This window comes from Amblyomma americanum, chromosome 1 (genome assembly GCF_052857255.1).
Source record: "Amblyomma americanum isolate KBUSLIRL-KWMA chromosome 1, ASM5285725v1, whole genome shotgun sequence".
NCBI classification, from domain to species: domain Eukaryota; kingdom Metazoa; phylum Arthropoda; class Arachnida; order Ixodida; family Ixodidae; genus Amblyomma; species Amblyomma americanum.
This window is the reverse complement of record NC_135497.1, coordinates 503,447,938-503,584,983: the sequence shown is the minus strand read 5'-3', so window position 1 is coordinate 503,584,983 and position 137,046 is coordinate 503,447,938. Positions and strand designations below refer to the sequence as shown.

At 47.6% G+C, this 137,046-nt stretch overlaps 4 protein-coding genes, 1 long non-coding RNA gene and 1 pseudogene across 5 annotated transcripts; 2 read left to right on the top strand and 4 right to left on the bottom strand.

Moving 5' to 3' along the window:
- Window positions 1–8,897: 8,897 nt before the first annotated feature.
- On the bottom strand, window positions 8,898–10,220 carry LOC144106357 (uncharacterized). The gene is made up of 3 exons (XM_077639140.1): window positions 9,405–10,220; window positions 9,139–9,286; window positions 8,898–9,070 (listed from the first exon to the last, which is right to left on the bottom strand). Exons 1-3 carry the CDS (start codon window positions 10,218–10,220, stop codon window positions 8,898–8,900), a joined length of 1,137 nt encoding a protein of 378 aa, XP_077495266.1.
- A 12,774-nt stretch (window positions 10,221–22,994) lies between these two features.
- Window positions 22,995–40,795, bottom strand: LOC144128088 (uncharacterized). The gene is made up of 6 exons (XM_077661165.1): window positions 40,633–40,795; window positions 34,729–34,914; window positions 32,600–32,724; window positions 28,018–28,440; window positions 27,258–27,504; window positions 22,995–23,157 (listed from the first exon to the last, which is right to left on the bottom strand). The coding sequence occupies exons 2-6, from the start codon at window positions 34,845–34,847 to the stop codon at window positions 22,995–22,997; spliced, it is 1,077 nt and encodes a 358-aa protein (XP_077517291.1). The 5' UTR covers window positions 34,848–34,914; window positions 40,633–40,795.
- Window positions 40,796–64,448: 23,653 nt separating this feature from the next.
- LOC144106350 (uncharacterized) lies at window positions 64,449–72,300 on the bottom strand. Its single transcript, XM_077639129.1, has 3 exons — window positions 72,061–72,300; window positions 71,786–71,986; window positions 64,449–65,345 (listed from the first exon to the last, which is right to left on the bottom strand). The coding sequence occupies exons 2-3, from the start codon at window positions 71,959–71,961 to the stop codon at window positions 65,186–65,188; spliced, it is 336 nt and encodes a 111-aa protein (XP_077495255.1). The 5' UTR covers window positions 71,962–71,986; window positions 72,061–72,300; the 3' UTR covers window positions 64,449–65,185.
- A 14,150-nt stretch (window positions 72,301–86,450) lies between these two features.
- Window positions 86,451–88,353, bottom strand: LOC144106346 (uncharacterized). The gene is made up of 3 exons (XR_013308978.1): window positions 87,401–88,353; window positions 87,123–87,210; window positions 86,451–86,485 (listed from the first exon to the last, which is right to left on the bottom strand). It is a non-coding gene; the product is annotated as an uncharacterized LOC144106346 (long non-coding RNA).
- A 5,736-nt stretch (window positions 88,354–94,089) lies between these two features.
- Window positions 94,090–99,285, top strand: LOC144106336 (uncharacterized; annotated as a pseudogene).
- Window positions 99,286–112,492: 13,207 nt separating this feature from the next.
- On the top strand, window positions 112,493–122,195 carry LOC144106328 (uncharacterized). The gene is made up of 5 exons (XM_077639106.1): window positions 112,493–112,633; window positions 114,026–114,150; window positions 118,284–118,391; window positions 120,594–120,768; window positions 121,458–122,195. The coding sequence occupies exons 4-5, from the start codon at window positions 120,734–120,736 to the stop codon at window positions 121,954–121,956; spliced, it is 534 nt and encodes a 177-aa protein (XP_077495232.1). The 5' UTR covers window positions 112,493–112,633; window positions 114,026–114,150; window positions 118,284–118,391; window positions 120,594–120,733; the 3' UTR covers window positions 121,957–122,195.
- The last annotated feature ends 14,851 nt before the right edge of the window (window positions 122,196–137,046 follow it).

Here is a 137,046-nt window from a genome sequence, read left to right as displayed (position 1 = left end):
TACCGGGGTGTCAATCGGCGCAGGGCTGGCGGCACGGCTCCCTGGAGGGGTTTCTTGCATGGGATACTCGTACCCAGCACCTCCACCAAATTGTCACGGAGTTCTCACGGAGAGACGCTTAAACAGCTGGAGTCGGCAAGAGGAGACGGTAATGGCGGCCGATCCGCGATAGCACGATCGCAACCTCAGCGTCTTCGCGGACAGCTTGCGCCACCTGGCAACACTAGGTGGCAATATAGTGTTTAACCAACTCATGCCGGTTGAACTTTACACAAGACTTCACGGTTGCCGTGAAACGCACTAGTAAAAGCGCTATCAAGGGAGCTTTTTATAAACCTAGCAAGCGCAAATTTACCTCAAAATTCTGCCTCCATACAGAAGAGAAAAGGCTTAATTCAGTGGCTTGAGTCAGCTAGACTTGCACCCTGCAAGCGCATCGTGTTTAAAGGCACCTAGGTAGTGATAACAATGTGTATGCCTGAAGCGGTTCTGGGCGACCGGCCCGCAAGAACTTAGTATCAATTCAATGCTCGCTAATTCAAATTGTGATGATGTGCAACCTGTATTTCAAATCACGACAGAGTGAAAGTTACGCACAAAGGGCTATTCACACTCAGATGTGATGAGCCCAAAGTAGAAGCGGAAGTATTGGATAGCACGCCACACGAACTCCCCAAGCTTGGCCCCAAAGCTGCGGGTACACTTTGCTGCAGAACTGCAGCACGATAGCACAAACTACTCAACGACGCCTGCCTATCCAATGCACCTATGCACTGGGAAACACATCCATGTTTTTGTGCGCAACGCTGCATCGTCTAATGTCACACAAGCAGCTGGAGCCGTCATAGAAAACACACCTGCTCTGCGCCCAAACCGGTACCACCTGATGCTGGCTGGCGCGCCTAAGTCTAAGTACACAACTGCCACCCCCTCAAAGCGGTGACATGTAATATGTCACCGCTGCTGCCGTTCGAAAAGATAATGCGCTTTAATAAAGGAAGTGCGTCTTAATAAAGCAAGAGGCGCACGGACGCCCACGGGCGATCGGCCATGGTTGCAACATCCCAGAGTGTTTTAAAACCGATAAGAACAAACAAAATCAGAATCCCTAGTATGGCTGACTAGCTCATTTATCTCCCAGGCACAAAAACGCTATTTCTTTTCAGGCACAGACTCACCTTGAAGCACAATGGCGTCGAGTTCTCGAAACAATTCGAGAAAGCAGCACATGCGGAAGCGAGCGCGCTTCTCCGGCGGGTGGGCGCATGGATGCCTTTCTGCATCTAATCTTGAGCCATAACCACAAAAACTGTGATCGTGGCTTCGAGCCGAAAGAGGTTGATAATAGCGCTGGAAAAAAAATGTTTTTCACGAAAATGTTAAACCACGAAAAGAACTTTAAGTATCGTAACAGTTATCAATGGAACCAAAGCGCAGTGTTTAGATGCCGTTGCAAAAGTAGCCTGGAGGTGCATGTAGGCTCCACATCGGGCATTCTGTTTGTGTTAATCTATTTGAGGGACGGCTGGCTTTACGTCAGGGCTGAAGTTTGGACCGACCCTTGATGCCAGCCTTCAGCCAAGCAGCCTGGCACATGCTCGCTGCCTGATCAGTTGCTGAGATTGTATTGCCGATCTAGTCAGCTGCCCACCAGAAGCCACTGAACAGCCGATGTTGGACAGTCCTCCAGCACCACTTTGGGCGCAGGTGCAGTGTCATACTGGTTGAAGTATTGTAGAGGGGCAGCCAAAAGATCTTGTGAGGGATGTCCAGTTAGATTACACGGACTTCGCTCACCTAGGTGCGGGACACAAATTGCTTGTGTTGTGGTTCTGTAGCCTGAAAGCTTTAAAGCTTGGCAGCAAAGTTTGCATGGAACTCTCAGAGAGAAATGTCAAAGACGTACAGTTTGTTCTTTGTGAATTTAACAGAAGACCGCGTAGTCTCTCACATGTGGATTGGCGGAAGCCCACAGAGATTGCTTTCTTCTTGCTATAAGGTTGCGCGCGCTGCTATAATCAGATCTTCTGTCAGAGATGTATGAAAATTTTATAGATTTCCATTCAGTGTTATTATTCTTTCAATGCCTAATGGCACAAAAAGTGAAGCGCAGTATGCAGGGGAGCTTTTGAATCATTTCGCTAAAGTCGTCCCTAACGTACATGGCAAGGTACATGCTTCGCACATTTCGTTTCTTGAAGCGGGTTGCCCAAAGCATTGTAGTGAATTAAAACTATACCATAAGATGGTTGAGTAATCTTTATAAAGTTCATGGTAGAATGGGAGCAGGGAAAAGGAGATCACATTAGTAGCTAAATGCCTGCCTCACGAACGTATTGCTGTGAGGTTTTTGTGTTGGATGTGGTTGTAGTGATTGTATTTAAATTTTTTTATGCTTCAGGATATTTAGACCACCCCTTCATGTCACAGCTCTTGTTCGGTTGTTGAAACTGAAACAGCATCAAGAAAAATTTCGATCATAAATGATTTGGCGGTAACGCAGGAATACCAGGGATTGGTCTCTGATTACTAATATCTAACGCATCATTTCAAAGAAAGAAGCGCACAAGCAAATTTATGGTGTCTATAGACATTTAAGTTAGCTGTATCGATTTGTACACAAGCAGCGTGTTACGAATTGTGTGAGGAAAACCATAGAAGGAAAACTATAATTATCGTGGCCTTCGATCTCGTTAAGAGTGGGCATTAGTAGGTGTCAATGTTCCTGCAAGTCTTTTAAGCTTCTTCACCAGCACACTGTACAGTATGTAGCAGCCTTTGCGTAGAGCTGTCAAGCCGTGCACACCAATTACTAAAAACTAAAATTAGATGGTAGCCTTCTAGTTAAGGGATCATTACGAGTTGCTTTGTTGGCCTATGGTGCCTATGCTGCAAAGGTAGAAGCGACTTAAAATGTGCACTCTGAAGCAGTGTTCTCAAGGGGAGACCGGTCCTTCTGCTAAGTGGCAGCAGGTTATCAAAATTGGAGGTGCACAGTTAAGACCTACCTTTACACTACTCTATAGCAACAGGCATCAAAAATAATATTTCAGGTTAATAGTGCGGGAAAGGTATAGGGGTTTTGATGTAATGCTGCTTGAGAAGCTCTAGAGCAAGCCAGAATTGTTAAGTATTGCACTCTCCAGCATGTATATGACTTTTGGAAGGCAGCTTTGGGCACTGGATAAGAAGTGCAATACGGCATTTTTAAAGTTTCATTGATAGTGATCCTCACTATATAATGTGCTTCATTATTGACGACCTAAATGCAGTTCTCCAGGCTGAGGGTGATGTCTTAAACTAAATTTAGTCCACTTTAGCAGCTCATGTGGGGCAAAACTTTGTTAGAGGAGCTTTAGCCTTCTCATATTTTACCATGGCTATCCTGACTGCTTAGTGTAGTGTTGCTCAACGAGCTAGTATTTGACACAATTTTAGCACAGTTACCAGGGATATCACCTATCTCTGTAGTTCTCTATTGAGATAATAATTTGCTCATTAGGCCGTTTGCATACAGAAAACGTATACTATTTTGTATTTTGGCTGATTTCAGTTGTGATATTTTGATTTGGACAATCTTTCTGTGATACTTAAAGCTGCGATTCGGGAGAGTTGGTAATGATACATTGTCAAACAATGCAGAAAGATAGGACACATAAAAGAGAGACACGCAACATAAGCGCTGCCTCGCAACTATTTTTGTTCGGATCAACTGCACTTATAAAGTTTCCTTTCCGCGAAAAACACATCAAACATCAAATATAAAAGAACAAGGCGCAATGATACTACTCATCATACACGACGTTCAAAAAACACAGCACATCGCTGCGGTGCAACTGCATGCGAAATTTAATCTAATCTAACTTTGCAACTAATTTTAAAACGATCATCCTTTTTTCTTCCTACCATCATTTATCTTTCTAACTTCAAGTGGTTGTGCACCACAGCGATGTGTTTTTTCCCTAACTTGTATGATGAGTAGATGTGTATTTTTTTTCATTTACGTTTGGTGTGTTTTTTTTCTGGAAAGAAAAAGTTATGAAAAGAAAAAGTTGTAAGGGCAGTTTCTCCTAATAAAAATCAGTTGCGAGTTAGTGCCTGTGTTGTGTGTTTTTTTTCCGCATGTCCCGTCCTTCTGCGCTGTTCAACCATTAATCTTCTTACATTGTGGGAGACCCTCTCTGCATGATATTTCCCCCAAAGACGGTCGTGTATTATATCTATAATTTTTTCTCGTATTTTTTAAATATACATTTTTAATAAGTGTACTGCTAAGATTACTGCTTTTATCAGTTCATAAGTCACCTGAGTATAATTTCTCAAAGCTTATTTTTTAATTATCCTTAGGTAAATATTTTTGGTAGACAGGCTTTCTGGGTATTCAGAAGAGTTTTGAGGGGGGTGGGCACAGTTAGATTATGAGATGGTTATGCGAAGTGTGGCCATAATTTGTTTTTGTTTCTAAGAGAAATAGGAAAGTTTCTTGGGAATAACCTGTGTTGTATGTGTAGAGTTTCGGAATTATTTGAAAATATGAGAATTGATATCTTTGTGCTATTCCTTTTAGATTTCTGTTTTTTGGGTTTAAGGTTTATGGGGGTTTAACGTCGCGAAACAATTCAGGCTATGAGGGACGTCATAGTGAAAGGCTCCGGAAATTTAAACCACCTGGGTTTTGTAACGTGCACTGACACCGCACAGTACACGGGCATCTAGAATTTCGCCTCCATCAAAATTCCTCCTCAGCTGCCGTGTCTTTCGGATATGGTGCCGAGCGCCATAATTACCGTTTCACTTTGACAATGAGCATTTTTTGTATGAAATCGCTGTTTATTTTTTGACAGTGCAGTGTTTTAATGGTGCGCTTGATTTTCGGCAGATTTATCACCAGGACCAAAAAAGGTGTAGAAGCAGTCAGCCTCTTTGGAATGAATGTTCATCTTTCTCCTGCAAACAATAGGTGATTGCTAACCAAGTGTGCAGAAATAATGCCACGGATATCATAAAAAGCGAAATGATCTTGTACGTTCACATAGTTGATATCGTTTTGACTAGGTGGGACAATTCCCTTGTCAAACGAGAAGCGACGGAAATTCTCGAATTTGATTATATCCTTTTTTCTCTAATTCATAAAAAAATTGTTACCTTTGTTGCCCACCGGTGCACAAAATGCTTTTTTTTCCAAAACTGGTGTTACAGCCGGAGTTTCTAAAACGAAGGCCTGCATGTGAAGAAGACACAAGTGCTTATTTTAGTCTGTGATAAACACCTGTTAGTTTTCCCAAATATGTCATGCCACAGATTAAAGAACTACACGAGAGCCCCTTGAGGACATCTAACAAATCAACAGTTCTGTTGCTTTCAGAAGTCTATGTCGTGTATCTAACATTCGCTACCCTGCGTATGGTAACAAACCGTTTTGGGGTGTAGAATGCTGTTTTCCCCATTTGCCTCGCACGTTTCCCCATTTGCCTGCTGCAGAAGCTCGAAGCGTTTTGCCACCGAAACCAAGTTCGCGAGATCAAATCCTAGCTGGTCTTCGGGAATGCCCTATCTGTCTTCAGTTGGTAGCAGCGGTATGATCCGATCCACGAAGAATCATCTACCAGCTTTGGTCGTTGATAACCGCATTATTTGGCTTATTTGGTGAGCTTTGAACAGTTCTTCCAGCGTGTTATGCATTTTTAGGTGAAGAAGCTGATCAGTGGGCGTATTGGAGGTGAGTCCAAGCGCCTTCTTGGCGATGTAATACATAAGCGCTCGTTTACTGTGCAAGTCATTTTGCACGTTAAATAACCAGAGGTACACACTAAACAATTTCCCACCCTTAAGGGTGTAAATCAGCTGTCCCCAGACGAACACCCTTTTCCAATTGTTCGGTGCTAAAAAAGGGTGCAGAGATCAGCACCCTTAATGAAGGGTGTACTTAATGATGCTTTATAGGATGTAATGGTTGCACCCTCATTAAAGGGTACCATTTTTCCATAACACCTCTACGAATGCATGTTTGAAGGGTGCTCCACATTGACTCACCCATGAAGCAAAATCCTTGGATTGATGCGCGCCATCGAAACTTTCATGTTTTGCACCCTTCCTGAAGGGTGCTGATCTTTGCACCCTTTTTAGCACTCAAATGGGTGTTCGTCTGGGGACAGCTGATTTACACCCTTAAGGGTGAGAATTTGTTTAGTGTGTAGTCTAATCTAACCTAGAGACGTCCATTGCTGCAGCGCACACAGCCGACGTGCAGAACCACAATTTATCCAAAGTAATCCAAAGTCCTCCCCTGCCCCATGGCACAGAGCCATCATGCAGCTTCGGGGCACTAAACTCCATTTTCTGTTCCATGATCTTACTTTTTATGCTTAACTCGCAGAACGCCACTTCAATGGTCAGATTCCGCAAGAGGTTGCGTATGTCCATGCTACTACGTTTTTTTACAGCGGAAAACGTTCTCAGGAATCTCATGGTGACTTCCAATCGCAGAGTTGGAGCACTTCGGGAGCAACGTTTTCTGCTCTTTTCGGAGCAACTCTATTCCAAACGCAGATCTGAGCCACGGATCGCGTCTTCCAAACGCAGACAGGGAGCGGTTGCCGAGCCAAGATTGCTCCGTGGAGCAGTCGGGACTGCTCCGCCGAAATCGGCAGATCCGACCGGAAGTTAGCGTGGCGTTCTTTTTCAGCGGCGCTAGCGGCGCCCCTCATTTCCGGCTGCTTGTCGCGTCCGCCGCGCCAGCTCCTCTCCGCGCTCCGTTGCAGACCATCAGCTTCTCCCGCCACGGTATGGACTCGAAAGTGAATCGCGCACTGGCGCTCGCTCTGCTTGACGACAGCAAGTCGGAAAGCAGTAGCAGTGCAGAATCTTCTATTGAAGATTCAAGCTCCGAAAGTGATACAAAATCTTCTCCTGCAAGGCCGCTTTCCAGCACATATTTAGCCTTCCTGCGAAACGCCCGAAAGTTACCGGATTCATTGAAGACATGGTGCATAGGTATTCACCCGAAGAGGTAGGCCATATACCGCATAAATAATTGCATGCCGCCTTTTAGGAGATATGATGTGTAACTTTCGTTGTTATGCAAAATTACAGTTCCGGAGGCACTTCAGATTGCCACTATCTGTTGTTTGCTGGCTAACTGCCAGTTTTGCCACTTACGCCTTCTGCACATCATACACCCAGGGCGGCGTCCCAGCAAAGCCAGGTGAAGTGCACATTCTGTGCTTCATTTGATGAGTTAATTGTTCCCGTTTGCTTTGTGAATATATCTGCATGCTTCCAGTGCACATTCAACGATGAGAGAAATTAAAGAAACGGGTATATTTCGTACATTCGTTCATACCGCACTAACGCTGAAATTCGCGATTGCTGGTTCATGGTTGCCAGTTGTAGCGCTTGAATGACAGGGACGGACCGGAGGTGCCTTGTACTTTTGATTGTTTTGTTTTCATTCGTTTTTTTGTTACTGCGCATGTATGCAGCAAACAAACATCAATAAGGGAAGTAGCTATACTTTTTGACGTTGCAGAAAGCTCTGTGCACCGAATGTTGATTAGGGTGGCGGATTACATACTAACGTTGGGACCAACAGTAATAACTTTCCCCTCCGACCTCAACAAACTGTCGCAAGACTTTGAGAAGGTCAGTGATGGTAATATTTTCCAGTGATGCTGTTGTTTTCTCCTTGCTTTGTTTGGTTCCCGGTTTTTACTCTTTTTATATTTCTGCTGCTTTATAAGTAACTTCTTTTACAACAGATGAATTGACGTATTGTTCTCTCATTGGTCAGCACCACAAAGTTAAAAAATTATAGAAGCATTTCGCTATGCACCTTGGTTTCGGCGACTGTTGGCTTCCTTCCTTCCTTCCTTCCTTCACACACACACACACACACACACACACACTCACTCACTCACACACACACGCACACACACACACACACACACACACACACACACACACACACACACACACACACACACACACACACACACACACACACACACACACACACACACACACGCACGCACGCACACACACACACACACACACACACGCACGCACACACACATATGCTTGGTCGCCCCATGTCAAAGTAGAAACCCCACCAATTCCCCATTTATTTCATGTTGTCCAGGGGAAATAAAGAGCAATACAAGCACATTTTGCACACACAGTAAAGATTAAAATCATAAGACCCTAGCAGTTAATCTACACAAATTAAAAAAAGCTTTGAACTTCAAAGGGCGTTGAGCGAAACTTGTCATCGAAGACGTGTCTTCACTGATGCTTGAAACAATCGCATCATGCAAAAATTGCGCGCGGCGCGAAAATCGAACTAGTGAAAACCGCAGGCTAGATGTGACGTGGCGAGGCACCCTCAGAAAACCAGGACGTGAACGCACCTTGTTCAGGGCGGCTCCAGGATCCAGGAAACCGAAAGCGGATCGCGACTAAGATCCGATGATTGAACGACACATGACACCCGACAAATAACTGGACGTCTTCTGGGAAGCCTCCTTGCCGGAAGCAGCAGGCGAAAATGACTTTACTGCTGTCTAATTTGTACAGAGTATGGCGATACATAAAAATGCAAAACATTGCGTCTAACAGCTCCCTAGCAGAGTTACAAAATAAACGGCGGTCTCGGAGCAAAATGAGAACAAAGCGTCTCAAAGTGAAATTACAGCCCAAAGCCAGGGGAGCTTAACCAGAGACCGGCGTTCAATGGGGCCCGATGCAATCGTACCATATGAACAGCGCCCGGCGTTGCAGGCAAAGTTGAAACCCGAAGCACCACAGAGGCTAGGATCACCGTGGGACAAACGTGACGCAGAAAAAAAAAGATGGTGGGTTGGATGGTCAGGGACAGGATACGTACCATGAGACGGTGTCGACTACTGATAACCGGACGGGCCGGCGATAGCAGGAGCGCCAGACGCGTCCATGACCGCCATGGCGGTGGACGCGCCGTCCCCGGATAACGCGGCGGCAGGAGAGGCGGCGACCCCAGGTGGTATCGTCTGGTCATCGTATGGTATTAAACTAGATGGCGACGGTTTGATGTCTACTGCAAATGACTAGTTACGAGGCGGTGTCAGCAACAGGGCCGAGAAACTTGAGCAAAACTTTGTTTACCTTGACTCGTGGCAGAGATGTCTGAAAGCAATGAACGTTGAACAGTAACACGTGCAGAGTTGTAAAATGTGGACCCTGTGTGATGAGACTGCTGTGACTCGTCCCCTAGTGCTTGTGACGATGAGTCGACGTCCGGGAACTCTGGAACCTGACAACAAAAAAAGGTGCATCGTAAGAACTAAGAACATGTTTCGTAATCGTTACGCGAAAGACGGAGTCCACCGCAGAGACTTAAACGGGGAGCACAGCAGCAAGGGGCCACCTACGTTCTCAGTCGTCGCAGATTCTTCCATAACGTCCAATGGCTCCACATCGAAGTCTGCATCGTCGCCCTCCCCCACGTCGTCACCAATCGAGTCCTGAGTATGCTGAGAGATGCTGGCCTGAACACTTGAATTGTGTCGAGCGGTTGAAGGCACGGCAGTAGACGACCAGGACGCCACATTGGAAGCCCGACTCGAAGGAGACGCGGCGGGAAGGTCAGTCACGCGATCACTAGACATACTACCGTCGTCAATAATTTCGGGACTATCGGGCCCCTTGATACGCGTCGCCGGCGGAGCACCTTTAGATTCGCTCTTGTTGGAGTCGCTAGGAGAGCTCCGCCGAAGGCGACGGCTTCTCTTCCGTTTACTGAGCGGCAGAGATTCGGCACGCGGCGTACCCACGGGTCCGGCGTCCGCAGCACCGTCAACACTGGTCACGAGCCCACCATTCTTGTTCTCGTTGGTTCCCTCCGCGAGACCCTTGACCTTCAGAGTCTCGGCAGTCTTGAGGAGCGCCATGAGATCGTCCTGCGACACGTTTACCTCACCGCGGTACATGAACTCAACTATCGCCTTCAAGTCCATGTAGCGCATGTCATTCAGTATCACTATAGGGTGCTTGCAGGGATTCTCGGCAAAAAGTGCTTGAAAAAAGGGGCTGAAGGCGGAGAGGACCATCTTGTGCGCCTTCAGCGATAGACCTTCGCACGCCAGCGTAACGTCCACCAGCGCTTCTTTAAACCACAGCTGCTCGAACGCGGCCAGCATGTTCGACTGGTGGGTCTTCCACTTCAGGCAGAACTGTTGCGATCCCATGTTGTTCCGGAGTGGTTGCCACGGCTGCAAAGCCAAAAAAATTGGTACATGCACCCGTATAAAAGCCATGCTGCACTAAAATCTGCGACGCGGAGCAAGCTTTAAAACTTTCTGAAAACACAAAATCATCAAATTCATTTCAAAATTGCAAAGGAAGCGGACCCAAACGCCAGTGTCGGTGTTAAAAATTATAAACCGAATCGTAAAAAAGTGGGCCTAATACTTTTGTCGCAAGTCCGTGCCTGCTGGGGATAATTCAAAATAGCGAACGCCAGGTTGCCAAGACGCCACGCCTGTCTTCCGCCATTGAGCTGGCCTCCCCACTTCCCTCATGCAAATGTGCATTTGAACGGCCATACTGGCTTCTGCAGAATATATTTCCACCGGGCAAGTTGACGTCAAAATTTTACACAGCCGCAAAACTCGCGCCTAAATACCTGAAACAATGAACCCCACCAATCTAGATATTGCCCAAAATCTTGTAACTGGCCAATCAAACGCGAACTCCACAAGCCAGACGCGGCGAAGGGCACGGAACTTATTAAAAAGATGGAATGCTGCAAATTATCGATTAGAGCGTGACTAACCCAAATTTATTTGAATATTCGAAAATGCCGCTCAGGAAAGCTGACAACACGGCATTTACCCCACGGAACAGTTGCGACCAGGAGCGTCAGTCAACGGCCGGCACGAACGCAGTTCTCATGAAAGTGTCGTACAACTGAAAAAATACCTCACTGACACGAGAACGGTATTCTACTACGCGGAATTTGGTGAAAATAATTAGGAACGGCTGTCTAGCTTCAAAAAACCAAGGCGTAAAACTATCAACGGCTTCCCGCAAAACAAAGTGCCCGACTGAAAATAAAATCTCGCAAAAATGCAAAAAACCCATTTAAATGGACAAAAGTTGACTAAATCAATAATGATAATTATACTAAGGCAACATTTGTGAAAACTGGCTATGAACGCTGACCCAATAGGAATCGAAATTTAAGTCTAATATACATATACAACGAAGCGCTCGACTGAAAAAAAATGCCACAAAAACCCATCTCAAATGGACAAATAGTTGACTAAAAGAAGAGTGATAATTGCACTAAGAAAAATTTGTTAAAATTAGCTATGAACACGTTCCAAAAGGAATCAAACCTTTAAGCCTGACATACCTGTACAAGAATAGGCGTTCGCGTTGCAGCGGCCCACAGCAGATGCGGCCTCACGGCACGGCGTCTTGGAGTCTGCTGACGACGCAACGGCTGTCGCCGGCGGGAAGCAAGCAAACGCCAGTGAGTGGCGCCAGTAAGCCCCTCGGCCAATCAGCGTCCTCGACGTGCTGCCCTCTAATGACGGGAATCTTAATCAAGACTAACAAATTGGAGGGCGCTTAATAATAACATAATTGGTTTTTGGGGAAAGCAAATGGCGCAGTATCTGTCTCATATATCGTTGGACACCTGATCTGCGCCACAGGGGAAGGAATAAAGGAGGGAGTTCAAGAAGAAAGGAAGAAAGAGGGGCCATAGTGGAGAGCTCCGGAATAATTTCGAACACCTGCAGATCTTTAACGTGTATTGACATCGCAAAGCACAAGGGCGCATTCGCGTTTTGCCTCCATAAAAACTCAGCCGCCGCGGTGGGGTTCGAACTTGGGAGCTTCGGATCAGTAGCCGAGCGCCCTAACCACTTAAGCTTCGTGTCTAAGAGAGACGCAACAGCGTGTGACAGCGCTGCCGAGGGGTACACGGAACGCCATCGCCCGTTCGGCGCGACGCGTGACCCGCTGGACGCCTGTCTCACATATCTCGGCGGGCACCGAAACAGGACGTTAGGGGAAGGAAAACGAAATCAACAATTGCTTTTAAGGAGAGTAAATGACGCTTGTCTCACATTTTTCGCTGGGCGCCCGGATCGCGCCGTAAGGGAAATAAAAATCCATCAATCAAGCAATCAATCAATGATCAATCAATCGCCCGATTAATCCGTGATACAATCAATTCATCAATCAATAAATCCTTAAGGCTGTCGCGTTAACATCCCTTCGCTTGCGGCGCCGTTCAGGGGTCCACCAAGATGCGCCTTTTTTCGCCCACTGCCTAAGACGCCGACGCCGACGACAACTTTTCTGCGACACGAGCTCCATAACGCTGTCGCGTTCAAATTTGGAGGACGCATAAGCTTCGGCTTCAAGAGAGACGTGACAGCGTGTTGCAGCGCTCCCAAAGAGGCCACGGAAGGCCAACGCCCGTTCGGCACGACGCGTGGCCTTGAACAATTTAAGCAAAAGACGCATGGCTCGCATATCTCGGTGGACACCTGAACCGGGCCGTAAGGGAAGGAAATTGAAATGAAAATTGGTTTTATGCAAAGGAAATGACAGCCTGTCTCAAAATTCTCGCTGGACACTCTTACCGCACCGTAAGGAAAGGAAAATCTCTTCCCTTACGGAGCTTTTAGGTGTCCAGCGAGATGTGCCATTTCTAGCTCACGGCCAAAGACGCCGACACCGGCGTTTCTGCGACACGAGCTCCTTAACGCTGTCGCGTTAATACGTCAGTCCCTTTAACGGGTACAGACGACGATGTTCCATCAAAGCTGCACTTCTCTCCCCGCATCCAGCGTCCTATTCCAAGCGTCCATTGCCAGCAAGCCTTCGTTCATGTCCACAGTGCTTCGTTTATCAGATATGGCACATGGTGACAGTCCCATTTGCTCTGGGTTAGTGAATCGCGGTATACTGGTCAATATCAACGAGCAGTGCCAGACAGACATCAAGGCTGACAATGCAAAACATGCTCTTTATTTTGAAAAAAAAAACGCTTGAGCAAGTCTTGATATACTGCAAGAGAAACAGTCACTCTAGATGCAACGTTTACACAGCTAGTGCAATTCACGAGGATTTTGTAGCCCTACATTCCCGTTGTCCAGATATGAAAGCATGCTGGTGCCCTGCTGCATCTGGACGGCGGCCAAGTCTTGATACATTTCATGTCGCGTGACCCATGAAAGGTTTCAGTGGCCTGATTACGTCGCATACCTTGAGAGCTATCACAAAGGTTATGCCCATGGTATTTATCAGGTAGTCCTCATTAAGCAGACGTAAGGCTTTCCTGTTGGTTGCCTGGGCACTGAGTTTTTCGACACATTCTGTGCAGCTTGCAATTGCCGCGATGCGGGCAATGGCACTCGCAACCGTGCAGCCACGGGGGTTCTCGTCAGCCAGCAACGCTAGATGCTTCAGCATGTTTTGCACTTGCTCCTGATTGAGTTTTTTTAAACGCTGTTTATTGCCTCAGGACATTAAAACTATGAAGTGAGAGATGAGTAAGATGCTTAAATAAAGAAAAAAGGTGGGTTGATTTGATGAAATGAAGAAGTGAACGATGATATGGACGCTGTATCCAGGCAATAGAGCAATCCGGATTGTCCGGTGAGAATCCCACTGCCGCCAGGTGCCGAAATCTCGTCGGCTTCAGCGCCGGGCAGTCCCGCAATAGGTGGTAGACATGCGCCTCACAGTCTCTGTTCTTGCAGACTGGACACCCGGGGCGGGGATATAAATCATTGAAATGCGGCCACTTGCGTGTCACAGCTGGCGTTAGGGCAACCCCGACCCGTATCCTCCGAAGCGCTACCTCCTCTGCACGGGTAAGACCACGTGGGAGGGTTACCGCACACGGACGGATTAGAGCACGTGTGCGGCGCCGGAGGTGTTCCTTTCTTGTTAAAAGGAGGGTGGTGTCATCCAGAGTGAGGACTCAACGCAAAGACGAGGTTGGGGTCGAAAGGCGGGACGCAGAGTCTGCGCGACTTTGTGCGCTCAGTAGGCCACGCGGGACACACTCAATACGGATTTGCTGCGGGATGCATTCCGCTAGACGATGGATGTCTTGGAAGAATTCTGGGGTGCGAGTGACTCGTCGTAGTAGGCGTGTGACGTGAAGGGTGTCGGTGCGAATGACAATGCGGGTCGTGGGCAGCGTGGGAACGGCGGCCACAGAGCAAAGCGCCTCTTGAACCGCAAGCATCTCCGCACAGAAGGAGGAAGGAGGTTCTGAGAGGCAAAACCTTGAGTTTTTGTTCAGAGCAGGCTTGCAAGGACAGTAAACTGCCGTTGTTGTTTCGCAGGCCTGGATGCTTGCAGGCCTTCTAAATCTTCTAAAAGTCTTCTAAACATACACAGGCCATAGAAATTATTCAGAAATCTGTTTCCCAAAAGTCTTTCAATAGAAATGCTAAAGCTTGCCTCCTTTCTCGTCCGAATAATTAAAGGGTTGTTCACGCAGAAATTCTTGATGTCCCTGTTTTCCGTCAACTCATTGAATTTTCATGTTTTTCTTATTGTGATGTGCCTTGTAAATATTTACTTTATAATTATGTCATTGCAAGAGTATGCACCTTCTCCTAGTTTTACCTTGCATAATTATTTTTTTTCTTTTGCCGCTTGTCCTGAGCATTGTATCGGGTGCTTGGGCCCCGTCAGGCAGAGTGCATCTGCCTTTTGCCCCTGTATCCGAGACCTTGTTGTCTGAAATAAAGATCTATCTATCTAACGTACATTACGATGGAGCGATGCGGCAGATTGGCGTCTTGCTCTGTAATTCGGTCTCGAAACGACGATGCCTTGCGTGTACATGATGACCGACGTAGATCAGTTGGCTTGTTGTCGCTTAGCTACACAAAACGCCAGGGAGGAAGAAGTGGCGTGGGCGAATGTAGCATGGAGTGCGATGAAGCATATGCCCTGAGTTCATACGTTGTGTGTGTAAGGCTTGACTTTAGGCGGCGAGCATCGCGTCATTGCTGAACCAGCTCATCTAGGGTATTCAGCTACCCTTAACCCCTTTGGACTAGAATCACAGCATCAGGAAAGGCTACGCTGCATAGCTTCAATAAATAAGAAAGCGATGAGAATGGGTAACACGACACAACACATAAAACACATATAACAGGCAATGGATGGAAGCTGGAGTCTCCTTGACCAAATTTATCCTTCCTTTCCCACCCAAAATCAAGCTCTTAGCAAATTATGTGCTATGTCTCATGAGCATGATTTGCCCTTAGATCAATAAAACGTGCTTCGAAGGCAAACTTGACGTGTAGAAAGAGCAAGACGAGCTTTGAGGCAAAGTTATCAATCAATGGCGTCGACAGAGCAGAATTCCTGCGCGGTAGAGCTACGGCCACTTCTTTCAGCCGTGGAAGAACGAAAAAATAATTCGTAACATTTTTTTGCACCGATGTGTGCGTGAGGGGCTTCCTCTGGGACAACCGCTTGTCGTCGTCGACTTCGGTTTAGTATATCGCAACTGGAAACCCTGCGTTCACATGCAGTACTGCTGAGTGAGGGAGCGTACACTCTCAAGTGTTTGCTTTTGTGGACGTGTGGTCCAGCTAAGTTCACATCCGCTGAGGATCCAGTCTGCTTTCGTTTTCCTTTCTTTACGTACCCAGTCCGCAGTCAGGGGTTTTGTTTGGTGATGTTTGGCATGACGTAATACAGCAATGGCTGAGGATTCAAAGAAAAACGGAATGAAAGTTTTCAAAATAACACCGCAGTAGTAATCTTTGATACAAATCTTTGTGCCACGTAATGAACGTCATTTGACCTAAACGTGACCGAGCGGTGACATTTTTAGATGGCAGGCCTTGTCGCGAAATACTGGAAAAATAAGCTTCCCTGTCCGTTATTAGGCACAGTAAGTCAGACTTTTCCCACAGCTTTTGAATTTTATTCACTCCTTTATCTGACACCTGAATACGCGTTCGATGTGGCGAACTTATTATGCAAACATTCTTGTGATACCGAGGCGAATATGCGCGTGCACATATATCCGTGTTCTAGTCCCGACAAGATACCACTTCTGCAAATAAACTCTCATCCTGCCTTACTCTGGAACAGCGACCGAGAGGCATCCCTCCCTTCCAGTAAAGGTGTTATTCATTCATTCTTTTCCAGTGGCATGCACAAACAGACACATAGGCAGTTAGAACACAACAATTCTTTAAAACACATCGCATCCAAACAGAGTGACCACTGTATGTGGTCTCTTGACGCTTTCTCCTCGGCATTCCTTGGCGCCGAGAGAAACGTGATGTTCTAACTTTAGGCACAGGCTGTCTGATGTTCAGGTCGTGGTGAGGGAACTCGCTCAGTTGCGGTCTGTGCCCTTCGAGCCTGTGAACGAAGGACAGCAGCAGTCAAGTGTACGCTGCAGAGCCCACTTCGAGCATGGCGAAAGCCGGCTCTAGGCAAAGCAGTGCTGAGTTGTTCATCAATGCCTGTTGCAAACAATGTCCATATACCGAAACTGGCGCTGGTGCTGGCATCAGCCTCGGAGGTTAGCAGACGTGAATTCCACCTGCTGCATTCAGAGGAACTGCTCAGCGCTACTCAATTGCCGACTTCAGGACAGACACAGAAGTGGCAGACCAGCCTCAGTATTGGATCTTCCAGCTCATAGGCGGTGCCACAGTCTGTTAACCTCTAGGCAAAAGCCAGTGTTCATGGCCGGATCATAGTTCGGAGCTTTTTTAACTCGATGGGTTAAGTAACTCTTTGCGGAGGGGTTCCTGCGGACGCATTAGGCGTCCAAAACTGAAGAGAGTGAAGGAAAGAATTATAAATCGCATTTCATCTCAGCTTATCGAGCATGGCATCAGTATGCTGTGCAGTTTTTTTTTTTTTCACAAAGTGCTCATGATACACAACAGCGGTGCCTTCCATGACCAACACTGACAGGAGTCGTGGTGCCCGTTTTCGGAAATTTACGAGTTCGGATTCGGGAGAAAGATCCCTAGCGGTGGCAATGGGGTATTTTCGCAGTTACTCTAGACACCAAGGTCTCGTCACCGACATCGGCGTTGACCACAATTCGCCTTCAGTAAAGTAGTACTCTGACTTAAACTTAAAGATAGCTGGAAACTGTTGTAAGTAAGCTGCAGGGTACAAATTAAAACACTCATTTATTAATGGAATTCGCGCGGAAACCTTAGTCGTTTTTAGCATCATCTGAAGCATCAATAGAATAATTATCTTGAAATCAATTGCTTACGAAGAAGAGGGGAAAGGCGCTGTATACCTGGCGCATATTGTTAACTGCACCATAGGGAACTTGAGGATAGTGACCTTTTGTGTGGACGAGAAGAGGGGAAGCGCATTCTATTCTGCTGTTTTCTCACTACCACTTGTGGCCTAGCACCAGAGCCGACTTTAATAACATCTTTCTGAACTACCCAAACAAACCAAAGCCCCCGTGGCTAGGGTCAGAACATCAAGAGCGGTGGGAGGCTGCCCTGTGCAGCTCGCTGCCGGAGATACAGCTTCTGACAAAGGTATGGGCCCGAGGGGTCGCCGAAGCACAGCAGTGCCCGGCGATCTAGAGCGGCCCGTGGGCTCATCGTTGTCCTGCTTCCTCTTTCCCCCCACCCCTCACTTGTTTCCTTCGTAGACAAATAAAGTTGATTCCTACCAATCTGCCTCGTGCAGCATTCACGGACATGTAATGCACAGTGAATGAACCAAGACAGGGGACACTGTCCAGTATGCTGTGATAACGCAAGATCGTGACAGATGTGTGCGAGGACACGTTTCAGATGAGCATTGTCGTGTATATGTGGCATAGCGCACTGCAGTACTAGCTTACGGGACGCTAATAGAAAAGACGTTGCACGGTAATGTGAACTACATTGCAGAATCGCCTCCTTCCGTCTTGGGTGTCTGATGGCACCGCGGACCACAAGTACTTGCGGCGAAAACCGGAAAAGAAACAGAAAACAGCACCAAAGCGTGCTGTGGGTAGCTCGTGAAGATTACGTCATTGGTTCATTAGAGTAATTTGAAATGAAAGACGACACATACCTTTAAAGGTAGTTAGAAGTCTGTCCAGGGAGGGGCTTGAGGACAACCATGTATGGGAGGATCATTCCTCGTTCATCTGCGAAATACCAAGTGTATCCCTGTGTTCACCAATAAATACATTTATACCAGGCATATTATAAGTTTTTGCCTTTAAACCACGACATAAGTTTTCGCCATAAACACAATTAACGAGCAAATACGTTCACATTAATTTAAGATAGGACGCAATCCTCCTGATATTCCAAATCAAAAGAAAAGGAGAAAATGGTGACAAGCGAGATTGTTTGAAAGTGAAAGGCTGCAGCCTGTCGTGTGCAATGCGCTTAATGTTGTTTCTTTCTTTTCTGATTTCCACTGATGAGCTAACGAGCGCCGAACATAACGCCATTAGCTCTGCCTACTGCCTCACCACAAAAATAACGTCATCTGTGAATAATGGCACTGACGATGGGGAAACATACCGCTTGCGACGTATGTGTGCCCAAAAAAATAAAATTTTGCCCTGCAAATGTTACTACGCTTGAAAATATTTTGTAAAACGAACTGATTATATAAAGTGGCTAAGAAATCCGATGCAATTACCATAAAAAATCAAAACGGCACAGTCGCTGATGAATGTAAACACAATGCCATCAGTCACTGGCTTCGAATCGCCGAAGGCAAGAGAGCGCTACGGCATCTTTCCTGCAAAATGTGACATTTGCTCCACCAGGAGTTGCTTGATTTTCCTATGCTAAACAGGAGATCATAGAGACATGTCCCAGAGATTTACAACGTATGCCGGGTTTTAACTGCATAGCGCTGATGCAAGCCTCAGAAGGGGTTAGAGCATATAATATTCAAAGGTATGCACTCAGTATAAGTAAAAATAAAATTATTTCATGGATTAGCGTTTTGTGTCCTTCTAGTGCCTCGCCCTCAAGAGAACACATTCGAAACCAAAGAAAGTCGCACGTTTTATCGAGTATAGTCGACAATAAATGTCATTCTAGCAAATGTCGGGCAGTAGCAAGGGAGTGAGATGGTATTCAGAATGAACGGAATTTTTGCGCGTTAGAGGCTGTATACCAGCAATGAGTATTTGCCTTGTACTTCGAGTAGTGAGAGAATGAAAGAATGACGATGTGCGTGCTATTACAATGCACAAGCGTCAAAACTTTTCCTTTATAAAAATTCACGGAAGCTGCTCAGTAATTTTCACATAAAACACACATGGAGGAGAGTGAAAGGAAGTGCGGTGATAGTGCTCGTACCCTCTCCGAACTTAGTGCATCCTTTCAGGTAAAAGTAATTGATACAGGCTTTGTTCAAGACTTCACTGTACTTGTCCCGCACGCAGTAACACCTGGAAAGATTGTTACAAAAAACGTCAAATCAGTTAACGTGGACGTCAATGCCACAGTGTTGAACAAAAAATGAAAAACATACTTTCGGATGTCATCCCAGCCCGCATCATTATTGAAGCTGTCTGCAGTGACTTCAGGTGACCTTAAGAACAAAAAAAAATAGAAAATAGATAAACCGGTTCAGGTATCATTTTATGGAGCAAAGTGTCAGATATTACGCGTGCCCTCCCTTGCCCTGTCCTGCCCTACCCTACCCTATTACCTTACCCTACTCTACCAGTTTACCTTACCTTACCCTACCTAACACATACGCATGAACCACTTCAAACGAGCTTTTAATGACAATGGCAATCAGAAAATTGTACCTGGAGCTTCTAAGACTGCCAATTTTCACTTAACTCCTCGCCACTATGCACAGAAGTATTCCGTATTCAAGAAGCAGTTATTCTTTTCAAAATATTTTTTCTTCATAATTCGGTATTACGGGCGACGTTTTATGGACACACTTGCTCGGGACATGAAGTGTCCATATCACCTAGTGTCACAAAATTCGGCGCACTTTCGAAAAACACCGGCGCTGCGCCTAAGCAATCGCGCCCGCGCACGGGAAAATAAAACAAAACAGCAGGGAAACAACTCCGGAGAGTGCGTAGCTTTGCGCGTGCTGCTGCAACTCAACTCGCCGGCGCGGCGCCGAGGGAGGCATGGCAGCGCGCGGTGTCGATTTTTCTAGAATGTCCGAGAAGTTTCTGCTCGTTGTCGACTGAAAGGGGGTAACCGTGTCAGGGCTAAAGTGATACTCTCTCCCCTTCGCTCTTGCGCCGATGACTCCGCGTGGCGCGAATGACCTAGATTTTTCTAGAAGGTGGTTTCCGCGCTCGACCAATGGGGTCGCACGTCCGGCGCGAGGAGGAGGAGCTTCAACCGAGGAGGAGCTTCAACAGACGCGGACCGCGCCTATAAATGAGGGGCTTCAACCGCCGTCGGTTAGCCCGAGCCGCCGTGTAAGCTTCTGAGAAGGGCGCCCGCAAGACTCCCGGGAGAACACCACTCGCCCAGCCCGGACCAGCGAGGCAACGCACGCGAACCTGCGGGACGGCCCCGTCGAGCTTCTCAGGTCGTCGGAGTGTCGCAGTGCCCCGTGAACAAATCGTGTTTTGGTTGGTTTTCTCTCTATGTGTTAGTGCACTTTAGGTGCAAAGGTTCTGTTAAAATGTAATCTCTCTCGATTGTCACTTTGCATGAGTTGCTTTGTATCTGTAGATCACTTTGTATCTGCCCGTACGAGTGATAGTGAAATCATTTTTATCGTCTCTTCACTGCATAAACTTTGTTTTATTTGTGAACCTTTGACTCCGACAAATTCTCTGGCTTGCGACCGGAGAAAGCTGGGCACCAAACGACAAACCCCCTGTCACTGGTAGCTGGTCTCCGGCTGAGCTTCCGACGCTGAGTCGAGGGCATCTCCTTTGTGACCGAGACCGCTACCCCACAAGCTCTAAGGGTGTCTGGGAGCGCACGCAAAAGTTCGCGAAGTGGTGACACCTAAGCATGACTGTATACCTATAAAAGAAGTCAAAGTAAGCGAAACCCAGGGAAGAGTTAGGGACTGGTTTTTTTAACTTGTGGCGATTAATTGGAAGTGTGTGATGTTGCTGGTTTTTCATCGGTATTAATTGTTTAGGATGCAGAGGAAGAATAAATCTAGAATGAAAAACACACATATACAAACTTTCTGTTTCAGATAACGCTTTGAAAATTCTTCGACATACGGAGTTTGAAACCAAGAAAATCTTGGCAAAAATTAACTCTTAGAGGCGATGGAGAAGCTCATCATCCGCTTATGCAGTTCCGTGAACTTTTAATCCATTACTGTGACAGCCATCGTCTCTACCCAGCCGGGCTGAGTAATGCGGAGAAGCGAACTCTGCGGCGCCTGCAGACAGGAACTTCTCTCTACTGCCGTAGTGAAGCAATTTGACCCCAACATAGATGGGCGCTGTTCACACTGTGGAGAAATCTGCGATATCTTTCACATGGTGTGGGTATGTACTCATAATCCTCACCCGTTCCCCTACCCCTATCAGAGAGGCATGGTAGCCTGCCCTCCTCAACTGCTTCAGACTGGTGTCCCAAAGGGCTCTCGTAAAGCGGGCTTGAGACGGAACCCCTTCGTGTGGTGTTTCGGACTTAGGATACCGACCATGTAGCCGGGTATTCTGGCTCCAAAACTCTCTTTTTGAGCATTCAAAAAGTATTTCACTATCACCACCTCGCGCTGCAGTGCTTTATATTTTCCTGGGTTTCAAAAACTGATACAGTACATGATTTATCAATTTCTTTCGGTATTAACCAGAATATTTTGTTAATTAAAAAGGCAGTTCTGAATTTCCAAAATTTTTAATTATGATGACATTTCATGATGCTGATGTCCATCATTGCTGGCAGTGTTTGAGAGATTTTAAAATTTTTTGAACAACTTTTCGAAACAATTCGAACAAATTTTTGAAAGTTCGCTGGAGCACTAGATTGGTGTATATAAACGGGGAATTTGCTTTATTCCTTGCACCTTTATAAAAAAAACATCCTGATGGCCACGTATATGCAGCCCTCATTAAGTATATGTAGGGATTGATGCGCATCACATAACTAGATGGCGTTCTCTGCTATGCAAATAAAAACTAAATTTTGTTAATTATCTTTCTTATAACTCATGTTATGATGAATGTCGCAATCTGAATCATGAAGAATGTTTTCATTGGAAGCTCACCCCATTGATTACGCTTGTCAGTGTTCTACAAATCTTCAGATATTAATCTATTAATTTCCTACTTTCCAGCACATCATTCTGAAATTAGGCGCCAAGCGTGCTCGGGAACTGGGCGCACGCTTACCACCCGGCGAGTACTATTTTAGTCCATTTTTTGGCACTATATTTTTTCTTCAGTGCAAACAGCGCCTAGCAGAACATAAAAAGAAAGCTGTTGCGTCAAACACACTGGGGTAATGCAGTAGGCGCCATTTGTTTTATCGCATCGACCTGTTTAGAAAAACAAGAGTGGCGGATAACGCTAAAGTGCTGCACCGTAAAACGCATAAAGGTTGCTGAATCACGTCGAAGTTTTGTTCCACCATCCTAGTACGTTGCCCAAGGTAGCAGTGTAAATGGACAACAGAATGGCGCTTTTCAGTCTCATGGATCAGGCAACTGTGATATCGACAGTTCTTTGAGTTTGTAATTCGCGCGCAGATTTCTTCTTGTGCCGTGTTTTACCGCGAATTCATTGTCCTAATTTTGATTCGCCCGCAGATTCCCATAATACCAAGTTTAACTGCCAGTGCGTTATCTAAATGATGGTGATGATTTGCATCTGACGAGAGGGCGCTTGCAACTACTTATGAATTCATCAGCTCATGTGGTTTTGACGGAGCGCTCTCAAGCCTACTGGCATAGCAACAAAAAATTCATGCTGAGTGCAGACTGCTTCTAGGCAGTGTAACATAAATTTTCTAGCACGATATAAACGTGAAAAGGCCAAAATCTGAATGGCGAAGTCCGTCGCCCACTCACGGTCCAGAATGCGCCATTATGTCGTCCAGAGTGCGCTTCCAATGCCGGGTGAGGTAGTCGTCATGAAGCACCGTCAGCAGGGAATCTCCGCGGCCTTTGCTCACGCGGAAGATCTCCTCGCCATCCCTCTCTCGGAGTTTCACGCATTTATCCACGCCACTGCATCGTTGACGAAGCAACCATCACTACGTCACTAGAACGTTACATACTAGTTAGGTGTGACAAGTACATTATGTCACAAGACTACAGTCGAAAGAACGTCTAGAGTTCAAAGGCGGTCGCTAAGGAACAAGCTAGTGCATGGTAAAATTGCAATAAAATCAGCTCAGAAATGCATAGTGAATGACGGCATTGAGATTGTTTGCTTTACTACTGCGTGTTGAATGGGAATAGGGCATATATTTTTAGAGTGGCGCTCATATGTTACGCCCCTCTCAGCCAGAGAATTTCAATGCTTTACCCAGAATGAACAGCCGACCTTCTGTTTTCATTTCGCCTGTTAAACCTCTGCCCTGATATAGTGCGCTGGGTACAGGTTTGCACAGTCCCGATTTTCATGAATTGGGCGCCCCATTGTGGCAGCGCTGCGGCGTATTTCATAGAGGATCGCTGCGTGCAGATCCGTGGCGTTAGCATTGTTCTGTGAGGGGTTCGCTGGCGTAATTATGCGTTTTTGCTAGCGTTTCCCGGCGGATTTAGTTTTATAACTTTTATTTCACGGTTTTTTGCACTGTAATAAAATAGAAGAACCACTGTCACCGCATAAGTTAGTTACGTTTTAGGATGATTTTTGTACGATTTTCACCGACAGAAGACAGCGTGCCCAACTTCAACACAATGTTTAAAGTTCTGCCCCAATGGCAATGACAGTAATTGCAGTCTTAAGGCAACATATCAATTTCCATCACTTATTCATCAATTCATTGATAAAAATATTGACGTAGAAAGTATTAGCCACTAAATCTACCTCAGCTATTTTCTTCATGAAACCCCCTTCTCTAGGTGTTCATTATTATGCACCATAAACCTGCTTATGTAGAGCAACCATGTTATAAGCGCGCTTTGTCTGTTGTTTTTTTCCTTCTACACAGTGGTGCTTGTCTCGAGTCTTCTCTCGAGACAAGCACTCGAGTGCTCTTGAGTCTTCTTTGTTACTTGTCCTTTTTCCATCACAAAATTAAGCGTGCAAGTGCATTAGAAATGTGTATCGCAAAGCGATAGAGGCGCCGTCGCATGCCACTCCTAACTGTATAGGTGATTAAGAATCACGTTAATCTGTAACCGCGTTTATTCTCCCCCTCCATCACAAGGCAATGGTGAAAAAGATAAATCATATATTGCATCTATTTTTTATATATTTTAAAATCAAGTTCATTATCGGGGTCGCATTGAGCGGCGTCTTCGCTTTCCGCAACGCCGTCAGACTCTACGAGCTAGCCTGAACCAGCAATAAGAAGCAGCACTTGCTGAGCCGAGAAGCATTTAACAATTATAAAAAGAAGTAATTCGAATTATCTACTCATAACCTGATTTGTGACCTTGTTCCCGTTTTCCGCAGATCGCTACTCTGCGCTACCAGATGGTAAACTATGGAGCTTAACGCTTCGAAGCGGCCCATGTGCCGCACTCTAGAGCTTCGAATGATTTTCGGCCACCTGGAATTGTGAAGTGTGCCTACAGTGCAAGGTGATATAGTGCTCCGTTCGCAGTTATGATGGGAAGTGGTTAGCTTGACACAACTTCTATTCCGTGCTAATTATTTTATATTTTTTCATTTTCTCACGACCTCGCAGTCATTATAGGCTGAGATGTTCGGGTCGCAAAATGTTATGTTTTGAATAGAACCGCACGCAGACAATGCTATAATAACAGCGTTGCAATTCTTATACGCATTCCTTACACTTCATACGAGCAAACGGTGTCCAGAAGGAGCGGTTGCTCCTAGTAGACAGTGCGGTGAAAAAGGCGACTTCACTTTTTCCGCCTTTACATGCAGGAGTAGAAATCTACTCATATTTAAAGCCACACGCAGACAATAGTCATGACTACGGACCTTTACAAGCTGCAGTAATAGCGACACTGATTGGCCAACATGTAAGCAAGCTTGCTTTCTCCGTATGCCGAGCGATGATAGATGTATGCTGCTGTTTTTCTCAGGGGATAAATACCAACAATTGTGCGGAAAGGTTTACAATTCTCTTGTTGCACAAGAGACGTCATTGTAGCCAGTGTCATTGCGTTGAAATTGTCCCTAAAGCGCCCGCTTACGGTCCGCCGCCTTCGCGCTGCGTTGTTTCAAACAATCGCCAGGAATTTCTTCCTTGTGGTTGGCTTTTTCGTTCACGCTGCGAGCAACTTAAGAATTCCGCTTATGGGAGGTTCCCACCATCGGCAGAAGATGGCGAGATAGTCATTGTGGTGAGAATAAAACGCGTGAAGTGTGATCGTATCTTCGCTGCTAACACAAGCTGTCCTCCATAACGCCACTATATTGGTATGATGTGAAAATCGCCAGTTCTTTCTTTCCAAGGTCTCCACTTCCTGTATTACACTTCCCGTTTAACAATTGTTAAACCACGCAAATTTTTCTCTGAACAGCACTCTGGAATAAAAAGAGTCTTATTCGTTGCCACATAACATGATGAATTCGGGTGCTTTGCTGCGAACTTTACTACTATTGTTCGAGCCCCCTTCATTCAAACACAGCTAGAATATAACCTTAATGGTGTCTTAGGCCTATTGTGTAAATAAAAAAAAATAAACAAGCAAAATAATAACTAAATAAATAAATACAGCGCCCTGCCTGTGTTCAGTGCATATATGGTGATGTGTAGCGGACGTGAGCTCATGGCTCATGCGTTCTACAGGCGCCTGTGGCGTTAGAGCGCGTAAAGTGCTACCAAGGCTGGTGAAAATATGTTGTATTTAGTGCTCTTGGAGGAATAATTGCCTTTTCTTGCACTGTGCCTGGGTTAAGGCTCGAATTCGGAAGGTATGCAACCTGGTGAGATTGTTCCAATATCTACGAAAGCAATATTTCGCTATCTGTGGCTTGCAAGCCTTCGATAGTCGAAATGTGCCAATGAGGTGCCCAAAAACATCAATTTCCCTTAAAAACTCAGCGAAAGCCTAGCCTTGTGGAGAAAAGAGAGTCGAATCGGATAATCGTGAACCCAGATAAATATAGTAGAGGGCCGACGAAATCACTTTGGTCGTCATCAGAGTCGGGAATCGTCAGTCTCTGCGAAGCTAAAACGTCCTGGGACGGTCCATGTGGGTGGAGCACCATACGGTAGCATTTAACACACGAACACATGGGCAGCGATTCGGAACGTCGTGTCAATCGACCTCGAAGGAACACAGGGGAGAGCTCCATAGAATTTTTGTTTTTAGGAAAAATCAATTCATGCCAGCTTTTGGCTACACCAATGTTTTCCCGGCAACAAAAAATGCTTCTATAGATGAGAACATTTGATTCAAATTGTTTTTCCCGCCACTGGCCTATTGTAAAGTTTATAGAGGTTTGAACGGGTGAGATAATTTAATTATTGCAGATTCGGCTTCACTCTGTAACATTTAAGGGGATTAAGCTTCCAAAGCGACTGAGGCAATGAGCGACGCTGTAGTCCGGAGCTCCGAGTAATTTCGACAGCCTGGGGTTCTTAAAGAGCACTGAAATTGCAAAGCACAGTGCAGTCGCGGGTTCGATCCCGGCCACGGCGGTCGCATTTTTATGGAGACGCAATGCTAGAGGACCGTGTCTGTACAATGTCAGTGCACATTAAAGAACCCCATGTGGTTCAAATTGTCCGGAGCCCTTCGCTACGGAGTCTCTAATAGCCTGAATAATTTTTGGACGTTAATCCTATAGAGCGAGACCAAATGTGCTGCAACCGTATTTGCTGACCCTTTCAAACCTATGCACACTTTTTCAGTAAGGATCGATGCAAGCTCGGTACGCCAGGACTGAAAAGGACTCCGTGATCGCAGTTTGGAAGTAAATTGTTGTGTAGGCTAGACTCACGGATGCGTGCCGAAACGTTTTCTGCACCCACTGCATGTTCGTAGCGTAAACGACAGGCGGTCGAGAGACATTTTTTTGTTTATTTATTAACCTCTTCTAACTCGTAATAGGAACTTTTGTGGTGAAAGCAGCCTCTTTGCAGAAAAATCGCTAGATTGATAAAGATAAATACGATATTGCCCTCAGTGTGCTTTTAAGAGCACAGCAGCATAAAGCATCATAGAGGTGCACTTACAGTTCCTGCAAGAGATCGCTGAATGTAGCCTGCCTTTTTTGGCCGCATAGTTGGAGCAGTTCATCGAGCTCCCTGCCACCAAAGGTCTCGGCAGTGGTCCCGACCTCGGGCTTCGCAACTGCTGTCAAGCAGTGGTCTCTGCAATGGCGGTCAGATAACTCTTCTCCATCAGCCTCGGCGACAGCGTGTGGCTCGGCTGGCATGGCACTCATCCGCTCAGGAAAGTGGGTCTTGATGCCCATCGGCCCTGCGGTTTTCGAGAGTGTGCACGTGAAAACATTGCGAATACCAATACTTTACAGAAGATGTTCTTTGCGTTTTGTGCCCTAGAACATTATGATTAAGCCGCTAGCCCGTATATACCTGTACCCTATTGATCCGACGTCTTCTTTCCTTCATTGAATGCCACGTAGTTCGCCTCGCAATAGCCCCAGTTCACAAGCCTCGTTTTATTTAGCAGTCATAGTAAGGTACTACTTATAGGAAACAGTGGCTTTCATAATCGACCTAGCTGGTGGTAAGTCTAGCAAAAGCTATGCTTGCCTCGCGAAGAAAGAAAGCGAAAATTTCTTTGCCCATTCTCTGTGGTATGCCGCTAGTATATTAAGGGGGTCTGCTGTGCCTCGGCCGCACTTATGAAGCAGGCATGAAGGCTAACAAATGTTAATATGAAACGAAAGGTTAGTAAGAAGGCCGCATTCACAAAAAAAACGACTCATCGCGCAGGCACGGAAATCGAGGAGGCTTTGAATGGACTCACAGCTGTCTGCTGTGCCGGATGGGTGGCTTTCGTCAGTGACGTCAAACGAGTTCCAGGACAGGTCTGTTATCAGAACCTTCTCTTCGTCGTCATCGTCGCACTGGCGTCTGGCGACTTCTACGCTCTCTTGACTCGCACTGCTTCCGTGGCCTGGCCGTCCGTGGAACCCGTTGCCGAGAGCTTCTGTCGAAGGCAACCTGCTGTCCTTTCCTTCATCGCAGCTTGCCAACCATTCTCCCGCTGGTGCGGATTGTGGTCGTCGTTGCTCCTGGCATCCACTGGCGCCATGGTTTCCGGAGCTGCCAGTACGAGTTGGCTCCTTCTTGTTTCTTCTGGGGCGATGCCTGTCGAGCTTGTGCAAGGAACAACGCTGTGCCCTCCGAGAGTCTTCAAGCTCTCGCTTCTCCGTCGGCACCAGGGGCGCTGCGCAAAAGAGGAAGCGGTTAGGCCTGCGTAAATGCCTTTTAGGCGGAACCACTGCTTTTCATTGGAGGAAGAAAATAATTACTAGAAGCGTAACTCCGGCTGTACTCAAACTGATAGGTACTGAGTATGCACACTTCCTAACACTGCTAAATATTTAGGCAGCTTATTTCTGGTTTCAATACGCCATCGATTAGAGGAAAAGGAGGCCCATATCTCAAAATATCTACTAGATTCTGCCATATCTCGAAATATCAACTAGATTCTGCCATTATTTACACGGGAAAAAGGATTACACTCGTACATGAGTAGACAATACGTGAGAAAAATAAGTAACAACGGGGTCTATTGAAGAAAACAGAAAGCATGAAATTGACATGTGCACAGCAGCTCCAAAAAATGCAAAGATACAGCACAAAATAATTGTGCCGCCGTGATGCCATTTTCAAATGTCCTTTAGTTTTTGTATGGATACCAAGTTTATATTGATGGCTAAACCATTTCGGAAATTATTAGTCACAGCTTGACACGTTCGTAGCCGTAATGTAATACTTATCCTGATGTACAGCCATAAAGGCTCGCATTTACGATTTGCCGCCGCGTAATAAGACAGCCACTAATTCGCAGTCACTGGAAGTGCTAGCTTGAACCACTCAAGGCTGCCGTATTAAGGCACCAATAGACCAATGCCACCATTCCACTTTGGTTAAGGACAAAATTACATGATATGCATAGATGGAACTTGGCTGATGAGAAAAATGGTCCATAGGTGAGAATTCGTAACGCCTACATTATTATTTTTTCCATCGAAAGAAGAAAATTTGAATTAGTGGTGTTGTAGTCAGCATGCAGGTTATGCAGATATGAGACCGTCTGCAAATTTTCGAAGTGTTCTTCCCCGTCAGGCCGTACCATATGGCTACATCACTTGATTTATCATCGGCCATGGGTCCTGCCACGCAAATCACAACGCCGTTTTTTTTCGAGTAAAGAAACATGATTTCTTTGCGCATGCCCGCTCGACACCTCAGTAGGCCACTGAGGAAAGGAACGAACGTAGCGAAAGAAAGAAGTTGAAGATGGAAGAAAGAAAAGGGCGCTGTAGTGGAGGGCTCTGGATAAGTTTGCAACACCTCAGGTTTTTTCGCGCGCTGACACCGCAGAGCGCACAAGCGCCTTTTGCGTTTAGACTCCACCTGAACCCCGCCGCCGCACGTGCCATTTGATCCCTCTTCTTGCCGTCCAGCAACCGAACGTAACCAATAGGGCACCGGGTCGCCTTTCAGCGACACTATGTGCAGGGAATAAGGAGACGGGAGGTTATAGGGAAATGAAATGTGTGGCAACTGGCAGTGTGGCAACTGGATGCTGGCAGTTTTAGTCCTTGTCCGAGCCACGTGGTAACAATGCATGCAGGAAAAGCTTATAAAAAGAGAAAAGTGGTGCAGCGCACGCAGATTTATTTCGGTATTCTACCGTTGCAGTTTTTCCGGAAGAAAGGCAAGTGAACCAAGCTGTCTCTAGAGGCGAGGAAAACCCTGAAGGCAGTCGCGAACGTATCCTGCGCGGATTGAGAATGAAGAGGATGTGCTGTACACCTTTACCCAACGAACTTTTTTGGTGCATGTATTTATTTTGAGTGGAAGTAGGGGTTGGTATCGTCTGTTCTTTCATGCATCTTTGTTCGACTACCACGCTGTTTCGTGTCAGGAAATTATTTACGTCACAATCGAGTATTATTTTATTTCAACAAAAGCCCAAAGTTTTATCGGCAGTTTAATCGAACAGAGTACTACTGGCAGTACTTTTCACTCTAACAACGAAATGCCGAACTAGTGCAGTGCAGGAACCTTGCTTTCAGGCCCGCAGGTAAGGCCCAAAGCAACTCACGGCCCTGGCTCGCTGCTTCAAGCACGGGTCCGGATTGGATTCGCTAAATAATTTTTATAATCCCAACCTTACCCAGCAGAGCTTGTGGCCGGCCCGGACATCTTTCCGTCCAGGACCCGCTTCAAGCAGCAACGAAATAGGTAAATTGCTCATTGCATCGATGCACAAATAACACAAGTAAAAGCGGGCTGCCAAAGGCGCTCAGATCGGAGCTACGCATCCAGAAATTCTTATATCATGGGCAAAATGAGACAACGTGAGGTGGGTTCACCCATCTCTTTTATTGAGGAATAATATGGTCTGTCCGTAGCTCTGAGGGCCGGGACCGATGAGGTGATTCTTGTGAGGCATGATGAAGACAAATTCCCCGTCTCATAAGGTTGGTGGCACTTATCCGACTAGGTGGTGACAGAAATGCGACGCCTACTACATTCCCGCCATAGGTTGCTGCTGGTTCGGGCTTCATGATTCATAAGCAGGCAAGGCTACCTGCCCCAAACACGAGGTAAACACTGTTCTGCGACTGTGTTGCAACTCGGCGAGAAAGGCTGGCAAAATGTGACCCGCTTTCCGAAAACGTCGCGGGTTCAGGAAGTTCGTTGATCATTCAAGGCGTTTCCCCGAAAAAATTGTACCTCACGTTACTTTGTAGATTTATTTACTCGTCAGTTTAAGCTTGCGAGCAGGTTAAAAACACTGCATCTGGAATCTCTACGCGTGCAAGGCGGTATGAACACACCGTGGTGTTTCTACACGAATCGTTGGGTTAAACATGTAAAAGGGCAAAAGATGTGCTAGTAGGTATCGAGGATACATCAAAGGTTAGCTAGGCCTTACCTAGGCCAGCTGCAGTTAGCTGGATTATGCAATGGAAAATTTGGAGGAATGCAGGGGAACATAAGGGGGAAATAATCTAATATAAATTGCTGAGTGCAGAAGAGGAAAAGAGGTTGTTTTTTCAGGAGTGTAAACGCAAGCAGCTCGGTGATATTGCCGCCGAGAATACAACAATGTTAAGTATAAAATAGCCTTAGATGAAACCTTCCGGACTTTGCCTTCATGAAAAGGCCAGTGAGAAAAACTAATATGCTCTAATTGGTTACTTTCCTACCATTTATTAATATTTTCCAACAGTTCAGAGACCGCCGGATGGTTGCTTTAATTTGCATTTCAGATGAGCGGAGGGCGATCTTGTGCGGCTGCACTTCCACAGCTGGAAAGTGTCATTAAACTTCCGCCTATTTATAGTTCAACGCGGCCAAGCGGGCGTTTCCGGTGTTACATGGTCATTGCACTCATAATCACGCTGCATAAACTCTGTGTACAAGTGATGAACTTAAATCTTCCCTCCCTCTGACTGAGCGAAGTACTCAGCTGAGATATTAGTACCAGCATTCTTTTCTTTTTCGCAACGTTTTCAGCTCCAATACAAAATAAAAATAAGCAATCAAAAGCAACCTCCGTAGCATTCCTCGCGTGAGGAAAACGCAACTAAGACAGATACCAAACGAAGAAATATCGATAAATGATAGCAACATTATTTTCTTAGCTTGCATCGTGGGTCCTGTTTGCCATGAGAAGACCGCAAGAGTGCACAATCCGACAACAGTGAATCAAAAGCACAACACAGGCCGTAAATTTGTGTGTCTTAGCCCAGCTGGGCCGCCACTTCCAAGCCCGGAACCGGCACAGGCCTGGCAATACAGCGCATTTAGAGCCCTACCCGCGGGAGGGGCCGGACCGATAGACCGTGTCTTGCACCATCCTGAACTGACACTGTTGGCGCGGAAGGTAATAATTTTACGCATCTGATTACCGTTTCACAGGGGCGGTAGTTCGGCCTACTGCTATAGAAGAATGACACTACTGAGGGAATAAATTCATATTATCCCATTGCATTTATCTGAGATACGGTTTTTTTTCTGCTTCTCTACAGCATACGGCGTGCATTACCATTTATTGTCCCTGAGACTTCTACAAGACCTTTCGTATCACTGTAATCAATTACGGCTTTATATGAGGGCCAGTTGGTACAATTTACCTTGGTTATTATTTACAAACAAAACAAGGTGGCAATTAAGAGGGAAGAAAGAGAGAAATTGGCACAAACAGCGCCGCGTTAATGCCGATGCTTCACTTGGCATCACATTATTTCCGCTCCGCACTCCGCAACAAAATGGAGCGCAAATTTAGCCCATTTATAGGTCAATATGGACAGCGATGCCAGCAAGCATTTGCATCTGTCGAATAACGCATGAGCACAACTTACGGCCGATCGCTGCGTCCTCTTCGGTGCGACTTCTGTCCCACCGGACATCGTCCCGGGACGGCGTAACGAACGTGCAGCACGCCATGGGGGAGGCAGGACGGCTGGACTCCTGAGTGCGGCGCCGCCTGGGGAAAGGTCACTTGCAGCATGGAGAGTTGCGCACTTAGGACGGGCCTCGGCGCCATTCTTTGTGCATGCCGGAAGCTAGCGTAGTATGGTACGCTCACTTCTTTGTCATAAATTGCCGATTCTTATTTCAGGAAATGGCTGCACGTGTGCGTTCTCTGAGATTAACGGCGCCGGCAGCGCTGTAGGTCGTCGCAATAGAAAACTCGCACGTTTATTTGTTATTCAGGCATTGCAAATTAGCTCTAGCTGTGACGAAATGAAGAAATGGCGATAAGCCTATTGCCCTACTCCTTCCTGATATGAGAGCACTCCCATGTCGGCCTCATCAGCCGCGCTCAAATGAATGCTACAGATTGCGTCTTGAGATAACTTTCTGAGAGAAAGGGCCGATTTTGAAAAAGAAAGGCATCAGGCGTGACTCATCCTCTATTCTCTTTTTTGACGTTTTTGCACTGTCCCTCAAAACGTGGACTGGAGTCGACTTGGGTCGCAGTCATCTAAGCGCGGCTACAGGTGCTAGGCCCGCATGGAGAGTTCCTATTTAAAAGGCGGGTTCAAAGAAACATTTTCACTCTGTAAACACGGCCTCATTTGCGCCAAGGTGTTCTGCACAAAACAGCCTATAACTGATGATGATTATGGATTTTTATGGCGCAAGGGCATCTATGACCAAAGAGCGCCATGGCGCTAGGTATTATCAACTTGTCAAGGTTGGGTCGAAGACCTGTATCCCAAGCATTTCAACCTAAATAAGCTGAGCACCAGACGAGAGGAAAGCTTGCACCATTGTATCACCTGTGGGTACCCGGCGGCACTGGCGATCGAACCCCGCACCTTCCGCATGCGAGGTGGATGCTCAACCACTCGGCCACCGCTGCGGTATCATATGCGTATTGATGTTGGTAAATAAATAAATCATCGTTGGCAATGGCTTGAATAATTGAAAATTCGGTACTGACTTGGGTTCTCTTTTCGAGAGAAAAGAGCTGAGTGGCGAATTCAATGGGTGGAACCACCTAAAGATGATGAATAAAAAATCCAAATTGCTTATCTACATGGGCAGCGTGCTCTTTGCGTCGGCTGCCTTTTGGACAGGCAGATGGCATCGCTTGTAAACTTTGCTGCCCTGCTTACTGCGACGCAAAACAAAGCGGAAATCCGCATCATTTTCTCAACGATTTCAGATAATCCAGGCAAACATTCAAGTTAAATTACATCTCAAGCATCGTAGACGGTAACATGCTAACTTGAGCGTGCTATTTGGGTACAGAGAGACCAAGAGTTTCAGCTCAATAAGATTTTTATTCACCTTCATTTTCCCTGCGGAGAGTTTCCAGATTCGTCTGGCGTTTACTTCAGAGTAGTTGCTTCGTACACATAATTGGATCAAACACTCAAGCGCTGAGGTACTTCACTGGAGTACCTTCTGCTTAAAAGAACTCCAAGGTAACTTTTTCGCGCTTGCAAGTTCCAGAGCAATTTGTTCAGTACAAGCAGCGGCTTCCTTAATCCATCGCAACGACGGTGAGCGACAAACAACGGAGAAAGTGATAGGTTTATGCTTGCGCCAACAATCTGACCGAGTATAGTTCTCGGGAACAGAAGGAAAAAAATATATTGTGACCGCTTTTAAAGCTTTTATTTTACATGCACTATAAATATTTATTGTTTTCGTCTTGAGGGATTAGTCTTTCTCTTTTTATGAATGAAGTAAATTGCCAAATTTTAGCTTGAGTCAATGAACTTGTCTCACGTTCTAGAGGTGCCCAACGACTGCCAAAGTCGTGCGATTTCTGAAAGGTGCATTTTGAAGATTAGGTGATAAGAATGACAGCTCAGAATATCAACCATTCCTTTGTGTCGAAGTTCAGGAAATCAGTCACTCAGTGTCTGAATTTCTGCTTTGCGTTTAAAACAAAATCTCAGGAATATACTGAGCACGTTTTCCGACATGGGCGTATTTCGAAACAGGACCACGCGCAATTGAAACCGTACCACACCTGGTCAAGATGAGGCTCAGCAAGACGGGAACAATGATCATGAGGGACCCGGGAGGGAGGCATTCTTTCATGTGGTAGACAACGTGAAGAGCAGCGGCGATGCTGGCGTAAGTGCCCATCTCAGCACTGACGGAGGCCTCGAGTGCCTTTTGCTTCCTAGAAGGCAGACTGGTTTCCCGGGTCTTGCTGTAACAAATATGCGAGACAAATTGGACACTGATCTGAAATAGTCTGCTGGAACTTTTCCCGATAATTTACAGCCAGACAATATCGCTTGTGCTGGTCCTGGTTTTCATTTACACTTGAATGCTACGAATGCCTCGATGACTAAGAAGCTAGATATGGTAATGTTGAACAGGTCGTATGTTCGACATGTGAGTTGGAGTCACAATGCCCGGAAAGCTGGTGGAACAGTTTATTAGTTTTGCATTTGATTAACGCATACCACAAAAGAGAAACCCATGCTGTGTGCTGCTCTATACAGCTTTCCTCAGGCCACCATGGTATACTCTGGAAAACATACAGACAAAAAATCATTCTCTTGCATGCGGATATATTATCTGAGTGGTTTACAGCACAAGGTTTTCAGTCAGTATGTTTTTAAGCGAAACTATTGAAAAATTTCAGTCTGCAAAAGCTATCCACCACATGGACCTGACGAAACATTCCAGAAATACCTAAGGGGCTCTAAATAATTTCGTAAAGCTCACTCCTATAGCTATGTAAAGATGTAATTCGTAAGTCGATATTTACGCTTGGACTGCTTTTATGAACTATTTAGGAGCACGTGCCGGCATAGGAAGTTCGCGTTCCGAGCCCCCTTAGACTAGCCCAACATCTCCTTTGACAGCCGGCCGCTGACAGGCGAGTTTGGTCAGCGACCTGGGTTAAGTCTGCTAGCATTTTAGCTAGCGATAGAGTGTAAATGCATCAAAGGAAAGTCAACGATACATTAACCGTGGGGCCCGTCCTTAAGTAAAATGTGCAGCAAGCATGTAAGAGCAAATTATACTGCATTTCTTTCTAAGATACACAATATGGATTCCAAAGGCTGTGTGGCACCCCTACCCAGATTTCTAAGTGTGGGTCCCAGCAACACGCGTAGAGATACGACCCCCTTAAACACAGACGGTGGACCTCACTGCTGTTTTTGACGGAGGGCGAAGGTCGCAAATAAGTGGTAGAGCCCTTCAGTCATCTTCAGTTTTTTAATGAGGCCGAATGAAACGTTAAACACAGATTTTTTCCTGCAATTGTTGGGTTCGCAAGGAACGTAGCCTTTTGTTTGACATGCAAGTTAGCTTCTAAGTAACTGTGGTATTGTATTCTGTAGTTGTGTTTGTATAAACTAGGTGGCGCTAGGCATGCGCCCTATCTGGTCAGCTGACTCGCACATCTGTATATATATTCATCATTGAACTGGAATAAAAGGGGAGTTGGTCGAAGAGGTACGTGGCGGGTGTTTGACGTGGTGGTGCTCCGGCTGCTCCGGGCAGTCGGACCGAGTAGTTCCCCAACGGTACGGGATACAACAGTTGGCGACGAGTGGTGAAGTAACCGAACGCGGAAGCAATGAGCTTGCATCAACCGCCCGAGTTCCTGCCGACGCCCGGGAAGCCCGCCATTCCTTGGACGCAGTGGCACCGCCTTTTCAAGAACTATCTCCTGGCGTCCGGGAGCGACGCTCACCCACCTGCGCGCCGTAAAGCTTTGCTGCTACACTGTTTGGGTGTGGAAGGCCAACGCTTGTACTACGCGTTGCCGGAGGAGAAATCGTCGACGCCGCCTACAGAAGGAAAGGAAGGAAGCGGTACGAGCGACGAGTACGATGCAGCGGTGGCTACGTTGGACGCTTACTTCACTTCTAAAACGAACGTCGTCGTGGAGCGGCATCGGTTCGGACAACGCACCCAACTGCCCGGGGAGACTGCAACAGCGTTCGTCACGGCGTTGCGTGAGCTGGCATTAAGTTGCGACTTCGGTAAGCAGGCTGACGATTTTATTCGTGACCAACTTGTAGCGAAAACGTGCAACCCTGTTCTTCGGGAACGCTTACTGCTTGAAGGCACTTCGCTCACTCTTGAACGCGCACTGGCTATTGCAAACAGTATCGAAGAAGCCACGAAATACTCACTTGAGCTGCAGTCATCGGCTGCGAGCGTTCAAAAGGTCGAAAAACATCGGATGCCATGCCGCTCAGAAACGCAGTTACCGCGTTCGCAGCAGCCGAAGTCCTGTTTCCGTTGCGGGTCTTCAGGGCATCTTGCAGATTCCAAGACATGCAAGGCGCGGGGTAAAACTTGCAGCAAATGTGGCAAACGAGGACATTTTCAGCGTGTCTGTAGAAGCGGCATGCCTGACGAAAGGGCCCTTGCTGTCCGAGAAGTCGACACCTGCAGTGCATCCGGCGATCTCAACGTGTTGCTTCTCGACCGGCAGTGCAAAGGAGGGATACACACAGAAGTCTTCGTACAAGATGTTCCTATACGTTTCCTCGTAGACACGGGTTCTGCTGTCTCCATTCTGTCGAACGCCACGTATTCAAGGTTGAAACGCTTCCCTTTGCAGCCAACATCAGCGTCACTCTACGATTTCTCTCGCCGCAGAATAACCATCGAGGGGTGTTTCACGGCGCCAGTCATCTTCCAGGATCGGCAGGCCGACATTCTCTTCTACGTCGTCAAGGACGGTACTGACATTCTCGGCATCGACGCTGTCGAAACGCTGCGTCTGCAAATCAACGGTACGTCATTGCAATGCACCCATATTACGCAAGCGCCAGAAGGCCTTGACCGTGAACTGTTTTGCCAGTTTCCGCACTTGTTTGATGGCAAGTTAGGGCTTGCAACAAATTTTGTCCATAAGGTCAAGATAAGAGAAGGAATCACGCCTGTTGTTGCTAAGTTGCGGCGTTTGCCATTTTCAATGCGAGACCGAGTACGCGAAGAGCTGCAGCGCCTTGAGCAAGAAGATGTCATAGAAAAGATTGACACGTCTGAATGGGTGTCTCCAATCGTAGTAGTAGCAAAGAAAAACGGCAAGATAAGAATTTGTGTCGATCTGCGCGAACCAAACAAAGCGATTGTCGTTGACAAATTTCCACTGCCGCACACGGAAGAAATATTGCACAAACTTCATGGCGCAAATTACTTTTCAAAGATTGATTTAGCAGCTGCATATCACCAAGTTTTGCTAAGCCCTGAAAGCAGGGAACTGACTACCTTCATAACCGATAGTGGACTGTACAGATTCAAGCGCGTCTGTTTCGGTCTTGCATCAGCACCGTCTGCGTTTCAGAAAATGATGGCCACTATTTTGCAGAACTGCAAAAACACTTTGTGCTACATAGATGATGTCATTGTGTACGGAAGCACACGTGAAGAGCACTTCAAGAATTTGAAACAAGTTTTGCACTTGATTGCAAAGGCTGGATTGAAGTTGAATGACAAATGCATTTTTAATGTGCAAGAAGTCGACTTCCTTGGTCACAGGATCAGTCACAAGGGAATACGCCCTTTACCAAGTAACATTGACGCCATCAAGGCTGTGCCAGCCCCAACAAATGTCGGTACTCTGCGCTCATTCTTGGGCATGGTAGGCTACTACGCCAAATTTATACCTGACTATGCGGTGGTTGTCGAGCCTCTTCGAGAGTTGCTACGTAAGAATGCCACATTCACATGGAACCCTGCAAGACAAGCTTGTTTCGAGCAACTGAAATGTTCCCTGGCCACAAGATGTTTACAGCTATTTGATCCTGCGGGTGACATTATTGTCACTACGGATGCCTCATCCATTGGCTTGGGAGCAGTGTTGCAACAGACAAGGAATGATGAACTGGTGACGATTGCTTTTGCTTCTCGCAGGCTTACTTCACAGGAACAGAAGTATTCTGTAGGGGAATTGGAAGCCCTTGCTTGCTTGTGGGCATGCGAATATTGGAGAGTGTAATTTTGGGGTCGTTCATTCATATTACGCACCGATCAACAGGCTCTGGTCACACTCCTTAGTACAAAGGGAGTAGGTCGCCGACCGTTCCGGATTGCGAGGTGGCACGCCAGGCTGTTGGCATACAACTTCACGATTGAATTTCACAAGGGTGACAAGAATACTGTTGCTGATGCTCTTTCAAGGATGCCCCTTCCAGGTCGTGTGGAGGAAGAGGAAGAAGAGACTGTTTGTGTTGTCTCAACATGCATTACTCATGAAGAGTTTGTCATTGAAACGATGCAGGACCCGTTGCTGCAGCAGGTTATAAAGTGGGTGACATCGGCATGGCCCGCAGTGAAGATGTTGCCTGCCGAAGCAGTTCCGTTCTACCGGGTACAAACTGAGCTCTCAGTCGTTGGAGACCTCCTGCTTCGTGGTGACAAATTTGTAGTACCTTCGTCCCTCGTGGCACGGCTTCTTGACGCAGCCCACGAGTCTCATCCGGGAATAACGAGGACAAAGCAGCGACTACGTGAGCAATACTGGTGGCCTGCTATGTGCAAGCAAGTAGAACAATTCATTGCATCCTGCGCGGTATGCCAATCTGTTGACAAGTCTGCAAAACCCGTGACACCACCTCTGCAGCCAGTTGCATTCCCATCTGCACCATGGCAGAAGCTAGGCATCGATATTGTGGGCCCTTTTTCCGAAGTGCCGGCAGATTGCCGTTTTGCCATTACAGCCATCGATTACTACAGCAAGTGGCCTGAGGTTTGTTTCTCAGCAAGGGTGACAACTGCAACAGTCATCTCCTTTCTGCGAAGCATCTTCAGCAGGGAAGGATATCCAGACGAGATTGTGAGTGATCATGGTGCTCAGTTTACAGCCTTGGAGTTTGACAGTTTTCTCAAAGAACGTGGCATCGCTCATACGTATTCGGCAGTCTATCATCCGCAAGCTAACGGGCAGGTAGAGAGGTTTAATCGAGTACTCAAAGAGTACGTTCAAGTCTGCGCACAAGAACATCGGCCTTTGAAGGAAGCTATCACCGAATACCTGGGAGTCTACCGTTTCACACCGCATGCGACCACAGGAGTGAAGCCTTCCGTCCTTCTTCACGGCCGTCATCCCAGAACAAAACTTGATCTTGTAGGAGCGCCAGGTAAAGAGTTTTTTCAAGATCCGCAGGCAGCGATGAAGTCCATCCATAGCAGAGTAGCACAAAGGCAACAAGCAAGTAAGACTTACACTGACCGTCGACGAGCTGCAAAGTACTCTCCATTAACAACAGGTCAACCGGTGAGAGTCAAGTTGCCTGGTCACGTGCCTAAGGGCGCTCTGAGCTACTCGAGTCCATTCACCATTGTGGACCAATGTGGTCAAGATACCTACAAGCTCAATGATGGCCGCACATGGAATCGGAGTCGGCTGGTACCTTGCCCCCAACCAGTTCCACCACCTACAGTTCCGAAAAGTTGTTCGCCTGAATCAGCAAAACCACTTGGCGAACCACAGCAGGAGAACCACGACCCACCCCAGCAGCCATCTGTTCAGACGCCAGTTGAAAGGGACGTTCCAGGACTGAGGCATTCGACGAGACAAAGAAGACCACCAGTGTGGTTTAAAGACTATGAAAGACATTGAGCGTTTATTGTGTTTTTCCAGTGTTAGTTGCTAACTCTTTTGAGGGGGAATAATGTGGTATTGTATTCTGTAGTTATGTTTGTATAAACTAGGTGGCGCTAGGCATGCGCCCTATCTGGTCAGCTGACTCGCACATCTGTATATATATTCATCATTGAACTGGAATAAAAGGGGAGTTGGTCGAAGAGGTACGTGGCGGGTGTTTGACGTGGTGGTGCTCCGGCTGCTCCGGGCAGTCGGACCGAGTAGTTCCCCAACGGTACGGGATACAACAGTAACGTCGCATACTGTGCGTTTCTAGACGCTTTGAAGTACCTGGCTGGTACTCACTAGGTCAGACTGGAACGGGTGATCAGAGGAAGCGGCCTGGAGGCAATCTCTTTTCCCCTTGATTGCGTGTTTTCGCAGAGTCAACAGCTGTGTATGAAGTGGCAAGAAACACAACGCCTATGACTTTGGCAAGAGCACTTGGACTCTGGCAGTACTCCCTTCCTCATCGTCTTCTTCTCGCTGGGCAGTTGTTGACAAAATAAACAACAGCTATAACTAGTTAGAAAACGCTGTCCCAAATATTTTTAGGAGCCTGTTGTTACGATAAGAAAGGTGCCCGATGTTTCTAATTATGTGGCTATACATAGTCTGCACCACAGGGACTAGGTAAGAACAAAAATTTCTCCTTTGTGACTAATTTGACGTCTAACTGTTCTTCATCGTGGTAATAATAAATGTACTGACAATCGTTATAAGGAAACCTTAAAGATGAAGCTAAAATAAGAGACATTCGTTTGGTTAACCGCACAGTAAGGAAGAGAAGGAAAGGCAGGGAGGTTTACCAGGGTAGGAAACCAATTCGATATCCTTCCGCAAAGCTAATTTCCATGACAGCCGAGGAGCGGACGGAGGTCTCTGTGCAAAAATGTTCCTAAAATTGGAGCGTGCATCAACAGCTGAACAGTGTACGGTCTGCCTGTCTGCTCACAGGGTAACTTTTTTTAACGTTTGGAGGTTTTTATTTTTAAACTTTTGAGAGATACGTCGGATCGGCCTGTGCAGATGGATTGTACAGCAAGGTGGACAATATGTGCCTAATATAGATTAATAATTAGACAATGAATTAGCTAAAATGACCAAGAGAGCTTTTTCTTGTGATTTCAGAAGTCAAGGTTGTGCTGCGAAATCCAAGGCCGTCAACACCGATTTGTGGCCTATTTCTTTAATGTTATTAATCAGAAATATAATCCAAATAATAACACTTCAAAAATACGCATCAGAAAGCTCGCTGACTTGGCTTTCCTGCATTGTAAATTTATAAGAAGGCGTTTCTGCACTTGGTATTGGTACCGAAATCAACTTCTTGTACATCACTGTACACACAAACGGAGTTTGGAAAGAGCCCTTCGTGGTGGCTAAATGGTGAGGGCGATCGGCTACTGATCTGGATTATCTAGGCTCGAACCCTACCGCGGCAGCCGCGTTTCACTGGAGGCGTAACGCAAAGGCGGCCATGTGCTGTGCGATGTCAGTGCATGTTAAAAATCCCGAACTTGTCGAAATTATTCCGGAGCCCTTCACTACAGCACCTCTTTCTTCTTTCAACCTCTCCTTTATCCCTTCCCTTCGACGGGGTTCAGATGTCCGCCGAGATGTAAGACAGATACTGCACCATTTCTTTTCCCCAAACACCAATTTTTCAACTTATATTTTATTCATAAGATATTCTAGCCTAGCTCTCTCATTATTCGACTCCTGTTGGGTTCTTAGATGCCACGCGCCACTAACATAGGGCTCTCCGCGGCTGGAATGCGTGCCATAAATTCGTGTTCACCGGCCGGCAGTATAAGCGACTGAATGGTCGCGACCAACATTAATTGATCGTTGAAGGTCAAACGTTTTACACAAGCGTGAAGAAAAAAATATAGTCGACTCCATTATTAGGAGGAGTAAGCGCGAAACAATGAATCAATTGACTCGCGGCTGTGGTGCACTGGTGCCACCCGTGCACTGGTGCCACCCGCCGTGGTGAGTAAGTGCTTGGGGCGCTCGGCTGCTGATCCGGAGCTCCCGGGTTCGATCCCGGCCGCGGCGGCCGTGTTTCTTTGGAGGCGAAACGCAAACGGCGCATGGGTGCTGTGCGATGTTAGTACACTTAAGATGAACAGCTGGCAGAAAATATTCCGGAGACCTCCACTACAGCGCCTCTTTCTCTTCTTCCCTCAATCCCTCATTTATTCCTTTGCTTACGGCTGGGTTCAGGTGTACGCCGAGAACTGAGACAGATACCGCTCCATTTCTTTTCCTAAAAAAGCCTGGATATTGTAATAATATCAATAATGAGTTTTTGGTGAAAAATGCCGCAGTATCTCTCTCGTATATCGTTGTGCACCTGCACAGCGCCGAAAGAGAAGGGGTAAAGGAGGAAGTGAAAGAAGAAAGGAAGAGAGAGGTACAGTAGTGGAGGGCTCCGGAATAATTTCAATCACCTGGGGATCTTTAACGTGCAATGACATCGCAGAGCACACGGTCGCTTTAACGTTTTGTCTCCATAAAAACGCAGCCGCCACGGTCGTGTTCGATTCTATGAACTCTGGATCCTAAATAATCTAGTAAGCAACTTTTAAGCAGGTCAGCACCACCGTCAGGTACCCCAAAGCATATTTGAGGTGTCCAATGACTCGAAGAGCTAGTTATGCTGGTTTTGAGAAAACGATTGGTGCGCAATTGGCTCAGTTTGTAGGAGTACGCCACCGCCTACTCACAGCGAGATTGAGGTGTCCGCTAGCCCAGTAAACCAGTCACACTTGCTGTACAAGGCTTTACACACATACATAGACTCACACTGCTGAAACCCGGTGGAGTGCGCCAAGAAGTCCTTTCGAACTAAAAACTCCAGACAGTCTGGAATAAACTAAGCCTTCCACGACCCTGACCATCGTAGCCCAATTGTCGCTTTGGGATGCTAAGCAGAAAGCGAAAGCGTCCCAAAGCTTTGGGATGCTAAGCAGGGTTCGAACCCGATTGCGGCGGCTGCGTTTTTATGGAGGAAAAACGCTAAGGCGCCGTGTGCTGTGCGATGTCAGTGCACGTTAAAGATCCCCAGGTGGTCGAAATTATTCCGGAGCCCTCCACTACAGTACCTATTCTTCCTTTCTTCTTTCACTCCCTCCTTTATCTCTTCCCTTACGGCGCGGTTCAGGTGTCCAACGATATATTAGACAGATACTGCGCCATTTCCTTTCCCCAAAATCCAATTATTATTATTATTATGCTAAGCAGCACGCACCATACAATGCCATACCATACCATACCGTACTGCAGAAAAGGCGGAGCGCATTTTTGGGCACCTTATAAAGTGTATCAACCAAAAAAGCTATTGGCCAGGGCTTTCGCTGCTCAACGTGGCCTCGCCTTCGGACGCTTCTGTTATATGAGCTACGCAACACGCTTGGTAACACGTCAGCCTGCGTGTCGGCAAGCCTTTGCAAGGAGCTCAGATCGATTTGAAGTTCGAGTAACAGGCTCTCTGTGAACGTTACTTACGGAAGCTGATACCGTAGCCAACGATCACAGAAAAAGAGGAATGGTTCGGAAACAGATATAGAATATTGACTTCGGGGGTCGGGTCAAAGAACTTGACGAAAGTTCGCACCGTGAGTAGCTGGAAGCGGTAATTGATATTGGGAATGCGAGCATTAGGGTAAAGAATTGCTTTTAAAGCCGATTTTTGTGAGACAGGGCCAGAAAAGTAGTGCACCTCTTTCCAGAAAATGTAAGTGTAAAGCTTGCTGTTTACGGTACCAGAGAACAGGATAAAACCAGATTCATGCATCCGTCTCAGATAGACATTCTTTAAAAATAGTAAGGTATCGCGATGCATGCCTAAATTTTTATTGCTTACCCACGTCAACCGGCCCAGACCCCGTTCTCTTTTAAGCACATTATTCGTAATATGGCGGCGCCAGTCGAAACTTCCAGCCATTTTTTATCGTCTAGTGCCACTGCTTGGCGTTCCGATCTTGGCAGGATTGTTATTTTTGTGCTTGCTTCCGTTTTTCCTCCCTTTTGCTCGGTCCCACGAGTGACCACGCACATTGCGACCACTCAATCAAGACTACTTATCCTGATGATTTCTGCTGAGGCAAAAAGACCGCATCGGCATGACCACCTCCAGCTTGTGAATTGCTGGAACGTTTGAGTTTTGAAGAAGACGTTACAGCAGCGCATCTTTTTCTCGGTGCACTAAAATCGTGCGGCAGGCTCAGGCCGACTACGCAGAACTGAACTGGTTGAGATGCAGAATCTAAGGCGCAGGCTGAGGTCCACGGTGATGGATAGTGCTGAATCTTCAACCACTGCGGCGACAACAAGCAGCGACATTTTGCCTCAGTGGGAAACAGCAATGGCAAGTATATTCAATGCATTGAGCTTGCAGGTGTCTTTACCTGATCAAAGGCATCAGCCGCTCAGAAAACCGGATTAATATCTACAATACTAGCGTAGTTCTGAAGTTTTTTTTATTTCCACACGTATCCTATACTGCCAAGCTTCTTATTGTTAAACAATGCACATTATTCCGCTTTGTAATTTGATGTCACACCTGCAACTGACGAAGTTTCGCGGCTTTCCCGTAGGATTGCTCGCAGAGCCACCTGTAAGCACATACAGTTTTCTAAGCTCTTCTCATAAGCACAAGTAATTTTCAGATGTCGACAGCCCTGATATATTGCTTGAGAGCCATGAATTTTGACTCCGAGTGGGCACCGTAGCAGCGTGGTGATGGTAAGGGTAGAGTGAACATGAAGTGAAGTACAGCTAAGGAGCGAGGGTTATCGCTCCAAAGAAAGTCTGCTGGAGTGTATCAGTGGTTTTTCAGGAAAGTAAATGGCGCAGTAACTGTCTCACTTCTCGGTGGACACCTCAACCGCGCCGTAAGGGAAGAAAATGGTGTGAGGCAATTAAGAAAGACGGAAACAGTTGGCATAGTGGTAGGCTTTAGAATAATTTCGACAATTTAGAGATCTATAACGTGCACCGCAATCTCACAGCACACGGGCGCATTTTGCTTGTCGCCTCCATCGAAATGCGCCCACCGCGACAGGTTCGAACCCGGCCGCGGTATGCTGTTGTAGCAGAGAACACGCCTGTACACGCCAACCCCCCACCCTTAACCCCAACTACCTGAAATGGCGTGTGCCTCTTTTGAGGTAGTGGTAAAAATATGCGTTAAGCAGTGAAGACAAGTGCGCAATTGGTCTGGCTACTGTTGAACAGTATTGAGAACTTTCTTCAACATTGGGCCACTTTGAGAAGCGAGGCACAACTGAGCAGCTATTTTCACATTGTGGCCATTTCTCTGTCACTTGAGAATTCTGCACTGGATTTAAGTTAGTGCTCTTCGCGAAACAGCGAGTGGTATCCCGGCTACCAGCTGAAATGAAGGATGGTCAGTCTTCCCTGTGAGACACCCTATTGCGTGAGAGTCATGATGACAACATGATATACACAAGAAACTTTTAAATTCAATGCTGTATGCACTACGGCACAAACGCTATTAGCTGTCGCGTTAAAGCAACTCCTATTCATAATGTGCGGCATGCTTCTTGTTTTAGTCGGGTTAACAATGAGGCAAGAAACCCACGACAGGAGTGCAGGGTAAAGTTGCGTGCTTCAAGTATTTATCACTGTTTTATTTTTCTTTAGTTGTGTACTGTTGTTAGATGCAATACTCGCCTTCGGAGTCTTATTGCTAGAATGTAGAACATGTTTTCGGGCTAGCTAATGTAATTGTCTAGGTAAGAACATACGCAAGGCAGCATTGAATGTGACTGCCACTTGTTGCGCTGGTCATGTATGTTCTTTTCGTGCAACTTTACTATGTCTAGTTCGCTGAAGGTGGAGCCCACAGGCAATTATTCTGCTTCCAAAATGATCAAACTAAACCTAAAGGTGCTCGAAGTACTTGATTAGTGGAATGTTGTTGTGCACTCATATCACGGTCAAAGATATTACTATATTTTACGAGTTTTCTATTTATTTATTTATTTATTTGTTCATTATACCTCAAGGATCCCTTCACAGGACATTACATGAGTGGAGTAAAAAACGGCCATACTTGCATCGCAATTTTGGTGACTGCGGGCAAAAGATTAGCTTTCTGTCTTTTGAATCGATAATGTAGCGATAATGTAGGCTAAACGTGAAACTAGGTAAGCGCTTAGATGCGTCCTTGCGACTTTTTCGCATATCCTCCAAACACCTGGCGTGCCTTGGAGGCTCACTATGAAGCCTCATATAAGTACTTAGGAATGTAACTGGCTGCACACACAAGAGAATGTAATATAAAAGCTTCCTATAAAGCAGTACAAACCATACTTGTTGTGCATATCTGTAGCCCACTGTCCTTTTATCTGTATTCCTGGTCAAGAATGTGGCAGCAACATATATCTACAATATCCGCAATGCCATATCTACACTACAGAAGACGATATCTGCAATGGCTATACTGTTCTTAAAATTTTTCTCTATATTCTCGTAATTTGTGCGTGACAGAGCCAAGGTCGAAAGCACTTTTCTGTTAGGAACGTAGGTCCGCACAACTGAAAATGAGTGAGTTTACTAGCGAGAGGATGCAGAAAAATTTGCTACGGTTGAAACCAACTGAAAAGAGTAAGATGAGCGAAAGCTCTATTAAGCATGGTTAGACATGGTTTAGCTTTGATTAAACATTATTTTCATGCCAATGGCTTGGCTTGGAGGGTGACGATAGATTGTCGAAGTACTATTTGCGGCACGTTGTTCATCTATGACTTTGCGTGAACGTAAGCATACGCCACACGCTTTTATATAGCGAACGGCGTGTCACGCGATTTCTGGCTGCTCCGAAAGTTCCGTCGGCTGCACACACGAAGCTGTGGAGGGGCGCAGCGAGTCACGTGGTTCGATAGTTGCGAGGCTAGCGAGCGCCGTCGGCTCAACGTGCGCAGCTGTGACGAGTCACGTGGTATGTCGTCAGAGACAAGCCATGTGGGATAGAATGGGGAGATAAGTACGTTCTCCCCACTCAGTCGCGGCTGACTTGGTTCAAAGCCGCCCGGACCCCATCCCGTGATCGCGTACGCTCCCGAGCGCTCGCCGACCACGGCGGGCCGTGCTCTGGGGGAACAAAGGAACGACACATTGGCTGACACAAACAGGCATTTATTGCTACAGAAACAATAACGCCAGCTAGCACCAAGGTACGCTAATGAATCAAGGTCGTCCGACTCACCAGCAAGGTTCCGAGCGAATGTTCGCCCACGCTAGGGCAAGGGATATATACTCCGAAGGCCGGACGGGACGAGTACAGGAGCCTGTCTCCCCGTCGCTTCCACGCCCCGCCGGCGAAGAGCGGAGCCGCGAGCGACACGTCCCCCCGCGCCGACGATCCCAGCCGAAGCCCCCCTTGCCGCCTCTCCCGCGCACGGGCTTTGGCAGTCTCCCGCGCATCGATGCTGGCGCCCTCTCTTGCCAGTTAATGTAACCGACAAGGGAATGCGCTCAGCCTCGAGGTGAGATTGCCGCTGCACGGTGCCTCGCGGGAAAGCAAACTCAGGTGGCTGCAGGGTAGGTCCCCACCCCCCCCCCCAACCTTAAATAGACCCACGCGCCTGAAAGTACATGTTATGGAGGAGTCTCCTGGTCTTCATGTCCTTGAGGCACGTCTTGCAGCGGAGGTCACGCCAACAGCCTCCACGCAGACTTCCGCGGTATTCCGAAGGCGGCTTGAAGGTCTCCGCTGGGACGACTCGTATGGCCCGCGGACTACCGTGTCCGCAGGCCCGCGAATCGAAGGCCGGTGGGAAAACTGCAGGCCACGATCCTGCAGTAGTCGCCAGGGCAGCAGCAGCCGGAGGTGACTGCTGACTGGTCTCGCCACAGCTGCCCCGGATGGATGTGGCGAACAGGGTACAGGCCGCTCCGTCGCAGCAGGTGGCAGCAAGACGATGTGCACGAGACAGCAAGCCTGGGTGGCTACACCGGATCTGCAAAATTGCCGAAACGCTCTCGGCGTGCCTATAACGTAGGTCATGGGAGAGGAAACGGCATCCGCAAGAGCCTCGTGGCACAATGCCTAACTCGCTAGCAAAACGTGTCGGCGGCTGTGCAAACGCAAAGTTCGGATGAACAAAGCCCTTTCTTGAGTTGAACGAGACTGCTCAGTTCGTGCGAGGTTACAAAAAAACGGGCGGGCAGCAAAGTGCACCCCCTCTCAACGACACGGTCCGGTGGTCGTGTCTTTTACGTGGTGCATGCAGCTCTGAAAAGCCTCAGGCCTAACTACCACTCCGACAACGACCGTGACCACCACAAAGACCCGAAACAGGTTATGTGCGCGCAGCCGCGAGGAAACGTCAGCTTTGTGGGGTGGTCCTACCCCGCTCACTGCACAAAAGCAGCTTCTGAGCGGTCGGCGCCCACCGTATCGGACGGTGTCGGAGCACCCGGTGCCGAGCTGCAATACCAGCGAGCTCGTAGCGGCACCCGTGGCCCCAGGCCACCCGGCTCCCGGAGCCGCGACTCCCAGAGTCGAAAAAGAGACAGTAGAGAAAATATATACAGAAACTGGGACCACCCACGCGGCTTCCGTACTCACTCGCTTCGGGCTCGGCGACTCCGCGGGCGCTAGGCCTCGCGCTCCCTCGATGCGGACCAAGTGATTCTCACGAAGAAACTCCAGGGAAAAATGTGCTGAGCATGTCGAAAAGTTCAAACATGCTGCAGCGCAATACTCGCACTCAAGAAAGCATGCCGCAGGTCCTAGCGATCAAAATTCACTCTAGGCATAGCACTTGTCAAGTCCGGACAAGGAGCGTTCCCCGAACCGAACCGACAGTCGTCCAATGTTCGAAGAGCAGGCCCCACGTTGGGCTGCCAGAGGTGGGGTCGAATGGGGAGATAAGTACGTTCTCCCCACTCAATCGCGGCTGACACGGTTCAAAGCCGCCCGGACCCCACTCCGTGATCGCGTACGCTCCCGAGCTGTCGCCGACCACGGCGGGCCTTGTTCTGGGGGAACAAAAGAACGACACATTGGCTGACACAAACAGGCATTTATCGCTACAGAAACAATAACGCCAGCTAGCAACAACGTACGCTAATGAATCAAGGTCGTCCGACTCACCAGCAAGGTTCCGAGCGAATGTTCGCCCGCGCTAGGGCAAGGGATATATAATCCGAAGGCCGGTCGGGACGAGTACGGTAGCCTGTCTCCCCGTCGCTTCCTAAAAAAGTCCACAGCCCTTTTTCCAAGCTCTCGCCAATTCCGTCCAACCCGAGCATCAGGCAATGAGAAAACTTGTGCCCTTTAGAAAACCGGTGGGTCCCCGGCGGCACTGGGGATCGCACCCAGCCCCTCCCGAATGCGAGATGTGGGGTTGAATTGGGGAGATAAGTACGTTCTCCCCAATCAGTCGCGGCTGACTTGGTTCAAAGCCGCCCGGACCCCATCCCGTGATCGCGTACGCTCCCGAGCGCTCGCCGACCATGGCGGGCCGTGCTCTGGGGGAACAAAGGAACGACACATTGGCTGACACAAACAGGCATTTATTGCTACAGAAACAATAACGCCAGCTAGCACCAAGGTACGCTAATGAATCAAGGTCGTCCGACTCACCAGCAAGGTTCCGAGCGAATGTTCGCCCACGCTAGGGCAAGGGATATATACTCCGAAGGCCGGACGGGACGAGTACGGGAGCCTGTCTCCCCGTCGCTTCCACGCCCCGCCGGCGAAGAGCGGAGCCGCGAGCGACACGTCCCCCCGCGCCGACGATCCCAGCCGAAGCCCCCCTTGCCGCCTCTCCCGCGCACGGGCTTTGGCAGTCTCCCGCGCATCGATGCTGGCGCCCTCTCTTGCCAGTTAATGTAACCGACAAGGGAATGCGCTCAGCCTCGAGGTGAGATTGCCGCTGCACGGTGCCTCGCGGGAAAGCAAACTCAGGTGGCTGCAGGGTAGGTCCCCCCCCCCAACCTTAAATAGACCCACGCGCCTGAAAGTACATGTTATGGAGGAGTCTCCTGGTCTTCATGTCCTTGAGGCACGTCTTGCAGCGGAGGTCACGCCAACAGCCTCCACGCAGACTTCCGCGGTATTCCGAAGGCGGCTTGAAGGTCTCCGCTGGGACGACTCGTATGGCCCGCGGACTACCGTGTCCGCAGGCCCGCGAATCGAAGGCCGGTGGGAAAACTGCAGGCCACGATCCTGCAGTAGTCGCCAGGGCAGCAGCAGCCGGAGGTGACTGCTGACTGGTCTCGCCACAGCTGCCCCGGATGGATGTGGCGAACAGGGTACAGGCCGCTCCGTCGCAGCAGGTGGCAGCAAGACGATGTGCACGAGACAGCAAGCCTGGGTGGCTACACCGGATCTGCAAAATTGCCGAAACGCTCTCGGCGTGCCTATAACGTAGGTCATGGGAGAGGAAACGGCATCCGCAAGAGCCTCGTGGCACAATGCCTAACTCGCTAGCAAAACGTGTCGGCGGCTGTGCAAACGCAAAGTTCGGATGAACAAAGCCCTTTCTTGAGTTGAACGAGACTGCTCAGTTCGTGCGAGGTTACAAAAAAACGGGCGGGCAGCAAAGTGCACCCCCTCTCAACGACACGGTCCGGTGGTCGTGTCTTTTACGTGGTGCATGCAGCTCTGAAAAGCCTCAGGCCTAACTACCACTCCGACAACGACCGTGACCACCACAAAGACCCGAAACAGGTTATGTGCGCGCAGCCGCGAGGAAACGTCAGCTTTGTGGGGTGGTCCTACCCCGCTCACTGCACAAAAGCAGCTTCTGAGCGGTCGGCGCCCACCGTATCGGACGGTGTCGGAGCACCCGGTGCCGAGCTGCAATACCAGCGAGCTCGTAGCGGCACCCGTGGCCCCAGGCCACCCGGCTCCCGGAGCCGCGACTCCCAGAGTCGAAAAAGAGACAGTAGAGAAAATATATACAGAAACTGGGACCACCCACGCGGCTTCCGTACTCACTCGCTTCGGGCTCGGCGACTCCGCGGGCGCTAGGCCTCGCGCTCCCTCGATGCGGACCAAGTGATTCTCACGAAGAAACTCCAGGGAAAAATGTGCTGAGCATGTCGAAAAGTTCAAACATGCTGCAGCGCAATACTCGCACTCAAGAAAGCATGCCGCAGGTCCTAGCGATCAAAATTCACTCTAGGCATAGCACTTGTCAAGTCCGGACAAGGAGCGTTCCCCGAACCGAACCGACAGTCGTCCAATGTTCGAAGAGCAGGCCCCACGTTGGGCTGCCAGAGGTGGGGTCGAATGGGGAGATAAGTACGTTCTCCCCACTCAATCGCGGCTGACACGGTTCAAAGCCGCCCGGACCCCACTCCGTGATCGCGTACGCTCCCGAGCTGTCGCCGACCACGGCGGGCCTTGTTCTGGGGGAACAAAGGAACGACACATTGGCTGACACAAACAGGCATTTATCGCTACAGAAACAATAACGCCAGCTAGCAACAACGTACGCTAATGAATCAAGGTCGTCCGACTCACCAGCAAGGTTCCGAGCGAATGTTCGCCCGCGCTAGGGCAAGGGATATATAATCCGAAGGCCGGTCGGGACGAGTACGGTAGCCTGTCTCCCCGTCGCTTCCTAAAAAAGTCCACAGCCCTTTTTCCAAGCTCTCGCCAATTCCGTCCAACCCGAGCATCAGGCAATGAGAAAACTTGTGCCCTTTAGAAAACCGGTGGGTCCCCGGCGGCACTGGGGATCGCACCCAGCCCCTCCCGAATGCGAGATGTGGGGTTGAATTGGGGAGATAAGTACGTTCTCCCCACTCAATCGCGGCTGACACGGTTCAAAGCAGCCCGGACCCCACCCCGTGATCGCGTACGCTCCCGAGCGCTCGCCGACCACGGCGGGCCTTGCTCTGGGGGAACAAAGGAACGACACATTGGCTGACACAAACAGGCATTTATTGCTACAGAAACAATAACGCCAGCTAGCAACAAGGTACGCTAATGAATCGAGGTCGTCCGACTCACCATCAAGGTTCCGAGCGAATGTTCGCCCTCGCTAGGGCAAGGGATATATACTCCGAAGGCCGGACGGAACGAGTACGGGAGCTTGCTTCCCCATTTTTCCTCGCCCCGCCGGCGAAGAGCGGAGCAGCGAGCGACACGTCCACCCGCACCGACGATCCCAGCCGAAGCTCCCCATGCGCGCGGGCTTTGGCAGTCTCCCGGCAAGCGATGCTGGCGCCCTCTCTTGCCAGTTAATGTAACTGACAAGGGAATGCGCTCAGCCGCCTCCAGGTGAGACTGCCGCTGCACGGTGCCTCGCGGGAAAGCAAACACATGGGGCTGCAGGGCAGGTCCCCACAGCCTCCATCCTCTTGGTTTTAAGGCAAAATTTAATTGCCACGTGACCTTCAGCTTTGTAGAGGAGGATTAGAGCATTCGCTTGAAAAGTTAAACGTTTGTGTTTCGTCATGGATTCTTTCTTCATCGCCGCCCAGAACCCTCTGTGGTGGGGAATCCTAGCTGTTCGTAGTGTGTGAGTCACTAAGCATCCTGTGCGTGCTCGCGGCTTCGTGCGTCTGCTTTTGTTAATGCAGATCAGCGACGGTCCGGCCACCTTGGGTGCAGCCACAGCTAAGCCTTCCCATGTACCCTTGAACGCTGCTGGACATGCGCCAGCTCTCGCTGCTTCGGACGGCGGCAAATTCAAATGGGACGAGAAGCACACTGCCGAGTGGGAACGTCCTGGAATGCCGGTGGTGATGATTCCCGAGGAGACGCCTGGAGCAGAAGGTACGCTCACAAGCAGGCCAAAAATCCGCACTCCGCTCATAGTCAGCGAAAGACACCTTTGTGCGATGGGAAGCGGTCTTAAGGAACAGATCTGTGAGAATTGGAGAACTCCTCAGGGTGCTGTACTGCCTCCTATCCTCTTTAACATGACCCTTGTACAACTCCTCCACCAACTCGCCATATATTTCAGCCTCTATGATGACGGCATCACTGTCTGGGCTAATCAAGGCAGTTATGCTGACATGGAACACAACCTACAGTCGGCACTCAACATCATCGACTCATACGCTCGCGCGCGTGGCCTAGCCTGCTCCCCTTCTCAATCAGAACTCTTCTTCTACCGCCCCAGGCCGCACTACCCCGCCAACCCTCCCATCTCAATCACTCTAGGGAACCACCCCAATCCCCCGGTCTCCGAGATTCGCATCCTGCGCCTCATCCTTCACTCCCATGGTGTGCATGGCAACGCCATTCAAAGTCTCCAGACCCAAGCACAGCAAGCCACCCGTCTCATTCGGCGCGTGGCGAGCCGACAAAAAATAATAATAATTGGTTTTTGGGGATAGGAAATGGCACAGTATTTGTCTCATATATCGTTGGACACCTTTACTGCGCTGTAAGGGAAGCGATAAAGGAGGGAGTGCAATAAGAAAGGAAGAGGTCTCGTAGTGGAAGGCTCCTGAAAAATTTCGACCACCTGTTGATCTTTAACGTGCACTGAGTTCCCGGGTTCGAACCCGACCGTGGCGGCTGCGTTTTTATGGAGGAAAAACGCTAAGGCTCCCGTGTGCTTTGCGATGTCAGTGCACGTTAAAGATCCCCAGGTGGTCGAAATTATTCCGGAGCCCTCCACTACGGCACCTATTTCATCCTTTCTTCTTTCACTCCCTCCATTCCTCATTCCTTTACGGCGCCGTTCCGGTGTCCACAGATATATAATACAGATACTGTGCCATTTCATTTCCCCAAAAAGCATTTGTTATTATTATTATTGACATACTACGCACAGCACACGGGCACCTTAGCATTTTGCCTCCAATAAAACGTAGCCGACGTTGTCGTGTTCGAAGGATACAAGATACGCTACAACAAGCGGCAGATGTAGTGTAGAGGAGGCACAAGCCGCGGGACTTGCGTGTTCCCCCCCAAAATTCGAAGTTCTCACCCTACACCCAATGCGTCAAAGAAACAATAAAGCACCCGAGATAAAAATCTACGCAGAAGGGGCAGTCATCCCAGAAGTGGAAACAGGAAGAATATTGGGAATGCTGATACAGCCAAACCAAAAAATGACGCACAAATTAAGAAACTGAGAAACACCATCAACCAAATCGCCATCCTCATAAGACATATCGCGAACAGGCGAGGAAGAGTTAAAGAAGCCGAGACCAGGAAACTAATCGAAGCCTTCATTCTTAGCATAGTCATCTACTCTATACCATACGTCACCGTCACAGTAAGCGAAAGAGACGACCTGGATGCTCTAACTTGACAATCCTACTAAGTTGGGCTCAACCTCCCCCGTCATACACCAAATCAACAACTACTACAATTAGGAATTCATAACAACTTAGCTGAAATGATGGAAGCATACCTCACCGCACAATACGAAAGACTATGAGGCAATGAAACGAGTCGTTTTATCCTAAAGACGGCAGAAATATAATATGAAGCAATCCGTGCACACACCTTTGCCAATTCCAAGACACGTGCACGAGCACTTGGGTATTTTTATCGCGCACTGAGATACATCGCACAGCACAAGGGGGTCCTTAGCGTTTTGCCTCCATAAAAACGCAGCCGCCGCGGTCGCGTTCGCACCCGGGAACTCCGGATCAGTTGCCGAGCGCCTAACCACTGAGCCACAGCGGCGGGTCGAACCGGCGTGCAGGTCTGCAAGAGCGGAACACGGTCCGCCTCGCCCAAGCCTACATCACGAGCCGCATGGCGTACCTATTCTCCTACCGCCCCCTAAGGCAGGAGGAGCGGAACCGCATCAACGCTCTCCTCAGGAGCTAATGAAATGTCGTCCGCCGCCTACCAACAAGCACCTCTACTGCCCGGCTCCTGAGCCCCGCTACCGAAAACAGGTCCTAGGAGCGGGCAGAAGACACCCTAACAGCGCAGCTGACTTGCCTGTCGAGTAGTGCGGCAGGCCGCACTCCACTCTGTCTGCTAGGCATCGCCCCGATCACCCATCTTACCGAGGCGGTTCCCCTACCTCCAGACTTACGCCCCCATCTCATCATCCTTCCAATCCCTAAATATATGCACCCCGAGCACGACGGAGAACGCAGGACAGCACTCGCGAAGGCTATGCACAAGCTCTACGGCAACCGTTACGCGGTAGCCTACGCGGACGCGGCAGCGTAGTCGTCGGGCTCCCGCATGGTTCTCGCCATCGCTAGTAATCTGGCCCGACAAATCGCATCAGGATCCGGGACCACGGACTCATCGGAAATTGCAGAAGAAGCGGCCATTGCACACGCTTTCATCTCCACCTCTACCACCAAAACTTTCTCCGACTCAAAATCCGGCCTATCCAATTTCGCCAAAGGCGTGAAATCCCGCATCGCGGCTCGGCTTCTATGCGTAATTCTGGCACCCCAGCCACCCCGTAACCATTTTCTCGACACCCGCACACGCAGGCATCCCGGGTAACGAGGAAATCCACTCCCTCGCCCGAGGTCTCATTTTCCGGGCCGGTGTTGGGCCTCCTCTACCATACCAGGACCGGCTGCTACGTTGAAAGATACTCTTTCCTACAACCGTGACACCTGGCGTGGTTGTAGGAAACGCACCACCGGCTCCCTCCCAAACCGTAACCCAGGCCCCCTTGGCGCCGACTCAAGACCCAAACTGCTGCCTACCCTATCCTCCTTCATGCCCGCTACCACGATCAATTACTCTCTTCCTGTAAGCTCTGCGGGAAACCGGCAGACTTTCTTCACGTCAACCTCACATGTCCTACCTTCCCACACCCTCCATCCCCAACCACGGCGGAGTCATTCTGGGAGACTCTCGAGGCCAGCTCCGCTGCTGCGGACGAGCACAGGATAATTACCGACGCCCTGAAGTGGATAGGCCTCCAAGGGCTGCCTTTTGCCCTGTAAGAGCAGCCGCTCAAGGGTTGCCTCGTGCCATGTTAGAGGTCTGCCTCCCTCTGTATTGCTTGGCAATAAGTGTTTCCACCACCACCAGTGAGAATTGAAAAGATATCTTGTGGTCTGCGTAGGCGAATACCGCTTAAAGGGGTTGTGAAAAGAAAATGAAGCCGCCCGGTTGTAATTTACATTGATTCAATAAATATTGTACATGCCGATTCCGAAATATTTCAGCGCAATATTGAGTCTGCATTTAATAAAGCCCGTTGGAAATCGTTGCCTTTTTGCGCTCGTGAAACGACCATGCGGCCCCGGCGGCTGACAGAAGTACTACCCAACTACGTCACATTAAGACGCTTAGAAACTGATATATCTTTCAGTTTCGTTTACCCCAAAATAATAGATTAGTATGAAAGTTAGAAAGCGAAAAAAAGTGTGACAATTATTTGCACACGGAATTTTACTCGGCAAAGAACAGCACGTGATCCTAGATCAGTCATTGATCTGGGATCAGTTTCGGTTTCGGTTACGCTTCTCCGTCCTCCGTGGGGTCTTTCGTTTACATGAACTCGATAGCGGGTGGTTCTGTCAGGGCATCGAGTTGAGAAAGGCCGGCCAAACTCGACGACTCTCCGTTTACATGCGCTCAATACGAATGAGTCAACTCTCGTGGCGCACCCTGCGAGGTGCGACTACACGAGTTGTCAACCGGCTCCCGCTTCTGTTCTCACCTGCAAAACAAATGTTTTCGGAAACCAAAGCGTGAATGATTGTGTATTTTGCGGAGGCGGTTGCTTGTCAACGCACCCTTCGGGTGGAGTGGAAGGGTCGAGTTCAGTCCGACACGACTCGCGGCGTTTTCACGATCCCAATAGCCGGTTTGTGACCAAACAACTCAATCCAACCCAGGCCTCCGGCTGCACGCTACAGTAGCTCGCTGCTCTTTGTGTCGTGGCAGTTCCATCCAGGCTGTGGTTTTCAGCGTGTTATCCGCGTTTCAGTGCACGCCATGCCAACTGTGTGCCTTGTGAGACAGTGCCACACGACTTACCAGAATGGAAGCAATGTGAGATTTCACAAGTTGCCCGGAGACCCGCAGCGAAGAGCCCTGTGGCTTCGAGCCATTAACCGCGATATGGGCAGTCAGACCGGGTACGTGTGCTCCGAGCACTTTCTACCGGGCGACTACGAAACGAACCTGGATGTCCTTCGAAGCCTCGGTATGGATTTGAAGAATGCTCGCATCAAGCGAGACGCCGTACCGACGCAAAACCTCTCGCCCGGCGCACCGCCAAAAAAGCGGAGAAGGTCCGAGGTAAGTTCGCGAGACGAAAATGATGAACTTTATTACAGTTTGTTGTCCTTTCTTTCGGTTGCTAACAGCTTTTCCTTTTTTAGGAACTACCCGAACCGCAGGATGTGGAAGCAATTTTGACAGCCGAAGAGGCGCAAACTTCGCCTCAAATGGCTGACAGCTGCACACAGACCCCAAGAAACACCTTCACTGTTGCCTGCCAGACTGACGGCCGTGATGTGCGAACACGATGTAAGATTTTCCTTGCAGCAGTGGCGCGTTCGTGTTCTACCCACATTCCACAAGAATAAATTGGGTCGCAATAATTTTTTCGCGGTTTAGGAAGAGGGAAGGAGCACTGATGCATTCATTGTTCACTGGTACCACTGAATGCTTGACAAATTCTGGAGGAGGCATTCGTGTTGTCAGTTCCAATCTGGGGAAGTGCTGGAATAATGTATAAAATTTTTTGGGCCTCCGAAGGAAGCCATCACGTATTTCACATGCAGGTAGTGATAGCATAACTGATACCAAGTTTGCCAGTCGCATGCCTATTAGTTGATAATGAGGAATCCATAACTGTGTGATATTAACATTGTATAAACAAACAGCTCTTGACATTGCATGAGTTTCATTTTCTTCATTAACTTTCAGATACACAGGTGAACCTCCACATTTCCGTGAGAAAGGATATCCACGTGCAGAAAGATGCCGGGCAGACCACCAGCGCACACTGTGAAGCTTGCACGAATACAAGCACAGCTCCAGCCTCCACAACGCAACCTGTTTCTTCTCCTCTACCACCTCCTCCCTCCCAAACAGTCCCCTCACTACCAATTGATGGTCGAGCACCGTCTCCCATCTCATTCGCTCCACGACAGTCATCCAGCCCCATAGAATCCGAAACCTCAGACTGTGAAGAGGAGCATAACACTCTACAGAGCTCGGAGTTTTTCCCATCACTTAACGAGACCTTCTTGGGGTAATAATTATGACTTAATACGTACCCCTTTAGCATGTGCACTGAATGCCGTTCAATTATGATGGCGTGACTAAAAATCAAATCAGTCATTTAGTAGGTAGAAGAGCACATAAGGTTGTCCTCCCTTTTCTCGGGCAGGGGCAGGTATGAGTATCGTACTGTCTGCGCTCGCATAATTTCGTTGTGGTGGTGCACATGTCCTCTCGCCAGCTGGCCAACCTCGCACCCTATGAATATTCATAAAGCAGCTCTTGATCCATTGAAATGCTTTTGCAATATTCCATGGCACAAACAGCTGCTCATGCAGCATCAATGAGACAAAAAAATTTGCAAGCTTTGCAAACCTGTCATAACAATAATTACAAGCAAAAAAATGCACAGAATGGAAATATGCGCACTACAACACAGAAGTCGCTGTGTCGGTGTGGGCAACCATTACATTTACTGCTCTTTAATGCTGTTAAATTCTAGCTTTCACTTATCTCGGCAGCATCACATGACTATTTAACCATTGCAACTCACTTTACTTTGTTTCAGACTTTACTCCAGCACTGAAGAAGTCCTTCCACAGGAAGATAAAAAATTTAAATATATTTGAAAGTTGCCTGAAAGAACTATTTCAAGTGTGCCGCAAGTGCTTTGCCGCTTGCAAAAGTGTAAGTCATGTGTCTGGGACTTGGCTTCAAATACAGACACTGTGTGCAAACCACCACTTCCTGACTTGGTCAAGCCAACCGATGATCAATGGCAAGGCGGCGGGCAACGTGCTGATGTCAGCAGCTATGTTGTTCGCTGGCACCAGTCCCACCTCAGTGCTCCGGATGTTCAACTTTGTGAACGTGCAGGTGTTCACGCCACGAACATTCTACAATTACCAACGAGGCTACCTGCTTCCTGCAATCGACAAGGTAGGAGAAAGGTTGTGCATTGTAAAATGAATTGCTGAACCAATATTTCACAATTAGTTACTTCAGTTCAAGCAGTAAGTCATCCAGTAAGTCATCATTTGGAGTCAAAGCACTGAGAAACTTGATCACTCTACCTTGCTTATAATATCGAACAACCTCTCATGAGCTGATCCCCCTCTCGGGTGAAGACCCTGGGTCTGCCCATGTGCCTGTCAACATCAAAAACCCCTCTCGTTTTAAGACACAAGATTCTATCTGTATGTGCTGATGTAATATCTGGTCTGTGAGGCATGTGTTCTGGAGGGTCCACATACTATCGCAATCAAAAGTTTATTGGACACGAGTACATGGGGAAAAAAATTGTGGCTCTGTTGCGTAATCCGGTCGCCTGAAATGTGTCACGGTATGTGGGGGCAAATATGCTCTATACCCTGGCAGCAATACCACGCAGCTTCCTCACAAGACAGAGCTGGAATAAATTTTTTCTTCGAGAACACGTGTCCCATAATATTTTGATCGTGAATTTACATAAAGAATCCATGAAATGATTTTCTGACAGAATGACCCCAAAGCAGCTTCAATTTCCAAAAGACTCAGCAACAGCTATTCATTTTCGATCCACTGCACTCACTTTTGAAGAAAACAAGGGTAGAAAATTCCAGACGCCTTTTCTCCTCGACTCTCCAATGAATGGTGCGGCCCAAACCGTCATTACAGTGACAAGTCCTGAAGTCGACAGTGCACATCTAGAACATAGGTAGCACCAGACGAGCACAATAATCAAAATAAAAGAGCAACGCTGTTAGCAACATCTGCTGCAAAACAAGTGAAGCAATTAAAGTTCTTCACGCATGCGTACAGTACTGCCCAGAGATTTCTATATGTCCCATTTTATTCAACTATGTATAACACATTAATTGCTTTTGGTTGCGAATTGCAATGGTTCTTCACCCTCATATCTTAAATAAGGAAGAATTCTGAAAAGAGGTTCTCAAAATCATTTCATGGTACCTGTCAAGAACAGAAGAAGCAGCGTAATAGTGTTCTGCATTTGATGTGATGTTTAAAAACTGCACCTTTGTCATACCAGATCTGGCAACAACAACAGGAGGAGTTGTTTCGCCAGTGGGAAGGCTGCACTGTGGACTTGGCTGGCGATGGACGCTGCGATTCGCCAGGATTTTGTGCAAAATTTTTAACTTACTCTTTGCACGTTGCCCAGCTAAACAAAATTCTTCACTTCGACCAAGTGCAAGTCGGGTAGGTAGGTCACAGCTTTTTAATAAAATGGCTCTGTGATGTAACTTAGCTTTTTTTCCCGACAAAATTGTGCAGATGTACAATCAAGCACCTCCATGGAGAAGTTCGCCTTTGTGAAGAGCCTCAACATGGTGAAGGAGCGGGGGCTGAAGGTGGCGTCAGTGACAACTGACCGGCACGGCCAAGTCACCAAGTATATGCGGACGCAGGAGCCCACCATCCGACACTACTATGATTGTTGGCATATCTCAAAAGGTAGAACCGAATGAACCTACTCTTCGCAGATAAGACTGTTTCCTGCATCATGTTTTGTAGAATGCGGCGAAATTTTAGACTAAATTTCATTGTTCCAAGCAGACTTTACTACAAGAAAAGCGGGGCGGACAGCAAAATTGTAGTGAATATAGTGAAGCAGTGGGAGAGGTTCCTGAATTTGAAGAGGCAAGAAGAAGGGGGGAAGTTTTATCTGTTTGCTGTCCTTTTTGGCTGTGGTTTATGTCAATGACTATGAGGGAAAGGCCAGCCATGCATGCACAGCTTGCGGATGGGCACTGTGGTGTGAAACCGGATTCCTTGAGTTCTGCAGGCTAGAGGAGGGAAGGTGGGTGTTTCGGGGTGGAAGCTCAAGAGCCAGGTTAACATTTAATGACTGAAGGATTAATCTTCATTAATTATTACACCTCCATTCCAGGCATCAAGAAGAAGCTGGCTGCCCATGCAAAACGAGCTGAATGCAGTGTGCTAAAAATATGGATTCAGCCAGCCAGTAATCACCTATATTGGTGTGCAGCCCTCAGCGATGGCAGTGCAGAGCTACTGACAGACATGTGGAAAAGCATGGAGCGGCACGCTGCAAATATACACACGGGACATCCAGGCCTTTACACGCATTGTGCACACGATGAACTTGGAGAAAGGGAATGGCTAGTTTCTGGTGAGTAATGTAACAATTTGAAAGCAAGATATGCTCTCTGCAAGGAACTGAATTTGTTTCCTAAATGTTCATTTGCTTTCCACATTAGAATCATGTTCTTGTGATGAAGTATGGCATGAGACATGCTTCGTGAAACAGCGAAGTTGCGGGCATCCAGCTAATTTTGAACCTTTCCCAAAGAATTATTTGTTGTTGTCATTGGAAGTTATGCCCGCCTAAAAAGATGGAGAAGGCTTTCCTGAGAAATTGATTTGTCAATGCAGGGACAACTGCACACAACAAGTTTGTAGAGGTTGTGAGCTCACCTCGTATCCTGAAAGACATCAGGCAACTGGCTCCCTGTACACACACCTTCAGCTTGGAGGCTTTCCACAGTGTACTGAGAGGCTTTGCACCAAAATCTGTATGCTTCTCACCTGAGGGCATGCGTGCAAGGTAAGTAGTGAATGATATTATGCGAAAATTTACACCTGATGACCCGCTCGAATTATTTGTCTGGTTTTTCAGAACACAACTGGCAATACTCTATTTCAATGAGAATGCCAGCAATGGACAGGCCACCACAGCTGAAGGACTGTCCAGATGGAAAATAAAGCACCCAAAAGCAAGGAAGGGTACAGCCGTTGCTTGTCCCGTTTAAGCGGAGCCTACATATGGTAAGCAGTTTACTCAGCATTACAAAAACAATTTTTTGTAAACTCTTTAAGGTACAAGACCTCAAAGGGATACAAAACAAAATGTGGGCTAAGAAAACAAAAACAGAAGTAACTAAAGTGTAACTTCTAATATCGGCAACAAATTCTTTTCTTTAATATTTGAATCTATATGCTCCAAACCATTGTGAAGCCATATTATCAAGCACAGCGTGCCTCAGGATATCCATCATATATGGGCATGACTGCTCTAAGCCACCTGGTGGTGTCAGTGCAACACAATATCGTGGGTTGATGCAGGCTGGGACCAGACAACCCCCAATGACAGCAAACTTGAAAATGGCCATTGGCCACGCTACTATATAGAGTACATTACAGGCCTCGCTTTATGTATATACATTAAAATTTTACTACAATCTTTCACACGTGTACCAGCATCTAACTTTCAACTTTGTATTTAGAATATAGGCTTGGCCAGCATTTTGGTGGCATATTCATCCAACCAATCAAAGTACAACCTTTGTCCGTAACGTTTTGAGACTGATTTATTTTCTTCTCTAGAAATGATTCCTGAAAGGAAATGTTGGTGTGTATGTGCCATCTTTCCAAGCTAACCTGAGCAATTTACATGTAGGAAAATACGTTGTCACTGGTCGTCTGTGCATTCTACTGTGACGAAATGTGGAGATGGACGTCCACCTCGAACAGCGTGCAAACATTAAATTCTGAGTGAAGCTTGGCACGACAGCCACACAGACATATGAGCTCCTTCGTGACGTTTACAGCAACTCGACATTTTCACGGGCGCAAGTTTTCGAGTGGCACAAGAGGTTCATTTCGGGGAGAACATCGGTGGAAGACAACACAAGGCAGGGACGCCCTTCAACCTCACGGACTGAAAACAACGTGGCTCGGATCAGGGAAATCGTACCGCGATGACGGAAGGCTGCACACTGCTCTCAGCGTGATAAAATTTCTTGCTAAGCACAGCATTACTGTACTTCCCCATCTGCCATACTCGCCTGGCCTCTCTCCATGCGATTTTTACCTGTTTCCTCCTGTGAAGAGAGCCCTAAAAGGTAACTGAATTAGGAGCGTGGAGGCCATTCAAGACGCCACGACAAAGGAGCTGACAGCCCTGCCAAAAGAGGCATTTTCCAACTGTTTCCAAGACCTCAAGAAGCGTTGGGAGCTGTGTATAGACTGCAAGGGAGACTATTTCGAAGGGGTGTTGCACAAATGCTTTCAATGTTAAACGCATTTTTTTTAATGGACTCATTCTCGGAACATTACGGACAAAGGTTGTATTCAATTTCAGCCACCAAGTTCTATTGTAGGCGTTTCCAAGAAAACCTAAAATATGGGTGTGTATGGGCATAAACAAAGCAGTATCTCCTATACCCTCTTTAGTACGCTTCAGCACGCTCTTTTTGTATAACTGGTTAGTGTCAGGAATGTTGGCATTAATAATGCTGATGTTATTATATGCACGCTTGTTGTTTTCCAGATTATGTTGGCCTGCTTCTAAAGGAGACAGTCCATTGCTGTGAACAGTGGCCGTCTTTCAAGGCAGCTTTTGCGGAAAACCTTTCGATTGCCCCACCCCCCATGAGTCACTCTTTCCCGAGGCCCTCTAAGAATGAACTCGTGGCTGCAAGAAGGTCTAGGTTTGCCAGTAGCATGGGGAGCACCACTGTCTAGTACAGGTGCGTATTCCCTAAAATTACGAAATCAGTGTTGAAGGATAGGCCCATTACTTTCAAAAGTTGTAGTCTGGTCGCATGTTAATACGCATGAATTTATGCAGGGCGTGTTGCTGGGCTAGTTGTTTTTTGATCAGACATCGTAGATTCACAACGCTTGCATACGAGGGCACAGAGCGGACATGCAAAACTGTGCAGCTGTCTGTGTGTCCTCTCTTTGTCCCCGGCTATAAGTGCTGTGATTCCATGATGTCTGCCATGAAGCATGGCAGAGGTTGAAGTGTAGGTGGTCACACACTCAGACAAAAAAAAAGAAATACTCTCCATCTCTCAAAAGCATAGGTTGGGATAGAGTGCGAAAATGCAATCAATCTGTCCCTACCTATGCCTTGTACGCAACATCAGCACATTAAAAATAATACCATAACAAAGTGGATGCAGATTAAACTTTATAAAAATATTATTCAGAAATGGATGGATACAAGTATAGGATTTTTAAAAGCAAACCTTTCACAAAAATAATGAACACCTAGGGGGTGCTACTTCTTTCAAATGCTCCCATCTGCAGCGAAACTTTTCTCACTTTGAAGTCTCTTGTCCCAAAGGTGCATTCCCCTCTTCCATACTTTTTGAATTGCATAATACAGTGATGTGCGGGTAATATGGACACTTTTGTTCCCAGAAAAAATTATTTATAATATGAGTGGTCAAAAATAACGAATGAAGGTCAAAACTCAGCTACTCAGCCAGAGTACCCTTGTTCGAACCTGACCGTGGCGGCTGCATTTCGATGGAGGTGAAACACAAAAGGCGTCAGTGTGCTGTGTGATGTCAGTGCACGTTAAAGATCCCCAGGTGGCCAAATTATTCTGGCGCCCGCCACTAAGGCACGTCTTTCTGTCTTTCTTCTGTCAGTTCCTCCTCTAACCGTTCCCTTACTGCATGGTTGGACACCTAGACATGAGACACTGCGCCATTTCCTTTCCCCAACAACCAATTTTCGACTGCATATTATACCCAATGAGCAAGGTCCCAGAGGACCAAAGCAATGTCTGCAAAACTGAAACAAAATGTATCTTTTTTTGCTTTTGGTTTCCAAATAAGCTGTCCATAGTCTACGCAGAGAGTTTATATATCACCAAGGCAGAATGGAATGGGAGGGGATCAGTCCTTGAAAATTGTCCTTATAGCAAGGTGTCCATGTTAACAAGACATGACTGCAAGTTCACAAGCATTGCTGAACAAACTTCTAGAGCCCTTGTGCATACTGGAAACCAGTGTAACCTTCCGATGGAAATCTCTCCCTTATTTGGCATACAGCACAAGCAGGGAGGACCTTCCGGTGATGTCTGCCCAGGCGTCTCCAAAGCCAGTGTGCAAGCTGGCTGTAGCTGATGTAGCGGTACCTCCTGTTGACAACAGAAAAACAAGAGTCACTATTTTTTTCAGCATAGCAAAATGAAAGTTCAGTTTCAGGCTTTTACAATGCTGAAAGCTAATCATGTTATCAGTGTCTGTACAGTTAGTTCCAACGTCATTGTTTGCAAGTTAAATCATGTGATTGTCACTGTGTGTTCTTCCTGGCAGCATTGTGAACTCTGAATTCTATTGCAACATTTTGAAGTTACTGACAGAGAATGGTAGACAACAAAAATGCAACAGTGGCATGACCCCAATTTCGTGGCAGCATTGAAACTTTTTATTCATGGTGCCACGGTTCTCCACAGGCAGCACAGGCAAATGTTGCTGAACTACTATATTGGCGCGTGCTCATGGGAGCGCGCCGACGATGAAAACGAAGTGTGCGTGTGCCGGTGGACAAAGACGAAGTGTGTGTGTGGTTCAGACAGCCATCGTGTGAGTTCCCAGCTGTGCGTTGGACTTCGCTGAGACTGTGATCTGTGCCGGTCCTGTCTTCGTTACATTTTTGGTGGAGGTGCTGGGTACTTTCCAACATCTACGTGCCCCGAAGGCTCTCAATGAACACGGATTTGACTCCGATTCATCGCAGTACGAGCCGCCGAATCCAAGGTCAGTCACCAGAGTACGGTCCGTTATCCCCTAGGACCAGGGCTCCAGCTGCGACGCGCAGGACTGACGCGGCACCTATGGCTAGCAACGGAGACGCGGCAGCTATGGCTGACAACGGGAACTCAGCTGCTCATTTCCTGGTCCTCCAGCCGCGAACGCCGCCGACCTTCTATGGCGAAGTGTTTGAGGACGCGGAGGACTGGCTTGACCAGTTCGAGCGCTTTGCCAGGTGCAACGGCTGGGATGCGGAGCGGAAGCTGCACAATGTTTACTTCGCTCTTGACGACTCGGCGCGGACGTGGTACGAGAACCACGAGACAACGTTTCCTTCTTGGGAACGGTTCCGTAGCCAGTTGCTGGCGACCTACGTCAACACCGACTGTCGGGAACGAGCTGAGTCGGCGCTGCAGTAAAGGAACCAGCGACCCAATGAGAGCGTCGCAATGTATTATGAGGACATGACACGACTGTTCAGAAGGGCGGATCCAAACATGGCCGAGGACAAGAAAGTGCGCCACCTGATGCGCGGGATAAAAGAAGAACTGTTTGCTGGGCTTGTGCGAAACCCACCTAACACCACTTCGGAGTTTCTATCGGAGGCCACTACCGTCGAAAAGGCCCTGCAACAACGCGCCCGCTATTACAATCGCGCCGTGAACATCGTATCAACTGCCGACTTTGCGCCAGCCTCCAGCGACTCCGCTGACACCCTTCGGGAGCTGGTTCGATCTATTGTCAAAGAAGAGCTGCACAAAATGCGCCTCTCTGCCCAGTCGCAGCCGCAGTGTCCATCGTTAGCACAAATTATCCGAGAGGAAGTGCAGCAGGTGGTTCCTGAACCTGTTGCCCCTGCTGCCCTTACACCGACGCCCCCGCGCCAGACGTACGCGTCGGTACTCCGACAGAACTGCGACCTCGCCCCTTGGAGCACCAGCCCATCTGCATCTGCTTTCCAGCCGCGGCCCCCGCCTGTCCCTGTGTTGCCCGAAGCCAGGCTGCGGAAGACGGACGTGTGGCGGGCACCTGACCAGCGGCCCCTTTGCTACCACTGCGGTGAGGCTGGCCATATCTTGCGGTGGTGCCCTTATCGTCGAGCTGGAATTCGCGGATTTCATCCGCGAGTCCCCTATCCGCCCAATGGCGAACGGTCCCGCGAAATTGAGGAGCACCTGTCAACGCGCCGGGATCATACTCACACTGATTTCCCTCGCCCTGACTACCGCCCACCAACCTCTACCCGCTATCGTTCGCCGAGTCCCCGTCCTCCGACAAGCCGTTTCAGCCGCTCACTGAGTCCTCGCCGGGGAAACTAGACCCAGCGGCCTGCGGAGGTAAGGCCGCTGACGAGCGAACAGCCGAACATCCTCCATCGCGTTCCCCACCAGACGACGGCTATCAAACGAGGACACGTGACGATCACAAAGGAAGTGCAGCTTCGAACTTACCGGTCGATATCGACGATTTAGCGGTTACGGCATTGGTTGATACGGGAGCGGACTATTCGGTTATGAGCAACGAGCTAGCAAAAGAACTGAGGAAAGTTTTAACCGCGTGGACTGGGCCTGAGATTCGCACAGCTGGTGGGCACCCAATTACCCCTGTTAGCCGGTGTACGGGGATAGTTACAATCGACGGATTTATTTACGTTTGTGACTTTGTTGTCCTACCTCACTGTTCGCGCGATGTCATTCTCGGCCTGGACTTTTTACAAGCTAACGGCGCCGTTATCAATTTACAAGAGCCGTGCGTGACGTTTTCGCCGACGCAAGCAATTGAAATAGCCGACCCAGACGACTCCAGGATACCCGCCCTGCGTATTGCTGCTGATGACGTGACGGTGCCTCCGCGGTGCAGCATGATTGTCCCCGTGCAAAGTGACTCGCCCAGTGATCGAGACGTTATGGCAGAGACAAACGTCAGCCTTCTACTCGAGAAAGGAATCTGCGCTGCAAGAGGGCTTGTTCGCTTACGGGATCGCTCTGCGACGCTCTTGATCACCAACTTCGGAACAGAGTTCCAGCCTATTGCGAAAGGAACGGCCGTCGCATACGTTACCGACTTCGTTGAGCCCGCAGAAATATGTGCTCTGGAGCTACCGTCGCCGGACGGACGCGATGCAGCAACCGTTCTGTCTACCGTGGGCATTAATCCCGGCTTGTCGGTGGGTCAGAAGCAGCGCTTGTTAGAGCTCCTTCACGATTTCGCAGAGTGCTTCGCCACGACATCAAAGGTAGGGCGCACCCCGGTAGCCAAACACCGCATCATCGTCAACGAGGAGACTAGCCCCATATCCCAACACCCGTACAGAGTGTCGCCGGTGGGACGGGAGGCTATACGATCCCAAGTGCAAGAAATGGGACGGCTTGCGAGATGGAGCCTTCGCCTCCAGGAATACATCACGGTAGTGTACAAGTCCGGCCGTAAGCACAATGACGCCGATTGCTTGTCACGTGCACCTGCCGACGTTGCTCCGGCCGAAACGGAGGACGACTTCCCGTTTCTTGCTCTCGTCACGTCGTCCGATATGGCCCGGCGTCAACGGGGTGACTCAGAGTTGCGTCCGCTCATCGAGCATCTGGAGGGCCTTAAGACGTTAAGCTGTTCCGCGGCTTTTCGTTCAAGGTTTGGGTTCCTACAGTCTCCGAGATAGCGTCCTTTACAAGAGGAACTTCGCCCATAACACGGAAACCTTTCTTCTGGTTGTGCCATCCGAACTCCGTCCAGAAATCTTGCACGCCTGCCACGAAGAGCCATCGGCTGGCCATTTGGGTGTTACGCGGACGTAAGCCCGCATTCGTGCGAAGTATTACTGGCCAAAGTTGCTCTCATCAGTCCAGCAATATGTGAGGACCTGCCGTGACTGCCAGCGATGAAAGACACCACCAGTTAAACCCGCAGGGCTTCTCCAGCCAATCCCACCGCCTACAACACCTTTCCAACAAGTGGGCATGGACTTGCTGGGCCCATTCCCATTGTCTTCCTCTGGGAACAAATGGATTGTTGTGGTGACGGAATACTTAACGCGGTACGCCGAGACACAGGCGCTCCCCCACGCTAGTGCTCCAGAAGTGGCTCAGTTTTTTATGACATCAATCGTCTTGCGTCACGGTGCGCCATCAGTCGTCATCACGGACCGTGGAACCGCCTTTACGGCGGCATTAATGCAATCTCTCTTCGAAGTCATCCACACCAGTCACCGGAAGACAACAGCCTATCATCCCCAAACAAACGGCTTGACTGAACGCCTCAACCGGACGCTTGCAGATATGCTTGCTATGTATGTCGATGTTGAGCATCGAACGTGGGACGAAGTTCTTCCTTATGCAACCTTCGCCTACAATACGGCAGAACAGGAGACTACCCGTCTTACACCTTTCCAGCTGGTCTACGGACGGTGTGTCACTACCATGTTGGATGCTATGCTACCCGCTGCTCACAACGACGGAGACATCGGCCCCTACGCTGACGTTGACACATTCGTCCAGCGGGCTGAAGAAGCCCGCCAACTCGCAAGGTGCCGGATTCGACATCAACAACAACTCGACGCTGGTCGCTACAACCTCCGCCACCGATGCGTTCGGTACGAGCCCGGCGACTCTGTATGGGTATGGACACCTGTGCGCCGCCGCGGACTCTCCGAAAAGCTCCTCCGACGCTACTTCGGTCCGTACGAGGTGGTTCTTCGTATAAGTGATGTCACATACGAAGTTTTTCCGCGGGACACGACCTCCTCACCACGTCGGCGCCATCCGACCGAGACTGTCCACGTGGTGCGCATGAAGCCCTACCATGACAGGCTGCAACCCGCCGCTTTACCAGCTTAACAGCTCTCTGTATTCTCTGCCGTCCGCCGTCTATACCGAACATTACCTTTGCTGTCCGTGTTCGTTTCCGGCGTTGGGCCGCCGCCTTGATGGAGGGGGTAATGGCGCGTGCTCATGGGAGCGCGCCGACGATGAAGACGAAGCGTGCGTATGCCGGTGGACAAAGACGAAGTGTGTGTGTGGTTCGGACAGCCACCTTGTGAGTTCCCTGCTGTGCGCTGGACTTCGCTGAGACTGTGATCTGTGCCGGTCCTGTCTTCGTTACAATATTCATACGAAGTTGCGAGAGCAGGAAAGCATTTATTTACAAGGCCAAAGCGGGGATTGGGCACGTCACTGAACAGTCAGTGGCGAGCACCATAGCTCATTTTTGCGCCCACCGAGTCTGTCGTCATTTTCTCACTGCACTATAGCGCGGCTTAGCATTTCGCCCCAGGTCAGTTGAAGCTTGTCATCAAGCAATTTAGACAGCATTGTGATGGCAGCATTTGAGGGAGGCTATGTGAGTCCATTCGGCCATTCGGCCAGTCCATTCGGCCTTAGACACGCACCAAGGCTTCTGTCTGATGGGCAGAGCGGTACCAGTGTTAATCTATAGTGTTGCATGCCATAAATTGGCAGCGGAGAGGAAGTGGCTGGCTGAGCAAAATCAAACACTGACACATACTGGCTAAGAACAGCCTGTAATGCAAGCAGTTTGGACGACAAAAGCGACTTGTTAATCATGCGATCGATATTGACGGTGAAGTCTGTGGCTCGACTGGAATGCTCACACTTAGATATGGATCTGATAGTATGACTGTCATAAGCATCAAATCAAGCGAGTTTAAGCCCCAACAGGATCAGAACAGGTTCTGATGAGGCATTCACTGTCCACACTTGTGCGCAACCGTCATCTACGATAAGAACGACCTGTGGCACGAGAACATTCTGTTTCGCAGTGTTGTTCACATCTGGCTCAAAAAGCAAGGCTCAAAGCACTTTTTGTGCGGTGTTCAATGCAAAGCTATTTGTGTAATTAAATAATTCTGTTTGATTTTGTGATACCACCTCTTCTGTCACGCTGGTCGGCCCTACCACTTTACAACTTTAGAGCTGGTGGGTGGAGCTGCGGAACAGCTGGGAGTTTCAAAGAGGTATGCCTTGCACCGTCAGCACATGCAAGATGCCAGTGTCGACACGTTTAAGACAGGTTTACTGTGTGACTGCTGCAGATGCGGATTTTATACACCATGCTGTGGCACAAGCATCCACACATTAGTAGAAGTGATGATGGATGCAATGAAGTCTATCAGCAAATTCTTTTTAATTGAAACGATTTGTATGACACACTATAGAATGTTACCACCTAATGCACGTTGCCAAAAAAAGATGGCAATGAGGACAGCGCTGGAATGGTGATTGTTCTGGCAGTGAGTGGGGCTAGGTTACTTTGCTATGAAATTCCATTTTGTACAGTCTCCTGCGAAATAAAGGATTGATTGTTTTGTACTGATTTTACTGCAGTTCTCACAATCCTTTCCATTGCAATCAACTTCTCTAGTGCTGCACCTGTTAAAGATGTAAACTCAGCCAATAAAACAGAAATGTGTCTGGCCAGCATCCTTACAACAATGTGCATGATCTTCAACTGCATTATCCAAGTTCACACATGCCAGAAGACACATCTCATCTGCTTGCTCGTTTACTCGAGAATATTTTACCGCCTGAGTAGCAAAACATCGTGATCGTCCACGCATATGAAAAAAGACCACCGATGTTGTGTTCGCACTCGCGTGCCGCGATGTGTATACACACCGTGGCACCTAGAGCAAACACATCGGCGCATTTACGCATTTTCCTAGGGAGCGATGTCATCCCAGAAGTTATCGCTAGGTTGAAGTCTTTGATGAGCACTGGCTCCCCGTTTGATTACAGCGCTTCGCATGTGAGAAAAGAGCAAAAAAAGGCGGTCGCTTGTTCATGCTGCGTCTCCCTTTGAGCATTGTTCTTACCCTGTGTGCTCGACGCGTAGCCCATGGTCCAAAAGCATTTGCAGTGCCACCGTAAGCACCACCTCGTCGAGGCACAGGGTGTAAAAGTGGGAGTGCTCCGTGATGCACCCGGACGGCTGCTTCACAGTCGCTGCAGGGATCTCGCGGCAGCAGGTGCTCTCAAGTGCAGTGGGCATCGACACGCACCGCCCGCAGAAACACCTATTCGAATGCTTCAGTTAGCGATTGCACTCTCTCGAAAACTGCTCAACGTAAGCAACAAGATTCGGACATACCAGTGTGTGTATTCCCGACACGACCGGGTTCGGGAGGCTCACGGTCGGGGCTTCCGCAAGTAGCGGTTGTGCCGCGGGCTACGACCGCTAGTTGCTGGCCGCACGCTCAGTCTTCGCAGCCATTGTCACTGCCACCGCTGTCGTCCTCTGACGACGGCTGATCTGGCACCCGCAAAGGTGTGTCGCCGTACGGCTCAAACCCCAACAGCCGACTCCTTTCCAGCAAGCGACGCTGCAGCTCGGGAAGATCGGTCATTTTTAAATAACCTTCTGCGCGTGATGCAGCGTGACGTCATTTTGACGCCACTTTTGAGTACATATAGTGCTCTGACCTCGGTCAACTATGGGCCAGCAGGCCTCGCTAAGCCGCCATGTTGTGTCGGCGACAGAAGCCTCGGATTGGCTACTTATGATGACGTTTCCTGTAGAGTTGAGGAGGACGCGTGCCGGGAAATCGAAATTAACTTTTTCTCGCTATTCCATCAACCCGGACGATGAAACGAATCACTGTACGCTATAGAATGAAGGGTCAGAATTCCAAATATACACGTCGTCCAAAATTTTCGGAAAACACTTCACGACCCCTTTAATGGGTTAATACTCATATATGCGCAATTGGTCGTTCTCTAATTTACATTCATAGATCGCTGGGAGTCCTCGTACTCCTCCTGGCGCAGTGGTATAGCGGTTAAGCAATGCGCTAGTGCCCCGGGATGGCAGGTGCTGCCACCGGTAGGGTTGTGCGGCCCGGGTTGGCCTTCCCGAGCAATCTCCAATAACTGCCACCTGCCACAGTGGGGAGTTTGCTCACAATCTTAAGGTCAGGTTGTGATGGCTGCATAACGTCACGTGATCTAGGGTGCCCCCTAGGTTGCTTATGCGGGGATTTTCTCCTCACACGAGGGTACCGACGAGGGTACCGAGGGCGACGCCAGATTTTCTGCAGAGCGGGAACCTTAACGTTATAGCGTTAAAACTGTCTCAAACTGTCACAACTGCGATCGCTCTTAAACTCATCCCGATCGCATTGTCTCAGCTGGCAAATCCTGGCACACTACTCCCCCCGCCCTCCCCCGTAACCCTAAAGCCCATAAGGATGCCTCGTTAAACTGACTGAAAATGGTAGAATCTCAGCAGGGAACATTCGAAATCATATGTGACCTATTTTTGGCTAACAACGTGCACGATTAACACTAGTCTCCAGTGAAGAAACTTTTGTTAATACGCATAACCAAAGGCCACACCAAAAAGGTGTCGTTCTTCAGCACCAAGAAAGTCCCTCACAAAGATGACGACGTAAAAAGTCGCATTTTATTTAACTACCTCTTTGGCATCAAATAGCATTATCCGCTTATAGAACATTTCATTCAGGATGTGCAAAGTTTGCATGTATTACAAGGTATGTTGTTGAACTGTTTCAGTGAGCTAAGGAAGTTGGACTGAGGGGATCAGGGAAGCAACAACACCAGGCATAGAGTGCGGCAGAACATGAAGATTCGTTTGATTTCCTTTGTGTTTAATTACCTGCACACTTCTAAATTATTTGCCTAAGTACAACAGCGTATTGTTTTCCTGATGCTAGAAGATCATCTAGCTAAAATTAAATCAGCTAACGAACAAAAGTTGTTTACCCCAGTCTGCTAACCCGGAGCGTCTTCTCTCGTCGCGCTGGTGGTGATGGGAAGGCTGCCACTCCAGGCGCTGAGGCCGCGATTCATCCAAGTCAGCCCAGTTGCCCTCTACGACTTCGGTCTCATCCGTGCCGTCCTCACTGGCATCGCTTCTTCGGCAGTATATATCGTCCAGGAGGGGGGTCTCAAAGGCCTCAGTGCTCGCACGATTCGCATCGTCGGCTCTGTTGACGTCATCTCTGGTGCAGCCGCCGTAGGAAGACGTCTGAGGACGCGGTGCCAGCTCCTCCGTACGCAAGGTGCCGCCGTGGTATTCGGCGGCGCTGAAGTCTTCGAGCACCCCTCCGCAAATGGTCGGGTTATAGCCCAGGAGGTCTGGCCAAACGGCGTCCCGAAGCCATCGTTTCAATCTTCCACCCACGTTCAACGGTTGATCTGTGTCGCTGCTGACGCTCACTGAGAGTTGCAGACGCCATATGTTAGGGAGGTATATGGAAAAGTAAGGAAATGGGTAGATGTTCGGTCAAAAGACCTCAGGCTAATGGCTTCATTTTCACCGGTTTCGTGGTACCCATATGCAGTCCAGTAGGATCTAAATACCTATTAGTTAAAAAAAAACCATCGTCCCCATCAAAATTTTCTGGACCTTAATATGATGCTCGCATGGAAGCTGTTTGGCCTGAAGACTTTTGAGCCAGTTTGCACTGCATTGAACAAGAGCAACTTGGAAAGGAAGAATGGCCGACTAATGAGACTAAGTAGGGAAACAGGGAATGTAACATTGTGCAAACGACTGAAATCATTAAGCGGTTACTTCCTCCAAGGGAAGAACCAAGCAGCGGACCGCATTCCAATAAAATCGGTTGTTAGTTTATTGTTTCTCGATCTACTTCTTCTCCCAGACCTCTTGGTAGCTTAATTCTTTAAACAGGAGATGCGGCTTTCAAATAGCGAAAAATGGCCAAAAATTTGGATTTGTGAACATCAAAGTATTTGATCGTGTTACTCGTTTTAATATGCAGTAACAAAGTTTCATTGCCTGATTCTACCTTCAAGTAGTTCACAAAAGTGTTTTATTAGAAGGTCTTACATATCGTAAACCGTTCATATAGTCGGCATTTTTTGAACCCTCTGTGTCTTTCCGTCTTTTCGCTGTTGCGACTAAGCGGCGCGAGCTTTGCTACGGCAGAAACCTTGATTTATTGTTTTCAAGTCTAGCGCCTTAGCGGGACACCAAGCCAATCCAAAAAGAGAAATTTTCAAGGTCTTGCCATGGGGCCGCCCCGCGTCGGCGTTGGTCACCTCAGTGATTGCCCTTAGCAAGTGGCAGTTCGCGCGGTATCTGCTTTTGCGCTCGCATAGCAACTCTCTCTCGTCTAGCGTTATATGGTTTTGGGCTCCGTAGGATTCTTCTTTAGGACGCCTTCATTATTACGAAAGGTTATGTTTTGATGGGTTGCTAGCTAGAACCACGTTCTGCACATAACTTCATTTGCCAACTTATAACCAAGGCTGTGAACTGAACATTGCTGCCTACAACGTATCATCAGGTGCTGCTAACCAGTTAGTTCTAAACTACTGAGCACACAGCTGATATGGTGCATAGTTTTCTTTAATTCCGGCTTCGTTGCGCAGGAGCCTTTTCATAATATCCAAGACGTACAAGGAAAGAGCTGTTCCTCGCTGGCTGTCAGAAAACCCGTCAAGGGACTTCTTTGTCGGAGCACCGGTACTGATGCCGAATCGTCAGTGCCTGCAGCGAAAATAACAGATACGAAAGAGTGACGAAAGCAAAGAAAGTATTCAGCGCAAACTCTTAATCTTTTCAGGCACCATTCGTCATTTGTTGTTTATGCAGATGCTTTTTTCTTCCGCCCAAACTGAGTGTGTCCTGAAGCCAACTAATAAGCTTTTCAAGAAAAATACCCGCTGCTATTTATACATAGACATACAAAAAATTTCGTAGATATGCTAGAACGGTTGCAGATGAGTACCAGAAACGTCAGGGAATCCCATATTTGCTATTCTATACATGTTGAGATGATGCAAGAAAAGTAGTGGTAAAATGACGTTTACGGAAGGTAAAAATTGCCTACAAAAGTTTGGTGGAAGCTGTGTTATCAAGCTCACTCGTTTCAGAAATGTTATATACGACATTCGCTCTGGGGCACAATAAGGGCCGCAGGTTGCGACATAAAAAAAACTGAAAACTGGCTGAAGCACATGCATCAGTGCTGCCTGTAGCCCAGGCTAAGAAGAAGCTATAAATTCACAGTTTACACAGGTGTTTACATACACATCGAAGCGTTCAACCTGATCCAACTCCTTCGAGTCGCCGGCTATTCAACATAAGTAGCCATGAATTTCAATGTTCAGCTTTTCACACACCCAATTTTACTGTGATCAGAAAAAGGTTTACGACACCCAAGACAGAGAGGTTAGTTTGATGCAAAATACCCTAGCCTGCAGCACTTTCCCCGGAACGGAAGTTAAAGGAGAGAGCCATAAAGTGTTATAATGGTAGCAATTTATAGATAAGATTGGTGCGCGCCTGCGACACGACGTGGCTCCTGGTAGTCCGCTTCGCGCTGTGAAGCCAAGCACCACGCCCTGCAAGAACCCAGTACAACTCGGTTGACTTAGAAGCGGCCGTAGAGTGTGTCAGAGGTTTTAAAGATTCTAGGTCTCCAGGCGCATCATATGTCACAATTTAACGACCACTCATTGAGCAAGTGCTGCCTGTACAATCCTAGTACGTGCGCTTCCTCAATGACCCAGAATCATCATATTTGTAAAAGCCTCTTCATTCAGATAAAAAAGACCCCCGTGTTTCGCATTTGATGCTATTGTCTAAGGAAGAAAAGTGCGAACTCCATACATCTGTGGCCCAGGGCTATCTCCTGTGTATGTGTCTGTCAGCCTATAGCAATGTCTTAGCATTCCAGTACCCTACGCCACACCATTCCTTTTGAAAATAAAAGTCATTGCTGTGTCGTTCAAGATAGCATGCGACGCAGACAACCGCTGAGCTCGAGGTGCAGATTAACAGTGCGTTTATTGGGCGCTTGCGCTCTTATATCAGCCACCCGGCTGGCCGGCTTGACCAGCATGGTTGCCAGTCTTGAAGGCCCTGGTTCCCAGATTCGATACATCTTTCTCCCTCTAAAAACAGAAAAAAACTAGCACAATACAACAGCAGATCGATTCAAGCAATTTGATGAAAGTCCTTTTGATACACGAGGCGGGTGGGCTTTTTCCTTAACCGGGTGCTCCGGCGAAGCCCAGCGTCGTCCGGCTCGGAATTCATGGTTTCCAGAGGACTATGTTGCCCTGGCTCAGGATGCTCTTGAGGCGTGTGGGCAGCCGTGGCTTGATCGTCACACGTGGGGCTCGAGTTGCCCAGGGACTCCTGTGGTGCCGCAAGCCTGGAAGAGAAGCACAGTCGCTAGCACTGTCTTCCGTACAGTCAGGAATGGTTTCCAGTGAGGGGTCGAACTCTTCGTTTGTTCGCAGCAGATGTTGACGGTTGGTGCATGGTGATGGAAATGGTTGCACAGTGCTAGCAGACGGAATGGAAGAGAACACAGAATATGTCTGTTATTCTCTTGCGTCTCGTTTGTTCGCTCTGCTCGGTCGTTTCCATCTATGGTTGCATTTCGCAAAGGTTCCCTTTTTGTTCTTTGCAGACATGCCGGCTTAGGGTCTCACACAAGGACACCACGGAGCCGCCTCAGCAACTGCGAGCTCAGAACTCTGGTCTCGGTCCGGCATCCATGTACCGCGCAAGATACTCCCTTCTTGGCTCGCGTTGCTGCTGCCTCCCGCCACAAACGCTGTACTGTCGGCTGCTTTGACTGCACTGCATCGCAGCGTCGTTTTCTGCGTTTTCGGTAAGCGAGACCGCGACTTATCGAAACGTGAAAACTGGCATGGCTGCAGATGAAAGCAGTACCCCCTAAGGCTGCTCAATACCATGGCGCCGCTGGAAGTCTAAGATGTAGTTCAGTCGAAGCTCGCGTGGAATAAGCCACGTTCGTTCCCGGCAGTGCAGCCAGTGTACAGTGTGACCCTCGGACGACTTTGAAACACTCACGGCATCCATGGTTGCAAGAAGAGGCTTGATCGGTCTGGTTGGTGCATGTTGATGGAAACGTCCGAACAGCGCTCACAGACCGGATGGAAGAGAACACAGCGTGTTCTCTTCCATCCCGTCTGTTCACGTTGTTCAGGCGTTTCCTTCTATGGCTTCATTTGGCGAAGGTTTCTTTTATCTTTCCAGATATCGTGGCTCAGAGTCTTCCTTGGATGAGGAGAGCACGGAGCCGACTCTGGAAGTCCGAGCTCGGATCTGTGGCCCCGGTCCGGCGCCTATGCACGACGCAAGGCAGTCCCTTCCTGCCCCGCCCGTCTTTTTAGCTCTCTTGATACCAGGAGTAGGGTGGTAAGTGCAAATGAATCGAAGCCGGCGTGGCATGCCACACTTTTGCTCCCGACAGTACGGAAAGTGTGCAGCGTGTCCGTAGGAAGCCTGTGTAGCATACGCCCGACATCCATGTTTTCCTCAGCGATAGCTGTTTGCGTGTTGTCCTGTGATGCACGCACTCCCTTGCACCCATGTGCTCTACACACAACTTGCATAGCCGCCATACTTTCTAAAATCCAGAAATATTCCGAGGGTAAATATTTTCCTTTCAATGTTTTCGAGTATATGTTCTTTCACTTCAAGAAGGGCCATTTCGGAGGACTTATTTTTTCTAAAGCCGAATTGTTCACTTGCTATTATGTTATTTACACTCAGAAAGCTTACTAGTCTTTTATGTATAATATTTTCCGCTTCCTTCGCAAAGATAGGGAGCACCGAGATTGGTCTGTAATTGTTCATATCGTTAGTGGAACCGCCCTTGTGTATAACAGCCACACGAGCTAACTTCATTGCGTCTGAGAACACTGCGGTGGAAAGAATAAGGTTCAGAATATGAGTGAGTGGACTATTAACTATTTCTGCCACGGCTTCTAGTGGACCGGGTTTAATATCGTCAACTCCAGAGGCGCAATGGTTCTTTAAACCCAAAATGACGTCCAGTATTTCATATTCATCAGTTGGGGACAAAAATACAGTATTTTCACAATGTGCTTTGACGAATTCCTCGCATGGTATCGCAGCGCAGTCATTTGCGGAAGCACCCACGTTAATAAAATGTTCGTTGAACAGGTTTGCAACCTCTTCTTCACTCATAGATTCGCTGTGATAAGAAACCCGCTTTGGGGAGTTCGATTTACACGTGATGTCTCTGACCGCTTGCCATACCAGACGAGGATTTCCTGCAATATTGGAAAACTTGTTCACATAGTATGATCTCTTTGCTTTCTTAATATCAGCATTCAATTTATTTCTCGCTTTCTTAAATGCGCGGAGATCGCCTTCACTTCGTGTGTCTAAAAACTTTTGAAAAAGGATGTTGCGGTTTTTTATTCTGTTATACAGGTCGTGCGAGATTTAAAACCGAAGGATTCATTGTACGCAGAAATAAAAAAACATCAAGAATGCCTTATTAGCGTTATTAGAATCCTTTTCCTTTGTAACGCTATCCCAGTCCTGTTGCATAATGAGTTCTTTAAACTTTGACATGTTTCTTTCCGAGTAATCTCTAATCAATATTTCTTTCTCCAGAAAAGAGCGTTTTTGCTTCGAAGGTATCAGACAGTAAATGGGTAAATGATCAGTAAGATCGCATATAATTGTACCTGATTTAACTTCATCGGGGCAGAAGCTTGTAATGCACAGGTCAAGTATTGTTTCAGAATTTGACGTGACGCGAGTAGGATCATTAATCACATTTGAAAAACCATACGACTCAAAGAGCTCTTGGAAATGCAAAAAAATAATATTATTTGGAGAAGCATTTATATTGAAATCCCCAACAAAGACACATTCGAGGTTGAGCTCGAGGCTACGTTCAAATATTTCTTCTGCAAACTGCATGAATTGCTTTAAACACCCAGATGGCGGTCGGTACACAAGAGCAAGTAGTATATTATAACAGTGAATAATGACGTACTCAAAATTTTCATTCACAATGTTATAGTTTGCTAGAATTTGATAAGGTAGTTGGCAACGCACATACAGAGCAACACCTCCTCCGCGCTTTGATGAACGGCACGCTGACACACAATCAAATCCCGGCAAGAGAAAACAGTCGTCAGATGTTAACCACGTCTCACTAAAGCAAATAAAGTCAAACTCGTGGTTTAAATCTGATAAAAGCAAAGTAACCTCATGAAATTTATTTCGCAAACTTTGGGCGTTTAAATGAAATAAAGAAAACTTCTGCTTATCCTTGAGTTGCTCACTATGGTGAGCAAAATTGGACATGAATGGCATCGCGTTTGCTTGAAAATACAATTGCCTGCGCTATCACCTCAGATTGGCGAGGTCATCCTTATCGCGGATGACAACTGCTCGTGCACCGGCTTGTTTCCGTACAAGCACCTTTCCATTCACGTGCCAAACGAACGCGTAGCCGGATTCCTTAGCCCATTCTTTTGCAACTGTCAGAAGAGTGCGAGTGTACCGAGTCATATTTTCACACATGTACTATCCGGTGTTGTCATCACGTAGCGCCTGCCTTTTTGCTAGCCAGGCATCACGAACCTCCTGCTTTGCGAAGCGAACAATTACGCACCGTGTTTTGCCCGGCTTCGCGGGAAGCCTGTGCAGGGCTGTTATGTCACTCGAGCACACCTCATCAAGTTCTAGTTTTGTGCCTATTTCATTCACTTTCTTTAGTAAGTCCTCGTTTTCCGTCTCTGGTAGACCATGGATTTCGATGTTCAGTCGACGACTGCGCCATTCTAGACTGTCAACGTCCTTATTGAGCTGTGCAATTTCACAGGCCCATTCAGCTTTCTCAAGCCGCTCTACACGCTTCGTGACATCCTTTGTCGACTTTTCTTGGGCTAGAAGACGTGTTTGAAACTCATCGAATTTATCTGAGAGCAGGCTGACGGATGACTCAAGCGACTCAAGCTTGCTGGACATGGCCAGAAGGGAGTCAATTTTACTTTCCATTGAAAACAGCCTAGTGATTAGTTCTCTATCGGACTGCTGCCCGTGCAGTGTATCCTCAGCTTTACGGCTGCCCTTACATGTTTCCCACCTCCAGGCCTTCCAAGCCTTTGCTCATTTCGAAATGAACGTTTCTTCCGAAACGCCTGAACATGATCCGACATGGTACGTAAATTCACACTCTGAGCAGCACAGTGATTGACAGCTGTCATCAACACGTTGTCGACATGCGCAACAGCGTAACATGATAATTGCGTGACACTCAACGGTAGCCTTGGCAGCAGCGGCAGGAACAAGAAGAACTATCGAAAAAACGACCAACCTGCAAATACGTGGAGCAGTAATTCAGGAGACGTGTGCGCTGGTTGCTGCCGCTGCTGCCAATGCCAAGGAAACGCCCCTTGCTGAAAATTCGCCGGACGGTGTCGGCGATACCGCTGACGATTGTTCGTGCTTTTCACCGTGAGGCTCGGCGTTATGCAGGATTCTCGAACGCTGTCCGAGATCGATGTTATTCGTCGTGCACCTCTGGCTCGGCAGCTTGCCCCGTACAGATGTCGGGCACCGTGCTCAGTGGACGGGCTCGTCACCTTGTCGCGTACAGATTACAGGCGTCGGGTAGTCTGCAAATACGTGGAGCAGTAATTCAGGAGACGTGTGCGCTGGTTGCTGCCGCTGCTGCCAATGCCAAGGAAACGCCCCTTGCTGAAAATTCGCCGGACGGTGTCGGTGATACCGCTGACGATTGTTCGTGCTTTTCACCGTGAGGCTCGGCGTTATGCAGGATTCTCGAACGCTGTCCGAGATCGATGTTATTCGTCGTGCACCTCTGGCTCGGCAGCTTGCCCCGTACAGATGTCGGGCACCGTGCTCAGTGGACGGGCTCGTCACCTTGTCGCGTACAGATGACAGGCGTCGGGTAGCCTGCAAATACGTGGAGCACTAATTCAGGAGACGTGTGCGCTGGTTGCTGCCGCTGCTGCCAATGCCAAGGAAACGCCCCTTGCTGAAAATTCGCCGGACGGTGTCGGTGACACCGCTGACGATTGTTCGTGCTTTTCACCGTGAGGCTCGGCGTTATGCAGGATTCTCGAACGCTGTCCGAGATCGATGTTATTCGTCGTGCACCTCTGGCTCGGCAACTTGCCCCGTACAGATGTCGGGCACCGTGCTCAGTGGACGGGCTCGTCACCTTGTCGCGTACAGATGACAGGCGTCGGGTAGTCTGCAAATACGTGGAGCAGTAATTCAGGAGACGTGTGCGCTGGTTGCTGCCGCTGCTGCCAATGCCAAGGAAACGCCCCTTGCTGAAAATTCGCCGGACGGTGTCGGTGATACCGCTGACGATTGTTCGTGCTTTTCACCGTGAGGCTCGGCGTTATGCAGGATTCTCGAACGCTGTCCGAGATCGATGTTATTCGTCGTGCACCTCTGGCTCGGCAGCTTGCCCCGTACAGATGTCGGGCACCGTGCTCAGTGGACGGGCTCGTCACCTTGTCGCGTACAGATGACAGGCGTCGGGTAGCCTGCAAGTACGTGGAGCAGTAATTCAAGAGACGTGTGCGCTGGTTGCTGCCGCTGCTGCCAAGTGTCGCTTTCTTACGGGTGCGGGTTGTTTCAACCTCTCGCAAACCCAGTCTCGAAGAAAGGCCTATCCTCAAGGCGCACTTTCTCACAAACTGTCATCAGTAGACGGACGGACAAAAACTCGCGTACAAAGGTCGTCTCTCGCGTCTCCCTCCCCTGTTCATGCGGGCTGAGGTTGACTCGTGGCAACGACGTGTCATTATTCATGTTTGCAGCTAGCGGGAAAATGTCTTGTTGACTGCGCCTGAAGCTGTCAACTAGCGCCAGAGACACCCTACACTTTGAGCAGCGTCGCCACAGACATGTGAAAAAAGCCATGCGATGCTAAGCGGACTATGATGGCTCTCACCAACCACATGCGCCCGCCTCGCGGCAAGAAGGTGCACAATGGGATGCATCCTGACGTCTATGTTCCTGGAGGGTGGTTGACCTTTCCCGTATTCTCGGAATTCTCCGCTGTCTGGCTCCCCTTATCCCGTGACTCGCCCCCTTCTCTGCTGTCGGAGGGAGGGCAGAAAAAAAAACACAATGGACATTCCTTTATCGCGAACCCTGAGGCCGCAAACAATTCATAGCACCGCCAACTTCCCTGCAACCTTCAGCTGTGGTGGGCGTACAAGTAGTAGTAGTAGAAAGTGGATTATTCAAATAAGAAAAAGGAAGGAAAAGGTATTTGCTAGTCCCGGCATCTGCCATCGGTATTGAAGCACCTGAGCTGGCGCAGCGGAAATAAAGGATAGCTGGCAGAATGGAGAAATGAAATGAAAGAGGTGAGAGTACAGATACAGAGGATAGGAGGGAGAGGTAATACAATCAAAAACTATTTACACAATAATAAATATGTACAGGTTGCGCGCGTGATTAGTTGATGATGCAGCAATAAAAACATGCGCACAGCACAATGTTCACTACAGCTGGAGGGGGCGTCCAGCTGTTAATTGTCCAAGGCGTACAAGCTCGCTAACACTGTTCCTGCTGTTCAAAGGAATAAGGAGAAGTTCATCATCCGAGAACTCGGCTGGCGTTCGATTGTGCATGCTGTTGGGCTCAGGATAGCTTCTCGTTGTTTAGCTTACTATCAAATGCAGCTCACCAGTACCCCTCAAGAAAAAAAAAAATCTGCATCTCAACGATACCATCCTATGGGGCAGAAACATGCAAGGTAACGAAGTCTATGGGGACACTAATGTTACCGAGTGGAATGCGATTGCAATGATTTCACAATCGTCGTGGTTTCTGTATCAATTTCTCTGTTTCTCTGCGGCAGTTTCTTTTGAAATTGTCGCTCCATCACCATATTCGGACGTGTAGCGCCGAGGTTTGCACTTATCGCACCTTTTTCTCATTCCGATTCCGATTCTTTATCTCTGTTGCTCTCCACCCGGTGGGTGTGTTCTGATGACGTCAAAAGGCCACGTGACTTCTCTCGACCAATCATTCATAAAACTGCCACCTGCCACAATTAACAGGTTGTGATGACGTCACAATTTCACTTGAACACTCCGGACCAATAAAAGAATTTCGTGGCACCTGACATATGCGGTGTTACTCGGTGACTACTCTATCGCTATCTCATTAGAAGGATTGAACTTGAATCAAGGGCAGGACAGCGGAGCAATTAAATAAAAAAAGTACTGTTAAGAGAGAGGAATAGAGCAGAGCGGGGAAGGGAGAAAGCGCGTGTTAATCAATGCCGACAGAGAACGTGCATGTCAGTTGAGATAGAAAACACAGACTTGTATGAGCCGCAACAAGTCTGGACCCAATCTTATGGCAAAATTATTGAGCATGAATAACTGGGTGAGCGAGCCGATTTTTGACTACGCGAACAAAGTGAGGCCAGATCGCAAGGCCATGCCAATGTGACGCACACATGTGTTGACTCATGCGCTTGGGAAAACAGCGGCCTGAAACTGCACAGCTTTACTTTCGGTTCGAGATATCGCGGGTGTCTCAATTTTTATTTCCTGCAACTGTGTGCACTGTGGTGCTGCTTTGGCGTAAGCGGACTAGGTACTCCTCTCTCTACGTTCAGTTTCTGGCAAGGCTGAAGAAATCTAAACAATATAGTTATGAGCCGTGTCACTGGCTATAAACGGTGTTTTTTCTTCGCGTGTATGTGTACACGGACTATCTCCTAAAGGACATAGCACCACCCCAATTAAACTTCCCTGCTCTCCTTCGGATGGGGACGTCTTTTAGCAGTACGAAGAGTACTTCAGGTCTTCGTCCGGCGACACGTTGCCGGTTGGGGCAGCAGTTCCAACTTCTCAAAGCAAAACTTATTTATTAAAGACGGCACTGACATAAAAAGGCAGGTGAGTAAAAGGCAGTTTAAAAAAAGGCTGTTTAAAAAAGGCTGTTAAAAACGGCCGAGCTTGAGACTCGGCGCGCTCGTCCCAAGTCGTCGTTTCCCGCAGGTTTTAAGCCCTTCGATAATTGGGCGGAGCTTGAGTAATCTAGCTCTCGCCCAATTTGGACCAATAGCAAAGCAAATGCATCGTATGTACTAGTGGGCGGAGCCCAGGGCCCGCCCCGGGCATGATCGCTCCTGGTAACAGGTGCGGGAGGGGGGGGAGGGGGGGCATTGGCCCCGTGGGCTGTCGCGAGCCCAGTGGAATGCGCAGCTCTCACCCTAAGCGGGCGTCACGCCTCGACGTACATTCCTCGACTCCCCGTGGGCTGTCGCGAGCCCAGTGGAATGCGCAGCTCTCACCCTAAGCGGGCGTCACGCCTCGACGTACATTCCTCGATTCCCCCCCCCCTTCCCCGGGCATGATCGCTCCTGGTAACAGGTGCGGGGGGGGGGGGGGGGCATCGGCCCCGTGGGCTTCCACTTAACCCCGATGTTCACTCGCGCTGCAGAGCATCATGGTCGTCACGTGATTTCGGTGATACAGAAAGCGGGCGAAGCACGCGTAGCGCCTCTCCCCCTGGCGGTCACTTCCGAACTTCTGTCCGGGCACGTCGCCAGAGGAGCGCATTGAGTGAGCAACGTCTCGACTGGTACGCGTACTTTTCGCACCGCTGGCGCTCTTTCTCTCATTGTGAGCACGTGCCGTCCTGCTCGCAAATGCACAAAAGAGGGGTTGCCGCTCGTTGTGAGTCATGGCTGGAATTCCGCGACTTTCAAAGAGTGGAGAAACTTATTGTTCGGTTGAGGGCTGCCATAAAAAACGAAACAGGAATATTAGCCAGAATATTTCTCTAACACAAATGGCCAAGAGCTGTCAGTGGAATGCTAGATATTTCCTAGACGTGTTTTACATTATTGGGGGAAAAATTAATATTGGTAAATTGTAAGGTACTATAATGGAAATATTGAAAGTAATGGTCCATCCGTTCAATGTGCAGCAAATTCTTTGAAAGGTTTTCATTCACTCACATCGATCAGTTGACGATACCAAAAAAGTAAATAGAAAAAAATACAAGCCTGTAAATGAGAAATTATTGTAGTCAAATCTTCCAGTTCGCGAAAAACTGCGTTCATACACTCATTCCTGTTAGGAATGCTTTTGTTGGAAATGTTGAGACGAGCTAACGAAACTCCTTTTCATCTTTTTTTTTTGTCAGTAAAGCCCTCCGCCAGTCAGGTAATACAAAAAATTAATTTGGAGACTGACATCAATAGTTGCGTTATGCAGACGCGTGTGAGACAAGATCAATAATCGCCTCATTGTTCCGACGTGTGACATGTAAAAAATTTCTAAGAATAAAAGTAGTCGAAATGTTTCTTGCACACGAGTGAGTATTTGCATGTGAGCGATGGTGCTGCACATACATTGTTTTTGGGATGCGCGTGCGCTGTGATAGGCATTAAAATAAATATATCAACCATTTATCTCAATCATAGTGATTAACCAAACTAGAACAGCTGGTAGGCGCATTTCGCGCGCGTTTTTCTTTTCCTCTTCCGCATCGCGCATCGCCTTATGGGCACTTCATTTTATGTTCAAGTAAAAATTATCTTCATTATTATGCAGCGAAGAACGTAGCGAAATTCCAAATATTTGGCCAGCAGAGTTGCATGCACCGAACTGCTCAGCCACCCAGCAAAATTAAGTATTTTGTGCCAGTCCCGATTCACAAAATAGCACGTCCAGATGGCTTGTGTTGAACGGGAAAGTAAGAGCCGGCCTACCTGCAGAAACAAAAGGCAACGTAAACAAAACGGCACAAACAAGCAAGTTGCGCGCGCATGCCGACAGCATCCAACGAATATTACTATTGGCCTAACAAATTTGTTCTGCACCAAATAATTAAATTCTCTGACATTTGCCCTTTAGGTGTAAGACGAATATCGTGGATATTTTGCGTGTGCGGCCGGCAACGAGTGACCGGACGCTTACCCTGTGGCAAAGGGTAGGGATGTGGGGTACGGTAGGCACGAGTCACGCACGATCGCTCATCCATCCATAACATATGTCTAGGGACATAACCGGGTGTAGTAATCCGGCGTGAAGTATGTAGGAGTAGCCGGGTACAGTAAGTGGTCAACGGGTGCGGGTGTCGGGATTAAGGGTGTTTAGTTGGAACGGGGTTTTATGGTGCATAAGAGGATTTTGCGCCTCAGGTTTAGTATGGCGGCTATGCAAGTTGTGTGTAGAGCACATGGGTGCAAGGGAGTGCGTGCATCACAGGACAACACGCAAACAGCTATCGCTGAGTAAATGAAAAGAAACCAATGCAAGTAAAAGAATTTGCAATGAGCTTTGCAATAAAACGTAACTATAAGGAGGTCAAAACGAAAGTAAGAAATGCTTATTGAGAAAGCGTACTCAAACAACGGGAGAGTTGAGGCTCCGATACTGAAGTGCTGGGTTCAAAGAGGGGAGAGCCTCGAGGTGACGAAGACACGGCAGCTATCTGGAAAAGAAAAATGAATAATACATGTAGAACAGTAAAGCAAGGCGGTTGCAAACGACACATTTTATACGACGCAGAACTCCTAAATACCGCTCATACATACAATGCAAACAAAACAGAGGGAGAGTCCTATCAATAGCTAACTGACTTGGCCTAACAGACAACCAAGGTTTGCGAGCAGTTTGCTTACTTGGACTCTCAGGGCATCGATGCGCCGCCTCCCGCAGTCGATGGCCGCGAACAGGGACAGGTGAAGGCGGCAGCTCTTTGCACCACGTCGGCAGTAGCTCGGAGCTGGCACACAGGAGTCGTCGCAGCGGCGATGACGATCCGGGTCAGCAGGCCATCGCGTCGATGTCCAAGAGGCGCCGACTAGGCACTCGCGTTGGATTGACTGGAAGCAGCAGCGTAGAGACCGTCGGTGTCCACACCCGGCTGGTAGGCCCCGGGAAGGAGGTGAAGCCCATGTGCCGCCGTGATGCACAACCGGTGATTAGAATGTTATTCTGCACATGTCTTCAAGGAGGTCATTCATGGGCCACATCGTTGAGGCATGCCAGATTTCTTTTTTTTTAGAACCCATGCTTCGCCTTTCTCTTCTGAGCACGTTCCACAAGTTTTCATGTTTTCCCTTTATTTCAACCAAACGTCCGTACTGACTCAAGACACAGTGACGCACACAGAGCATCTCTATATACCCAAATAGAAAAACGGAAAGCCTCAGATACAAAGAGGCAAGTCAAAAACAAAGCAAACGAAGGCAGGGAAAAAAACCGAAGTACACAAAAAGAATCGAAAGTATTGTAAAGAAGAAAGCAGCCTTGCACACCGCAAAAGAGCCGGACTGACGTCCACCTTGCCTGGTGAAGGGGCCCCCTTGAAAGTATGCAAAAGGTGTTAATTAGCATATACAGGTGATCGGGAATGACTGCACCGATGAGAAGGTGTGCTTTTGAACTGCACAGGCACGAATAATACAGTTTGTAGTAATTGGGAATGAGCGATTTTGATCAAATTGTTGTGTGGTTTGTAAAGTAACGCCAAACAACTGGACATTCGACCAGATTGGTGCAATCAACAATGAAAGGCGAAACTTATGAAGTGAATGGAAACGCCTATAGCTCGTAATGATGTTGCCGAGACGTTTGCTTGAAGGAATGTACTTGCGGATATCAAGAGTATTACCAACACAAAAGGAATGCTTGCTGTGTGATATCCGACTGACTCCAGTGTAGGTGCAATACATGCACGACTTGTGCGAATGTGGTGAAGTGGAGATAAACCCTGTAGTGTGTGGCCATACACAAGGACACCATATGCTGCTGAATTTGATGAAATAAGCCTAACATGGGTGACTGGTAGCAATACGAATAAGTAGGACGGAGACAAGCCCGAAAATAACAATTTATATTGAACGAGCGGCGAACAGACCAAGCACTAACTGTAGTAGATTCATAGCAGACTTGAGTAGATACAGCTCTTCTGTGGAAAGGAGGCATACGTGAGGCAGGAATTGAACATCCTGCGTGTTGCATGGATACCGAACAGGGCCAGACATCAGAGCTCGTACTTTCCGACGCGGCTCAGGGAACTTAAGTTGGCGTATCTGCAACGACAAGTGGAAAACATGGATGTCGGGCGTATGCTACACAGGCTTCCTACGGACACGCTGCACACTTTCCGTACTGTCGGGAGCAAAAGTGTGGCATGCCACGCCGGCTTCGATTCATTTGCACTTACCACCCTACTCCTGGTATCAAGAGAGCTAAAAAGACGGGCGGGGCAGGAAGGGACTGCCTTGCGTCGTGCATAGGCGCCGGACCGGGGCCACAGATCCGAGCTCGGACTTCCAGAGTCGGCTCCGTGCTCTCCTCATCCAAGGAAGACTCTGAGCCACGATATCTGGAAAGATAAAAGAAACCTTCGCCAAATGAAGCCATAGAAGGAAACGCCTGAACAACGTGAACAGACGGGATGGAAGAGAACACGCTCTGTGTTCTCTTCCATCCGGTCTGTGAGCGCTGTTCGGACGTTTCCATCAACATGCACCAACCAGACCGATCAAGCCTCTTCTTGCAACCATGGATGCCGTGAGTGTTTCAAAGTCGTCCGAGGGTCACACTGTACACTGGCTGCACTGCCGGGAACGAACGTGGCTTATTCCACGCGAGCTTCGACTGAACTACATCTTAGACCTTCAGCGGCGCCATGGTATTGAGCAGCCTTAGGGGGTACTGCTTTCATCTGCAGCCATGCCAGTTTTCACGTTTCGATAAGTCGCGGTCTCGCTTACCGAAAACGCAGAAAACGATGCTGCGATGCAGTGCAGTCAAAACAGCCGACAGTACAGCGTTTGTGGCGGGAGGCAGCAGCAACGCGAGCCAAGAAGGGAGTATCTTGCGCGGTACATGGATGCCGGACCGAGTCGAGAGTTCTGAGCTCGCAGTTGCTAAGGCGGCTCCGTGGTGTCCTTATGTAAGTGAGACCCTAAGCCGGCATGTCTGCAAAGAACAAAAAGGGAACCTTTGCGAAATGCAACCATAGATGGAAACGACCGAGCAGAGCGAACAGACGAGACGCAAGAGAATAACAGACATATTCTGTGTTCTCTTCCATCCCGTCTGCTAGCACTGTGCAACCATTTCCATCACCATGCACCAACCAGAGCGATCAAACCCTCTTCATGTAGCCATGGATGTCGTCAGCATTCCGAAGTCATCAAAGGGTCGCACTGTACACTAGCTGCACTGTCGGGAACGAACGTGGCTTATTCCACGAGAGCTTCAACTGAACTACATCCTGGACCGTCTTCAGCGGCGCCATGGTATTAAGCAGCCTTGGGGGGGCACTGCTTTCATCTGCAGCCATGCCAGTTTCGTTTCGATAAGTCGTGGTCCTGCTTACCGAAAACGCGGGAAAGGACGCTGCGATGCAGTGCAGTCAAAGCAGCCGACAGTACAACGTTTGTGACAGGAGGCAGAGGGTGCACGAAAGGAACCTTGCACGACCCGTAACTACCATATCAGTCCAGATGACATTGCGAGCCGAATGCACCAGTGCCGTTGGATTAAGTGCGGGAATGCTGGAATGAGCACATCTGCAAAGAAAAAAAGAACAAGGAATGACATACACGCAAGCATATCGCACTTCCATGTACTCACCGTGGTGGGCTAAGTGAGCGCGACTGAAGCCGTTGCGCCGCGGGGCTGAAACAATTAAGAAAACCGAACAGACCTTGGCTGCAGCGGAAACACGATGTGCCGCAGACCGTAGGCAGCGTCCCTTCTTCGGAGTTGCTCGACGAGGCTGGCGAGAATTTCCGAGCACCGTGTACGGCCACAAGCCACATGTCTCAAAAGAATATGCGCGCCCGGGAGTACGGCTGCACGACATAGTGGCTTGGTCGCAACGGCGTTCGGAACGAGCTTTTGTTTCGTGACACAAACGATAGCGAGCTCACATATATAAACCCCGTTGAGGCAGCGAGCAAAGCTCTCCATACCGGGTGTGTTCACCCAAGACCGCACGCAATTCCCAAAAATAGGCTTTTTGAGGTAGAAGGGCGACCCTTTCGGCATAGTGCGTAGTGCACCAGCGGCGTAGTGCATCATAATACAGCCAAAGCGGGATAACTAGAGTGCCGGTTAAGCAGGACTGAATAGTCAACCTTCTATCACTGTTAAATCCCACAATATCTTAGAGACGTGCAGCCCACCGTAAGCAACATCCAGAACACTCCAGAATTTCGAAAACGCAGCCACCCTCGGCGCTGTGGCCTAACAAATTTTGGCTATTTCCACGAGTTACGTGCAGAGGTTGCTAAGCCCGTAGGCCTCTCGCGCACGTACTTTTGTGTGATGTAGCCAATATTAGTTGGGCCACAGGGCCGAGGGCAACCACGCCCCCAAAATTCCAAAAACTGAAATGGATAAAACTTGCGGTAGGCTACACGTCCCTCAACTATCAAGGAACCCAAAAGAAAAAGGCGGTTATGAAACTATTCAGTATTACTTAACCAGCGTGCTAGTTACCACGCCTCAGCTGTACTCCGACGCACCACGCCGCCGGCAAAGGTATGCCGGAAAAGGCGCTCTTCTAACTCAAACTGCCCACTTTCAAAAACTGCGCAAAGTCTTAGGTGAAACACCCTGCATACGAAGTTTCGTCGCTGGCTCAATACCTAAAGCTGAACTGACTAGTGTGAGCTAAACCTAGAGCTGAATGCGCGGCGCGAATCCTAGCTCGCCTCGCTTGCGTCACGAACCAGAAACCCGATGGCGACAGCCCATGAAACCTCTCCTCTACATGCTGCGTGTTGTTTGCTGGTTATTATTCAATGCTCGCGGGAACAGTGCGAGTGAAGCTTAAATTTTGACTAAAAGGTTTCACGGAAACATGTCGCCCTCGCCGCGAGGCCTTGCCTCGCACTCACCTTCGATGCCGACGGCCTGGCTCGGAGAGGCGTATTCCTCGGCAGTCGTCGGTAGTCCGTGAGTGCAACGGCATCCATGCGTCTCCGGTAGACGGTCAAAATCACAGCAACCCATTGGAAACGCGCACAGAGGCAGGTCCAGCACCACTTCCGCTTTTACGGCGAAAATAAGCTCTCGCTCCTAGCAAACACGAAGAATGACCGGCGGTCTTCGTCGGTGGCATTTTTAACCGCGAATCAGCCACTTGCGCATGCCCACTACTGTCGACTGCAGGCCTTTTCAATGGCGGTCGGCGCTGACTCACTTATCAGCGATAGAACTGTGGCGCCACTTCCATGGGCAGACGGCGCGTCGTCGCTTTTCTTGCGTCCAGACTTTTTTGTTTGTTTGTTTTCCTTCTGCCCCAGGCGCGGCTCGATGAAGTGATACCAAGACTGCTTCAGAGGCGCAAGTTTCGGCATGCATGTGCACTGTAGAGATTGGGCGACGTTTATCGTGTTTTTTTTATCCTGCGCTTAAAACAAAACGTACTAAAAGGATATGAACCATTTTCGCGTCCCTTCGTGTTAATTGAAAGAATCTAATGGGTTTCAACTTCCGTAGAATGAGCGAAGTGCCTACAAAGCCATAGAGACAGTTGTGCGTAATACATCCCAGTGCACGTTAAAGAACCCCAGGGGGTCGAAATTTCCAGAGCCCTTCACTACGGCGTTCCTCATAGCATTGGATGCTTTGGGACGTTAAACCACCATAAACCATCTATACACTCAATTTTCCTGATTTCTTCTGCAGCGGCTTTAGACTGGTCGTGCGGTTAGCTCTTGCACAAATGAGAACTTGAAGAGAGAAGACTGGCGTCAGCTACTAACTGATTATAGTTGATAGTTACTGAGTTGCAGTTCTTAGTTGGCGCCAGCCTGTCTCTGTGTGAAGAAATGGCGAGATGGTTTGGTTTAGGTTTATATTGGTCTAACCTCCCAGAGCGACTCGGGCTATGAGACGCCGTAGTGAAGGGCTCCGGAAATTTCGACCACTTGGGGTTCTTTAACGTGCACTGACATCGCACAGTAAACGGGCCTCTAGAATTTCGCTTCCATCGAAATTCGACCGCTGCGGTCGGGATCGAAACCCACGCCTTTCGGGTCAGCAGCCGAGCGCCAAAGACTGCAGAGACTGCATTGTAGAAATGCGGAAGCATTAGCGTTTGCCGCTATGTCGGTGGCTCAGCCTTTCAACACCTACTTTCCCTCTCCGTTAACATCCGATCGCCACTCTTCGATCTCCGATGCTATCACTAGACGATGTGTACTTTTTGTTGCTGTACTCTGATTGGCTGTAGGCATGACGTCATCAGACGTATGGATGACGTCACAATATTTTGGCGTCACATGGCCTCACTGATTAGTTCCATTGGCTAATCCCATTAAGTCCGTAGTATATACGCCAGGTGTCGCAGCTAAATGACACCAAGCTTTAAATAAAAGACGAGTGTTCTAGCCCAGTGAAACCACCAGTGAAACCAACTGAGGGTTGTTCAGTGTCGCATGGCCTAGTCAGAAGTATCCTTTTTTCGATCTTTAAAGTCAATTAGATGGGTCTAGATAGCCGATTTTATAGTTATTGAGGAAAGAAGTGTCAATGGAAAAGTTGCAGATCATCTCGAAAAACAGCTAGCAGCGTTGTTTCCACCAAGGTACGATTGACGTAGCTTCATTTACTGGCTTTAAAAGGAAGCCATCGCGTAAACAGCTGTTGGCTCACATCTCCGCCCCAATGTGCACACAAAGGCTCATCGGGGGGCTCTCTTCAGAAGAAAAAAGGATTTCGTTCTCTAACACATATCTTGCGAGGTTCAAGTTCCACCGTTGTCGCGTGGTGTTGTCTATTGTGCGAGTTATGGTTTAAGGCAGGTAAAAAACTACTTTACGTAAACGGTAACTTTGAACGAACGTTTGCGTCAGCTGATTTTAAGTCAAAAGTTGAAAAGTTAGCTAATTAGACATAATTATTATCTATGAATAACGAAAAATGTACTGCTATGTCACGCGACTGTAAACAAACCACACTGGATTTCACGCCGCTGGAACATTCCGTGGTTGGTTACATTCAGCTTGGTTAGATTCAGCTAGGACACTTGGTGTTTATATTATATATATATATATATATATATATATATATATATATATATATATATATATATATATATATATATGTATGTATGTATGTATGTATACACACCTGGTATGGTTCCTTACAATCGGTTGGGCAGCCTGCCACAAAGCAGGCTTCAGACAAACGTACGAACACACTATGTCTTAATGCCCGGAATGGCCACTATTCATGCTCCCGCACTGAAACCGGAGGCCTGAACACAATGGACTAAGTAGCTCTCCCCCCCTTTCTTAACGACATTGTGCCCTTTTTTGCAATGCGCAGGTTCCCCGTGTTATTGTGCGCATGCTCACCAGTCTGGCGATGCTGCTCACCTCGGCGGTGATCGTGGTCGGCATTCACATGTACGCGCGCACAGCAGATATGACAGAAGACACACTCTCGGTTGGTGGGAACCAAGTCAACAAGTTGCGCAAGCCTGACCCGCGCATCTTCGACCTGACGCTGGGCCCGCCACCTACGGATGCACCTGCGCCTCACCAGGTGACTCGGCTGCACTATTCAAAAGTCTTGGACAGGTATTCATTTATTCGGAACGCCGTGGTCGTGGAGATAGTGTGCTGCATGATGGCTTGCGGCAAACAGAACTTAAATGATTTTAGTCACCCTTGTTAGGGAGTGAGCTTGCAGCATGACGTATAGGTCACGCTAGACTTAACTTTGTTCTCTTTGGGTTTTTAGGCGACTACTCACCTACTGGCGAATGCTCACCCACTGGGTTTGTAGGTAACTTGGGCTGATCGAGAGCACTATTTTTTTTAACTCCTCTGATTTATGGCGCTCTCTAGATATATTTCTATTTAAGAGGAAGATTAATCTTTTTACACTTGTAGTATAGGCGAGATGATTTGATCGGTGTTGGTTGTCGGCCTTACGAGCACTGCAGTCATGAAGCCTTGAATACAGCAATCTACTCATAGCAGGAGCAACTGCGACTACATTAGGTATCAATAGACTTTTCCTAAAAACGTATGGCTAATATTAAAGTTATTTATTTCTAGGGCTCCTTGAAGATGAAAGATGCACCCAGTTCACCCGAGACGCATACCACCACCCAACCGCCAACGGAAACGCGTTCACCAACAACTGAGAGCAGCGGAGGCCATACGACCCGCACTACCAGCAAGACCAGTCTTGGGAACATGACCACTGAGAAGCCGACGCCGACACGGGTGCCCGAGCAAACCACAGCGCCTGATCGGTCACCAGGCGCGAACGAAACGGCTTCAGACAAGCAAGGCATGAAGGATCCACCCGTCCCTACTACTAACGTCAGTGATTCCCCCGTGCGTATTGCAACTAAACGAAGATAAGCGCACGCGAGTGGTGCTGACTGGTAGGATACACCCGATGGTCAAGTAGTAGTAGGGGTTGATTAAAATAATAATAAAAATAAAGGAAAAGGTTTTCGCTAACCCCGCCATCTGCCACCGATACTGAAGCACCTAAGCTTGGACAGCGGAAATAAAGGATAGCTGGCAGAATGGACAAATGAAATGAGAGAGGTGAGGGGACAGGCAGAGAAAATAGGGTGGAGAGGTAGTATACACAAAAACTATTTACGCAATAATAAATTTGTACAAGTTGCGCGCGTGATTAGTTCATGATGAAGCATCGAAGGTCAAGGTAGATTACCACCTTCAAAAACTAACGCACAACTATGTTTATCATGGCTTTCATTTCCTGTTTTGAACACGTAAATCGATTGCCCGCCCTCAAGAATTATGAGTCCTTAGTTCCGTCACGTACAGCTACCCTCTGCGGAGAATGATTAGGAAACGTCCAGACGGTTGTGGGTCGCGCCGATTTCATTTTCCGTACATTTTATTATTGTGTGTAATGCAAGCCATTATTAGCTTTAGTTCTACTACACCAAACCAAGTATTTTCTAAACACCCGTGGCCACAAATATAATGAATATGTCTAGTTAGATGGTGAAAAAAATCCCAACGACCCATCTCGATGTTTTATTAAATGCTGTTTCTCGTCCCCTCCTGGAAGAGTTAATTGATTTTTTGTATCTTAGCAACTGACTGGCGCCTAGTAAAGCATTTATAAATTAGCTTTACAACCACAAAAAAACAACTATGGCTTGAAGGTTGCATTAAACATGTAAGACTAATTATAAACGACGCGTACTAAAAAGAACCGCTCGAACCATAATGCTTGTTCAAAAAGAAATAATTTCCTTCGTCAACTTTAAACATAAGCACAAAACGTATCACAAAAATCAGAGGTAGCATGCATGTATACAAACTCCATCAACATGGACGGCGAGGTGTGTTACAAACAACTAGAAAGGTTTAATTGCACCGTAATGTAGTGAGAGACCTTTTTGGGGAGTGGAATAAGCGACGGAGTTGGGAAAATTGCGAGTTTTCATCGCACGTGACACTGCAGTTGAGTTAAAACGGGTTTTTGCCCGTTGATACACAAACTGAAACGAATCCCGCCAATTTTATTTTTTGCCTAAGGTAGTCTGAAAACTCCTCCTGAAGATAGAAAATATTTCACAAAAGTAGCTTAAGCCTCATTTTGGGCTGCCAGGAACGTTTACCAGTAACTTTTTTTGTCACACTGCAGAAGGTAGTTTATTCCTTCTATTCTCTTAATTCTTCTGTCCACGTTAGGTCCGCTGTTCGTTAGATTTCGGTAGATTTTTTTCAGTTTTTAATGGACATGTAACGCAGTGTCTAGGAGAGCCTCAAACTGAATTCTTCATTTTATCTTTTTCGGCAGTACTGTCTGCATAGTGACATGGGGCTAGTTTCTTCTGGTCTCAGCAGAGTTTTGACATATATGTGCCAAAGTGTAATACAAAGGTCCTAAAAAACGTCTTTTACTGCATAGGACACGATTAGCATTGTTCTGCGGTATAATATTGTTTCATTTTTAGCAATTTTCTCGAGCTCAACTTCTAGCACGGAGCAAGTCAAGTCTTCCTCCGTGGCTTCTAGACTTGCGCGCCGTAAGGCCGTGACAGTGCCATGTGTACCCGTTTGTCTTCCACAGAGGGCGGTATATTTTGCCTAACAAGCCTGATTCAAACCACTGATTTTAACTCGACCTAGAGCAAGTTTCAAAGCAATAACATGCGTATCAAAGACTGTAACGTATCTGAAGTCCACGCTAGGCTGAAATAAAAATCATAACGCATTTTTGCAATCTAAGCCTAAAATATATTGACTTCAGTCTCGAGGCAGACCATTGTTTCAGTTCGGCTAGTAAAGTTTTTCGGCATTTCCGCACACCACCGGCTTTGGAGAGAATATGTCTTTCGCTCCGCAAGTACCTATCTATGCCTGTTCTTTATCCTCTATATCAATGAACCATCGGCTGTTGAAACAAGTTTGGAAAAGTCCTTCCCCATTTCGGGCTCACAGTGTTCACGCGATATGACCCCAGCCTATTAAAAGTGTTTTTAGACTTAACGCAGTATTAATGGCGGAGCGTATGCAGCGATGAAGAAGGGAGAAATAAGGTTTTTTGCGCTGGAACATTAGGCTGCAGCAGCAATATTCCTCTCATATCCTGACGGTAGTGCGGAGAGATAGGAAGAGGTAATCTGAAAAAAATTGCCAGTTATTGTAGAAAAACATAGTTCTACTTTCATCTCTGAAGAATGTTCACTTACGCTAGTGTTCACTCGTAGAGTTTTCAGCAAAGCAACCGGATTACTAATGCGATCGTAACCGCTGCCGACCGTAATATTACTTTCAACAGCTTTTCCGCTCCGTCACTCCTGGAAAGCTTGCCAAAATTAACAGTTCTCGCCTGTTTACACACATCATATTCTTAACACGGAACATATCCGTGAACATATATCCATTGGAGCGAGTTCGTTCGGCATGTTCTTAATCATAATCCGCCGGATGGTCAACAAGACTAAGTCAAGAAACACACGGATCGGCTCAAGGTTCATCCATCCGTATGCGTGCTTCTTCACTTTTGGGAAGCACATGACAAAAGTAACACATGAACCTCGCAAAAATATTTGATGTCCACTCGGGCCATGAGCTCCGTAGCCTATATATTTGGGAAGGAAACTGTGCATCTGCCCCAGTCAGCACTAGCGCTGCTTATGTGCTCAGTACCATCCACTGCCCAGTAACTTACCATGGTAGAGAGCCACGCTAGGAGCGGATAATCAAAGCTTACTTCTCCGCATGCAGAGCAGCAACGACAAGGATGGCACAGTCTGCCCAACCGTCCACAAGTCCTTCTGCAATGTCAACGGAGCGGCGCAGTTCTTCTATGACCCGGACGAAGGATCGTGCCTATCTGCGACAGTGCAGAGGGCTCACGTGTGCAACCGCAGTCCGAACCAATTCGCCTCCATCGAGGACTGCTTGGCGGCCTGTGTCAAGGGCCGGTGGGCTCCTGAGCACCGTTGCGTTCAGAAGCCGCGGTTCGTAGCCTGCACTGCTGAAGACGTTCGCGGTGACTGGTGGTTCCACGACGGCCGCAAGTGTGTCCCATGGTCCTTTGCGGGTGGCAGATGCCCGCTGGCCTCGGCACCCGTCTTTGACACTGCGGCCGTGTGCGGCGCGCAGTGCAACGATTCGCGGACACGTCGGGAGCGGGGATGCCTGCTGCCGGTGTCACAGTTGTGCGAACCTTCGCAGCTTCGCCTTCCGTTTTTTTTTTGCCGCTCCGTCGGTGACGGATAAAGGCACCGCGTTCCAGTGTCACAGGGTGGAGTGGGAATTTCTGCTTCGACACCGATGTTTATTGGGCTCCAACGCCTTCGTCAACCGGGATGAGTGCCACGAAACCTGTCGCCGTCGAACGCGACAATATTGACTGTTTTGTAGCGCTTCCTTCGGGAGTTGTCAAGATCGACATGAGCTCAGCTCCTATATCTCTCTTAGTACAACAAAGCACATTATTCTTCGACACCTTGGATTTTAAGGCTTTTCTTCGCTTCCAATGTGGTAGCGTTTCTAAGAGTGAGTACCATAAATGATGCTTTTGTTTTTACACGTTCACAATGCTACCTTACTTTAGCGCAATTCAGATCTTTTCGGATGTCCAGAACGAATAATCGCAAATTTCATCATTTCGATTCAAAACCCCATGTTTATACATTACTGCAAGGGTAAGCTGACAGTAAAAACGGCAGAAATTCTACATAACTCGATTAGGAGCCACGTTCCTTAATTACTGACAACGAATACTTAAGAGGGGGCGCTTGGTTCTACAGCGTCACCTGCACAACATGTGTTGCCTGGACATACGACTCCGGGTGACGTCGCAGCGCCTAGTTAGAAAACACATCCGGCTTTGCCGCCCATATCTGCCAAGGGTGACAAAGCGTTTGTGTATACCGTCACCGTTTCCATAGGCACGCCAAAGTTATGTGCAGCAGCTGTTGGGTTTTGCTAGTGAATCATTTTATGCTGTGTGAAAAATAACTAAAGTACTAATTCTTGTTCGCTGTGCTGAAAAATTGAGTGCTTACCTCTGAGTCTTGATAAATATTGTTGTTCTTTATTTTTGAATGTTTTGCAATGTGCGCACTGTAGCAGAGCGAAAAGTTGACCATGTTTGTATTGGTATATTTTGATGGAAGGATAGTGCAAACAAGTCACGAGACACTGGAAAGCGCTCGCCGTGTGTGCCTTCAAATGTCCCGTCCTTTGTTTGCACTATTCCTCCATCAAATTGCTCGCTGCATACTAGGCATCATGACAGGCCGTGAAATGCTTGCTATTGAAACATGATCCGCAAGAAGCCTGCTTTAAAATGCATCCGAAGTCTGGTCTTGGGTTCTTCATAATAGTTTAGTTTATGGGGGTTTAACGTCCCAAAGCGACTCAGGCTATGGGAGACGCCGTAGTGAAGGGCTCCAGAAATTTCGACCACCTGGGGTTCTTTAACGTGCACTGACGTCGCACAGCACACGGGCCTCTAGAATTTCGCCTCCATCGGAATTCGACCGCCGCGGCCGGGATCGAACCCGCGTCTTTCGGACCAGCAGCCGAGCGCCATAACCACTCAGCCACCGCGGCGGTCCAGGTTCTTCATAACGTTTAACCGCATAGCGCAAAATAATTTTAACAGAAAACACCATCAAATGGCATGAACAAAAAACTTCTGTGCAAGGCTTCTTTAGATCCAGTTCAAGCAAAAAATGCGAAAGAAGGTGCCCGGCTCTCCCTTTGCATCAGTACTCTTGGAAGCCGAGCAAGCTGTCTGTACAAAAAAATCAAAACAACAAAATCATCGACGCCGCCACTAATTCCTACGCCCGCTATGGCCTCGTTCCTAAAATTTAACGAACGGTCATTTGGCAGTCGTTAAGAAGATCAAATCGAGACTCAACCTAAGCATGAAGAGTCGCATAAGTAAAAGTGAATAGCTTTAAGACCTTTGCAAACATCATACACGTGAAGTAAAAAATTATCTCAATTAGAACCTCTGATATCATTCTTGCAAAATATCACGAGAATTTTTTAATTTTTTGAGAAGGCTGGAGATCTAGAACAGGTTGAACCGCAATAGCAGTCCCAAAATATAGGAGTACTGCTGTTGCACCATTTAGTCAGAGAGATTAGTCCCACTGCACGTGTTTCCTTTTTCCATGCAAACATCTGAAGTTCTGAACAATGGAGGAATTAAATGACGTCCTCGAATGCTGTTGAATTATTTTCATGAATCAACTGAAAGGAGCAGTGCGTGTGCAAATTAACCAGTATACTTACGTCGAGCGAGAAGCCGGGAAAATATTTTTTTCAGATGGTCAGGGAATGTGAACTTTGATATACCTATATGTCAAAGGAAACTGCGGTGTAAACTAGCAGCAGGAAAAATAAGCTTAGGAAAAAGTTGGCTCATTGAGGAGGTTGGTCAAGTGCAATCTTTAACAGAGGTAGTTGGACAAAGCCGTCAGGAAAGCGAAGATCGGACATATAGGTTGAGCAAATCTAATTATTATAATTTTAATTGTAGTATCTTAGGGACGATTGATCGAACACGCCTCCTCAACGGAAGGCAGCCTTAATATGTCGTGTCAGTTCTCTCTGGGTGCAGTATTGTCAAACCGTTAATAATTTGTCGTCATTGTGGTCAACCGCTCACCTTGTGATGCTTCTGCACTGGCAACACCACTGATAACAGCGCAATTTCTGCGTACGTGAGACGCAGAAAAATTACTCCCGGTTCTTTGCGAAAATCGAATGTTGTGTTGTATCCAAGAACACATTTGCACCGGGCACTTCAATGATGACCACGTGACGGTTTTTGATGGTGATTTTGCCCATCCGCGGCAGGTTGTAAAATACCCGCCGTATTCCTCGCATTTTTTAAATATTTTTGCGTCCTTCCTATCTGATATTCTTATCTACTTTTCTCGCTTTTCCTCCGAGCATAGCAGAGATCCGAAATTGCTTTATTATGTCTCGCTTGTTTTCCTTTGTTCTATGTTTCTTCAAAGTAATGCTCAAAAGGCTGGCGACAGGGACATCAGGCGTCCTGAAGAATCTGCCCCTGAAAATTCAAGCAAGTGAAGCAGACATTTAGCAGTATATTCCATTTTTGATACCCGTAGCGCCATCTAGTAGCATACCAGACACCTGTTTCCTCATACATCCGGCTGTTCCTGTGTGTTCACTTCTCAGTACCCGTGGCGCCATCTAATCAATTATGGTGGAACCCTCTTTTCTCTACGGCTGTCACGAATTGATTTTCTTGGTACTGGTGCCGTCATCTAGTTTATTATCTTGGAACCCTTTCTTTTCTAAGCTTGAAACGCTGATGTTTGGTATCAAGCCACATATATATTATTGAAATGTCCGCGTAACTTGGGTGTATCTGTCCAAGTTCGTATTTGAAACTTCCGTCCTGTTAAACTTTAATGATCTGTTAACGTCATTTAGTTATAAAATTTAATGAACTCTTGCTCGATGTTAAACTGTGAAACAGCATTCTTCGGAACCACCGCACCTATATTTTTATGTCTGTATTTTAAAGTTGAGACACTGGGTGGAGTTGTCGGAAATATAATAGACTGTTGCCGTGAAAGGTCTGCCTGCATTGAGCTAGCGCTGTTCTTTGATGGAGCCGCCATTATTCTCGCTTTTAAATTTTCTCTGAATTTTAACGCGAGAGCATTAAGATTTTGCGCGACAGCTTGCTTTTGCATTATGATATAACTGCGCATGTTCTTTGACAGAATACCAACCCTATAGAAACATAAATAAGGCGAGATTTTGTAGTAATAATTGATAGGCGGACACACTGACGGTGGCTTTTTCACATTTGAAAGACGGCTAGTGTGAAAGCGTGCAGAGTCTTTGGGCGTATTTTCAGCAATTCTTGGTCACATTGTGAAACCAGGCAACAGGTACTGTAACCATGCGACCAGCATTCTTCTTCCGGCCACCCTTCGTCATTTCCATATACCTGCTCGGTCAACTTACTTCTTGTTCCTGGCGGCTTCGTTAGCCTCGGTGACATTGCTCCAACACCTCTGTGAGGCAGGCGTGACCCTTTACTATGGCGTAAAAGCGGACGCGTAAACGACTATCATGATGCCTTGAAGTGTGCTTTCAGACCGGATGTTGTTAGCAGTAACTGCACCAAATATGCATACCCAGGCATCCACTAACGGCTCGAAAGATAGTCTCAATACAGCCAGTTGCATTTCCAACATGACGCTCATTTTGGTTTGCACAGTTGCCGAACTTAACGAATCGCACGAAATAGATTGAATCAACTGTTTCCTTCGGCAATGACTGCAGTGGTACGGACCTGCTAGAGTGCCGGAATGACGTCCAGTTCATGATGCTCTGGACGTTCACCTCTTGCCCTCCTGTGGGTCGTAACCTAGGGACGTGTGGACTGGTCAACGAGCTAAAGTAGCGGCGCCTAATATCCTTCCGGGCGGGAGCTTATGATGCGCTTCCAACAGTTCCTGAACCTGCAGTACCTCCGCTTGGAATGTGTGCGACTGCGTGAAGTCTCGGTTGATAGACTGCTTTGAGTGCTCCAGTGAGGCATATTCTGCACGATTGCTTCTGCAGTTCAAGCCCTCCTTCCCCAATCCTCGGGAGGAAAGCAGTGCTCAACGTGCACATGTTAGGACTGTCATGTACACTGTGCAGCGGTTCCAGTTCATCATCTCCGGCCACCCACTTCTTCCAAAGCGTACAGGAGCTCATTTGCAAACCATCCCATTATTACACATACTATATTTGCGTCTTCGTTGCACGTGTCTCAAGATGCTGGATGTATTCGTGAATGCATGACAGAGAAAAGCGACGCAGATGAACTGTCCCTCTAGCTGAGGAAGCTGCTTTAATATTCAGCCTTCTAGCGGAGCTACTTTTCTTCGAAGCGTTGCTGCTATTTGGTACCGCACGCCAACGAGGCCTGTGGCTTGTTCCATGCACTTTGGAAGCAGCACCGGTGCGGACATGAGAGCGCGCATGTCTTCGAGTGGCAGGCACCCGGTCCATAGATGGCATTCATACATCGTTATAACTTGTGCTAAAAACGAGTTCGGCCCCGCCACGGTGGCTCAGTGGTTAGGGCGCTCGACTACTGATCCGGAGTTCCCGGGTTCGAACCCGACCGTGGCGGCTGCGTTTTTATGGAGGAAAAGCGCTAAGGCGCCCGTGTGCTGTGCGATGTCAGTGCACGTAAAGATCCCCAGGTGGTCGAAATTATTCCGGAGCCCTCCACTACGGACCTATTTGTTCCTCTCTTCTTTCACTCCCTCCTTTATCCCTTCCCTTACGGCGCGGTTCAGGTGTCCAACGATATATGAGACAGATACTGCGCCATTTCCTTTCCACCAAAAACCAATTATTATTATTATTATTATTATTGAAAGACTGAAGCAACCAGCAACGTCGGCGCATTCACTCTGCAATACATCTTTAATGTGGCGCATGGTTTGAGAACTGATCTTTTCAGGACAGCAAATTTGTGGGGCGGACCACTCCACTGGGCCAGTCTATGTGCCTTCAAGAACGGTGACGTCAGGGCTTGACTATATTGTTTGGCGATTAGAGCGAGACTTTGATTTGAGCTAGTTGGTTGTAGCATGACATGGTTTAGGCAAAAAGCGTACAGGCGCTAGAAGACGGAGACAGCACACACAAACAAGGCAGGACTTGGCGATTACTTCCTTTAGCAGTTCTTTGATACACGAAAGAGCAGCGGTATTACCGATACATGAAATGGGCGCCACCGCGGTGCCTGTCCGCGGCGGTCGAATCTCAATGGAGGCGAAATTCCAGAGGTCCGTGTACTGTGTGGTGTCAGTGCACATTAAAGAACCCCAGGTGGTAGAAATTTCTGGAGCCGTTCACTACAGCGTCCTCTGTAGCCTGAGTCGCTTTGGGACCTTAAACCCCCATAAACAATACACCGATACATGAAATGCTCTTTTTTTATTTCAGATGTGAGGCTGCTGGAATCATTTTGTGAAAAATAAATCATATGTGTCATTTGCCCATGTAGCGAAAGACAACGAAAACTAATGCAAGCACGATGCCGCTAGAGGTGGACTTCCACCTCCAACCAAGCTTTCATGATTTTCAAGAGAAACCGTACTGGGCATCATTCTTACGACGAGGAAAGTTCAAAAAATGGTCAATACACTTTTGTCTAAGCACACGAGAACAGATTTTGTTTCCCTGGGTATCGGTATATCATGAAGATTGTTCGGTAGAGGAGACCGCGGAAACGCTTGTCATCACTACAGATACTGCTTTGGTTTGTCGTCAGAAAAGTAAGCAAGATTCGCTAATGAAAATAAAAAAACTTGATTGCGGCTATCATGGCAGTTTGTTTCTAAACGTTTAGGTTTAGACTGATATCAGAACCTTTAGAGATTGGGCTAGTTTGTTGACATAGCCCTGCGTAGTCAGTTTGTATGCATTCATCAGCAAGAGGGGGCGGAATAACGTATAATAAATAAAAAACAAAGTTTATGGAGATTTGCACGAAGACATAATCATTCTCCCCTTATCCTCCCCTTCACGCTTGCTTATGTCACAGCGCCCGTGACGATAAGACGTAAAGTTTGCCTTTTAGAAACGCGGAAAACTACGGGGTGATGATATACTTTCCGAATACTTCGCTTATCGTCATTGCCCCAATAATTCATGCGACAGCGTGCTTCTGCTTTTTTATTCTATTGCGCATGCCCTTCGCTAGAACACCAACCCTCAAGGCGGTTATATAAGGCGCGTGAATTTCTTTTCATTCATTGATAGGTGCTCACACAGACGGCGACTTGTTGACATTTGAAAGAAATCGTGTGTGAATGCGTTCAGTGTTCTTGAGCGCATTTGGAGCCATTCTCGCGGTCGCAACGCGGAACCAAGCATCACGTATAGTGACCATGCGTCGAGCCTTCCGACACCGGCTACCAGTCGTCACTACCATGTACCTCCTCGGCCCACGGCCATTCGAGCTGGATTATAATGGAATCGAATGCCGGAACTTCGGCCGTATGGCCCGTGCAGTGATCTGCGAGAGCCGTGGAGTTGAGTTTCCCCTTCCGGTGGCGATGTGAGGAAACTACTTGAAGATGAAATCGGAGTTTCTTGATGACCCGGTGGTTCTACTCGCAAACATTCACATTACTCAAGGAAAGGAGAAGGTTAACTATTTATTTACAACATAGGTAAAAAAACGAGAAGAAACAAAGCAAGGAGAAAACTATTTACATGACTAAATCGTGGATCAGACGAATTCAGCCCCCGCTCAACCCAGAGCGCTTGGTTTTAAACCCTCTGTCTCCGCCCTTAGCAGGGACAGCAACCAATAAGATAACCAACGACCCATCTCGCCAATCAGTGGTTAGGGAAAGGAAAATAAGGTCCGCCCACTGATCAGAGATTGGGGAAAAAGGTCTGATTAAAACATTTGGGAAGGAGGTTTCGAATAACTACACAAACAACACAAATGCGACTTCCGTTCCCACGCCACCCACGGCACCACAGACGCTAGAAACATGTGCCGACGAGGCGATGACTCAGGTTGTTGACAGCAACAAAGAGAAGACAGTCGTTAAGGGAAGTAGACAGTCGTTACAGGAATAGTGGGCTTCCGGTCAATCGGCTAATATCTCGTGCGCCCCCGAAACCTCGTCATTCCCCTAACAACCACATGTCGTTAGCTGTACTTGGTTCGCGTTTTTCCCGTCGGGTCATCCCCGTGACGGTGCGGCGTAAACGAGGACGTCCGCTGCACAAAGGGGCGGCAGGGATGGGACGGGCCCCTTTGTTGGGGACTTCCAACCCCGTGGGAGCAGCTTTCCTTGCGAATACAATATCAACGAGTTCGCGGAAAGGTCAGCGAACTCCACACCTCCCAACCAAGAATGTCACGCGGACACTTGCTGTCAGTGTGACATTAAAGTCCGTCCACAAGGTTCCAAGCAGCATTGGGCACACACACATACACAGCCTCAATTCGTTCCGTGCACACAAGGTTCGGACACCAATCTGCACATTCCAGAATCCACCATGTCAGATCGGTGCGCCAAATTGGCAGAATGATTTCTAGCCACCTACATCTCGAAAAAGAAGATGTTTCCTTTTAGCTTTGTCCACAAGATTGGACCAAAATTCCAATTTATCCGGCACGGCGCCGGTTGTGAAGGCTACCGCCGCTATCGGGTATACATCGTCGTTTTCATCAAAAGCAACAAAGCTCACCAGCTCCCTCCATTCTACCAAGATTGCTGCTGCCATCGTGTCTGCGTTCTCTGCCTCTTTGAATTTCACAGTTGGGATAGGCCTGTCACCGGCTACTTCACATGCAGTTTTACATCGCTCTTCAGGTAGCGCTAGCTGCCTGTACGGCTGGCAGCCGGCATTCTCTTCAAAGAAAACCATGCCCTTAAGCAATCTTTTCTCCCATTTACCTTGACCAGCTTGCTCCCCCTCTTCTGGTAATGAGGTCTTATGCTTCATGTTTAGACTTACAGGGATGAATGCAGTATCCGAATCTCCGAGTTCCCTACCTGCTGTGAAACTCTTTGCAGTTGTCGTTGGTAACTCCCAATCTGCTGCAGACACATTTGCAGCTTCCGGATCTGCTTGAAGCTCTACTGAAGCCTCAGGTTTGTCGCTAACAGATTCGCGTGGTGTTATGAAGTGCTCTTTCAAATCAGCTTTCTCATTTTCTTCCTGCAGCTTCACCTTTTCTGGCTGCTCCAGCAGCACGGGCGTCTCAAGTGTTATCAACTTCCCTACACCTGGAGCTACATCTGCTGTCACTGCGCACAGTGTCAGCTCCAGCTGGCTAACCAACTCATCTTTGGCAGCTAGCTTACCATCACCTACAAGGAGTGTGCCCGCTATCATATCCTGATTTACCTCTTCCTCGCGCGTTCCCGCCGCTTCAGAGTTAGCTCCGACCTGCTCTTGCACAATGTTCAACTCTTGTTCACGAGAAGTCCACTCCTGCGCCTCCTGGGTCAGCTCTATATATGCTCGCTCTGACAGCGCGTGCTTCACAGAAGTTTCTAACGCCTCTCTGCCTTCAGCGATCTGTTCTGGCACGGCACACAGCGTTAGATCAGCTTGTGCTCTTTGGAGAACCACACATTCCCGTTTTGTTATTTCGTTCCCTGAATCCACACAGGCTTCAGAATGTTGACCTTCGGATTGCAAGTTGCGGCATGCGAGATCGTCAACCCTATCTGGTTGACTGAGCTTATCAACAGCCATCTCCGACTGGGAGCTTGGTTTATCAGGCGCCAGTATCTCTACCTGAGCTGCTAGTTTGCACACATCTGTCCTCACCGCGGGAACATCTTGTTTTTGCTTTGAATTCGGGCAGTCAATCATCGAGTGTCCAAATTTCATGCAGGTATAACATTGAACTGCTGCGAATAAGACCTCGCTATCAACTTTCGCCCCCTGCCTTAATTTCAATTGCATCTGTGCAAGGTTTTTCTTGTCTAGTTCAATTTGGAATTTCAAATTTTTAATTTCACTCAGCTGTTCAGCCTCCTCCTGCTCAACACGTCGCATCCTGCCCTCCTGATCATACCGTACGGCAGCCATCTCCGTTTTCCGTGCTATTGTTTCTAGCACTAAACACTACACCGACATGGTGAATTCGGAGAAAGCAGAAAGGTATCCCACCTTACTGGTTGCTCTCTGCCCCGGTGATCTCGTCGTCCTCAGTGATGACGACGGGCTCCTCGATGCGGACGACTTGAGCTCTGGATCTCTCAGCAGCTCGCTGACTCCTGCCTCGTTTGACTGGCTTGATTTGGTCGCCTGGTTACTTTTCAGCAGCTCGCTGACTCGAACCCGTTCGATGTGGACGCCTGGTTCTTTTCAGCAGCTCGCTGACTCGAACCCTCGATGGCTTGTTGTTGCCCGGCTCCTTCAGCTCCTAGCTGACTTGAGCCTCCGACGTCCTCTCGAACTCGACCCGTGATCCTGAAGCTTTCGACGTCAGTCTTGCGACGCAGCTTCACGTTTTCTCCTTTAGGACAAACAGCTTGTCCACCAACTTGTTCTTCTCACCTTCCGTCCAATGCCTTGAGTAGAAAGATGTTGCGATCCTGTGTCGACTGCGCCAGTTGAGATCCTGTGTCGACTGTGCCAGTTCAGATCCTGTGTCGACTGCGCCAGTTGAGTTTCCTATGTGCTGCGCCAGTTGAGTTTCCTGTGCCGACTGTGCCAGTTGAATTTCCGCTTTCAGGTGGTGATGTGAGGAAACTACTTGAAGATGAAATCGGAGTTTCTTGATGACCCGGTGGTTCTACTCGCAAACATTCACATTACTCAAGGAAAGGAGAAGGTTAACTATTTATTTACAACATAGGTAAAAAAACGAGAAGAAACAAAGCAAGGAGAAAACTATTTACATGACTAAATCGTGGATCAGACGAATTCAGCCCCCGCTCAACCCAGAGCGCTTGGTTTTAAACCCTCTGTCTCCGCCCTTAGCGGGGACAGCAACCAATAAGATAACCAACGACCCATCTCGCCAATCAGTGGTTAGGGAAAGGAAAATAAGGTCCGCCCACTGATCAGAGATTGGGGAAAAAGGTCTGATTAAAACATTTGGGAAGGAGGTTTCGAATAACTACACAAACAACACAAATGCGACTTCCGTTCCCACGCCACCCACGGCACCACAGACGCTAGAAACATGTGCCGACGAGGCGATGACTCAGGTTGTTGACAGCAACAAAGAGAAGACAGTCGTTAAGGGAAGTAGACAGTCGTTACAGGAATAGTGGGCTTCCGGTCACTCGGCTAATATCTCGTGCGCCCCCGAAACCTCGTCAACCCCCTAACAACCACATGTCGTTAGCTGTACTTGGTTCGCGTTTTTCCCGGCGGGTCATCCCCGTGACGGCGCGGCGTAAACGAGGACGTCCGCTGCACAAAGGGGCGGCAGGGATGAGACGGGCCCCTTTGTTGGGGACTTCCGACCCCGTGGGAGCAGCTTTCCTTGCGAATACAAGATCAACGAGTTCGCGGAAAGGTCAGCGAACTCCACACGTGGCATAGTCCAGCGCCTCCTCGCCGTTTGCGCCTTGATGCTGACGAAGTTCTCAGCCTTGCTACCAGATGCACACCTCGACGGTGACGGTGACGCAGACATACACACGCACGCACGCACGCACGCACGCACGCGTACACACGCACTGCTTTTTCGCCGAAAGAGAACTACACCGCTTACATAACTAAAGATAATCGAACCTGAAGCAGCCAGAAAGAAGCAAAGTAATGGAGAGCGCCTCAACGCCACCGCCGAGGTACAACTGACGACGGAGGCGCCCCAGCATCGAGAGCGTCGCCAACGGAGAGGCGAATGGCGCGCACCGACTACTGCTGTTTCGGACGAAGTTCTTGCTAGGAAACCCGTGCAGAATAGAGAGTGGTGGAAGCATCACTGAGGCATTCGAGAATCTTCAAACCTAGCCATCGTTTTCATTGTAAATACCGCATTTTCCCCGCTGTTTTACCATTTTCTATTTCTGTTTTGTTCGGCCCGAACTGAATGGTCACCATACGGACAGTGCGACTGGAGGTTCGTCATATGTCAACCAAGTCCGAACGAATTCTTACACAGTCGCCGAACAAAGTACGTACAGCCATTCCGTAGGACTCGCCTGTACTCCTGAAAGTGCTGTTTTTGTCGTTGTTGTTGTTGTCTCAAATACGATGGCGCATACCCATGGTGGGGGATTAGCCAGGGTTTGGCACAGATACAAAGAGAAAAAAACTCATCCAGGTTTATCTCAAGAGTAAAATGAAGAGCTAAGCTTCGGAGGCGTAAGAATGCGACTTCTTTCTCTATTGAGGTGTTTAGAACGGTGGCGAGGCAAAACGAGCAACGCTGCATGATTTGCAAGTAAATATTGTAAGCGGTGTGCTTTTTACACGCTGGTTTTTTTACAATTGCTGAAGCTTCTGAAGATGACACTTTGCTCCAACTACACTCTCTGCGCAGTACCTGCATTCTTTATTTGATATCTTGCCCTCTGATCTTGTTCTGTACTTGTGATTTCATAATAACCTTTTGTATTCTCCCCTTCCCTCTGAAGTCTTCCGCCCTGAGGGCAAAATAAATCAGTCAACTTGCTTTGGATAAGTCGATAGTGCACACTTACAATGTTAATGAAGTGGATCTTCCTCCAAAGGAATCGCTCATGAGCACACCGCCACATTTTCAACAGACTGCCCTACACTTCTTTTCTTCCTGAATTCTCACTGTGTCGTGATGTTAGAACTTCCGTATTTAGTTGGTACGTGGAAGGCAAAACAGACTACACTCCCAATATGCGATATGCTAAGGAGTGTAACATAATTATACTTGTATTAGCTTCCCACTTAGAGTCATTCACACATTTACCACATTATTGAATATCCGCGACCATATAGTATTAAGCTCCTTGGCTTTCTTCTTTCTCACTCTCTCTCTTGCTCCCGATAGAACGCATTAAACGGCGGTAAACTGTATCCATAGATGGTAGCCATTATTATTATGGCCTTATAAAACAAAATATCAGAAGTCGCATTTGGCCGCCGTGCGAGGCTTAGTAAATATACATTTAGATTGGCAAAATAAACTAAAAACGTAAGTAAAAGAAGCGCTGAAGAAGAAGAAAAACACAAGACGGGTCGCCATGATTTTGCTGCTTACTTGCGTTGGGACGCTGCTGGCTGCGATTTTCGTTGGTTTGTACCACAAGCCATGGCCTTTCGTCCTGCTGGGCATCTGGCATAGGCAAGCCGAAGACGTCCCTGGACTTCGGCGTCTAACCGCCTATCATGACCCTCGTGAGGATTCACTCATTCGAACACTTTGCATGAGGCCTTTCTAGACGTCGCGGCAATAGATAGGAAAGATTCCTGGACAGTTTACCTCTAACGCCAGTAAGGTTCTATATCAGAATCGTGTAATAACGGCAGAAACAGGAACCGTTTCTACGAAGTAAACCTTGATGTACGAGGTAGGTAAAAATAGGGGATCTCAAAGTGTTAAGTTGTTTCTTGTGTGTATAGTGCGCGCGCCCAACTGCCGCCAAATGGAGACGGACTTTCACATTTTTTTTTTGTTTTTGTGCCTAGGTCATCAGTAAAAACGAAGTCACTATTTCAGTAAGGAAGGGAGAAAGCAGACCGTCAGACCTCAAGTTTTTCCTCGCTTATGACCCACTTGTGCCGCATAAAAAAAAAGACTATGTATAGAAAGGATGGGTGTTTTCAATTTTTTTTATTTCTCGATATGCACAAATGAAATTTTTAAGTATATTAAAAATAATTTTGTGACCACTCAACCAATATTCAACTGTTATATCTTCAGAAAATTGTTTTGCAGTATATGCTTTTCTTGACAATCTTGCTAAATGGCGGCAGAGTTTAGAAAATGTGGCAGAAGGCTTGCTCAACAATCATCGCATTCCTAGCAGAGTGGTAGAGGTCGAAACGTTCTTATAATCTTGATTGCGAGAGGCATACATTTTGATTTTGAATTTTTATGTTGCAGCGTTCGTTGATATATCTAGAGTTAGAAGAAAATTTGGCACAATTAACTTATAATTCAGCATTTTGAAAAAAAAAAGTATTTATCTGCCCTGTGGTCCTAAAAAGTAATAATAATAATAATTGGTTTTTGGGGAAAGGAAATGGCGTAGTATCTGTCTCATATATCGTTGGACACCTGAACCGCGCCGTAAGGGAAGGGATAAAGGAGGGAGTGAAAGAAAAAAGGAAGAAAGAGGTGCCGTAGTGGAGTGCTCCGGAATAACTTCGACCACCTAGGGATCTTTAACGTGCACTGATATCGCACAGCACACGGGCGTCTTAGCGTTTTTCCTTCATAAGAACGCAGCCGGCGCAAGAAAATAAACGGGGTCGACATAAATTAAACTGTTCTGAAGAAACGTCCTCTGCAAGGTGATTATATCTAGGCAGAAAACCGGTAAGGAGAAAAACGCCCGTTGTGCGAACGTTTCCCCACAGTGCACAGCCACCGCGGTTCGCGGTACAATTTCTTTTCTACTTCCCCGTCTACATCAGCAGTATTTCAGCAGTGTACTGAGCTTTGTAGGCGTTTAGAAAAGCGAGCAGCAGTGAAGCCTAATTACTCTCACCTGTTGCCAGATTCTGAATAGCGCAACTGCGCTATTACTTTGCAGCACAAGTAGCGGCACCTTTACCACCCACCTTTGACTACGTCCACGAAGCCACCGGGCGAGTCGATTTTCGCAGCTTCGAGAGCGTCACCCAAGCCCTCCGGGTGGTTCACTCTGCGAAGGAAGCCATCCCTGTCGAGTCTCTGACGATCATCGTGCCACTGCTGCTCAGCCTGGTCCTGACGGGGTGCTTGTGAGCCTTCTGACATTTCGCGTGGGGAACGCTATCCGGAGACCGTTTAATGAATTCAACGTAAAAAAATCGGTAACTTTTTTTTGAAGTGCATTACCAATTCGTACAAGCTGTACTATGTCATCACAGGTAAGATTTGAAGGAAGAAAAACAAACATAAGCTTTTGGCGCTTCCTTTCAGTAAAAAAAAAAGAAGCCTATCTTGCTTGTGCTGTCGAAAGAAATATGCGTTAATTTTTAGAGCTGCTGTATATCCTTGCAAGAAGTTTACAGGTGATACACATTTGAGTGCTACACAGTCGCGGTGTATCGGGTGGGTGCTCTCCGTGATAGACAAATTTATGGCGGGCCCGAGAGATGGCGCTTCTGGCGCTAGGTGTGGAATCGGCGGCTTAGTTACGGAGCGAGTCCCTGCACGCACAGCCCCGCGCGGGTATAAGGTGCTGGTGGCAAGTTATACGCTAGAGAGGGTATCACTTTGTTTAAGCTGAGGTACCAATGTTGTTCACAGCTTCAGTTTTCTGCCTCGCATCAGGACTGAAGGTGGTCTCGCGGTGTGGCAGCCTTGGTTGCTGGGATTCCGTAGGCCATACGAGTATCCTCGACAGTAATAAGAAGAACCGGCCGGATGCAGGCATGTGTATGGTGGGCCACATAGCAACGAGAACGTTGGATGCAAAAGCGATGCTGAACTGGTGATGCTGAACAGCTGCCCCGAGTTTCGCAATTTAGGCATATACCTATAGCGTTGTGTATTAGTTTTCTTATAAAAATCTCATTACAAGCGTTTTGGAGAGGTTTCTCTAAACACGGTGTGGCGGCAAAATTCCCCCAAGCAGCTGGAGCTTTCAATTATTTTCTTCTTACTTACAGATCGCTTTAAATTGCAAGAAACTAGAAAGCCTCAAACCTTAATCATTTCTAATAGATACCCTTTACCCTGTTTTTTGAGCTCTGTATTACGAACGTCTTCCAGTAGAGATTTTTGCACGCACTCCATACATGAGTGCTCTATGTCCAGCTTGAATGGTCAACATTAAGAAGTTTGGGGGTCCCATGGAAAGAAGATGAACGCAAGAATGCTTCGCTTTAAAACTAAGATTACTTGCACATGTGATTCACTTCAGTGGAATTTGGTTTTCGACTACTCCTTGCCTATATAAGAGGCATAGCAAGGATTCTTAATTGCCGTCCAGTTATATTTGAAAATTCCCTTATATAGAAACAAATCAAATGTAAGGCATAAGACATCAGAAAGTTTAGCATACCACTAAATCTTCACCATTTAAGGTGCAAGGTTTTAGTAAATTACAAGATGTAGATAAAACCTTTAGAGTGTCCGTAATTCCCACATCGCGTCTCAAAAAAGTGTGGTCGACATCGCAGGTGGTGGTGGTACAAAAGACGCCAGTCGTCATCAACCACGTCAGTGGTTTCCCGCACATCCTGCAGAAGCAACTCGTCCCTGCACACACTTCAGGAATCTGATGAAGCAAAACACCGGCGCCCGGGTAAAGCTATACTTTAGGATTTCGCACAGCTAAGGCGTGCAGTCAGCACGAAGAAAAATAGTGCCACAAGTGAAGTACGGCTGGAAGGGGGGTCACAATTCGCGACAATTCAATACAACAGGGACACCCACAACGAGTTTAGCAGGAGAGTTCTAACTTCTTTGGCATGTGGTAGCGGCCCTATGGTTGGCAGCCATCTTTTAAGAGAAAAATTTTGCTTCACACGTTATTAGTGAAGTGTGATATAGAACTGTGATATAGCATTTCTGGGGATAGGATTTCAATGACGTCCTTATGCTGCTGTACGCTTATGCCTTTTCATATCAGACAAGCCAGTTTAGCGTGAATAAACCGTCAGCGATAGCCCAAAACTGGTTCAGCAAGTCGACACCGCTGCTTTTGACAAGATGACAAGTTGTGAACTTGTGTGCAGTCGCTCGCTGCCGGATAAACTATTGTCTACTTCCCTACCCTACCTCCCTACGCCCAGTTACACTTTCTCATGCTCTCCCACTGACCATTCTACGTGCCTGCTGCACATGTGCAGAAACAAAAAGAAATCAGCTAAGTAGCACCCAATCATTAGCAGCAGAGCACGGAAGAGGGGCGGACTAATTTCGTTGACCTTTTCTTTGCGAGGCTGCGCTCTAGATAGAAGATTCTACCGGCTACGGTATGGCTATGGCATTAGTCAATACTGCCGATTTGTTGCTCTAATTTACGACGAATAAAAGAAGAGCGACGTCTTAGCTGGTGCCGTTCAGTGTAAGCCATATGGCTGGCACTGACATGCAGGACAAATTGCGTAAACACTTTATCAGTACGAAATGACCGGCGGCGCAAACAAGGACACTAACAAGAAAGAGACACCACATGCTCACACTACCAACTGTTTATCGCGCGGAAAGGTGGCTTGTTTAAACATTCAGCTCAAGCATGTAACATCGCGTTATCGCTCCAAACCCAGCACGTGGAAAAAAAACATCAACATCAGGAAAACGAACAAGAAAATTTAACCCCTGCAGAAAAAAAAGTAACAGATTCTGATAAAAGGAATTAAAAAACTTAAAGGAGGGGGCCATCTTTTAGAAAAAACAGCGTCACACAATCGTAGCTATAGCAGAGTCCTACATGAGAAGCAAAAGTGGTCAGACACTAAAAAACCAATTACAAATAACAATCTTAGCGAAAGCAGAGTAAACAAATGAAGCAAAAGCTGTCAGAAACCGAAAAACTGCAAACACTATAAAGATAAACTCAATAAGTTCAAGTTCAAGTTCGTCTTTATTTACATCAGGAAGATGTAGGTAGGCCCGGACAGAAAAGTGATAAAAATTCACTTGAAGGAGTCCGGGCCCCTTCTACAAGGCAAAATACAACGAAAGCAACAGAGCTTGGTTAACAATGACGAGGTAGAAAAAAAAAGTTAAGAGGCGCTGCGAGCATATATTGTTAAAAGACAAAGAAAAGAACTTGTACGCCCAAAACATGAACACTAAAGCTTTTGTACGCTTTTTATAATATGACAAACTGATTGATAGAATCAAGTACACATATTTAAAAAAAAATGTTGCGTATGTCAGCACATTTATCAAAAGGGACTGAAAGTCACCGCTCTAAAGCGACAAGAATGTCACGTGGGCTACTTTTTTCCACAGATATTCCTCTACTCAGCAGCTTATTTAATACATGTGGAACTGCAAAGCGTAACATAGAACGTCCGTATTCTGTACGACAGAAGGGAACGCACCAGAATGACTGATTTCGAAATGCATATGTTGGAATAGTGGCTTTCAGGCAGGATAGTTCTAGGAACGTATACTGGTGGTAGCGTATACACTTTTTATATCTCAGTGCTAAATGATATTCATATAGGTCATGAGCTGGTGTAATCTGAAAGCGCGTGAAAAATTCTGTGTGCGCACGGTAATCGACGTTTGCTATGTGCCGGACTGCTTTCTTTTGGAGCATGAATATTTTATTTATGTTGGCCTGCGTTGTATTGCCCCATACTAAGAAACAGTAATTTAAATGAAGGAGGAACAGCGTGTTGTAAATTAGTATTTTTATTGACGTCGGAAGAAAATACCGAAATTTTGCTTGCATTCCTACACATTTCGTGAGGCGACATAGAACTATACTAACGTGAGCGTCCCAGACCATGCTCTTACTGAAAAATACTCCAAGTGTTTTGGCCGTATCTACAATATCTATAATAGAATTCCCAATGGGAAACTGATGCTCTGCCATGATCGCCCTATTTCTCGCTTGGAAAACAACTGCTTTTGTCTTTTTCGCGTTTAGTACCAGGGAGTTTGCTTCGCTCCAGTGTTTGAGGGCATCCAACGCGCTGTTAATGGTTGGGACTAGAAATTCGAGACTATTACCTTTAAAGAACATGCTAGTGTCATCTGCGTAAATTACATATTGAGGCTTATTACTTATATTAACAATGTCATTAATGTAAAGAATAAAAAGTAAAGGTCCCAATATACTTCCCTGTGGGACGCCGGTAAAAATTTTCTGAAGAGAGGAGAGTTCATTTACTATGTGCACACAATGAAAACGATGTTGAAGATATGATTCGATGAGGAGGAGTGGTGTGCCACGTATGCCGTAGGGTTCAAGTTTCTTTAGTAGTTTTTGGTGAATAAGGTGGTCAAAAGCCTATGAAAAGTCAACAAAAATTCCTATGCATATCTCTTTATTTTCAAATGCTTCGAGAATTATTTCTTTTTGTGTTAGAAAAGCTGTTTCAGTGGATCTGCCTTGATCAAATCCGTATTGAGGTGTAGACAGTAACAAAGATTCTAAAAAAAAAACTCCACAGACGGCCGCTAGAAAAGGAGGGCTGAAGAGTCGCACTGAACATGATGTCACAAAAAACTATCCAGAAATGAAACTTGATTTGTACGGAGGGATATCGAAGAGTCGCTAACACAAATGCTTCCCTTCTTTTTAATCATAAAAGCCTCAATAATTTCAGCTGCCACCTGATCGGGACTCCTGCCCAGAATCTGCAGGGGTTGCTCGTTTTCCTGATGTCAGTGCTTTTTTCCCACGCGCTGGGTTCGGAGCGATAATGCGATATCACATGCTTAAGCTGAATGTTTAAATATGCCACCTTTTCGCGCAATAAACAGTTGGTAGTGTGCGCATGTGGTGTCTCTTTCTAGTTAGTGTCCTTGTTTGCGCCGCCGTTCATTTCGTCACGCACCAGCTCTCCCCTCAGGCTGTTATTCGGAAGTTACTTTATTAGTAGTTCGTACTTTCTTGCACAATTTTTCAGACACAATATAGAGCATGGCAAGCCAGCATACATGAAAACGCACTCTTGAAAGCTGTTTTTTTTTACTTGGTTTATGGGGGTTGAACGTTCCAAAACGACTCAGGCTATGAGGAACGCCGTAGTGAAGGGCTCTGGAAATTTCGACCACCTGGGGATCTTTAACGTGCACTGACGTCGCACAGTACACGGGCCTCTAGAATTTCACCTCCATCGAAATTCAACCGCCGCTGCTGGAATCGAACCCTCCTCTTTCGGGTCAGCATCCGAGCGCCATAACCACTGAGCCAATGCGGCGTCTGCTAAGCTTCTTTGAGAGCAGGAGCAAAATCTTGCAGTTTTGGTGTACGATTCTCTTATGCTTCAAAAGGCGCGTAGCAAACACCCTAACTTGTATGTGTTTAGACACTTATGCACTCTTAATTCAATAATGAAATAATGCAAAGAGGGCATTTGTTCTTGGATGTTTGTTGAAACGTGCAAGTATTACTGTCCTTTGCTCTGTGGTAATGTGGGCCACTCAGGCACAAATCGGATAAGTGATTACACCTTATAGGTTAAAAAATCAGAGAGTGCGCTGTTTCATTGATTTATTTAATAAAGTTTAATAGCCTCTGTTATCACTGGCGATAAGAAAATTTACTTTGCCGTCTTCAAAGTCTTAATTATTATGTTCGCGGCACATTTCTGCCAGTGGTTTGAATTTTTTTTTTCTGCTTCGGGGAACGGTGTTTTCCTACCTAATGGTCGAGCTCAGTGTTATACGTTTTTTTTATCGCTATTGCAGTGAATAAACAGAACAACTTCAACAAAGACGCATGCTGTTCACTGCCGCTCTCATGTCCAGGCGGTCCTACACTGCGAAGTTACAGACTTGGTCGGCGACGCCATTCGGTGCCGATCCCGAGCGTGCAATTCCCGGCGCTCGCGAATTTTGGGCCAGCAGAGAGCACAGGTACGTTGTGTCATCGCTTTGGTCAAAGCACTGACATGTCAGCTCCTCTAAATGCCATTTCACATTTACTGGGTCGCTGTAATACCGTGTTTCATCATGTATGCAACGCGCTATAGAGTTTACTGACGAGCACAGCATGCCCATTTCATACCACGTGGCAGTGCGTGCTACCACGTAGCACCATTTCCTGCAGAACAGAGCAATACAACTTGTTTTTCGTTGTGCTGTACAATGAGAAAGTTGGGAAAGCGAAAGAAACTACAATGCCTACAGTGTGCTAGATTTACTAAAAATCAGAAAAGTTCTCTACAACGCCTACGAATTTCGGTGATGCTACAATAGCCTCTCTGCATGAGCTGGAAGCAATCCCCTTCAATTCATTGCTTTGTCAGCGGCTGCACATACGACATATGGCACGAAAGAGAAGGCTCTCGCAGGCGCTAGTGATTCTGGTTAGCTGCTCCCCTATTAAAATCGCGCCAGATTTGCAAGCGCAAGAGCATTTGCACACACATTGGCAGGCTTATCGTGATTGCTGTAGAGGTAGGCAAGTGCCAGACATGTACCGTTCTCAAATTACAAGGTATGGTTTAGTACTTCGCTTCCCGTGATTTATGATCATGCCTTCGGTTTCAACACAAACACCAGCAAATCGGGCAGTGGTGGTGGTAACTGTATCGGATCTGGTAACCAGGGTCCTCAAGACTGGTGACCATGCTGTGGAAGCCGGTCAGCCGGGTGGCTGATATAAGAGCGCAAGCGCCCAATAAACGCACTGTTACTCTGCACCTCGAGCTCAGCGGTCGTCTGCGTCGCATGCTATCTTGAACGACACATGGTGTCAGAAGTTCTTATCACGCCCATTCCCCGCTTCAACTGAGCCAGCGCAATGGAAGTACTACCGCCCCCTAATCGCCAACTGCTCTCCGAAGCGCCGGCGGAAAAGTGGAAGCAATTCAGACAGAGGATGGATTTGTACTTCAAGGCAACTTCGCATGTGAACGGTTTCGCGATTTTAATAATAATAATAATAATAATAATATTAATAATAATAATGGTTTTATTTGCGCCTAATGAATACATGGCGCGGGAGACCCGCAGTAAAAGCTGTCACAAGCGACAGCTTGACAAAGCCGGAGGCCCCCCTATACACTTGACAGCATCATAGGCGCAATGAAACGGCATGTCTCATCCAAAAACAAAATAGAACAAAACACGAAAACATCTGCAATTACAATCACTCACAAGAACTACATAAAATTATACAGAAAATGTGGTAGAATGAAGTTAGAAAGCACTTACAAAAGCAATGAAACATTCATGAGCGATGGCAATGAGTTTAGCGAAAGTAACAGATAAATTAAGCACATTTTGCTTCAAATAAAATTCAGAACAAAGTGAATACAGACAAGCGGTACAGTCAGGGTAAATAACAACGTGACAGAGTAAACAGGAAGGGCAAGCGAAGTGTCCTAGTACATGTTGAAATACCGGCGGAGTGTTTTGAACGTCACCTTTTCAAGTTGGATATGTTTGTGATTTAAATCATTTAGTAACCGGGGTAGTTTATTCTGTATTGTTTGTAGGCCGTATGTTGTGCGAAACGTCCTTACTTTCCAGAGCTCCGTGTGACGTGTCTGGCGTGTAGTAGTGTTTGGTTGTAACCTGGCTAGACGATGTAGAAATGAACTGTTGCTAGCGTTTTCATTCTTAATTGCCTTGCAAAGGATATAATCAAACAGTTTGGTAACAGGAATTATGTTGTATTTGGGAAATAGATGATACGTATGTGAATAAAACGGCAGATTTTCTATTACTCTTACAAACCTTTTCTGCAACTTGTGAAGCTTCTGCAAATTTCCGTAAGTTGTCGTACACCAAACTAAGTGACAATAATTGAGTCGGGAGGAGAATAAGGTATTATAAAGTAACAGTAAGATTTTTGGTGGTAGTAAATTGCGATTGCGGTATACTAGCCCAATTACTTGTGCTAGCTTAATTAGCATGCTGTCCACGTGGACATCCCATGACATATTCTGCTGAAAGATAACACCTAATGTCTTAATGTCGACGTAATATTGGAAACGGACCATCGACCACTGATAGCCATTTCCCAGAAGAACCTGTCAGACATGCCTCCTCGCCTGCAGCGTTTCTTTATGTGCCTCATGCCGTTCAACATTTCTCTGCTGTACGTCCTAGGGAGAGACCTTGCTCTGGCCGATGCTCTCTCAAGAATCCGATGCGACAGCGATGAGCCACCTGAAAGCGAACTAGAAAATGTGGCCACCCATGCAACGGCCGGCCTCTCCACTCTCGTCAGCGACACAACAGTCAAGCGGATGGCAAAAGAAACGAGTGAAGACGACGAGCTAAGGCGAGTCACTGAAGCCCTACAAGATGGACATAGCGTTATAGGTCAGCTAGCTCCCTTCGAAGCTCAGCTATCAAGTGTGGAAGGCGTACTGTTGCGTGATATAGAGTTGTCATTCCGAAGTCCCTAGAAAAGAAATGTTGCAGCGCCTACACGGGGGCCACTTGGGCGTCGGAAAATGCAAAGCAATGGCCAGAGTATTGATGTATTGGCCTGGTATGGCAGCAGAAATAACTGAGAAAGTTTCCAGGTGCCAAACCTGCCACCGTTTCGCTTACAAGCAACCAAGTGAACCCCTAATGCAAAGGCATTGTCCCGCATTACCGTCGGCTAGGGTAGGCGCGGACTTGTTCGAGCATTACGGAACTACCTTGCAGTCTACGATGCCTATTCCAATTACCCTGAAGTAGAGCCGCTTTCTCACACTACTAGCCACTGTGTAATAGAGGAGCTGGCCATGATATTTGCACGTCACGGCATCCCGCTTGAAGTATGCACGGACGGCGGACCACAACTTTCATCGCAGGCATTTCATGCTTTCGCAGAACAGTTTGAATTTGCCCATGTTGTTTCTAGTCCCGGTTTTCCACGCTCAAACGGTTTGGCAGAGAAAGGGATGAACTTGGTGAAATGTTTCCTCAAGAAGGCGCTATATGTGAATGAATACTTTTGGATCGCCTTCTTAATTACAGGACAGCACCACTCGAGGCCGGACAAGCCCCGTGCGAGCTACTCATGGGCAGGAGGTTAAGAGCGAGGCTGCCTGACTTCGCAGACCGTAGGGCACCAGAGGTCAAAAAGCACACCCAAGCCCACCCTCAGAGACGTCCACTAGAAGCACTCGGCGAGCATGACACCGTTAGGCTGCTCGACAAGGGAGGGTGGACCACAAAGGCCCTCGCAGAAAACGCCGTCGCCCCTCGCTCATACATGGTCCGTAAAAAAGACGTGAATCAGCTTCGTCGCAACCGTCAACATCTGCTGCGAACAAACGAAGAGTTCGACCCCTCACTGGAAACCATTCCTGACTGTACGGAAGACAGTGCTAGCGACTGTGCTTCTCTTCCAGGCTTGCGGCACCACAGGAGTCCCTGGGCAACTCGAGCCCCACGTGTGACGATCAAGCCACGGCTGCCCACACGCCTCAAGAGCATCCTGAGCCAGGGCAACATAGTCCTCTGGAAACCATGAATTCCGAGCCGGACGACGCTGGGCTTCGCCGGAGCACCCGGTTAAGGAAAAAGCCCACCCGCCTCGTGTATCAAAAGGACTTTCATCAAATTGCTTGAATCGATCTGCTGTTGTATTGTGCTAGTTTTTTTCTGTTTTTAGAGGGAGAAAGATGTATCGGATCTGGCAACCAGGGCCTTCAAGACTGGCAACCATGCTGTGCAAGCCGGCCAGCCGGGTGGCTGATATAAGAGCGCAAGCGCCCAATAAACGCACTGTTAATCTGCACCTCGAGCTCAGCGGTTGTCTGCGTCGCATGCTATCTTGAACGACACAGCAATGACTTTTATTTTCAAAAGGAATGGTGTGGCGTAGGGTACTGGAATGCTAAGACATTGCTATAGGCTGACAGACACATACACAGGAGATAGCCCTGGACCACAGATGTATGGAGTTCGCACTTTTCTTCCTTAGACAATAGCATCAAATGCGAAACACAGGGGTCTTTTTTATCTGAATGAAGAGGCTTTTACAAATATGATGATTCTGGGTCATTGAGGAAGCGCACGTACTAGGATTGTACAGGCAGCACTTGCTCAATGAGTGGTCGTTAAATTGTGACATATGATGCGCCTGGAGACCTAGAATCTTTAAAACCTCTGACACACTCTACGGCCGCTTCTAAGTCAACCGAGTTGTACTGGGTTCTTGCAGGGCGTGGTGCTTGGCTTCACAGCGCGAAGCGGACTACCAGGAGCCACGTCGTGTCGCAGGCGCGCACCAATCTTATCTATAAATTGCTACCCATTATAACACTTTATGGCTCTCTCCTTTAACTTCCGTTCCGGGGAAAGTGCTGCAGGCTAGGGTATTTTGCATCAAACTAACCTCTCTGTCTTGGGTGTCGTAAACCTTTTTCTGATCACAGTAAAATTGGGTGTGTGAAAAGCTGAACATTGAACTTCATGGCTACTTATGTTGAATAGCCGGCGACTCGAAGGAGTTGGATCAGGTTGAACGCTTCGATGTGTATGTAAACACCTGTGTAAACTGTGAATTTATAGCTTCTTCTTAGCCTGGGCTACAGGCAGCACTGATGCATGTGCTTCAGCCAGTTTTCAGTTTTTTTTATGTCGCAACCTGCGGCCCTTATTGTGCCCCAGAGCGAATGTCGTATATAACATTTCTGAAACGAGTGAGCTTGATAACACAGCTTCCACCATACTTTTGTAGGCAATTTTTACCTTCCGTAAACGTCATTTTACCACTACTTTTCTTGCATCATCTCAACATGTATAGAATAGCAAATATGGGATTCCCTGACGTTTCTGGTACTCATCTGCAACCGTTCTAGCATATCTACGAAATTTTTTGTATGTCTATGTATAAATAGCAGCGGGTATTTTTCTTGAAAAGCTTATTAGTTGGCTTCAGGACACACTCAGTTTGGGCGGAAGAAAAAAGCATCTGCCTAAACAACAAATGACGAATGGTGCCTGAAAAGATTAAGAGTTTGCGCTGAATACTTTCTTTGCTTTCGTCACTCTTTCGTATCTGTTATTTTCGCTGCAGGCACTGACGATTCGGCATCAGTACTGGTGCTCCGACAAAGAAGTCCCTTGACGGGTTTTCTGACAGCCAGCGAGGAACAGCTCTTTCCTTGTACGTCTTGGATATTATGAAAAGGCTCCTGCGCAACGAAGCCTGAACAAAAGAAAACTATGCACCATATACGCTGTGTGCTCAGTAGTTTAGAACTAACTGGTTAGCAGCACCTGATGATACGTTGTAGGCAGCAATGTTCAGTTCACAGCCTAGGTTATAAGTTGGCAAATGAAGTTATGTGCAGAACGTGGTTCTAGCTAGCAACCCATCAAAACATAACCTTTCGTAATAATGAAGGCGTCCTAAAGAAGAATCCTACGGAGCCCAAAACCATATAACGCTAGACGAGAGAGAGTTGCTATGCGAGCGCAAAAGCAGATACCGCGCGAACTGCCACTTGCTAAGGGCAATCACTGAGGTGACCAACGCCGACGCGGGGCGGCCCCATGGCAAGACCTTGAAACTTTCTCTTTTTGGATTGGCTTGGTGTCCCGCTAAGGCGCTAGACTTGAAAACAATAAATCAAGGTTTCTGCCGTAGCAAAGCTCGCGCCGCTTAGTCGCAACAGCGAAAAGACGGAAAGACACAGAGGGTTCAAAAAATGCCGACTATATGAACGGTTTACGATATGTAGGACCTCCTAATAAAACACTTTTGTGAACTACTTGAAGGTAGAATCAGGCAATGAAACTTTGGGACTGCATATTAAAACGAGTAACACGATCAAATACTTTGATGTTCACAAATCCAAATTTTTGGCCATTTTTCGCTATTTGAAAGCCGCATCTCCTGTTTAAAGAATTAAGCTACCAAGAGGTCTGGGAGAAGAAGTAGATCGAGAAACAATAAACTAACAACCGATTTTATTGGAATGCGGTCCGCTGCATGGTTCTTCCCTTGGAGGAAGTAACCGCTTAATGATTTCAGTCGTTTGCACAATGTTACATTCCCTGTTTCCCTACTTCGTCTCATTAGTCGGCCATTCTTCCTTTCCAAGTTGCTCTTGTTCAATGCAGTGCAAACTGGCTCAAACGTCTTCAGGCGAAACAGCTTCCATGCGAGCATCATATTAAGGTCCAGAAAATTTTGATGAGGACGATGGTTTTTTTTTTTAACTAATAGGTATTTAGATCCTACTGGACTGCATATGGGTACCACGAAACCGGTGAAAATGAAGCCATTAGCCTGAGGTCTTTTGACCGAACATCTACCCATTTTCTTACTTTTCCATATACCTCCCTAACATATGGGGTCTGCAACTCTCAGTGAGCGTCAGCAGCGACACAGATCAACCGTTGAACGTGGGTGGAAGATTGAAACGATGGCTTCGGGACGCCGTTTGGCCAGACCTCCTGGGCTATAACCCGACCATTTGCGGAGGGGTGCTCGAAGACTTCAGCGCCGCCGAATACCACGGCGGCACCTTGCGTACGGAGGAGCTGGCACCGCGTCCTCAGACGTCTTCCTACGGCGGCTGCACCAGAGATGACGTCAACAGAGCCGACGATGCGAATCGTGCGAGCACTGAGGCCTTTGAGACCCCCCTCCTGGACGATATATACTGCCGAAGAAGCGATGCCAGTGAGGACGGCACGGATGAGACCGAAGTCGTAGAGGGCAACTGGGCTGACTTGGATGAATCGCGGCCTCAACGCCTGGAGTGGCAGCCTTCCCATCACCACCAGCGCGACGAGAGAAGACGCTCCGGGTTAGCAGACTGGGGTAAACAACTTTTGTTCGTTAGCTGATTTAATTTTAGCTAGATGATCTTCTAGCATCAGGAAAACGTTACGCTGTTGTACTTAGGCAAATAATTTAGAAGTGTGCAGGTAATTAAACACAAAGGAAATCAAACGAATCTTCATGTTCTGCCGCACTCTATGCCTGGTGTTGTTACTTCCCTGATCCCCTCAGTCCAACTTCCTTAGCTCACTGAAACAGTTCAACAACATACCTTGTAATACATGCAAACTTTGTACATCCTGAATGAAATGTTCTATAAGCGGATAATGCTATTTGATGCCAAAGAGGTAGTTAAATAAAATGCGACTTTTTACGTCGTCATCTTTGTGAGGGACTTTCTTGGTGCTGAAGAACGACACCTTTTTGGTGTGGCCTTTGGTTATGCGTATTAACAAAAGTTTCTTCACTGGAGACTAGTGTTAATCGTGCACGTTGTTAGCCAAAAATAGGTCACATATGATTTCGAATGTTCCCTGCTGAGATTCTACCATTTTCAGTCAGTTTAACGAGGCATCCTTATGGGCTTTAGGGTTACGGGGGAGGGCGGGGGGAGTAGTGTGCCAGGATTTGCCAGCTGAGACAATGCGATCGGGATGAGTTTAAGAGCGATCGCAGTTGTGACAGTTTGAGACAGTTTTAACGCTATAACGTTAAGGTTCCCGCTCTGCAGAAAATCTGGCGTCGCCCTCGGTACCCTCGTCGGTACCCTCGTGTGAGGAGAAAATCCCCGCATAAGCAACCTAGGGGGCACCCTAGATCACGTGACGTTTTGCAGCCATCACAACCTGACCTTAAGATTGTGAGCAAACTCCCCACTGTGGCAGGTGGCAGTTATTGGAGATTGCTCGGGAAGGCCAACCCGGGCCGCACAACCCTACCGGTGGCAGCACCTGCCATCCTGGGGCACTAGCGCATTGCTTAACCGCTATACCACTGCGCCAGGAGGAGTACGAGGACTCCCAGCGATCTATGAATGTAAATTAGAGAACGACCAATTGCGCATATATGAGTATTAACCCATTAACGATATCGCGTCATGCCCAAACGGCAGTTTCAGAGCGCTAGCGCTGAACCTCTCACTCACTGATTTCTCCGACCTTTGCTCGAAGTTGAACAAACCTCAACGACTTGTGCTGGTGCACCTGTATCACATTTATCCTAAACAAGATAAAACGTCCAATTATTTTCCCAATTATAAGAAGACACAGCCTATCGCGGACGTTGAGCGAGGGGCTCCGGAATAAGTTAAATCACATGGGTTTTCTTGACGCGCACTGACATCGCACATCACGCCGACACATTTTCCATTTCTCCTCCTGCCTACAGATGCGGCCGCTGCGGCCATAATTACACCAAGGCTCTCAGGCTCAGTAACCGTGGGCGATAATCATTGAGTTCGGCCAGTAAAGTTCGCCGCGGTTATTGAAGATGTTCGCCTGAGTTTGCCGATAACGGGTGCTAAAAGCATTTCGTCCTTAACTGAATCATCTTCAAATATTACGAAAGGCATTGGTTTCGAGACTCTAGAGTTGAGCATCTGTCGGATTAAAATGTGACTTCATGCGCGCTGGCCCACTGAAGGAAGTTTTTCGTCTATTTTGCTTTGCCCATTTAACAATTTAAAATATTAATTTGTATCATTACGCATCAGTTTTTGTTTTATTATCCAAGTGAATAGTAACGAGTAATAGCTCTGTAACTGAAATCTACTCCAACGTTGGCTGTCAACAATGTGTAACTGTTTTGTGAACTCAGGGTGTTCCCGATACACTCTCGCAGAGTTGTCGCATGTGAACAACAGCGGTCTCTCGGAGGACACTGCCTACTTGGCTTTGCCTGAGAACAAGTGCCCATCGGAAGAGGTTCTCGGTGCCTGTTCATTCGACCAGCACCAACAAAACGCTTGGTGCGCCGCGGCAGCTGCTGTCGCCCCGTGCTTCGTATCGCCGGTAGAGCCGCTTCGGGCACCCCGTCATTCGCAGGACGTGTTCGAGCAGCTGCTGAAGGCCTGCAGGCAGCCGGAGGCTGTCGCCTTCTCCGAGATCCTGCAGGAATTGTGAGTTGGTTAAGAGGGCAAAGGGCTTGAAGAAGTTCGGGCAGTCGCCCTTTTTTGAGACAGCTAAGAGTGCACACACAGAGACACAAAGTCGACACAACCGGGAATGAGTAGCGATTGTACAAACCAGACACATCCGTATGGGTACAGATGCATAATAAACCGAAAGAAACAATATTTAAAGCTAAGTGATAACATCAGTTTCATTAAGCGCATGCGCAAGATGTACCAGGGCTGAAGGATCAAGTGTGAAAATCGCAGCGCGTGTTGCGGCCAGGAAAGACCCCAAAGACACAAGATTGTTTGAGGCTGCTCGTATAGAACCTAGCTTACTTTCCAGTAGTAATAACTACAGCGGAGGTGGTCCCTGCTTTTTTGTTTGCGATACATGCTTCTCAAACTGTCTGTCGAGTGATCATACATACAGTGGCCGCAGCAAGAAGGGTTGCTGTTCTATCTTTAAGAGCATGAAATGCTTTTAGCTATGCCTTGCTGCCATCCTCCCTTCCACTTTCCGTTGAAAGTTTGTCCCTAATATGTCGTCATAATCTCTTGTGAAGAATGCATTGAAAACTATACGCTATAGTAAAACGGATTAGATTCAGTCAGGTCCCTCATGTTGGAAATGTCGAAAGTCTAAACTCAAAACAAAAACTAGTTCAGCAATGTAAAAAAATGTTCCTGATGATCGCATTCGTCTGCTCTTTCTAACGATACTTTCAAAAGCAACCAAGTTTTTGAGGTACTTTTTCTTTGTTAGGTTTGGCATTAGTTTTCGCGCTCTAGTGAAACGTCGTGTGCTGTAGCGAAACTTAGTGTGCTGTGGCACAACAAAGCAATGACTTATGCCCGCAACTGAACCGTTTGAGACTACGATAGAAACAGAAACGTATTTCGGACGTTAACTTGGCCATAATCGCTTAAACCACTTTCTTTATTATGGGTGGTTCTTGCATGTAAACATGTGGCGGAGCAAAAGGTTTTCATTCTTTATATTTCAGACACCGCAAACATTTACATTAATGGGACACTAAAAAGGGATACTAATCCAGGCTGGATTGATAACTTTGGGGTTTGCTGATAAGTCATGTTACAACTCATAATCTTTGTAAACCAAAAAATTGAGTAAAAATGAGGTGCACGTGGGGCTGCTACTTAAATGTTTGAGCAGCGGCGACGAGTGACGTATTCGTGAACTTTTTGAGAACAACACTATTTCGCCGTCTCGATGGGGAATTACCGTCGAAATACGATAGAAGCAGCGCGGTGAGCTTAACCGGCCGTACGAAGAGTCTCGTAATCAAAACAACACAAAAAGATGACGGAGAGAAAGGTTAATCGCAAACACGAGCGCTGAGTCTTTCGCTTCATATTCTGTGCACTCGGACAGCGAGTAGCCGTTTACGCAGCAAGTTCAGAACCACTCCCTCTCAACGCATTCGCGCTGTGTGTGCTAGACACGCGGCCTGCGAAGCGGTTTGATTCCCCCTTCATCCGCCGAACTGGCTACTTTGCATAGGCTGCTGGCGTTATGAAATTCCAGAGTTTATTTTTTTACCTTTAGTACGTGCTCATGCTTTTACGGGCATGCCATATGCACATCAACCGCGTGTGAAGCGCTACACAAGTGTGTGGACTTCCACGTTTTCTGCGCAGTGGAAAAGCGGATATGCTTTTAGATGTGCTGAAAAATACGCGAGAAGCACCATATGCATGCACCATCACCTCTTATTTGGCTCATTAAAGAAAAAAGTTTTCCAGTGCTGGTTATCATGTAGTACGCAGTACTGTGAGACGCCGGCACGCAAGTCAGGATTTTCCGCGTGAGAAACGTTGAACCAGCTGACGCGTGTTCGTCATGATTGTCCGTTAATCCCCTTCCGACCGCTACAGCCAGCAGGCGGCAGACTGCAGTTGGGCGCTGCGTACCGTGGTATGTTTTCGCTTACAACTGACAGGAACCAATTCACAGACGTAAAAGTCACAACTTCCACAGCAAGTGAATCACAAGCGTTCTCTGCAATCATACTGCATAGTTATTCAACAAGCATGCAACCATCGACAGTACTGTGCGCTGCTTGATGGGAAATACGCGTGCAATGTTTCACTCAGAAGTGATGTTGAATAAAATACGTTAGAGCACGGCTGCTGCTCGCATGTTATTGAGTATCCCTCGAAGATTTCGTGTGCACTTCACGACCGCGAACAATGCACCCAAGACCACATGCTCGCGTTATTCTCGCCGATGTACACATGCGTCAGCACGATCAGCAGTTTGTTCTGCAGTCTCCGGCTGCTCGCGGTAACTTCATGTAATTTTCATTCGCAGCAACGGAGCCTATTTCTACCGTATGCGCACGTCGCATCGTGACGCAGACGCACGTGATGCAGCGAAGAGCCCCATCGAAATAGTTCGGGGAGGGGGGGGGGGGGGGCGAAGGTGGCCTGCAATCCCACTTTGCCGCAGATGAATTTTTGAGTTTTCGATTTCCGGCCGCGTTTCCGGTCTTTAGAGGACGGCATAAAAATAACTTCTTGGCAGTTTCTTTTTGGAGGTGCTTCGAACGTAGGTGTTTCGGAATTTTCATTTGCTGTTTTCTCAGCAACGCAGACACCTTTCGCGATAGAAAACTCATCGGTAGCGTTCCCGGGGAATTATCTATCCTCTTGCATAGTTTGAGTTTTTCAGTTAGCGTCCCTCTCAGCTTGATATATCATAAGCTGAAAGCGTGGCATAGTTCATGCGCATACTGCTGCCGCCAAATGATAGGAGCCAGCGAAACTTGCGCTTGAAGAGTGGTGGCGGAAATTCAAGAAACCCTTGATTGGACTACGTTTTATTCTCAGTGAAGTTAGGGCACGACTAGCGTCATAGCCACCAATGTTCAACAACTATTTATCTGACCACCAGCTACAAATCAAACTGCTTACAGATGGCAAATTGGGTGAATTGGAAAAATTATTTTGGCAGCGCAGCGACAGCAAAACAAAAGCACAAATTGTGTTCATGATTACATCACTTTTCTCGTCTAACCGTTTTGGTGTCGTTATGAAATGAAGCTACTTTGAAGAATAAATAACCAGCTAAATCAGCCCCTCGCCATTTGAGCGGCACGAGTAGAGAAACACTCCATGCCTGCTGATTGCGCGCCTAGGTTAACAATCCTGACAACCATCAATGTGGACCCAAATTTCCTCAGACGAGCTGAAGTAGGTTAACAACTGCTCCTGAGTAACTAGAAAGTTTGCGAGTGCTCCTACACGAGATAGCACTTCATGCTTTAGCTGGGTGATGAGGTGGAGCAAATTCTTTATACAGATAGGCCGGGTTTCAAGGAAGATAAAAGTTTCTCGTGATAATGTATGTCTGACGCTTCCCTGATGCCAGCATTCCTTGTGAACTTAAGGGATTCTACAGAAAAGCTTTGGCTTACTGCATATAGACTGAGCCAGAAATGAGCAGTATTAAGCGGGGTTCCTTGTGCGGGGAAGTTACTTGTTCGAGAGCCCAAGGTGTCGGCTCAGCTCTGAATAAGTCTTCATCGAATTGTAGAAAATCAAAAATCGGACGATCACTCGCGATCGTTAACTTATTGCATAATTATGCCGCTGCACACGATGCCAGTTTTGTATATTAACTCACAACCGGCAGCACCAGAATAGGAAGGAAAAGCAGTTGACATTAGCGAACCTCCACCCGAATTCTTAATAAACACCATATTCTTCGCGCTTAGTAACTGCCCTTGATGACAGAAAACCTTGGCTTTCGCACACAAGGCCACCGAGACGGGTGATGTCACGGGTACGAGCAAGTGCCGGAGAAATCTAACGGCCGGGCTGCTTTAATCATTCGATCTCTAATTGGCTGAATCCAGGTCTGGCTTCCTCTATTGCCACCTGAATGATATCTTGAGTATATTGGCTTCGTACCTTTGGCAGGTCATGGCGCTAGCTTCCGCGAAAGTTTGCTCTGTATGAAGGACGAAGATATATGCCTTGGTGCCACTGTGCAGCGGTGTTGAGACCTGCGTGAAGCTCCACGAGAGCGAGCACGCTGACATCTTCCGTGTGTCCGGTGTCCGCTGTGCACCGATGGTGCTCAAGGTCTTCGACTGTAGCTACATCGCGCGCCACGTGCGGTGCCTCTGCAACGAGATAAACACCAGCTGGTGAGTCTATAGGGCTGCCCGACCGAAATGTGCCCCTTTGTGTGCCAGCTAGGATTACAATACAAGCTTCAACAAGGGGTCAGAGGAAAACAGCCCGCTGACCTGTGCTGTGGCAAGACGAGGGGTCTTCGCCAACGGCAAGTCGTCCAGTCGAAACGTTGTTCAGTCTACTCTTTTGTCGCCGTGTGCTGACCTTTTTGTGTTCTCAAGAATCTACTCTTCCCTGCTATTTTCCCCGTGGGATAAACCTAACCGGCCGAATAAAGTAATTTCAGAAAGTGGTCGATGTCTTGCACGCATAATGTCTCTTATGTTGGTCACCGAAGTTGACCTCTTCGATTCCGACAAATAGAGGTGCAGCTTAGCGCCTTACGGCAGTGTCACTTTCCTTTAGAATGCCTCAAGCGGATTCAGAATTTTTCAAAATCAAAGGGGGATCCAGAATTTATTCAAAATATGCGGAGTTCAAATTTATATCACGCTCAATCCACATGAAAGAGCGTGCACTGAACGAGGACTACCGCGCTCTACGTCACCAACTTGTTAAGTTGTCCAGAAACTGCCGAGAGCTTGAGAGCTTTCATAAAAGGAGCACTAAATAAGACACCGTGAAGATTCTCTTAGCGGCTGTCACATCGGTTAAAGCTCTGTCAGAGGCTTCACATTTTAGCGCCGGTGATGCACTTGCCACTGCATTTAGTAGGAAAAGGCAGGAAAAAATAATGAAGCTCAAGGAGCAAAACATGTCGAATCCCACTGTCGGTGTGAAAAAAATTGAACGTGCACTTATGTTTTCTCATCTTTCGAGTACCGTTGCCTTCTCTGTTACTTAATATTGTAATAATCATTGATATTACTTATTTAATTACGTAATTGCTCGATCAAATAAATAATACTGTACAATTAACAATTACATGGTTAAAATTTTAAAAATAGGAATAACTCAATTAATCGATCAATGTAATACATATTTATTGCATACCTTCAATTATTAATTACTTCTAACATTAATCGATTACTTGATTATTATTTTATTGTTTTCTCAATTCTCTAGTGATTCCTTCTAATCCACCAATATCATGAATTACTCAGATTATTTAACTAAATTATATGAATTCTTATTTAAATGGTTTTTAGTTAGTAATTCTACCACTTATACCTTCCATGAATTTCTTATTAATCCTTACAAATCATAATTGCACTCTTACCGGATGATCGACATTTCATGAAGACACGCTGTGTCCACAGCCCGTGGTGACAAATTCTGTACACGCCACTCATGAGGCAAGAAATACTTTCGCATTAATACTTCGTTAGTCGTGATAAAGCTGCGCATTCGAGGCAGTCATGCGAAGGAGGACGCAGCTATCAATGTATTTCACGTTCCGTTTAGGTGCGTATTTCGCGGTCTTCCTGAAATAATGACAACACTCCTGCATGTCAGTCTCAAAGTGCTAGCAGAGCCTTAAGGGCGGCGGCACTCACCGGACTGGTAAGGCCAGTGGTGTATTGGCCCTTTTCACAACATCGACGCCGAGATGTAGTCAATGATGGATATGCACGCGGTACCACATCGTTTGATCAGCTCCTTCAGTCCGTCGCCGGCGCATTCTCATGCTGTTGTCATGAGTTTTGCTGTAAAGTATAACGTTTAAGCGCTGTTGCATAGATGTCTCCACGACAACGAATAGATATGCCGCTAAGTGCCGTTGCGATTCATCTGGTGTCATTACACCGAGAGCGTGGGAAGGTGATGGTTCCACCATGACAGCACAGTTCTTGTTCGGTACTGAGCCCTTATCTCTAAGCTGTTTATGTGGCTGCTGTTGAATGGCTTGTGTAGTAAATATGAGTCACTATTTTTAACGAGCATCTCTGAGTATTCCTGACTAACGGGCGCATTTCAAGTGCGAGGAGTTTTGCAGACGACTCATTCTGCAAAGGCAAGCGTTATTTAGGCACTCGTGTATCGTGATATTGTGCTCTGTTATCAAGGAAAGCGGGTGCGGGGTGCGGATCTCTTCGCGCGATGCGGTTTTAAATCCTCCTCCCGGCTGTGACGCTTTCTACTTATTTTTTGAGTAGGGTGTGGCATGAGTGAACACAAAGCGCCTCAACGAAATCCCTGTGCTTTAGCGTAAGAAATATCCACGCAAAGTGTAGTACTGTTCTCACTATAGCGACCTACATTTCTGACTAGCAGCCAGTAAACGTCTGGTCCAAGCAGAGCATTGCGGCAGTTATAGCCAAAAATATTAAGCCATCGAGACATCTATATACTTGGCCAATGACGGTAGGCCTTGCGGATGCGTACTTCCGATCCGTTTTGCGCGCGAAAGTCGATTTTTCTTTTCAGCGGCCTTTCAGCGCAGCAAAAGCCGATGCATCCCTCACCATGGCAGCTATGCAAGAATTTAATGAAAGGCTCATTAATGAAGTTCAAAAGTAAAAGGTGCTGTGGGATATGTCCTACACGCACTATACGTCACAAGAGCGTCGGAATGTCGCCTGGCGCCTCATCGCAGCCTCCCTCGGGCGCGCTTTTCTGCGTCACGTGACTTTGTGTAGTCGACTAAAAATAAAATTACCAAAATATATTTTTTTAATGTTTTTATTGTGTTTTATCTTGTATGAAGCCTTAAGAGCGTTGTTCTACGCGTTAATTAACGCAATCTAGCAGCGCTGAAAACGCGCCGCTAGCCGACGCCGAGTCCCGTCGCTTCGTGCGGTTTGCGCCAGCGGCATCGATGGGCGACGGCGGCGTCATCCCGCGACGTATCGCGGAGTATCGCCTCAGGCGGTTACCGCTTGAACCCTTACGTCGATAACAGCAGATAGCAACTGCTGCACTGTGTTAAGGCTCGCGTGTCATCGCCTTCCTGTGATGGCTGTCCACAAGGAAGCAATTTTCTTTGGCTAATCAGCTTACTATCGAGCTATACTTCTTTTCTTTTTGTCCTGTTTCGTGTTTGCAAAGTCGGCCCTCGCGCTGCATTCGGGTTATTACGATAGAAAGTGGAACTGTGGCTGTTTTGCCGACGGCGCAAACTCGCGGCCTATGCCACGTGGTCGAGCGCTACAGTCGACCGCCGGGACTGAAATTTCCTTTCGAGGAAGATACCGAAACGGTCTTGAAATATTGTTAACGAAAGCTATCTGTGGTTTCACGAGCCGTGCGCCAATTTTAGTTCCTTCATCTTTTTTAAAGGCAAGAGGGGTTCAAAAATATGTTTGCATGCAATGCAAATATTCAAGTGGCAGCTGAGAACTGCTGTCGGTAGGCTCTACGCATGTTTTACTACGCCTATTACTCGTAAGACGCATCTTTATCTGTAACCCGCCGCGGTGGCTCAGTGGTTATGGCTCTGGGCTGCCGACCCGTATGACGCGCAGTCGATGCTGGCCGCGGCGGGCACATTTCGATGGAGGCGAAAAGCTGGAGGCCCATGTACTGTGCAATGTCAGTGCATGTCAAAGAACACCGGGTGGTAGAAATTACCGGAGCCCTCCACTGCGGCGTCCTTCATAGCCTGCGTCACTTTGGATTGCTAAACCCGATAAAACCAACCAAACCAAACACCTTTATCTGTGAAAAGGTTAGCTCTTTTTTTGTTCTATTATTATGCTGAACGAGATCGACTAGAACGATTGCGTCCTCACGCTCGGATGGCGGCACTGCTCCAAGTATCGCTGATGCCCACATTCATGCCGTTCCCCTGCGCAGGAATTGCAGGCCCAAGATTTCGGACATCGGTACACCGTGCGGGGATACGACTCCTTCGTCGACTGCCGCCGGCTCACTTTCCTTGATCCACTGCCCAAAGCGCGGGTGTGTTGCTTGTGCCACGACGTGCTGCCGGTCCAGTATCTTGCTCCGTGCGGCAATGCCGTATGCGCCAGCTGCCTGGACGTTTCCATCAAAGAGGCCCCCGCCAAGTGCAGGGAAAGACGGGAAGGCACTTCGCCCGAAGGCCATGCCAAGTTCAGCATGCGTGGCGTCACGAGACTTGACTTCAACGCCAAGGACCTGGGAACTCTGCGCGTCTACTGCCCTAACATCTGGTACGGCTGCACGCAGAGCAGTGAGCTTCGGCACCTTGAGGAGCACTACTTGAAGAACTGTCCTCACCACCCGAAGATGTGCTTCCACTGCCGACGGGAGGACATCCCGCCTGGTGACTTCGTCCCGCACATCTACAGCTGCAAAAGACGCCAAGAGGAAGCAAGAAGCGTCGACCGCCAAAGCCCCCCTGTCCAGCAGTCGCTGTCCGAGTCACCTGCGAGTCAGACTGAAGACGAGCACTTGTGCGCTACGCAGGCCCTTCTCGCCGAGGTCACTGAGCGTGGTGGAGAGGTGCATCCTGAGCCGGTGGAACACCTGAATCAACTGGCCGCAGACATCAAAAGAGCTCCCTGAGGTCTCCGGGACTCGTGAAGGCGCTACCGTAGGCACGCTGTCCGAGGGTCCTGCAAGTCCCAACGAAGTCTCTACCAGAGGCGAGCGCCCCTTGGAGGACCTGCTTGTGGGGAAGCAACAGCGTTGATCGGCCGGGGCTTCTTCGACCGTCGGCGTCTACTGCGCTCTCTGAAGTACGCCTGTCTTCGTTTGCTTCGACTACTCACCCGAGACTTCCAACGCAGAAACGTCCGAGGCTCACGCGCCTTCAGTGTTGAATCACTGAGAGCACTTTTAGCGCCCTTTCGCCATTCTTTTCATTTTCAAAACTGCGCCATTGCATTCTGTTTTTATTGTAAGTATTACCCGAAAACTTCCAAATCTTTCGATACGTTACTGGTGCTTAAAAACGAACTATTCTCTTCGAGATGATACGTGATATAAGGAATTTGCATTCCAATGTCTATTGGTTATGCGATTAAACTACATCAATAATTGAAATTTAAAAAAGCTTAATGGTTGCAGTTCTTTTCCCTGTGTAATAAGTTTACCTCCAATATCCGTACTATATATTCTTAACAAAAGCGTGTGATCATTACATCCGTAAATAGGCTGTTACGTGCACAAGCTCGTGACAAAAACTTCTGAAGCGAAGAAAGTGTACTGTAGTTAAGGTTTATTTCCAGTAACGTCCCACGCATGCGCATAGCACCTTCGCCACCGTTTTCGATTAAAACTACGTTAAAAAATGGCTCATGAGTTAGCTGCAACACACGTGTTCGGAAAATAGCCTTTCTTCTACCAAGCGCACGACGGACTGTCGAAAAAGAGACGCTCGGCATTGCGCCTACTACCGTCATTACCGCTTATTGTTTGTTGACAAGAGGAGAACTGCCCCGTGGGTCGCCACGGATCTGGTGTCCAGTTACGTCGTACGTTCGCTCCGTGAGGTTCGCCTCTGGGCCGAATTAGGTCTTGACTGGCCACGTAACTTGCAGAAAAGCCCATATGCTCCAAATACGAGTCCTCTTTGAAATGGCTGGACAACTGAACAATGACGCTATAATTAAAAACAGCAACGGGATGCCAAAGCAGAATGATTTCTGGTGTGAAAAATTGATCAGCGAACACCTCGATGTTCA

What these genes read in the sequence shown, in the direction of transcription:
- LOC144106350 (XM_077639129.1), bottom strand. Translation starts at nt 71,961, where the DNA reads ATGCCCACTGCACTTGAGAGCACCTGCTGCCGCGAGATCCCTGCAGCG. An exon ending in CTACGCGTCGAGCACACAGG is followed by an intron (nt 65,346 to 71,785) that starts GTAAGAACAATG and finishes TGTTGTCAACAG; the next exon opens with GAGGTACCGCTACATCAGCT.
- LOC144128088 (XM_077661165.1), bottom strand. Translation starts at nt 34,847, where the DNA reads ATGGGCACTTACGCCAGCATCGCCGCTGCTCTTCACGTTGTCTACCAC. An exon ending in AGAGGACGCAGCGATCGGCC is followed by an intron (nt 28,441 to 32,599) that starts GTAAGTTGTGCT and finishes TCTTTTGCGCAG; the next exon opens with CGCCCCTGGTGCCGACGGAG. An exon ending in ATCCGGCACAGCAGACAGCT is followed by an intron (nt 27,505 to 28,017) that starts GTGAGTCCATTC and finishes CGAAAACCGCAG; the next exon opens with GGCCGATGGGCATCAAGACC.
- LOC144106328 (XM_077639106.1), top strand. Translation starts at nt 120,734, where the DNA reads ATGGCAAAAGAAACGAGTGAAGACGACGAGCTAAG. An exon ending in AGTGAAGACGACGAGCTAAG is followed by an intron (nt 120,769 to 121,457) that starts GCGAGTCACTGA and finishes TCTTAATTACAG; the next exon opens with GACAGCACCACTCGAGGCCG.
- LOC144106357 (XM_077639140.1), bottom strand. Translation starts at nt 10,220, where the DNA reads ATGGGATCGCAACAGTTCTGCCTGAAGTGGAAGACCCACCAGTCGAAC. An exon ending in AATCTGCGACGACTGAGAAC is followed by an intron (nt 9,287 to 9,404) that starts GTAGGTGGCCCC and finishes TTTTGTTGTCAG; the next exon opens with GTTCCAGAGTTCCCGGACGT. An exon ending in CATCTCTGCCACGAGTCAAG is followed by an intron (nt 9,071 to 9,138) that starts GTAAACAAAGTT and finishes AGTCATTTGCAG; the next exon opens with TAGACATCAAACCGTCGCCA.